We start from the raw sequence: 144179 nt of genomic DNA, 5'->3' as shown, positions 1-144179 counted from the left end.
AACACACTCTCGACTCTGGCCTCATTAAAATTACGATATCCCTCTCTCTCTGAGTCCAAGGATATAGATTGTGTTTTTCTTTGAAGCCCATCCTGGAGTGTTTTAGTACCAGGTCAGCTTCATCCAACACTGCCTCTGGTACGAGTGGCATGTAACACGCAATAACTCGCCTCTTGCACCCAGAGCATCTTGGAATAAATTCATTCTCCAGGTGGCAAAGGAGTTGAGACAGCAATGTCTGCTGCGTTCATCTCAGATTCTGAGGTATCTTCAACAGTTGACAGAGAAGGAAAACCCATGGTTTCCAGAGCAATTAGAAATTAGAGCTGTTGAGGTGCTGGGCACATTTTGCTCCCACACCGTTTGTGAATTTTCAGCTCTCATTAAGTGATTTACTGTTTTCTTTAAAAATCCCCACAATGGTGAATTGTCCCATTGGGCTTCACAGTTGTTATGTCTGGTGCTGCCCATTCTGTAAACTGGACTGACTTGTTGATTCCTTTGATTTCCATCCTTCTAATTTTTACCTCTACTTTTGCATGGAAGGCAAGTGGCACTTGGTTGGTTAACCTTGCAGAATCGTGGAATGGCTTCCTGGTCAACGTGCAAGGTGGCCTTGGCTCCCCCAACCTTCTGGGTATTTAAGTAGTATTTCACTCAGGCAGCAATTTTCAAATTGAAAAGTGTTGAATCAATCTAGGTGAATTTTACTCAACCAATTTCACTCCATCAAGCTTTGGCCCAAATGTTTTACTACAATCAATGGTAACTGAACCGGCTGCTTCTCATAAGAGACTGGAATCAAAGTTGTACCCTTAATTTGTAAAGGTTCCCTGGTATAGGTTCTCAGTCTAGCCAAGGTCTTGCACAAACTTAAGGGTTAGAGTCCAGAGTGATTTTTCTTAAAGATTGGTTCTGCAATCATTAAAACAGTCATGCTGCTATCAACCTCCATTAGAACTTTAATCAGATGTTTATTTTGATTGGTTCTGATTTGGATGTTGGTCAACAATTTAATTATTCCAAACCAGTTGTAGGGTGTGATCTTAGATACCAGCCTATGAATTCTCTTACTCAATTTACTCTTTGCTGTCTCAGGTCTGCATCGCAGCAGCAATTATAATGGCTTGCAGGCCTGAATCCTAATGAAAATCTTAACTATTGGTGAGGCTTGACTTTGTTTTAGGGTTTTGCTGTGGGCTGACCTAGAGTCCCACTGTTCAGGATATGTCCTGAGTGAGGCTCTGCAATTGCTTTCACTTAAGTCGTGTTCCCCAAGCTCGATCGAATTGGTGAAGATGTTCACTTCCGTTGGAATATTCTGCAATTCATGTGCTCTACACGTCATATTTTCCAATGATAAAGCCAGTTGTAGCGCCTGTTTTAAATCCAGTTAAGCTTCCACTATAAGGTGGGTTTGCATAGTTACATCATTAATCCTACATACAAAATGGTCTTTCAGCATCTCATTAAGAGTTAAGACAAAGCTACCATCTGCCAGATGTCTTAACCTAGTCAAGTATCCCGATACATATTCCTCTGGTTCTCAAACTGCTGAGAAAACCGATAGTATCTCAGAATTAAAGGCTATGGTCATAATATTCCTTAATTAAATCTGTCAACTCTTGAAAGGTTTTAGTATCTGTTGCCTCGGGCAAAGTTAGGCTCCTAACAATCAAAAAATCCATGGATCCACAAGCAGTCAGGAGAATACCTCTTGCTTTTCATCTACTCCAATATCATTTGCCCAGAAGAAATACCGCATTCTTCCCACATACTGGCCAGTCTTCGATGACAGAGTCAAACTAGTCAAACGTATCAAATAACAGCATGATGCTAGAAATACCTACCCCAACTTAAACCTGTTGTGAGTGAATTTCTTCAGCAGTGTGCTTTTCTCTCCTTGCCATTGACTTAACTCCACAGCGGTCGGTACCCCATCACCAAGTCACCTTATTTACACATGGACACTTATCCAGCTTCCCCGAGCCAGCTCTCAGAGTGAACATAACCTCTGACACTCCTGTTTATATCTGTCAGCCATGGGTCCCTGATTGAACCACATTAACAACCTCAATCAGGGAACTCATATTCTATGAGGTCCACCTGGTTGACCTTGTCACAATCACTACAGAAGAGGTGCCAATTAAGATAAAAATGTCAACCAGGCCAATAATTTGAGTACTACCACTGAGTGAAATCCCTAAGCTGGAGATTGTGTGGATCATGACCGTGATGCCTTAACTTGCTATTATGACAACTGTAGAGACATTAGATGAGGATCCCTGTGAGCCCCAACGGTCAAATCACCTTCCTACTTTCTATCCCAAGGTCTATAAAAAGGTGCATTTTGATGAAATAGTAAAAGGCTGTAAAATCCATGAAGTTGTAGCCCTGCACATGTTAGAAGGTTAAGATAGAAGAGAAACAAAACTTGAATCTTTCATGTTGAACCTCAGGAAGCAGAAGAGAGGAGCTGTCCACAGCATGGAATGTGCACTTCCAGTAATGCTTACGTAGCAAAAGGGACAGGTCGTCTTCTGCCTGTGCTCTCCACCTCTGTACAAATCTGTAAACCCCTCCGCTGCCAGAACATTACCAACTATAATCCAGGGAATCCGATATCCTCCTGTTGTGCTTCCTGGGCTATCATGTCCTCTGACACATTTCCCCACCCTCAATATCCTCTATGTCATTGAGGGGTCCTCCCTGATCTTCCCTCAACTTCCAATGCCTCCTGCATCCTTCCATGGTGCCCCCCTGATCTTTCTGACATTTTCCATGATAGCTTCCTGACCCTATTCCCCATATCGAAATATAGCAGGAAAACATGCCATTAAGATCTCTCACTTTTGAGATGCTATCACACGGGGAACAATGTATCTTTAAAAGAAGCTTAATTCTGTCACAAAAATGAATTCTTTAATTGTTTGACTATTTATTATGGTTCACTTCACTGAGCGTGCTCTCACTGAACAATGAGTATGTACCACATTCAGAAGAAAATATATGAGAATGATTGATCAATGAGCAACGGTTTCTAACAAAATCAAACTAAAGCCTCAACAATTGAGGAGGTGAGGATGTTGTTGATTGTAAAGGTAAACAGCCATTGTTTCAATTTTCCGGAAAACACATCACTGCCCCTCTGCTCCCCAACTCCACATCAACCCCTCCCTCAGGTGAAAGGCAGTCACTAAAACTGAAGGCCAGATGTTTAACTGTCAAGAAACATACTCCACTGAAACAATTTGCGGTATGTTCGCTTTTTATTTGGACATACAAACTAAATATTTGGTATTCATATTAGATGATGATATTTCCCAAAATATATATCAAATCCACTATTATTATCAAAAGAAAATAATGCCAGCAATGAGAAATGATGTATTTTCATGGTATTGTTATTTTCAACACTACTTGTTAATTGCTGGTCGATCTTGAGCTAATATCTACTGCTAATTTTTTTACAACATTATTTCAAATAATTACAATTGCATGAAATTATCAGCTATTAGCAGAAAAATATAGTTGTGAAAATATTGATTTTTGGTAATGAGTGAAATTTTACTGACACAAATTTCTAGTTTTACAGTAGTTGAATAAATCTCAAATACTTCAGTAATATTCACAACAAAGCTGAGAAGAGAACATGGATGTGTCATTAACTGAAATCTCTACTGTGCAACGGATAATTCAAGATTGGATGGATAGATGGATACCACTTGACTGGTGTGCTGGACAGTAAATGGTAATACGCAGTAGCCTTGAATTTCTAAGATTAAAACCAACAATATAGACCTTTGTTGAAAGCACCTGGAAACTGTAGAAACTCAAAGTTTGTACACAATATAACCTGGAATTTCTGCAGTTACCTCACTACTTTGTTATGTCATCCATAAACATTGGACATACAAATGGTGTATTCCACATTTGCTCCATTATAGTTTGTCTTGTAAAACACAATTATACATTTAGAACTAGCACTTTTAAATATTAAGTAATTATAAGTAAAATAGACAAATTATTACCACTTTTCTCAACCATTCCTTTCATTTTCACTATCCAAAACACTCAGGAATGGAGTAGAATTTTTGTGTGGTACATTTGAAAGGACATATTCATGTTTTCTGATTAACCAAGTTGCCAAAATTTGTAATTTTTTTGTGAAACTAGTAATTATAGATTACAGAATTAGTGTTAAATTCTAGTCTTTTCCATAGTACATAAATACTGTACCAAATTTACTTAATTACACCATCACTGAATGGATCTTCAATCCAAGTAAAATATCTCTGCAAATAGCTCAGAAATTATAGGCTGCAGCAAGTGGTACAACTGGGATGGCAGATAAATACTGCTGATGGTATGCAGTATGACACAAGTAATACTCAGAAGGGTGTAACAGAGCAGTGTGATGGTGTAGGTGCCCTCTGCTTTTATGGAGGTTACAGACTAGACCTGTCATGTATTACTTATATTCACTGCAGAAAGATATAGATGCAGCTGCCCAAAAGGTGCTGTCACATTAGGAATCTAATGGCCTTTTCTGTAAGCAGATCTTGCACTAACATTCAGAGTCCTGGGGGTGATATTTTATCTGCTAAATCCTATTTTCTCACTTACATGGAGCTTTTGCTGATCCCCTTTTGACCTATGAATAAATACAGCCATTTTACAAAATAGAACTTCCCTAACATGACCACAGGGAATTGTATCACTGTGAACATAGGAATTATAGTTAATAGCCTTTATGGTATTTTACCACCCTAAAGTCCTGTTCAGACAACAGTTCTGTTACTCCTATAAACTCAATGATGGTTATTTCAGAGAGAGAGAAAAAAACAACCTGACATCAGGGCAATAATTATCCTGAAATAACAGTTCCTGAATTTCAGGTAGGGCCTGTTTCTATGGTAACATATACATATTAGATTTTTCCAAGTTTCCCATAATGTGTGAATTATTTTATCAATGATTCATAACTAAATTTGATATTTTGTTTGAACTGCTGAAAAATAATTATTCCCCATATTTCAGGCCCCATAAATAATAAAATCTAAATACTAAGAGTGTTTGGCTTTTGAGAGATTATCATTTTCCCAATTTAGAAAATTTATCCAGCTGATAATATCTTACTGATGTCCAATGTGGCCAATTACTGCCACACCAGTCCAGTCTCAAATATCAGTAAAGTTGTGAAATGGCTTGGTAACAGTACTATCAAATGGCACATCACACGAACAATCTACTCAGAAATGCTTAATTTGGGTTTCACGAGGAACATTTGTCTCCACCTCTCATTACATTCTTGGTGCACATGTTGGCAAAACAGCTGAATTCCAGAGGTGAGATATGAGTTTGCTTGATATCAATGGAGCATTTGACCAAGAGGCATCTGTATTCTTAACAAAGTCAAAGTTGATGCGAATCAGGGGAAAATATCCACTGGTCTGAATCATACTTTGACACCATCATCTTTGTCCAAAGTATGGACCTGAGACAATAACCCTGCTGCCTTTCCATGGATGCTGTCAGACCTGCTAAGTTTCTCCAGCAATTTCTGTTTGTGTTCAGCATCCATAGTTCTTTGTTTTATTATGCAAACAATGCAGTTGTTGTTTGTTTGAAAGCACTCATCTCAACAACCACCAGACATTATCCATGACATTGTCCTAGGCTTAGTCATCTTCATCTGATTCCTCAATGACATTTCCTGCAACTTACAATCAGAGATGGGAATGTTAACACTTGATTGCACATTTAGTACCATTGACAACTGCTCAGATACTGAAACAGTCATTCTCACAAATTGTCTTTCTGCAAGAATAAAAACAGAAAGAATTGCAGATGCTATAAATCAGAGACAGAAAACAGATGTTGCTGGCAAAGCTCAGCAGGTCTGGCAGCATCTGTGGAGAGAAATCAAAGTTAACATTGTGGGTTGAGTGACCCTTCTCAAATCCAAAATGTTATCCCTGATTTCTCTCAACAGATGCTGCCAGACCTGCTGAGCCGTTCCAGCAATTTCTGTTTTTATCATTCTACAAGCCCTGAACTGTCAGGTTTAGGCTAAAAACTTGTAAGCTACAATTGCACCAGATAATGACCATCTCCAGCAGTAAGGAATCTATTAATCTGCCCTTGACATTTAATGCATTGCCATCAATTCCCCAGTCTCAATATTGTGGGCTTGGCATTGACCAGAAACACATTTTAACATACAATACCTTCTGTGGCTACAAGAGGAGGCCTATGGCTATTAATTTATCTCCTAAACTAAAAATGCATGGATTTAGTGGATTGGCTGTGCCAAATTGTCTGTAGTGTCTAGTAATGTGCAGGCTAGGTGTATTAGCCATGGGAACTACAGGGTTACAGGGATAGGGCAGGAATGTGGGTATGGGTGAGATACCCTTCAGAGAATTGGGGTGCACTCAATGGACCGAATGGCCTGCATCCACACTGTAGGCATTCAATTATTCTAATTCTTGAAAGTCTATTCTCTATCTACAAGGCATTCATGAGGAGAGTGATGGGATACTGTCCATTCACTTCAATGACTACAGCTTCAGTAACACCCAAGAAGCTCAATACCATTTACAACAGTCATAAAAGAGTCATTCTCTCCATCTCCAGTGCATATCAGTAGCAACTGTGTGCCATCTACAAGATGCAGTGCAGTAACTCACAAAGTATTCTACTACAGCAGCTCATAAACCTGTGACCTCTACCATACAAAATGATATGAGCAGCAGATGCATGGGAACACAACCATCTACAAGTTTTCCTTCAAACCACAAACCACCCTGACTTGGAAATATATCCTTCAATTCCTGGAACTCATTTCCTAATAGTACTGTGGGTATAACTAGAGCAGATGGATGGTAATTATTCAGGGGGATAGCTTTAAGGGTAGTTAGCAATGTGAAACAAATTTTGACCTTGTCAGTGATGATCACATCCCATACATCTCACATCTATCATTTGATGCTAAGTAGTGCACTGAAATACTTCTAGTTAAGAAAATCAGTTGGTATCAGATAATACCGGTCGTTTAAGCTTAGCTTGGTCATGTTATTTTTCTAAGATGGTTTTCTTTTACTGTCACCTCTTCTTTATGGGCATTTGGAGATATTTGCAGATCCTCTTTTTTTAGATTAGATTAGATTCAATTCCCTACAGTGTGGAAACAGGCCCTTTGGCCCAACCAGTCCACACCGACCCTCTGAAGAGTAACCCACCCAGACCCATTTCCCTCTGACTAATGCACCTAGCACTGTGGGCAATTTAGCATGGCCAATTGACTTGACCTGCACATCTTTGGACTGTGGGAGGAAACCAGAGCACCTGGAGGAAACCCACACAGACACAGGGAGAATGTGCAAACTCCACACCGGGGACCCTGGTGCTGTGAGGCAGCAGTGCTAACCACTGAGCCACTGTGCCACCCCATAAGGGTTCCTTTTCATAAAGCAACGCTGAAATCATTACTCTTGTCTGTAGAATTAAATGAAAAAATGTTCGGTTATATCTTAGATACTGAGGTGTGTTGGATTTGCGGGAAATAAAATGAAAATGAAATTCACAGAGTTTTTCAAATTTCATACATCAAATCCGCCATTTTGAAACAAACAATATGCTAAGGATATAGGGAGTAGAAAGAAATTACACCAAAATTGTCAGATTGATTAATTATTCATGAATAAAGAATCCTACTGTACAATATATATATATTTCTTTTAAAGTAATTAATTAGTGTAGTTTCTTTTTTCAGAGATCTTCATATGCATTGGAAAGTGAGGAGTATTATGCAATTAATTTGTTCAAATGTATTTTTAGCAGAGTCAAGGGAATGGTCTTCTAAATCCACCAAACTCTTTCAGCTTCTTTTTCTTTATATCCAATTACAAAGATTTAAATTCTATATATTTTAACAAATGCTTGCAATTAAAGATGAACCAATCAAATGAAACTGAAAGCTTTATTTGTTTTGACAGGAATTGAATATCTTTATCCAGTTTAAAAATCCAACAGTAATCTTTCCACAGATTATCAAAGGATTGTTTCTTGCTTCTTAGATGGTGGCTTGTTTTATATGAATCAGGGAATAGGCAGATTTGATTTCTTCAGGTGTTTTCTTCTTGTGGAGTTTGTTGGGAATAAGGATGACTTGTTTCCATTTCAATCTGATGGGTTCTGAGATGTTTGATAAGCTCAATGCCCGATGTACAAACTCCATCACAAGCAGAACAGCTGGTTCTTGGAGGGTTGGGTAGATGGATTTTACAGAGATATGCTCACTTTGCTGCCTCGACTTGGTCTCTGCAAACTCCTGATAAAGTCTCTCCGCATTTGGTGCCTTGTCCAATGAACCTTCTCCATTTTAGTTAGTCACACACCAGCCTAACCCTGAGTCTATTTAACCTCTTCAGGGATACTTTGAATGCATCCCTACAGTCTTTTCACTGTCTTCCTGGGAGTGTCCTCCATAGAGCTCTATTCCCTGTTGCGCTGAAAATGCATATATTGAAACACCAGGTGAGGTCTGGATTGGACTTTGTTCTGAAGTTCATCTGGTTGAATACCAGACTAATATTCACTGTTGAGAAGCACCCATGAAGGTTGAGGGTTCAGGCAAGATGGTGAAATGTAGCAAATACTCACAGGACCAGACTTTAGAAAAATCAAATTAATGTCAGGGAGGAGAGGTGAAAAAATGTTGGAAAAATTCCCTATAAAATGAGCTCCATTGCTCTGTTGAGGTAAGGTGAAGACAAGGGATGATCATACACTGCAAGCAACAGCTTAGAACTGGCTAAGCTATTTGCATAACAATCATTTCATAGCAAAGCAGTGTCACTCACTTGCCGTGATTCATTAATAGGTAAGATGGTTGCAGAAAGCAATGTCGTTTATGCTTTTTCCAATAAAGTTACTATTTTTTGACAGTTTGGAAAAGTGTGAGCTTTCTGTAAAAAGCTTTTATATGGAGATTGCATATTTGAAATGCTCAATAAACATCCTTAATGTAAAAATCACTGCAGATTCTCATTTTCTCCTGCCATTTTTGATAACATTGAACTACCTGCTTTCTAAGCTGTGATTTTGACAATTTGTGATAGCAGCTTGAAGATTCCTCAACAGTTTTGGTGGGCTTATGATGAGACCAAACCCTTTGAAATGAACTAGTCAATTTAAAATTGTCTACCTGTGATTCATATATATTTCCCAGTCAGAACTCTAACACAGAAAGGCAAATACTGTCACCCTGATCCCCAAGTATAAGTAAGTTACAGGTGATTTTTGATGCGAGAGCTTTGCTCAGTTGGGCACAAACAAAAACACAGTGATGGTAATGATGCTCTTAGCTTATTGACAATAATAGGCAGAGTGTTGTTGTTTTATAATAAATAGTATTTTTGACAGTTTCAGAAATGTGATCTATATGTAAAAGCTTTCATCTGCAGACTACAAATTGACATAAGGAAGCTGTAATGTAGAAATCACTGCTGACTATCATTTTCTGCTGGCATCAAAATCAAAATGGTAATTGTATGAAGTGTAAATGAAGCTTTGATAGGTGTTTGAAATGGTTCAATTAGAAAAAAAAAGTTCCAGTCTCCGAATACAGAATAATTCTTTAACATGACTTTTCTGTACTCGGAGTTTTCACTGTCACTGACAAGACAGCTAGATATGTCTATGCACTGAATTAAAATTTGAAATAAATAGATGATAGATTTCTTCTTTAATAGGATTCAATCTTAGTAAAGATGTAAAGGATATTTGCAACTTATGTTGTTTTCCTGTGCATTATATGTAAACTAGCTAACATGACTATGAAGGAATTGAATTAGATGGTCCTTATGAACTATCAAGCGTCAGATTGATTATTGTTAACTCTGAAGAGTGCCAGTTGTAGGTCAGTTAATAGAATTCTCACAAGTGGAAAAGGATGCAACAAATTTGTCATGGATCATTCCAAGCAGCTCTGCAGCCAAGACTCAGTGCTCTATGGGCAGTTCTAGGGACACATACAGAGGTAAACACTAACTGCTACTCAAGGGCCATCAATTCAATTAAAGATATTCCTGAATCTTCTCTTAAACTATTGGTTTTCCAGTGAAAAGACATGTCAATGACTAATGATAAAGAGATAAATACTCAAGAGTGGGATATTTCAGGCCTAGTTTTGAATAACAGCCTTACCTTGATCTATTACAGAGGAAGTATAATGGGAACTACGCTTTGTAACATCATAAGTTCAAAACTGACATTTTGGACAGAAGGGCTCGTGGTTGATAAAACCTGGTGGTCGGGTGATTCTTTCATTTCTTATCTTCAATATCCATTAACCTTTTCATACCCATAAGGTTTTAGAGTTGTGGGATTTCAGCTTGTGCATACTGGGATTTATAGTAGTACCTCAACTGTTGTTTAAAAAATAGTGTAATTAGTTTTTTTATAGTAAGAATCTAACACTGGAGACCATCTAGACAGCTGGAAATTAATTTAATAGAAATTTATTTTTAATTAAATAGTTACTGGAGGGTGAAAATGGCAGTCATTGGGGTAGTGTGCTCCTCCTGTGGACTGTGGGAAATCAGATACTGGATTAGTGGTGCTGGAAGAGCACAGCAGTTCAGGCAGCATCCAATGAGCAGCGAAATCAACGTTTCGGGCAAAAGCCCTTCATCAGCTTTATTCCTGATGAAGGGCTTTTGCCCGAAACGTTGATTTCGCTGCTCGTTGGATGCTGCCTGAACTGCTGTGCTCTTCCAGCACCACTAATCCAGTATTTGGTTTTCAGCATCTGCAGTCATTGTTTTTACCCTGTGGGAAATCAGAGACAGTTCAAATGTTCCAGTCAACTACACCTGCAGGAAGTGTGTCCGATTGCAGCTCCTGTCAGATTGGTTGGCTCACTCCTCACTCCCCAGCTCACTCCTCAATCTCTGGTTCACTCTCTGTCTCACTCCTCACTCCCTGGCTCACTCTCTGTCTCACTCCTCACTCCTGGTTCACTCCTCATTCCCCGGCTCCTCCTCACTCCTCAATCCCTGGTTCACTCACCACTGCCTGGCTCACTCCACATTCCCTGACTTGGTCCTCACTCAACGACCCACTCCCCACTCCCCACTCCCCCCACTCGCCAGCTTATTCCTCACTCCTCACTCCCGGCTTGCTCCCACTCCCTGGCTCACTCCTCACTCCTGGCTTACTCCTCATTCCCCTGCTCGGTCTTCATTCCCCAGCTCACTCCCCACTCTCTGGCTAACTCCCCACTCTCTGGCTCACTCCCCACTCTCTGGCTCATTCCCCACTCCCTGGCTCACTCCCCACTCTCTAGCTCACTCACCACTCCCTGGCTTACTCCTCAATCCCTGGTTCACTCCACATTCTCTGACTTGGTCCTCACTCCACGGCCCACTCCTCACTCCCTGACTCGGTCCTCACTCCCCACTCCCCAGCTCACTCCTCACTCCCCGGCCCGCTCCTCACTACCCGGCTCCTTCTCACTCCTCAATCCGTTGGTTCACTCACCACTCCATGGCTCAGTCCACATTCCCTGACTTGGTCCTCACTCATCGGCCCACTCCTCACTCCCTGGCTCATTTGTCACTCCCCAGCTCACTCCTCACTCCCCACTCCCCAGCTTATTCCTCACTCTTCACTCCCAGCTTGGTCCCACTCCTCACCTCCTAGCTCACTCCTCATTCCCCGGCTCGCTCTTCATTCCCAGCTCGCTCCCCACTCTCTGGCTCACTCGATCACTCCCCAGCTCACTCCTCAACCCCCCCACCCCCCCACCCCCCCACCCCCCCCCCCCCCCCCCGCTTCACTCCACATCCCTCATTCCCTGGTTTGCTGCCCACTCCCTGGTTCACTTCATTTTCCAGCTCACTCCTCACCCCCGGCTCACTCTCCACTCCACTGTTTGCTCTTCCCTCCACGGCTCATTACTTACTTCTGGTTCACTCTCTGACTCACTGCTCACTCCCCTGCTCACTCCCCGGTCACTGCTCACTCCCCATCTCACTCCCAGTGTCACCACTCAGTCTCTATTTCATTGCTTACTCCTGGATTCATTGTTCACTCTCTAGCTCACCACTCACAGATCCATGCCTTTTTGCACTCTGACCCTCAGCCAGAGATATCAGGCTTATGTTGTCATATTATTGAGGTCAGAGACAAAGTTAAGAATAACTGTCAGGGTTGTCAGCAGTCCTCGGCCTAGTCAGGCGTGAGAGCCTTTAGTCAGGGAGCCCCAGCACCGGTTGCCAAGGGCAGCCTCCAGGGGATTGGTCATGACCCCTCTACGACTCGAGTAGTCAGAGTCAGGACCGTCTCATAAAGGGTGAGAAGCCAAACGTTGTGAAGACCACCACCCATCTTGATTCTTTCTGCCCTACTGTGAGCTGTTATTCTCCTAGAATAAGAGAGAAGCAGGCATTAGTGCAGAGATAAGTTGGTGGCACAGTTGTTATGATGCAGCTGGAGAGGGTGCACTGAGGGCACGTGGATTTATTGGTGTCAGGGTTTGGAGGTGGCTGACAGTGAGTGAGGGAAGATGTTGCAGGTAATAGTGAGAGTGGTAGATTATGAGTCTTGTTGGTTGGTGGATCCATTAGGAGAGTGAAAATGATGTATCGAGAAGAAGACAGCAGGATTTTCATTACGGAATGGAGAAGGTCATTGGCCTTCCTCCTATAGTTTGGGCATTCCTCCAGAGAGCTGAGACTGCATTATCCTGGGAGGCAATCTCAGACCATGTCCTGGTGTTGTGATCTCCACTGCCAGTGCTGGGGAAGAGGTCATCCCACATCAGTTCCACACTGTTCTCGGGTTCTCAAACTCCTCTCTCCAAAGCCGGCTGCCAGGTTTTCCCTGTCTGCCAATTCCAGGGCAAACATCATAAACTGTGCAGAGCGGCTCCAGACTGGCAGGGCCTCTCTGGGTTTATGCCAGCCTTTTCAAGATGGCACCAGTGCCTGGTGCCGGGGTGCTGGTTCAGTTTTCTCCCACAGTTCAAAGATATGCAGGTTGGGTGGATTGGCTGTGCTAAATGAAGGGATAGTGAGGGGGTGGTGGGATTCTCTTCAGAATACAGAAATGAGATAGAGGGCTTGGTAACCTGGTGCAATGAGAACGACCTCTCTCTCAACATTGGCCAAACTAAAGAACTGATCATTGACTTCAGAAGAGAGGAGGAAAACATGCCCCCATCTACATCAACAGAGCAGAGTATGAGATGGTGGAGAGCATCAAGTTCTGAGGAGTGATAATAACTGACTACCTGTCCTGGACTTTCCAAGTAGATGTGACGATCAAGAAGTCACAATAATTCTGTTTCTTCCTCAGGTGGCGCAGGAAATTTGGCATGTTCACAAGGATTCTTGTGGTAAAATCTTGGAATCCATCATTAAGGATGAGATTTCTAAATTCTTGGAAGTGCAGGGTCGGATAGAACAAGTCAGTATGAATTTAGTAAGGGGAGGTCGTGTCTGAAAAACCTGTTAGAATTCTTTGAATAGGTAGCAAGTGGGTTAGACCAGGGAAACCCAGTGGATGTTCTCTATCTAGACTTTCAAAAGGCCTTTGATAAGGTGCCTCATGGGAGGCTGCTAAGTAGGGTGAGAGCCCATGGTGTTCAAGATGAGCGACTGATATGGCTTGAGGATTGGCTGTCTAACAGAAGGCAAAGAGTTGGGATAAAAGGTTCTTTTTGGAATGGTAACTGGTGACAAGAGGTGTTCCGCAGGGTTCAGTGTTGGGGCCGCAACTGTTCACTTTATACATTAAAAGTCTGGATGAAGGGACTAGGGGCATTCTGGCGAAGTTTGCTGATGACATGAATTTAGGCAGACAAGCAGGTAGTACTGAGGAGGTGGGAAGGCTGCAGAAAGATAAACCGACACATTGTCAAAAAGAAAACTCACAACGCACAGCCCTCTATTCCCTCTGCTCCAACCCCAACCTCACCATCAAACCGGCAGACAAGGGAGGCACAGTGGTAGTTTGGCGCACCAATCTTTAAACCACTGAAGCTAGACACCAACTCGCGGACACCTCCTTCTACTGCCCCCTTGACCATGACCCCACCTTCCATCACCAAACCATCATCTCCCAGACCATCCATAACCTCATCACCTCAGGGGATCTCCCATCCACCACCTCCAACCTCATAGTCCCACAACCCCACACCGCCCGTTTCTACCTCCTGCCCAAAATCCACAAACCTGACTGCCCCGGCTGACCTATTTTCTCAGCCTGCTCCTGCCCCACCGAACTCATCTCTGCATTCCTCAACACTGTCCTGTCCTCCTTAGTCCAAGAATTCCCCACCTACATTCAGGACACCACCCACACCCTCCACCTCCTCCATGGTTTTTACTTCCCCGGTCCCCAACGCCTTATCTTCACGATGGATATCCAGTCCCTATACACTTCCATCCGCCATCACGAAGGCCTCCAAGCCCTCCGCTTCTTCCTCTCCCACCGACCCAACCAGTACCCTTCCGCTGACATTCTCTTTCGACTGACTAAACTAGTCCTCTTTCTTAACAACCTCTCCTTCCAATCCTTCCACTTCCTCCAAACCAAAGGAGTAGCCCCAGCTATGCCTGCCTCTTCGTCGGATATGTGGAACAGTCCATCTTCTGCAGCTACACTGGCACCAACCCCCACCTTTTCCTCCGCTACATCGGCAATTGTATTGGCGCTACCTCGTGCTCTCACGAGGAGGTTGAACAGTTCATCCACTTTACTAACACTTTCCACCCCGATCTCAAATTTACCTGGACCATCTCAGACTCCTCCTTCCTCTTCCATTTCTATCTCGGGTGACCGACTCAACACAGACATTTACTACAAACCAACCAACTCCCACAGCTACCTAGATTACACCTCCTCCCACCCTGCCCCTGTAAAAATGCCATTCCATATTCCCAATTCCTTCGCGTCCACCGCATCTGCTCCCAGGAGGACCAATTCCACTACCGAACTGCTCAAATGGGCTCCTTCTTCAAAGACAGCAATTCCCCCTCCGATGTGGTCGACGATGGTCTCCACTGCATCTCCTCCACTTCTTGAACCTCTGCCCTTGAACCCCGCCCCTCCAATCACCACCAGGACAGAACCACACTGGTCCTCACCTTCCACCCCACCAACCTCCAGATACATCGTATCATCCTCCGTCATTTCCGCCACCTCCAAACAGACCCCATCACCAGGAACATATTTCCCTCCCCACCCCTATCAGCATTGCGGAGGGTGTGGTTACTCCAGGACTCCCTCATCAGGTCCACAGCCCCCACCAGCCCAACCTCCACTCCCAGCACCTTCCCCTGCAACCGCAAGAAGTGCAAAACCTGCACCCACACCTCCCCCCTCACCACCCTTCAAGGCCCCAGTGGATCCTTCCATATCCATTGCAAATTCACAGGCCACCTACTTGTGGAACGTTTCAGGGAACACCTCTGGGACACCTGCACCAACCAACCCAACCGCCCCGTGGCTGAACACTTTAACTCCCCCTCCCACTCCGCCAAGGACATGCAGGTTCTTGGCCTCCTCCATCGCCAGACCTTGGCCACACGGCGCATGGAAGAAGAGCGCCTCATCTCCCGCCTAGGAACCCTCCAACCACACGGGATGAAGTAGATTTCCCCAGCTTCCTCATTTCCCCTCCCCCCACCTTATCTCAGTCCCAACCCCCGGATTCAGCACTGCTCTCTTGACCTGCAATCTTCTTCCCGACCTCTCCGCCCCCACCCCCTCTCCGGCCTAGCACCCTCACCCTCACCTCCTTCCACCTATCGTATTCCTAGCGCCCCTCCCCCAAACTCCATCCCCCCCGCCGCCCCAACCTTTTATCTCAGCCTGCTTGGCACACCAGCCTCATTCCTGAAGAAGGGCTTATGCCCGATAAGTCGATTCTCCTGCTCCTCGGATGCTGCCTGGCCTGCTGCGCTTTTCCAGCACCACACATTTCAACTCTGGTATCCAGCATCTGCAGTCCTCACTTTCTCCTGTAGAAAGATTTAGACAGTTTAGGAGAGTGGTCCACGAAATGGCCGATGAAATTCAACGTGAGCAAATGCTCCATTTGGAATACTGTGTCCAATTTTGTGTCCCACATCTCAGGAAGGACATACTGGCACTGGATCGTGGCCAGCAGTGATTCACACAGCTGGTCCCTGGAATGGTGGGCCTAAATACGATGAACGGCTGAGGATCCTGGGATTGTATTCATTAGAGTTTAGAAGGTTGAGGGGAGATCTAATAGAAACTTATAAGATAATGCATTGCTTAGAAAGGGTGGATGCTGGGAAGTTGTTTGGTTGGGCAGGGAGACTAGGACCTGTGGGCACAGCCTTGGAATGAGAGGGGATCAATTTAGAATGGAAATTAGGAGACATTTCTTCAGCCAGAGACTGGTGGACTGTGGAATTCATTGCCACAGAGTGCATTGGAGGCTGGGATGTTAAATGTCTTCAAGGCAGGGATTGGCAAATTCTTGATCTTGCAAGGAATTAAGGGCTATGGGGAGATTGCAGGTAAATGGAGTTGAAATACCCATCAGCCATGATTGAATAGCACAGTGGACTTGATGGGCTGAATGGCCTTACTTATACTCCTATGTCTTATGGACTTATGGTCTTAGGGACCCTCACCAACTTGTACAGATGCATCATTGAAAGCATACTGGCTGGGTGCATAACCATCTGGTATGGCAACTGGTCTGCCCAGGACCATAAGAAACTACAGAAGGTGGTGTGCACAGCCCAAACCATCACAGAAACAACCTTCCATCCATGGACTCCATTTACATTACTCCCTGCTGCAGAAAGGCTGTCAAGATCATCAAAAACCCATCACATCCCATAATGATCTCCTCCAACCTCTTCTGTCAGACAGAAGATACAGAAACTTGAACACATCCACCAACAAGTTCAAGAACAGTTTCTTCCCTACCTTTATTAGACTGATGAACGGTTACTGTAACTTCAATTAATGCTGATCTTGCTAATGTTGATCTGACCTATCCACGCCCTGTGCAATGTAGCTTGTATGCCTCTGCCTAGTTGTTTGTCACCCTATGATCTGTATGCCCTTGCTTACTATGATCTGCCTGTACTGCTTGGTACACGTGACAATTAATCAATTAATCAATAAATCAATCAATCAATCAAACAATGGATCAGTACAAACTCGATAGGCAATGTCAGAAGTGCCATAACGACTGAAGACATTCGCTGATCTCAATGGTATACATTAAAGTCAAATGGTCCACTTCCTAGTTTTGGAATGGTAGTCTACAGTGACAAGATAATCAGTCCCAGCAGCTAAGAAGCGATCTATCTCATGCTTAATCTCTAATCTGTCTGGGATATTGAGTTATCAGTGCCTGTCTAGCTTGCTTAGTTTGGCACTCCCTAACAAACACTGCACTGGCTGAGGGAGTCCTTGATTTTGTTGCTCATGTTTGGCCTGTATAGCACATCTCTTGTCTTCTACAGCTTTGACTCAACTCCTTGGTGGCTTGCATTGATATGCTTCAGCATGCCTCTTCTCGACTGCAAGGGAAATGATTCTATTTTCTTTATTCTATACATCTAAGGCTGTCAATTCATCTCTATGTGCCCAAATTACTCTGAGGGAAACAGGTCAGTCTTGCAACACTTAGAGACTTGCATTTTGTTGGACAGATTGTTTCTCTGAAGCAAGGTGTTATGGTATCTCTGCTAGCTTGATGGCTTGTTGCTTCACGTAGAATCTGGAAGATTTCATCCTCTGTTGCAGCATCCCCCACAATGTTTTAAATTATGAAGACTGGTCTTGATAGCATGCACCTTCTTCCCTCTGTGTAAATCATATCCAGATGACATCTCCGTAACCAGAGTAACATTCTTAGCAGCTAAGGAGAATGCTATGAAGTGAGTTGTGGTCAGATTTGACAGTCACTTTGTCACAAAATTGATGGCATAGTGGACAGTGAAGAAGATTTTCTTAGCGTATGACAAGATCTTGATCAACTGGGCTCATGGGCCGAGGAGTGGCAGATGGAGTTTAATTTAGATAACTATGGGTTGTTGCATTTTGGTCAGACAAACCAGGGCAGGACTTACCTCACTAATGGTAGAGCCCTGGGGCATGTTATCAAACAGAGAGAGATCCAGGGGTACAGGTACATAGTTCCTTGAAAGTGGGATCACAGGTGTTACATGGTGATGAAGAAGGCATTTGGTATGCATGCTTTCATCGGTCAGAGCATTGTGTATAGAAGTTGGGATGTCATGTTATGGCTGCACAAGACATTGGTAAGGCCAGATTTGGAGTACTGCATACAATCCTGGTTGCCTTGCTACTAAAGTGCAAAGGGTGCAAAAAGAAGGATTTACAAGTATATTGAAAATGTGTTGCTGGAAAACGTTGATTCTCCTGTTCCATGGATGCTACCTGACCTGCTGCACTTTTCCAGCAACATATTTTCAGCTCTGATCTCCAGCATCTGCAGTCCTCACTTTCTCCTTTACAAGTATGTTACCAAAACTGGAAGGTTTGAGTTCAAAGAGAGGCTGGGACTTCTTTGCCTCAGCATGGGAGGCTGAGGGCTGATCTTATTGAGGTTTGTAATTTTATGAGGGGTATAGATAGGGTGAATAGCCAAGGTAAAGGAGTCTAAAACTAGAGGGCATAGGTTTAAGGTGAGACAGGAAAGATTTAAAAGGGACCTAAAGGTCATATTTTTCACACAGATGGTGATGCCTACATGTAATGAGCTGCCAGAGGAGGTGATCGAGGTGAGGACAATTACAATATTTAGAAGACTTTTGGACTGGTACATGGATAGAAAATGTTCAGAGGGATATGGCCAAATGCAGGCAAATGGGTTGCGATCAATTTAGGATGAGTTGGGCTGAAGGTTCTGTTTCCGTACCATATGACTCTATGACTGTAAGTAGGCATTGATGAAAATGTTCACAGCCAAAGTCAATGGCTATGCACTCTTTCTCAATCTGGGCCTAAGATCTTTATATTTGTATTAATGTCCTGGATGTGAATGAAATCAGTTGTCCTTGCTGTAATGGGGTTGATCCAAGTTCTGTCCTGATGGCATTAGACTGTCATGTGTCTTCATCATGACTATCTTAGTGAGTTTTGATAAGATTTGTAGCTCAGGTTTGTAGGTTTGCTCGCTGAGCTGGAAGGTTCATTTCTAGACGTTTTGTCGCCCTACTAGGTAACAGCTTCTGTGGGCCTCAGGTGAAGCACTGCTGAAAATTCCTGCTTTCTATTTATATGTTTGAGTTTCTTTGGGTTGATGGTGTCATTTATGGTGATGTTATTTCCTGTGGTGATGACTATCACTAGTTACTTTCTTTCAATGAGTGCTGCTTCTTGCTCTCTGCCCCAGAGCCACTAAACATCCTTGGTCATAGGTTTACAAAATGATTCACATTTTGATAACCAAGTAGGGAAGAATTTTGTCAAGTAATTCATGAATTCAACAAATCTGCTTTTACATCGGTCATTTACTGCATCGCTGCTGCAGCTCTCATCTTTTTGAGATCCGGGTGACAGTCTTTTGCTATTAGTCCTTGGCTTATATATTTGATTGTAGGCATTTTTAATTGTAATTTTGTAACAAGCACAAGGAATGCTGAAGAAACTCAGCAGGTCTGGCAGCACCTGAGGAGAGAGAAACAGAGTTAACATTTTGAGTTTGGTTGACTCTTCTGCAGAACTGAAATGGTTTGTAAAATGCTTTCTCTTGTAACTTTTCATGAAAAGGAATTGAAGGGAACAGATGATGTAGTTGCTCTGCCAAAGACAATGCATATGTAAATGATGCTACAAGAGAAAAAGAGATTGGTGTAAATGAATGTGTGAAAGCAAAGGAGTGTGTCCTCCATGCTGAGAGCAAAGTAAACAAGATACAAATTAGACAAAGCTGAGTGAGGATTGGGGTTGGAAGGGGAAGAGTACAAGAAAATAAAAAAGATTTTTTCAACTTCAGGTTTACCTGGTGAGTTCAGACTTGCAGTTGCACTAGACTTTGATTATAGTCAGCAATTACTTCTTCTATTGTCTCTCGACATCCATAAACTGGCAGATCATCCACTTTACTTTCCAATCCAGCATGTTCACTGACTATTTCACTCTGTCTGCATTTCTGGAGAAATTGAAACAACATGTGTCACCATCTACATCTGCTGAAGCAAGTCCAGAATGTGGTTAGAAAGCCATTGTTTTCATCCAGCCAGTCACCACCCTTTGTATCGAGCCTGGTGAAGATAACTACCTTTGTAAACTGTTGCAAAAAAATCCTTCAGTGTTTTACATGGGCTACTGAGATCTTTTCGGAGTTTTATTTAGATTCTTTGAGTCAACATGTACTCTCAACTTTCTTGGTTGTTTCACTACACCATGCTGTTATTAGAGTCGTAGAGTCATACAGCACAGAAACAGACCCTTCAGTCCAACATATCATCTGACCTATTCATTTTAAATCATTTCTGAGGGAGTTGTCATTTTTTGGATTTTCATCCAGATCTTTTCTGTTGAACCACTTCACAATGGTCCATACATGTCATGATGTTGTATAATGTACCAGTATCTATCTTACACTTTATGCTAAACAAATGGTGTATAGTGACTCAACAGAATCTTCTGCAGCTATCCCTCCACTATCCATCTGTTATTACTATTGTGTATCTTTTTAGATTAGATTATTTACAGTGTGGAAACAGGCCCTTTGGCCCAACAAGTCCACACCGACCCGCCGAAGCACAACCCACCCAGACCCATTCCCCTACATTTACCCCTTCACCTAACATTATGGGCAATTTAGCATGGCCAATTCACCTAACCTGCACATTTTTGGACTGTGGGAGGAAACCAGAGCACCCGGAGGAAAACCCACGCAGACACGGGGAGAATGTGCAAACTCCACACAGAGAGTTGCCTGAGGCGGGAATTGAACCCAGGTCGCTGGCGCCGTGAGGCAGCAGTGCTAACCACTGTGCCACCGTGCCGCCCACTAGAATCCACTTACATGTAAACATATTCAGCTTTTGCAGTTTGAACACTGGTTTCCTCAGGCTGGACATGCCATTTTGCATGATGTCTTCTGCAGGGTGTCTGTCTCTGGCCCTTTGTCCGTGATCATTCCGCACTTTGTGCCTGGAGTACTGGTCAGTATAATGCAAGACCTGGTCTATTCCACCATGAATATGCTCTAGCTGTTGATTCACAACCATAGCACTCCTGTATCTTCTCCACTGAGTGTAAATTTGTTTTCTCTCACAGGGTATGCTTTTGCTCTTGGATCCTTTATTCCTAATACAGTCTTATTTCTAATTAGTCATCCTTTAGCTGTGCAAATTTGCAGGTTTCTGTAAGCTGAGTTAATGATGTTAAATTTCCTCAAATGATTCTTTTTCACTCTCTTTTCTAGTATTGAATGTGTACTCATCATGCGTAATGTTTGCATTGAGCTGAAAGTGTACCTTCAAAACTTTTGATGTTTCTGCCATTTGCGTTTTTTTTCTGCAGTTTAGAGAGATTTAGGATAGAATACATGTTGAAACAGTCTTGATCCACCAGTGATAAAAGTGTAGCAATTTATACCTATTTCGGTTACCCTGTCAGTCTGTAACAATTGCATAATTCTGCTGATATTCATGAAAGAACTCACAATTCTTTCACAGTAATTCGAACAGCTGCTGGAAGGAGAAAAGCTGCAGCCATTTGCTTTTAAGCAAAGATTTTTGTTTTTTTCTTTCAGAGCAGAGCAGCGAACAGCTCTGCAGCTGGGCATTTTATTTTAACTGTGGATTCTCACCTCACTGCCTCTGCTGACACCATGTTTCCAACGTACAATGCATCAGTGTGTTCAACATGAGGATGTTAACAAAGTGAAGCTTAAGATGTCTGTTTACATGGTGTGAGCCTCATGATAGAGGTCACATGGTGATGGTAGACAAGGACTGAACAAAAAACATGATTACGTTTCAATCCAAACAGTGCGGAGAGAGTCAAGACCAAATACTCCTGGAGAAACTCAGCAGGTCTGGCAGCATCTGCAGAGGCAAAACAGTGTTAATGTTTCAGAAGAACAGTCACTGGACTTGAAATGTTAACTTTGCTTTCTCTCCAACGATGCTGCCAAATCTGCTGAGTTTCTCCAGCAAATACTATTTTTGTTTCTGATTTCCAGCGTTCACAGTTCTTTGCTTTTCTATGTTTAGTGCTGAAAGAGTGTGAATCTGTCAAAGGATTGGCCTTTCAAATAAGGCATTAAACTGAGAATCAGGGATGCAAACATTCCCAGGACTTGTTTTGAAAAGGTGGAGTGACATAATTCCAGCATCCAGGCCCAAATTTATCCCTTCATCAACTTCAACTATAACAGATTATCTGACCATTATCACATTGCTGTTTGTGATAGTTTGCTGCACTCAAACTGGCTATTGTGTTTCTTGCGTTGCTACAGTGACTATACTACTCAACTAATTAATTGAAATCATACAGTCCCTATATTGTGCAAACAGGCTATTTGGGCCAACAAGTTCACACTGACCATTCAAAAGAGTAACCCACCCAGACCATTCCCCTACCACTTTACATTACCCTTGAGTGATGCATCTCTGAACACTACGGGCAATTTAGCATGGCCAATTCACCTAACCTGCACACCTTTGGACTGTGGTAGGAAACTATAGCACCCAGAGGAAACCCACATGGACAACGTGCAAACTCCAAACAGCCTGAGGGTGGAATTGAACTGGGAACCCTGGGGCTGTGAGGCAGCAGTGCGAACCACTGAGCCACCATGTGTAAAGTGATTTGGAGGATCTGGTATCTATGAAAAAGGTTATTTAAATGCAAGGTAAAAACAATGATTGCAGATGCTGGAAACCAGTTCCTAGATTAGTGGTGCTGGAAGAGCACAGCAGTTCAGGCAGCATCCGAGGAGCAGTAAAAACCATGTTTCGGGCAAACGCCCTTCATCAGGAATAAAGACAGAGAGCCTGAAGCGTGGCGAGATAAGCTAGAGGAGGGTGGGAGTGGGGAGAAAGTAGCATAGAGTACAGTAGGTGAGTGGGGGAGGGGATGAAGGCGATAGGTCGGGGGCGGGGGAAGGGTGGAGTGGATAGATGGAAAAGAAAATAGACAGGTAGGACAAGTCATGGGGACAGTGCTGAGCTGGAACCTTTCTAACAATATGCTGGCTGTGTCAACACTACAATATTCACTGATTTTGATCAATAGTAGCTCAAACTGAAAACTAGAAATCTACAAGGATTTGTGATTTTGTTATCACTATAATGCCTCTATGGGTGACAACACAGTTGTCCTGGCTATGGAACGGTTAATTCATATTCACCATTTCCCACTTCAGGATTCATTAGCATTCGGATTGATACCAGCTATAAGGTCAGTCAAATCCTTGGTTGGCCTACTGATTGAGATGCCTTTTGGTCAATATTTACAGGTTTAAAAAAAATACGCCAGATATAAACTCCAGCTGTTTTATCCATTACACCCAATATAGGGTTGACAGTGAGAACCTTTTTCCACGTATGGAGTCAGCTATTACAAGGGGGCATAGCTTTAAATTAAGGGGGGGTAGATATAGGACTGATGTTAGGGGTAGGTTCTTCACTCAGCGAGTCGTAAGTTCATGGAATGCCCTGCCAGTAGCAGTAGTGGACTCTCCCTCTTTATGGGTATTTAAGCGGGCATTGGATAGGTATATGGAGGATAGTGGGTTAGTGTAGGTTAGGTGGGCTTTGATCGGCGCAACATCGAGGGCTGAAGGGCCTGTACTGCGCTGTATTCTTCTATGTTCTATGTTCTATGTTCTATATGTATTATTGCTACATTTTGATCTTTTTGAACACGATGAAAAATCATAAAATTGAATGCCAAAAAAAGCCTGATGTCAATGGGGATTCAAATTGGGATATGGGAGCTAAAGTTGCCTGGAACCTGCCTTTTGTTTTGAATCCTGTTCGAAAACCTTAAAAGTTATATTCATTAAGAATTCTGCCATGAAAAACAGGCAAGACTACAAAATTATGTTACATCTGACTGCCTCTGAGGACAGTGTCACTGTCATGATGACAGATCAGAACCCTGAAGTACTTATGGACGTGTTGAACTTTTAATTCTTACATATAAAGGACTACTGCGGATGTAAATTCAATGGCTGTCTGTCAGAGTGCCATGTGTATCCATGGCATGTCACAAATGTACAGAGACAGGAAAATGTCAAATAGAAAGACTAAGAAGGATCACATTTGAGAAACTTGCCTGTCAGGTGTTGTAATATCTGCACATAAGGAATGAGGAAGAATGATAGTAGCTCATGGAGTGAGGGTGGGAGGGGTGTAGTATAGATGGTGATATAACCTGTGATATTCTTATCTGTCCTGGGAGGCTCTCCCGCTTCAACTGGCCCATAAGGATTCCACATGAAAAGATATTTATCAAAACTTACAATAGCTTCTTCTGATCACTCTGTGAATGTCTATTATGCTTGAGATATAAGAGGTTGACCCCTTTGAGTCTTCCAAATGTGTAAGTTATATGTTGTTCTGATGGTGACAATATCATTGACCTGCAACGTTAAGAGATAATGTTGGCACATACCTTGAGTAGGATTCTTATTCAGTTGCCTAATCTGTGAAAATCATATATTACTGGCTGGGAATGCTATGGCCAGCACCAGTTTATGGACTGAGCTCAATTTAATTCCCTCCCATACAACCTTCTTGCTGGGTGAAGATTGGACTGTCATTGACTACATTATATTTATTTGAGGTAAAATATTATTATTTCTTTCTTCCCTGAATATTAACTGACCTGTCCCACATTTTTAGCATTTTCTGTTTTTACTGAATAGAAATAAGGTTGTCTAATCAACTCAGTGCCTTGTTGAGTCCTGAATCAAATATAATCACACAATTGCTCTGTAATATGTCAATCAATCACAGCAGAGTAAGACATCCAAGAGAGGAAAGAAATGATGTACAGACACATTCTAAAATGTGACTGGCTAGAAAATGTCATCCTCTATGTGATAAGGTAGAACTTCCATTAGCATGGCTAAATTCCATTCAAACTAATATTGTTCTGTGGAGTAATTTACAGCAAGTGATTGCTGATTTGTGGGAATGTTTAGACAGCTTTCCCATGACTATATCTAGAATAATGGGCTAGGAGATCTGTGGGTGGTGCAGGTGTGTATATCCCTGCTGGAGAGTATGGCAGGGTGGTCCCTGCCTATTACTCAGTTTTGGATTACAGTTTTGACAGTAAATGAATTTGTCAGAACATGGGTTAATGAAGTAATCCATATATTATATTCCATTAAGTCTTAGAGAGACAAGGCCACTTTTTCTCTGACTTTCATTTGATCTGTTCTTGCCAAAGACGATATAAAGTGAAGTTGTGTTATATTTCAATGGCTGTAATTGCTCCTTTTGACCATTGTTTATTTAAGGCTGCATTGCCCATAGATCAAAATAATAATATAAGCCAAAGTATGTCACAGAAGCTTGAAAAATAGAAACTTTGAAAAATATTATTCAATGCCACTATAAAGTGTCAGTGGGTATAGTACATGTTGTGTAATGTTTCACAATCAATGACCCCTATCAATCATGGCAATGTTAAAAAAAAGTGCTGACATTACAGTAAAGCGTGTTAGTGTAGCATCTGCCTAACTACTATTTGCTTCACTGATGCATTTCACAATGACTCATTGCACCATTGCGCTATCCATTCCATACACTCTATCCTGTCCTCTGAAAGTTAGGCTATTGATTAGTGCTAATTACCACAGAATTATGAGCAGTTATGATATAAATGCATGGTACTCCCTGCATAATCATTTTCTTTCCTTCCCTCAGTGTTTTGGTAAAAGTCACCTGATAACAATTTAAAATTGTGAAAATAAATATCTTGAGTTTTTCAAACTCTTAACTTTTCAACTATTAAGTTTCCAAGCTATTATGTTAGTTCCTATCATTTCTAGATTGAGGACCTAAGAGAGTTAAATATTGCTGAGAATTATTTTGAGAGAAAAGAGCACCTTGTCCTTGTCTGCAAAAGTCCCAAATGACATATCATTACAGAAATAGGAAGGACACCTGGTCTGTGTGAAATGCTCTATTGTATGGTACCTGCTGAACCATACTGCTGGAACAGGGCTGCTCAAAAATCCCAGATCATAGAAAATAAAAATTAGTCAAGATGCAATGAACAACATGCAGTAATTTGATGTGCCTATCAAAAATAGTCTTTATAATTTCGCTTGGCAGAATGTTTGCTCTGACATTTTTCTCCATTGGTTTGGTTGCAGTTAGTTTTTAATTGCAGTTAATTATCTTTCTCCTGACACAACCAGCAGTTACCCTCCTGCCACCAAGAGAGTGGGGGCTACCGTATTCTCATCTGTCCCTTTTGTTGTGATTCTGTCATTTTCTGGATTCACTGAAGGACAAGGGTGGCCATGTTAATGATACAGTCTTCTATTATAATAGCTTCGCTACAGTGAGATAGTTCATCTGGATTCTCTGTGGGAGTTTAACAAACCTTTTCTTTAACAACACAATTGATGGATCAGGCAGGGATCTATATTCTTGAACATGCGCTAATCAAATATGGTAATCAGTTTTCACACTTGTCAGAAACCTAGCTAAATGTCACCATAAAAAAAGTTACATTTCGGAGTAGACGTAACTAATCCAAGATTTCAGTTCACTTGCAGATGAACTTGTTACACTGTGGGTTGGTGAAACAATTCCTTCACACACTGAGTTCCTAATTATAAAAGTTATGTGTAAGCCAATGTAAGGAGATAAGATTACAAAGCAAAGGAAGTTTGTGATATCCTAGAGAGTTGCTTGAAAGACCATAACCATAAAGACTTGCCTGGTCACCTTCTAAATGGTTTGGTGCATCACATGGGGATTTAAAGGGGAAAGAGAACAGTAAGCAATAGAAATGGTACAGAAATTTTAGAGCTATCATTACATTATCATGTCTCAAAGCTAAGACAAATTGCTAGCTTTAATTTTACATATCCAATCTAAATCCAGTTAAGGATATTTGAGGAGTTGTATTTTTAATGATCATGTTGCCTGCAATTTTAAATCATTTTTCATTAGCTCCCCGTTTCCATGTCATTCACTTCAACCTTGAGGGTTTTCATCATCTTGTAGAAACTATTAATGTCAGTATGCATTGACCCAACTGGATATATTTTTAGATAGAAATCATGCTTAAGTTTTCTTCCTGTGAGAGAAAACATTCTTTGGGGGACTTACAGCAAGGGAACCTGACTAAACCTGAACCTAAACAAATCAAGTTCAAAGAATAGTGAAGGCCAATCCTGCACTGGAGTTAATTTTCTATTGCTAAGTATGCAACTGTCATCAATTTGAGGACTAGCTTCAGAGTGAATTATTGCAACTTATTTTGCATGTAGACAATTAATAATTGAATTCAGTATCATAGTAAATATATGTTTAGGGATTAAGCTAGTGTAGTAAGAAGTGAAGGTATATTTTAGGGTGGGAAGGCTAACAACATTTGTAGATTCAGGGTGGTATTGTTTTCAATTTCCCTCGGATTCTGTCTCTCCCTGCAGCTCAGTATGTGTTCCAAAATATAAAAATTATATTGGGCCAGACCAATGAGTTTATATTGCAGTTACCAAAGATAGTTCTGATTTAGACATTGACCAGATCCATTGATACAGTATCTCACCTTGACAGTCCCTCATCAGTCTTATCCCATAGGTTTGTGAAAATAACTGCCAAAGAAGGGAAAACAAAGGGTGATGGGGATCAGGAAAAAATGAAAGTAAGGAAGCAGTGACCTTAGATTCTTTCTGTTTTTGCAAGCCTGTGTACTAGGCCTGTTTCTAACATTTGTGTTCACCAGCCTCTGCAGTTTTCCTTAGCTTAATTGAAGAGCTAAACAAACTAATTAATCATTTCAACCCATAAAAATGACAGGATTCATACGGTAGCATTCTTCACCGGCTCCAATTTGTTTTTAAATCCCCGCAGCAATTTATTTGCTGAATATGCAAGATTTCCCCCATGAAAATTACAAATTGTAGTCAAGGTTAACTGCCTAATATTCTCATTCAATATTTATTTTTTTAAAGGGAGGAAGGGTTGCTGCTGAAAGTATTTTCTTAGGTTATGAAAACTGGTTTGTTAATCAAAATGACAAGGACACTGTCCTTTTGATAATACTGTTCATATACAACTGAATCATCGAGAATAAAAAATGAACTTTATTAATCAACAGCTCCTGATTAATTGTAACAAAGTGATAGTCATAAATTTTCCTTCATTTTAATAATTCTTGCAGAAAGCTAACAATCTCCCTTGTGATTAAGGGGCTTTTGGGGGCTAAACTTGTGTAGTAATGTCACATTGGATACTTTGACAGTGGCGAGACTATTCCATGGACAACTTTCATGCCCCTGACATTAGGAAATACAGTTATCACCGGTATCTGTATAGGAACTCATCACTTCTATAGGTCTGAGACAGAGTGAAGGAATTATTTTTTACAGTAAAATATCAACAGAATGTGACTTATAAGGAAACCTTTTCTCCTTCTTTTATTTTGCATAAACTTGTTATACTCGCACTAATTTTATTTTATTTTTTTCACTCAGGGACTGCTGTATTGCACTGGCTAAATAATTATTGGAATGAAGAATTAAATCAAGGAAGTATGTGATGTATCTAATTTGAGATGTTCTTCATGTCGCAGTAAATGCTGTAATGAGGAAGTCATCACTGTGAAAACATCACAGCTAGCTGGTCCTTTTTCTGAATGCATTTTTTTAAACATAAACTTATTTAATTAGCCAACATTTTTTTCAGTCTTTTGTTAGTTGTTTATTTGCGTCCTCATCAGTCTTGACACACACCAATTAGTAGCATGTAATTGTTTAACCTTCTCATAGGGTGTATAAGAAAAGCAGAATGTTTGCAAGGAAACAAAACAGGGATTTTGGGCTTGTCATATGTTACACATGAACTGCAAAGCAAACTGCTTTGCATACTGTAACTTCCCACATATCTCAAAAATGATTGTGTAATAATGTTAGAATTTTTTTTGTATACGACAGGGAAATTCTTATCCCTCTAAAGTTTATTTTGTTGTGTTGGATGCTAATTTTAAGCAATGATAAACAAACACAAAACACAATAGCAATGATGAGATGATGGAAATCTGGACTGAATCCAGATCATGACAATTTTGTATATTTTTTTGCGTTTCCATTACCTTTCAAATCAGTATTATACTTGCTTGGCAATGTCAGTTTCCTTTTTGGGATGACCAAAAATATTTTCCAAAGCACAACATTAGAATGCAATATCTTGTATACACAAAAAAAACTCCTCAGAAACAAAACTGATACTTGAACCATTCTAGGAGATGAGAGGTTTACGTCTCAAGTGTTTAAATGAAAGACAATAGTAAATGTATCTCTTGTTCCCACATGCTTCGATCCAGTTCCTTACTTGTGTCATTGAAATAAGATGCTAAGAACTTGAGGGCTGGTTGATACATCAGTAATTTACAGCCATTTCCTATTCGGGTAGACTGTTGCCTTTCAATAAGCTTCTATTTACTGTGAATGTACCCTTCATGGAAGAGTTCTTCTTTACACCAATCCCCCGTGTATTCAAATCAAGTCTCAATAACTCTGTTTTAATGGAGATAATGTGATATATAGGGTAACTATGTTTTTAACAGGTATGATGAATGGCTGTACTTTTGCACACAGGAATTACTTGCACAGGAATTTTCTGCCATACCTATATCACTCAATTCCACAAAGAAACCCCTCAAAAAAGCCCTGGCAGAGTCTTACAGTTTATCTTAAAGTTTATTGACTTATGTGCCACAGTGCTGAGATTGAACTTTTATCATTGTTATGGGTCTGTGTCAAGTTATATTTTTCTACAAATAGCCAGGGAGGCTTTCTTGTGAAATCATTCAAATGCTACTTAAGGCAAGTTCAACCATCCAAATCATTTTCAAAAAAGTAAACATTAGACAGCTTTTTAATTACATTAACACATATTTCATTTTATTCTGTCTATGTCTATTAATTTTTGTGAAATTTCTGTGAAACATTATCAAAATGCAGGCTGAGAACTGTATCTGAGCAAAACAGTGCGATTGATCTGAATTGACACACACCAAATTATACTGATACTGCCCTGAATTAATCATTGGTTCCCCTTTTACTGTCATCTGGTTCCATCAGTGGCCAGGTGATGCCATCATGATTCAGTGGCTAAATACAAAATGAAAGACAGTGGTGATGCTTTGGAAATGTTCTGATTTTAACTGTGGCTCCAACTAGGAGATATGTTCTTCCTTGTATCACTGGAGTAATTTTTGCCGTTATTCAAAATGTTGAGGTTAATTTGCAAGTATCGGCATCTATGCAATGCATTGTGGAGAAATTATGCATGTTCATGTAGGAGATACCATCTGACATTGCAGGAATTGGCCAAATTAAGCCAACTACATTGCTGGTTACATATTCAATCATTTTCATGTTACAGTATATTTCATACAAAATTCTCTCTGATACCACTTTAGAAACTACACAGATTGGACACATTCAGATTTTTAGTAAACACATTGGTTACAGTAAACACATCTGAAAGTGAGAACCCTCAGATAAACCTAAGACCAAGTTGTGAATTCCCAAATTATTTTCTTAAAGTAAACTGTCAAAATTCAGGTGGCAACCTACTGGATATATGAAAAAAATCAGCAGATACCTCCACAGCACACCTATGTCGGTAAACAAGTATTGCTATCTCAATCGTTTTGGGTTGAAATCTGCTTGAAAGGACAAGCAAATGCAACATTATATTTTGACAACTCAGACTTTCATATTGCACTCTTGACAGGCAGGCAGAACAATTCAATGTCACTTGGTCTTCAGTGAAACTGCATAATGTTCATTTACATTAATGGTTCAAAAGGAGGTGTTCTGCCCTGTTTAAAATATCATAAAATAACATGTAAAGGCATTTTTTTAGTAAAATAGTTCAATCATGTTCATTTTTGTACTTTATTTTATATAAATCCTAATTAGATTTGGATTCAGTTCCAAATTTTTTACCTTTAAACAATTATTTGCCTACAAGAACAGATCACTTACTTCACTATAAACTTGCACTTACAGCTTTTTGTAACAGGATTGCAATTCTAAATAGTATCGTTTGCTCAAACTTTACAGGAAAAAAATGCAGTACTAAGTTTGAATTGCTTTTTGTTTTACTTCTTCTGATGTTGCTAATGTGTTAATGTTGAACTCTCAGAAGCTTGCTAATTTCAGTTGCTAATGTCTGTATTTGATATAAAACCTGGAGAAGGTGTTGGGGATTCTAATACAGGTTATTCATCTATAGTGCATGTTTTATTAACATGAATTTACTGTAACACAATTGAGGAGTAGGGGACACTGTTTCTTCAGTGTACGCTTTTAAAATGTGTGTTGACTGTAATATGATTACATTGTTAACACTTCAAGAGCTATTTTTAAAGTGTAATTTTTCTATAATGCGGAATTGCACAAGAACACAATCATTGTGTTATAGAAGAACTATCTGTCTGTCAAGAAGTACATTGCACATCTTTTGATGTTTACACATTCCATCAACAGTCCACTTTGTTTGGAAACTTGTTCGGAGTTTGCCCAATGAAAACGTGAACTTATTTTCTTGCTGTTTGGCTCACTTGAATAGTAAATGCTTTCTCCAGCTCATTATCAGTGCTTGGCCTCTATCCATCCTGCTGCCATTTTCTAGAACTCTCCATAAGTCTCTGTGCTGAGGCAATGTTTTGTCTTGTTTTCCAATCTTCAAAAGTACACTTTTTGTAGTTTTTTTTATGAATGCCAACAGTCAGCTTTGCTGGCTACTTGACTTTGTTACTGCTTGAAACATGATACTCTTTGAATGTTAAAAATCACACAACAACAGATTATATTCCAACAGGTTTATTTGGGAGCACTAGCTTTCAGAGGGCTACTCCATCCGGTTATTGTGGAGTATAAGATCGTAAGACATGGAATTTATAGCAAAAATTTACAGTGTGACGTAACTGAAATTATATATTAGATTAAATTCCCTACAGTGTGGAAACAAGCCCTTTGGCCCCACCAGTCCACACCAACCCTCTGAAGAGTAACCCACCTAGACCCATTTCCATTTAACTAATGCACTTAACACTATAGGCAATTTAGCATGGCCAATTCACCTGACCTGCACAAGTTTGGACTGTGGGAGGAAACCCACTCAGACACAGGGAGAATGTGCAAACTCCACAGAGACAGTTGCCCGAAGCTGGAATCAAACCTGGGACCCTGTGAGGCAGCAGTGCTAGCCACTAAGCCACCGTACTGCCTTGAAAAAGGCCTGGATTGTTTGTTAAGTCTCTCATCCTTTCAAATGACCATGTTGGTTTCAGTTCTTTCATATGTGAATTGTAAATCTTTTTTAAAAGTCGCATTCTCAAGTGAACCTTAGCAATAGGTGCCATGTCGGCCCAGATACTGTAATACATTGAAGGTGTGAGGTGCCCTGTGTGAGACTGTCTGCGTCACAATGGTCAGACTGATTCTAATCTATAAAAAGGATTTACAGAATCTGACATGGATTCATACAGTGTTTGAGCAAAGTAAAATGTAGTTCTGCAAGTACAAATTCATCCCACAAACTTATATGTGTATGTGTGCATGTGTGTGTGTGTGTATAGCAAAATGGGGTCACCTGTTGTGTGACATGAACCCAAGGTCCCGGTTGAGGCCATCCCCATGGGTAATGAACTTGGCTATCAGCCTTGGCTTGGTCACTTTTCGTTGTTGCCTGTCCTTGGAGGATGGTCATCCAAAGGTCCGAGACATTCACACACACACACACACACACACACACATACTTCTACAAACCCATACACTCGCGCAGACCCTCTCTTATATGCTCACACGTATACTCCCACACATTGTTGTAAACCAATAGAATGGCAGGATGTGATGCCAGTCAGTGGCTAGCACGGATTTGGCTCTTGACTTACCATGCAGAATTTCACAAGTCCCATTAACACTCTTTTTCAAACATGCACAACTGAACAATGAAGAATTCTGCACTAGTATTGGTTAAATAAATCACACCAGGGTTTTCAAGTGACATTTTTTAGCTTAATTTTGCCATTGCAGAATCAGTGAAATTATCCACACTATCTTGTCAGACTCACAACACAGTGCTCCTTGACCTGAGCTAAGAGTTCAGTGCATGTTGAAGGCTTTGACAGAAAGCCTTTGTTCACCTTTTTTTTAAGTGAAAGGCAGAAAGTTTAGAGGGGATTTGAGGAAAATCTTTTTCACTGACCTAGTGGGTGGGAGTCCCGAATGCACTGCTTGGATGGGCAGTTAAGGTAGGAAACCTCGCAACCTTTTAAAAATATTTGGATGAGCACTTGAAGTGTCTTAACATTCAAGGCTATGAGCCTCATGCAGGAATGTGGGTCCAGTGTTGGTATTGGTACATTTATGGCAGTCCGGATTTGATCAGCTGAAGAGCCTTTTCTGTATTGTATGACTATGAAAGCATGCCCTCAGTGATTGGCACTTTAGCACAGTCCCTTTTTAACAGCAGCAGGGTAGTGAAGTACAGCACAAGCAGCAGAGAGGTGATGCTATTCATGGAGGTATGAAAAGGACAGCTCTCAGCAGAAGATAATAACTACTAATTGCAGTCAGAGATCACATACCACGCCTCCATCTCAGCCAGGAGCAGTGGCTGAAGCTTCTATAATTCAACAAGGAGATGGTCACTGATCTGTGTAACCTCCTTCAACCAGACCTGCACCAGAAGAACAGAGTAAGGATGGCTTAGCTTACTGTCACCCTTAATATCTATGGCTCAAGATCTTTCCAGACTGGAAGCAGCAACACCACCAACATATTTCACTTCATTGTGCACTCAGTGATTATGAACTCAGAAGCAGGAAAAAAAAGATATTGTCTTATTTCTAAGGTTAAAAAAAATGGATTTCAGCATCATTGGCATATTCAGCATTTATTGGCCATCTTTAATTGCTCTGGAGTTAGTGGAGGTGGGCAATATTCCTATTCAGCATTGCAGGTGGATGGCCATGCAGTTTGTAAGTTACTGTACAGGTTTATTAGGTTAAATAACACATGCGCAGATGGGATAAATAATTTAAAGAACTGAGCACTTAGTAAAGGTGGAGCACCTTTATTCCTGATGAAGGGCTTTTGCCCGAAACGTCGATTTCGCTGCTCGTTGGATGCTGCCTGAACTGCTGTGCTCTTCCAGCACCACTAATCCAGTATTTGCTTTCCAGCATCTGCAGTCATTGTTTTTACTTAGTAAAGATGGACCACTTAAAGAGAATTTTGGTGATATAATGTCTTCATGATCAGTTCCTGTTAATGAGGTGTTTGCACACCCACAATGCCATTGTGTAAGGAGTCCTGACTCAATTTGAGTGAAAAAACAGATTCATTCAAAATCAGGATGGTATGCGTCTTGAACGAGAACTTTTAGATGGTGGTGTTACTATGCACCTGCTCTTTTTGTCCTTCTGAATGATGGAGATTACAACTTTGGAAAAGCTTATTAAGCAGAAGTGAGGAATGAAGAGCTGACGTATGGCTAAATTTGCTTGGGGAATGGGTCAGGAAGATATACCTGACTGTGGGTAGTTCTAGGAGTACCACATCTCAATGGGAGATGAATTGCAACAATAAAAATGTTCCTTTAATGCAGGGTTGTCATCCTGCAACACACAGAATAATATAGTAGTGAATGCCCATTATTTTAGCAGCAGGGATTCAATCAGATGTTCCCACCATCAAAACCCACCACAGTAAACCAGAAGTTGAATACTTAGTGACAATAATTGCCCACTCTAGACAAGGATCATCACCCCCTTATGCCATCTGATCACATGTAGTATGTGTTTGTATAACAGAATCCATGCTGTTACTATGACCATCATGAACCACACCACTGGTATTCAAAAGCACGGTTCTGCTGCACAGGACACTTAAGAAGAACTCGTTAGTCCTCACTAGAGTGTCACCAACTTTGTGGTGGTTTCCAACTTTCTATGCAACTGGAAAATCATAAGGACAAAGCCTCTTCCATAAAGTCTTAGGCAAGTAAAGGAGGAAAAGGAAAAGAAGAAGAGGAGAAAGAGCAGAAGAAGGTTGATAATAAGAAAGGGGAGATGATGATGAAGAAGGAAGAGGAGGAGAAGAAAGTGGGGAGCAGGAGGAGAAAGAGGAGGAGGAGGAGGTATCCACAGTATTATTGGTCAAGATGAAAATGACTGGTTTGTAATACAGAGTAATGCAGATGGATTCAATTCCTGAACTGGCTGAGGTAACCATGAAGGATGCTCCCTCTCAACTTCTCCCCTTGCCTGAGATACGGTAACCCTCAGGTTAAATAACCATCAGTTGTCTCTCCTAATGGGAGAGCAACCATATGGTTCACGAGGAATATGTCAACTTTTTGTTTACCTTTATCTGCTACAGGTAGGCATCTCATCACACTGGGTTCTGTTTAATGATCCCCATATCTATGTTCCATTGAAAATAAGAGCAGGAGTAGACCATTGAGTCCATTGTGCCCATTCTGCCCTTCCTCATGATCATGGCTGATCCTCTATCTTAATAACATCAAACTGTACAGCACAGGAATGGGCCCATTGGTCCACAAAGTTGTGCCAAACATGAAGCCAAAAGAAATTCATTCCTTCTGCCTGCTCTTTGTCCATTTTCCTCCATTCCTTGCATATTCAGCTGCTTATCTAAGCTTCCCTTGAGTGCCCTTATTGGATCTGCTCCACCATCACCCCGGCAAAGCGTTCCAGTTTCCTACCATTCTCTGTGTAAAACTTGCCCCTCATGTCTCCTTTGAATCTTCCTCCTCTCACCTTAAATGCACACCCCCTTGCATTAGACATTTCAGCTCTGGGAAAAAGATTCTGACTGTCAACCCTATCTATGCATCTCATAATTTTATAAACTTTTATCAAGTCTGCCCTCAGCCTGTGCTACTCCAGAGAAAACAGCCTGAGTTTTTCTAGTCTCTCCTTATAGCTTATACCCTCTAATCCAGGCAGCATCCTGATAAATCTTCTCTGCACCCTCTCCAAAGCCTCCACATGCTTCCTGTAATGTGGCAACCAGAATTGAAAGCAATACTCTAATGTGGCCTATCAAAGTCTTATAAAGTTGCAATGTGACATCCTGACTCTTGTGCTCAGTTCCATGAACAAGAAAAGCAAGCATGCCATTTGCCTTCTTTACCACCCTATCTACTTGTGTGACCACTTTCAGGGAGCTATGGATTTGAAACCCAAGATCCTTCTGCCCATCAATGCTGTTCAGAGTCCTGCCATAACAACTTTCTCTCTCTTCCACATTTAGTCTCAATAAATCTATTTATTTATTTCTTAAATATATTCAGGGACTTGTCCTTCATGGCTTTCTATGATTGAGAATTCCCCTGGTTTACCATCCTCTAAGTAAAGGAAGTTTCCTCCTTTCAGTCTGAAAACGTGTATGCTTTGCTCTGAGTCTGTGATCCCTTGTTCTAGACATTCCAGACAGGGGAAGAAACATCCTTGTATCTGTGATTTGGAGATACCAGTGTTGGACTGGGGTGGACAAAGTTAAAAATCACATATCACCAGGTTATAGTCCAATAGGTTTATTTGGAAGCACTAGCTTTCAGAGTGCTGTTCCTTTATCAGGTGATTGTGGAGAAAAAGATCATGATCACAGAATTTAGAGCCAAAGGAGTCTAGTGTCATGGAGATGTGATAAATTAAAGATATAAATTATAAATTATAAATATAAATATAAATATAAATTAAACCAGTATATCCCACTCTGTTTCTGTTCTTTTAAATTACATTCTCAAGATAGCTCAAGCTTTTCTAACAATAGATGTGAAGTCTGTCTGTGTCCCAATGTTGAGTCAGACTGACAAGCCCTCTGCATAGTTTTACAGAGTTTTGCATGGGTTCCTGTATCTAGACAGTCAAGCACTATCAGAATTTTACATGTTTCCATGTGATCCCCTCTCATTCTTATAAACTCCATCAAAAACAGGCCCAGTGTAACCAGCCTCTCCTCATACAACAAACCTCCCATCCAAGAAACAGTGTGGTGAACCTTTGCTACACTTCCTCAATGAAAAGTATGTCTTTTCTTAGGTAAGGAAACTGAAGCTGTCCATGGTAGGCCAGATGTGCTCTCACCAAGGCCCTCTACATCTGCAATAAGACTTCCTTGTTCCTGTAGTCAAATCCGCGTGCAACAAAGGCTAGTACACCAACTACTTTCCCAGCTGATGGCTGTACTTGCATGCTAGCTTTCAATGATCACACAATCCCTCAGCCTTCTACCTCTTTCCTATGAGCTATCAATGACTCCTAATGCAAAATGCATCACGAAAACAAAATCTTCCTCAACCACTCACAACACCTCCAATATTACATACAAAAGTCAGCTATTATTCTGAGGTATTCATATTGATATTATGATGAAGATTCAGGATATATCAATATCATTTGAAAGCTTGGGTTCCCAAGTGGATTGGTGATATGCAGCTTTAAATTGGCTTGTATTTCAAATTGTGCATGCCAGAGGGGTGAAGATATTGGCTGAAATTATTCCAGCCCTTCAGCAGGATAGGCAATGGTGAGAAAGTTGTGAAATACGGTGAGAATGAAAAAAAATATTCTTGACATCAAGGAAAATTTCAGTTTTTCAATGGTGAGTTCCAATTTTCACTAATAAACAGTGACTACCTTATTTCCATGTCTATGCATTGCATTGTTAGTTAATCTGATATCAAACAATGGGATCTTGATCAGATGGGCCAATGGGCTGAGATGTGGCAGATAGAGTTTAATTTAGATAAATGTGAGGTGCTGCATTTTGGGAAAGCAAATCTTAGCAGGACTTATACACTTAATGGTAAAGTCCTTGGGAGTGTTGCTGAACAAAGAGACCTTGGAGTGCAGGTTCATAACTTCTTGAAAGTAGAGTCGCAGGTAGATAGGATAGTCAAGAAGGTGTTTGTTATGCTATCCTTTATTGGTCAGAGTCTTGAGGATTGGAGTTGGGAGGTCATGTTGCGTCTGTACAGGATATTGATTATGCCACTTTTGGAATATTGTGTGCAATTCTGGTCTCCTTCCCATCGGAAGGACGTTGGGAAATTTGAATGTATTCAGAAAAGATTTACAAGGCTGTTACAAGGGTTGGAGGATTTGAGCTATAGGAGAGGTTGAATAGGCTGGGGCTGTTTTCCCTGGAATGTCGGAGGCTGAGGGGTGACCTTATAGAGGTTTGTAAAATCATGAAGGGCATTGGTAGGATAAATAGACAAGGTCTTTTCCCTAGGTTGGAGGAGTCCAGAACTAAAAGGCATAGGTGTAGGGTGAGAGGGGGAAGATATAAAAGAGACCTAAGGTGCAACTTTTTCATTCAGGGGGTGGTATGTGCATGGAATGAGCTGCCAGAGGAAGTGGTGGAGGCTGGTATGCAACATTTAAAAGGCATCTGGATGGGTATATGAATAGAAAGATTTGGGAGGGATATCGGCCAGGTGCTGGCAGGTGGGACAAGATTAGTTTGGCATAGCTGGTCAGCATGGACAAGTTGGACCGAAGGGTCTGTTTCCATGCTATATACCTCTATGACTTTATTTATGTGCAGCTTGCAATTCTCCCATGCACGAACTAGATGGTGCAAATTCTTGGCATGAAAGGCTAAATGGTTACCTGGTGGAATTAGCTCATTGACTGCTTTCTTTGAGCCTCCATTTTAAGTTCCATTGACCAACATTTCATTGTATTCCCTTGAACAGCAATCACTTCCATCCTTCATCCACTGCACCCAGCATCAGTCAGAAAACAGCTTCACCACATTATCACGGCTGATTTTAAACTAATGCCTAATACACTTCAGAGCTTCGCCACTGCCCTGTTGAGTTGATAGTGTACATTGTAATATTTGCGCTAAATTGAAGAGTCACATTTCCATCTTATGCATCTGCACAGGATGCATTTTCAGGCTCTTAGCTTGCTTTATTTGTGCTCACTCCCCTTGTGGTTACTTGGAGTTTGTTTACCTAAATTTAGAAAGGGTGGATCTGAAAAATATTTCACCTCATTTGGAAATATCGCTATGAAAGTGAAATAGCAAAAAGATGCTTCAGCCTGTGACATTGTGTTCTGGCAGTTAAGAATGCGCGCACCTGTATATCAGAACAACAGTCTGCAGTCTATGAGGTTGTTAAAAGAACAATGCTCTATGTTTATGAACTTGTCTCTGTAGCTTACCATTAAAATGTTAGGATAATTAGAAAGAAACCTCAACAGACATTTGTAGAAAGTGCGAGAGAAAGAGGAAAGCTATGGGATGAGTGGCTTTGATCTTTGAAGTTGGAAAAGAAATTGAGAATTTGAAGGAAATAATAATTATGGACCAATTCTAAAACAGGATTCTGGTGACCTTAAGACTTACTTGGATGATTGTCAGGTATCGAAGATCTAAGAAGTGGAAGTCTAGTGGATGCCTATGTACAAAGTTACCTATGCAGAAATGGTTAAATGGGAATCAACATGGAAAGTAGGGAATAGCAAATGGGGGGTTGCTAAGAGTTTTCATTTTAGAAAACAAACAAAAATTTCTCAGATAATAAATGAGATAGGCAAGAACTGCAAAATAAGTAAAACAAAATGTGCTTCCACTGTAATAAGACATATCGTACAAAAGCCAGTTTTTAGATAAGATTCCCTATAGTGTGGAAACAGGCCCTTCAGCCCAAACAGTCCACACCGACCCTCTGAAGAGCAACCCACCCAGATCCATTTCCCTCAGAGTAAAGCACCTAACACTACAGGCAATTTAGCATGGCCAATTCACCTAACCTGCATATCTTTGGACCGTGGGAGGAAACTCATGCAAACATGGGGAGAACATGCAAACTCCACACAGACAGTTGCCCAGCTGGGAATTGAACCCAGGTCCCGAGCACTGTGAGACAGCAGTGCTAGCCACTATGCCACCCTGTTGCTGGAAGTTAAGTGGGAGACCTATTGTAGTAATAGGATTTCCTGAGGAATCTTCATAAAGTGGTGTATCAGGTAAAGAACTGCGTACTAAAACCGGAACACAGGCTGCTATGAAGACGGAGATCCCTCAGAAAAGTCTTGATTATTGCTCACGAGAATCTGAACTCTGAAGCCTCTGACTGGTTTATTTTAGAGGGAGAGGCAAAGGGCGAGGTATTTCTGAATTCTTCCTGTCAAGGAGGCAAATCAACAAAGACGCTGAGAGACTCTGGAGCAAGTCAGACACTGATGCTAGTTGCTGATACTATTTGTACTCCAGCACGGCTAATGAAGGAATGAAAGTAATTGCATGAATACATGGAGGTTGCAAACTAATCCTAAAATATAGAGTTGGATTAAAATTTAATTATAAATTAAAATATAAGTAAATATAATTTCTATAAATATTTAAATGTAAGTGACTGACAAATGGAGAAGTTATAACTGGAGTAGTGCAACAAGGAATTGATTTTATCTTGGGTAATTACCCAGTTAGTAGAACAATATTAGGTGCTGTGTTAAAGCACCCATGCTGTGGTGGTGCGGATGTTGGACTGAGATGGACTAAGTCAGAAGTCACATGACACCAGTTTGTAGGCCAACAGGTTTATTCAAAATCACAAGCTTTCGGAGTGCTGACCCTTTGTCAGATGAAAGAGTATAACCGTGTGACATCTGACTTAGAACATCCAGTGGAAGCAAAAGAAATTAAGATGCTACAAGAGGAACATTTCTGGATTATTCGCTGACTATGTTGTGGCTGGATCTCAGCTCTGTAGAATTTAACAAGAAGTGGAGATGAAGTGTAAATTCTGTGAAATATTTTAAGAACCTACGAGGAAGGGACAAAGATAAATAGAATGAGGCTAACATAGTTAGCATATCTTCTTTAATGGAAATGCAATAGATGGATCCTAAGTTGAGAGAGTTTTATCAATCTGCTGACTGAGAAATTAAATCCAAACCAATATTGAGTGTAACTATTTAAAGGAAAATTGTTAATGAGGAAATGAAGACCACATTAAATATCAGTTTATGAGGAATATGTAGTAGGTGGTAGTTCCATATGAATATCATAATGAGATTTATATGAGTTAGTCATGGAATTCCAATGACAGGTCGCTTTGGTAGTTGGGACATCCAGACTATATCGAGAGCACTGTACAAGCATTGATTGTCATTGAAGAGGACTTCTTAAAAGGATACGACTAGTTCCATTCATTGGTCCAGCCAAGGAATAATCAGATTTTATAAATCTGGATGGACATAGTCAATGAGAAGTCATTTCATTCACAATCAAAAATACACTAGCAACTATTCAACAATTAGTCAACAGGTTAATCAAAGGATTGTAAAACTGTGTTATGAATATTGATGATTTGATTGTGTTTAGCTAAACATATGAAACACTTCAACAAATTGTTTGATTGTTTACAAAGAGCCAATTTGATCATAATTCTGAGTAAAACTGGATTTGCCAAAGTAAAATTTACTTATTTGGACACATTGTGTGAGAAAATAGCTAAACAGAACCTGGAGAAGAAAACATTGTGGCTATCTTGGAGTTTCTGGTGTATAAAATAAAATATGAGACTTTGTATGTATTGACATTAGTGGATTAAATCAGAAGTTCATTCTGAATTTCAACCCAGTTGTGATTCCTTTGACAAGTTGTTATCGAAAGTCAGGAAATTTGAATGGACAAAGAAATGTTAGTTTGTTTGACATCTTGAAAGCTGTACTGACTAAAGCACCAGTCTTAGCAGCACCAAATTTATGCTAAGACATTCAAACTGGCTGTTGATGACAGCAATATTATGTAATAATATCACAGGAGGATGAGCTGGGAATTGGACGACCAATCAGTTATTTCTCATGCAAGTTGAATGCATGCCAACAGAAATATTCAAATGTGTTGAAAGAGGCCTTGAGTTTGGTATTGGCTCTACAACATTTTAAAGTCTACATTTCTGACAACTCTGCAGAAACTATGATTTGTATGGGCTATTATCCTTTAACTTTTTCTTGAAAAAATATCTGCATATTTTATGGGAAATAAATGCTACAACCATAAAATGAGAAAATCATTCACATCGCAGAAAGAGACAACATCATAGGTGCTTCATCAAGATCAAATTTAAAGGAAGGGGGGACTTGTGTTAAATATGATCATTATGGGAAGTTCTTATATTAAAGGAAACATATTGTTACTGTTGAATTAAATCTGTCAAAATAAGAAAGAAACTGAGATGAGAACATTTTAACAGAAAATGAAAATCCCTGTTAAAAGTACCATTTCATATTTTTCTGCACTGAGGTGAGATGAAGGTTCATAATATTTAATTGTAATTTGAGGCTTCAGTTCTACAATGTAAGATCAATGTATAGCTTTCATTTTGATTTGTATTGCCATATTGTTTGTGTTAAGAATGGGGTGGCAGAGTTATGCTTTCATTTTTGAGGTTGCAAATTTTGGTGCAGGGAAGTCTCAGGTTTATTTCAAAGCACAAGGTAAAATAGGGTGAATCAGCAGTTCTATCATGGGGAGGTTGCACATAACAAACCTGCTTTGAATTCTTCAAGGAGATGATAGGCAAGTTAACCAAAGGTAAGCCAGTGGATGGGATCTATCTGGATTTCCAAAACACCTTTGGCAAAATGTTGCACAAGAGGCTGCTAAATAAGATAAGAGCCAAAGGTGTTAGGGAAAAGATACAGGCATGGATAGAGGATTGACTGAGTGGCAGTAGGCAGAGGGTGAAAACATAGGGGTCTTTTTGAAAATGGCAGCCAGTGACTAGTGGAGTTCCGCTGGGGCCACAATGTTGATGTTATACATTAATGATTTGGATGAATGAACTGAGGGTATTGATGCAAAGTTTGAAGATGACATAAAGATAGATGAAGGGACAGGTAGTGTTCAGGAAGTAGATAGATTGCAAAAGGACTTGGACATGCTAGATGAATGGGCAAGGAAGGAATTCAATGTGAGGAAGTGTGAGGTAATGTACTTTAGTTGGAAGAGTAGAGATGTAGACTATTTTCAAAATGGGGAAAGGCTTCAGAAATGTGAAGCACAAAGGCATTCAGGACCATCTTAAGGTTAATGTATAGCTTCAGAAGGTGGCTGGGAACTTAGATACAACATTAACATTCCTTTCATTTGGACTAAAATATAAGAATTAAGATATACTGCTGAGGCTGTGGTCAGACCACATTTGGAATATTGAACCACTTTTGGGCCCAGCATCTAAGGAAGGATGTGCTGGCATTGGAGGGGGTCCAGAGGAGGCTTACAAGAATGATCCTGGGGATCAAGAGCTTGTCATATGAGGAGTGGTTGAGGACTCTAGATCTATATTCCATGGAATTTAGAGGGGATGTGGGGGGGGAGAGAGGCATCTGGTTGGAAGTTATGGAATACTGAAAGACCTGGATATAGAGGACATGGAGGAGGTGTTTCCATTAGTGGGAGAGATTAGGACCTGAAAGCACAGCCTTAGAGTGAAGGGACGTCCCTTTAGAGCTGAGATGTGGGGGAATTTCTTCAGACAGAGAGTTATGAATCTGTGGAACTCATTGCCACAGAGGGCTATGGAGATCAAGTCATTAAATGTATTTAAGACAGAGAGAGATAGATTCTTGATTGGTAAGGGGTGTAATGGGTAAGAGAGAATGCCGGGGAATGAAGTTGACAAACATATCAGCTATTATCTAATGTGAGCAGGCTCGATGGGCTGAATAGCCTAATTCTGCTCTAATATCTTATGGTCTTATGGTTAAAACATTTGTTTCAATTAGGGTTTATCACCTTGAAGTAGAGTCAGGAGTTCACAGTTAGATGTATTGTTTAAAAAGTAGAAAAACATTGAACATTTGCCTCACAGCAAGATTTCCAGTTACAGAGGAAACAGAGACAGAAACATTCAGAAAGCGTATGCTGGAGGGAGAAGCTGAAGTGCTAACCTAATGAAAAGACAAACCAGAAAACTGTTAAAGGCTGAGTATATGGTAAACTCACGTATGTGTCCCGAAGGTACTTGGAAGTCAGGAAGCCAAACGTTCCAGTTACAGCCATGGGAGCTGAGCAAGAAGTTTTAGTGTGGAGAGAATGGTAACGGTTCACTGAGTCTTTTTGGTAGTTATTGGAGTAAAATGATCAATATTATTTGATATTTGGAATGAGTCAGTTCTAAGTGCTATATCTAGCCACCACTTGAATAATGTTTTGTCATCAAATATTTCCTATAGTAATGAATTCCACAGGCTCACCACTCTGTGGGTGAAGCATTGTCTCCTCATCTCAGTCCTAAATGGTCCACTTCAAACCCTCAGATTATGACCACTAGTTCAGTACATACCCACTATTGGGATGATCCTCCCTGCATCTACCCTATCCAGAATAAAGATTTCATCCAAACACTTATTAGTTACCTTACATCTCAGATAAATGATGGCCTTTTGTGAGATACCAAGCTCAACTTAAAAGTACACATTATTGTTAGCTACAGTGCCTTTACACCAAGTAACTACTGGAACCATGGTACAACTACTGAGAATCTCCATATACAATGGGTAGCTCCCCCAAGGAATGGTTCTTTATATTCTCATGTACAGAGGCTATCTCATTATGTCAATTAACCTTTGCAAGTACTAACTGTCTTATACAACAAAATGTTGTACTCTGTGGATTTGACAGTTACACTATAAAGAAAGAATGTGAGAGCAGGTTAACAGCTTTTTAAATGTGGTGGTGAGTTGGGCATGCTCAGACTCACCTGTATGGGTAGAAAGACAAAATGAATTGGTTAGGTCATACATAGAAGTTCAGAAATCAAAAGGTTTGTTGAAATACATGGAGGTAGAAGATAGTCAAGCAGGGACATTAGAGCAAAAACCTGACAGACTTGTCCTGGAAGCAATTGGTGGAGAAATTGAGGCTAAATGGAGAAGCAGAAGCAGGAAAATGAGGTGTGTGCACAATATTGACACATGGACAGATGGAACTTTGAAGAAAACTGGCGAAGAAGCAAATCTATACTAAGTGCCTTCCAAAGGGTAAGGGGACAATTAATGAACAATTATAAATGTCTGAAAAATCCATGTGAAGTGGAACATCACTGTCAGTTTTATTTCAAAAATGTTTAAACTCGAACATTGGCTTGCATGAGGCATTAATAGTCACTGATGTTAAGGAAATAATATGTTTGGTTCAAAGATTTGCTGTATTTCTGGCAACACTTAACAAGTTGGCATGACAGTCAAAGTAGGTATCAGTATCTGAATAAGCATCAGGTTATGATTAAGAAAAAATCTGATTTGGTGCTAATTGGTATATGATGCAAAAAGTTCCTGAATAGTTTTTTTTCCGAATTGTTTAATCATCTATTAGCTTTAAGTTGCTTCAGGGGATCAGTTAAACTGACATTGGATCTACTGTTTTCTTTTCTTCCAGAATGTTAGGAATAAAAGAATGACTAGGGAAGGAATAGGTCCAATCAAGGATAGTAATGGGAAGTTGCGTGTGGAGGCTGAAGAGATTGGGGAGGCACTGAATGAATACTTTTCGTCAGTATTCACTCAGGAACAGGACATTGTTGTCGATATGAATACTGAGGCACGAATAAGTAGAATGGATGGCTTTGAGATATGTAGAGAAGAGGTGTTGGAAATTCTGGCAAGGGTGAAAATAGATAAGTCCCCTGGGCCTGATGGCATTTATCCTAGGATTCTCTGGGAAGCAAGGGAGGAGATTGCAGAGCCATTGGCCTTGATTTTTGTGTTCTCTTTGTCTACAGGAGTAGTGCCAGAGGACTGGAGGCTAGCAAACGTGGTTCCCTTGTTCAAGAAGGGGAGTAGGGATAATCCTAGTAACTATAGGTCAGTGAGTCTCACTTCTGTTGTGGGCAAAGTCTTAGAGAGAATTGTAAGGGATAGGATTTATGCACATCTGGATAAGAATAATGTGATCAAGGATAGTCAGCATGGTTTTGTGAAGGGCAGGTCGTGCCTCACAAACCTTATTGAATTCTTTGAGAAGGTGACTAAGGAGGTAGATGAGGGGAAAGCGGTAGATGTGGTATATATGGATTTTAGTAAGGCGTTTGATAAGGTCCCCCATGGTAGGCTACTGCAGAAAATACAGAGATATGGCATTGAGGGTGAGTTGGAGGTTTGGATTAGGAATTGGCTGGCTTGAAGAAGACAGAGGGTAGTAGTTGATGGCAAAGGTTCATCTTGGAGTGCCGTCACTAGCGGTGTTCCGCAAGGATCTGTTTTGGGACCATTGCTGTTTGTCATTTTTATAAATGACCTGGAGGAAGGGTTAGAAGGTTGGGTGAGCAAGTTTGCGGATGATACGAAAGTCGGAGGAGTTGTAGACAGTGAGGAAGGATATGGCAGGTTACAACGGGATATTGAGAAGCTGCAGAGCTGGGCAGAAAGGTGGCAAATGGAGTTCAATGTAGCTAAGTGTGAGGTGATTCACTTTGGTAAGAGTAATAAAAAGATGGGGTACTGGGCTAATGGTCGGATACTTGGTAGTGTGGAAGAGCAGAGGGATCTTGGTGTCCATGTACACAGATCTCTGAAAGTTGCCACCCAGGTAAATAGTGCAGTGAAGAAGGCATATGGTGTACTGGCTTTTATTGGTAGAGGAATTGAGTTCCGGAGTCCTGAGGTCATGCTGCAGTTGTATAAGACTCTGGTGCGGCCGCATCTGGAATATTGTGTGCAGTTTTGGTCGCCATACTATAGGAAGGATGTGGAGGCACTGGAACGGGTGCAGAGGAAGTTTACCAGGATGTTGCCTGGTATGGTAGGAAGATCCTATGAGGAAAGGCTGAGGCACTTGGGGTTGTTTTCATTGGAGAAAAGAAGGTTTAGGGGTGACTTGATAGAGGTGTACAAGATGATTAGGGGGTTAGATAGGGTTGACAGTGAGAACCTTTTTCCACGTATGGAGTCAGCTATTACAAGGGGGCATAGCTTTAAATTAAGGGGGGGTAGATATAGGACTGATGTTAGGGGTAGGTTCTTCACTCAGCGAGTCGTAAGTTCATGGAATGCCCTGCCAGTAGCAGTAGTGGACTCTCCCTCTTTATGGGTATTTAAGCGGGCATTGGATAGGTATATGGAGGATAGTGGGTTAGTGTAGGTTAGGTGGGCTTTGATCGGCGCAACATCGAGGGCCGAAGGGCCTGAACTGCGCTGTATTCTTCTATGTTCTATGTTCTATGTTCTATGTCACAAAATATTTTCATATTCGCTTTGTTTATTTTTAATTTTGCAAAGTTTAGCTTTGTGCTTATTTGCCTTCTCTCAGTCACCCATCAATATTAACTGGAAAATAGCTCCACAGGTTTGGCTGCTGACTTTGGAAGACTGGAGAAACATTCTTTTAACCATAATGCCAAAGGATAGTGGACTAGGTACACTCTTAACAACTATTTCTGCCATATGTTCTTTCTCATAGCTAAAAGGCAACTCCTCCTCAGGGTGTCAGAAAAAATCTTCACCAGGTTTGTTAGTTATCCAGAATGGCGGTGTGCAAAATTTTGAATCCACCTAACCGTAATTGAGAAAATGCAAACTGCCCTCCAGAAGATTTTAAAAATAGGAATGCTTTGTCACCAAATGAATCAAAAGTAATTGTCTTGGGTTTGGATTGTACCATTTTTAATAATAACTCTGAGTCTAAATTCTTCCTTTGCTCCTTTAAATTGGTCACTAACCTCCAAATATGCAACTTTAACCAATTTTCCATGGATTTTAGCTTAAGGTGTTTGTTCTATGTAGGGAAGTAATAAATAAGTTGAGGAGAACACACATCTCCATTTAAGGTCATGGCAGGTCCTTAATCTTAGCTCCATTTACCTGCCTTGTCTCCAAATCCCTTGATTCCCATAGAGTTCTAAAATCTATATGTTTCACCTTGTGTAGGCTGTTTGGTGGAGTGTCCGCTGCTTCTGGGTCAGAGAAGTAGAAAGATTTACAACTCTCCGAGTAGAGAAATTTCTCTTCATGTCAGCCTGAAATAATTTTCCCTAGTTTTGGTATGAGAGCCATTAGTTCTAAACTGTCCAGCCAAGGGAACACCTCTCAATATTTTCCCTGTTAAGCTGTCTTAGAATCTTTTATGCTTCAATGAGATTACCTGTCCTCCTTTTTAACTTAACAGTACAGATGGATTCTATTCAAGCTCACATCACAGGACGAAATCTCTTTCCAGAAATCAGCCTAGTGAGTCATTGTTATACCCTCGCCCAAGCAAATACAAAATTCATTATGTAAGGAGATCCAAACTGCACACAAAACTCCAAATGTGGCCTCACCAAAATGCTGTACAACTGTAGCTAAACTTCCTTCCTCACATATTCAACCCTCTTGCAATAAAAGAAAACACACCGTCCACCTGACTTACTACTTAGAGAAGATGCTTATTAACTTTCTGAGTTTCTTGTACAAACACAACCAAAACTGTCTGAACACCAGCAACAACAATTTCCCATGATTTAAAAAATATCTTGTTGATTTATATTTCCTACCAAAGTGGAAAACCACATTAGACTGTATTTGCTAACTTATTTCCCATTTACTTTTGGACTAGAATTAGAACCCCTACATTGTGGAATCCCTGCTCGGCCCAGCAAGTTCATACCAACCCTCCAAAGAATATCCCACCCAGATCCATTCCCCATTACGCTACATTTACCCTGACTAACCTACACATCCCTAAAGACTACAGGCAATTTAGCATGACCAATTCACCTAACCTGCACATCTTTGGATTGTGGAAGGAAACTGGAGCACTCAGAGGGAACCCACACAGGCACCGGGAGAATATGCAAACTCCACACAGACATCTGGAATCAAACCCAGGTTCCTAGTGCTGTGAGGTAGTAGTGCTAACCACTGAGCCACTATGTCACCCCAAATCTGGATGTAGATCTTTCAGATTTTTAGGTTTAGAAATTTGGTTATGTAGTGCCGACATCAGAACCTATATGCCAGGGGTGTACAGTTCACTTGGTCATTATGAGTAGGGCTTGCAAAGGGGTCCATCATGGGAGTGGTGCTCACTCCAGAATGCCATGTATGGGCCAGGAGCTTCCTAATTGGCTAGGCTTTGACATCAGACAGCCATTCAAGTTGATTTAATGGACATATTCTCAACTTGGATTGTCCACTGAACATATTCATTTGTCATTTAAAGAACATGCATTTGTGTGTGATGCAAGTTCTCCCACAAACATAGTTTAAAAGACTGAAGCGTTAAACTTGCTTAGAAAATGTGTTAGACTAATCTCTGCATTTGAAGTTTGTGGAAAAAAAGTTGTGGAGTATTTTTGGAGGGGTTGTGGTGGTTTTCTGACATCCTCACGAGGATGATGAGATGTTGCTCATGCAGTGTGTAGAGGATGTCTTCACTGACCTTAACCATTTTCATGAGGTCAGGGAAGTTCTATTAGCTTTGTGGCTGGATCCTGAGGGCTTGACTCCAACAACTGAACTCACTGGCCATTTGCTCCAGTTCTCTCCTGAAGGTTTGTTCAAGACCGTCTGGTCAACCGCTGAAAAATCACTTCTCTCCCCTAACTGACCTCCACAAAAGTCTCTCGTGCCACATCTTGTTGAATTGAATTGAATGATTTGTTGTAATTAAGGGAAAGTGCAGTGAAAAACTTCAACTGTCGCCATGTCCCAGCACCATTTCAAACAACTTAAAAATAAATAAAAATATAACTGTAAGAGAGTTCAACTTTGATCCTTAGCCACTGCTCTGTCACAGTTGCTGACTGGAATCTCGCTCTGGGCTGATAAAGCCTCACGCTGCTGCTACTGCTACCTCGTTGCCCTGCTGTCAGGATTTCTGTTTTACCTCTACTGCCACAACCTCATTGCCAGAGTCCCACTCCGTGATCAACATGCAGTCACCACATTGCTACCATCGCCAGACAACTGATATGGACTCACAACGCTGCCGTTGATGAAGTCACCACGTTGCCGCTACAACCAGGATCCTGGGCCCACAACACTGCCACCACTAAAGCGGCCTCTGAAGTTGCTGCCACTAACAGTCTTTCTCCCATCGAAGCCACCTTCTTAGCTCCTCCCACCTTCCTTGTTGATGCCATCACCACTGTTTCCCTATTGGCTTATTTGCACAATAGCTGATTGCATTACAGACAGCCTGAAGAAGCTTACCTCTGTTGACTGCACTTGGAACTGGTAGTGGGAAGGGCAAGGATCCAGTTGACATAGTCTATGTGGGTACCAAGGACACAGGTAGGATTAGGAGAGCGGTCCTGCTGAGGAGCTGTGAGCAACTCGGATCAAAATTAAAACACTGAATCACAAAAGGAATAATTTCCAGATTACTATCTGAGTCATGTGTAAACTGACATAGATTAAATGAGATTAGAGTGGTTTGGGAGGAATAAGTTTTGCTTCATGTGGCACTGCCACTAATAATGGAGAAAGTAAGAACTGTTCCATGGGAGTGGCTTAATTTGAACAGTGTTGGAACTAGTGTTCTGGCCAATTACATAACCAGGGCTGTGGCTAGATCTTTAAACTAATCAGTGGAAAGAAGGATTCAATTGAAGGGAAGTTTAAACATTCAAACAATAACAAAAGAACAGAGGTAGTGAAAAGGACCATGATAATTAAAGTGGTGATAGCAGGGGAAGGAAGTGTAAGCGGAAGAGTGCAACAGAAATTAGAAACTGAATGAGTTATAATTATAAAAAGTCAAATGTTAGGGTTCTCTATCGGAATGCAATTGGCATTTATAATAATGTAAATGGGTTTACAGCAAAAATAGAAATAAATTCATTTGGCTTGATATTACAGAGAAGTGGTAGCAGAGTGACCAGGACTGTCAACTCAGGATTCAAGGGTATCTGATGTTTTGGAAAAATAGTCGAAAAAGAAAACGAGGTGGGCAGTGTTGTTAATGAAGGAATATATCTGTGTGATGTTGAGGAGTGACAGAGGTGTAATAGATGTTGTGGAATCGAAGAATAGAAAGTAAAATAAGTGGGAGTTGTCTATAGGCCCTGGGAGAGTTGCCATTCGGGAAACATTGGAGGCATGAGAAATGTTGACCTCAACTGCCCAGTATTGGAGTTTAAAAACAGGGAAGTATAAGGTGGGGGGTGAGTTTGGGTGTAATGGCCTTTGGAGGGTCAGTATGGACTCAATGGGCTGAATGGCCTGCTTTCAGTGTAGGAATTCCATGATTGTTTTCCAGCTTTACAGGACATTAGTGAGGCTACACCTGGAATACTGTGTACAGTTTTGGCTCCTGTATTAGGAAAAGATATACTGGCATTTGAGGAGAAAGTGAGGACTGCAGATGCTGGAGATCAGAGCTGAAAATGTGTTGCTGGAAAAGCGCAGCAGGTCAGGCAGCATCCAAGGAACAGGAGAATCGACGTTTCGGGCATCAGCCCTGGCATTTGAAGCAGTTCAAGAGATTCACATGGCTGATTCTTAGAATGAAGGGATTAATTTATCAGAGAGTCATAGAGCCATCCAGCTCAGAAACAGACACTTCAGTCCAACTGTTCCATGCCGAACATAATCCCAAACTAAACTCGTCCCACCTGCCTGCTCCTGGCCCATATCCTTTCAAAACTTACCTATTCATGTATCTATCCAAATGTCTTTTACATGTTGTAGCTATACTCACTTCCACCACTTACTCAGGAAGTTCATTCCATATATGAACCACCCTCTGAGTAAAAAAACTGCCTCTTCTGTCTTTTTAAAATCTCTCTCCTCTCACCTTAAGATGTAGCCCCTCACCTTGAAATTCCCCATCTTAGGGAAAAGACAATACCATTAACTCTATCTATACCTCTCGTTATTTTATAAACTTCTATCAGGTTGCCTCTCAACCTCCTACTCTCCATTAAAAAAAACAAGCTATCCAGCCTTTCCTAATAATTCAAACCTTCCATACTTGGCAACATCCTGGTAAGTCTCTCCTGAATCCTCTCCATCTTGATAATATCCTTCCTATGACTGAATGAACAGAACTGGACACAGTATTCCAGAAGAGGCCTCACCAATGTTCTGCACAACCTCAACATAACATCCCAACTCCTATACACAAAGGACTGAGCATGGAGGCGAGTGTGCCAAATGCCTTTCTAACCATCCTGTCTATATGTGACGCAAACTTTAAAGGGTTATGTATGTGCATCCCAGGTACCTCTTGTTCTATAACTGTACCCAAGGCCCTACTATCAATTGTATAAGCCCTACCCTAGTTTGTCGTACTGAAACGCAATACCTCACATTTTTCCAGATTGAAATCCATCTGCCATTTGTCAGCCATTTAAGATCCCTTTGTAATCTTAGAAAACCTTCTTCACTTTCTACTATGCCACCAATTGTGGTGTCACCCACAAACGTACTAACCATGCCTTCTATATTCTTATCGAAATCATTTATATAAATGGCAAACAAAAGAGGACCCAGAACCGATCCCTGTGGAACACCATTGGGGGTCACAGGCCTCTAGTCCAAAAAGCAGCCCTCCACCATTATTCTCTGTCTCCTGCCATTAAGCCCCAATTATGTATCCAATTGGCAAGCTCACCCTGAATCTCAATGACTTAATTTTACTAATTAGTGTACCATGCAGACCTTGTCAATGGCTCTTTGGTAACATCCTCAAAAAATTCAATCAAGTTTGTGAGACATGATTTTCCTTGCACAAAACCATGCTGGCTATCCCTAATCAATGTTTGCCTCTCTAAATGTCCATAAATCCTATCTTTGATAATCACCTCAAACAGGTGAAAGTGAGGACTGCAGATCATAGTCTAAACTAGAGTGGTGCTGGAAAAGCACAACAGGTCAAGCAGCTCCGAGGAGCAGGAGAATCGACGTTTCAGGCAAAAGCCCTTCCTCAGGAATGAGGCTGGGAACCTCCAGAGTGGAGAGACAAATGGGAGGGGGGTGGGGCGGGGGAGAAGGTAGCCAAGAGTACAATAGGTGGATGGAGGTGGGGATGAAGGTGATAGGTCAGAGAGGAGGGTGGAGCGGATAGGTGGGAAGGAAGATTGGCAGGTAGGTCAGGTCATGAGGATGGTGCTGAGCTGGCAGGTTAGAATTGGGTAAGATGGGGGGAGGGGAAATGAGGAAACTGGTGAAGTCCACATTGATGCCTTGGGGTTGAAGAGTTCCAAGGCCAAAGATGAGGCGTTCTTCCTCCAGGCATCAGGTGGTGAGAGAGTGGTGGTGGAGGAGGCCTAGGACCTGTATGTCTTCAGCAGAGTGGCAGGGGGAGTTGAAATGTTGGGCCACAGGGAGGGATGGAGTTGATTGGTGCAGGTGTCCCGGAGATGTTCCCTAAAGCGCTCTGCAAGAAGGCGTCTAGTCTCCCCAATGTATAGCACCTTACCCCAGTTCCAACATGCTAGCTCAGCACCATCCTCATGACCTGTCCTACCTGCAAATCTTCCTTCCCACCTATCTGCTCCCCTCTCCCCTCCGACCTATCACCTTCATCCCCACCTTCATCCACCTATTGTACCCTTGGCTACCTTTTCCCCAGCCCCAACCCCACTTCCTTTTCTCCCCCTACCCCCCCCCCCCACCACCCCCGAGGTTTCCAGCCTCATTCCTGATGAAGGGCTTTTGCCTGAAATGTCAATTTTCCTGCCCCTCGGATGCTGCCTGACCTGCTGTGCTTTTCCAGCACCACTCTAATCTAGACTCAAATCACTTCAACATTTTACCCACAAGCAAAGTCAGACTCATAGGTCTACAGTTCACCGGATTCTGCTCACAACCTTTCTTAAACAAAGGTACAATATTAACCACCATCCAATCATCAGGCACTTCATGCGTAATTATAGATGATGCAAATCTTTTTGCAAGGGGCCTTGTAATTTCCTCTCTTACCTCCAACGTTCTGGGATATATTAAATCAGGTCCTGGAGATTTATCCATCTTGATATTCTCTAAGACCACCCAAACTTCTTTTCTGTAATGTGAACTTAAAACATCAAAGGTTATTTTTTCTGTATTCTGTAGACTCCATTTCTTTCTCCACAATAAAAACTGATGCGAAATATTCATTTAGTATCTCTCCCATCTTCTGGGGTTCAACACAAAGATGACCTCCTTGACCATTAAGAGGCCTTACCTTTACTGTATTTACCCTCTTGCTCTTAATGTAGGATACCTTTGGCTTATCCTTAACCTTATCTGTGAATGCTATTTCATATCCCCTCTTTGCCTTCCTGACTTTTCTCTTAAGAATGCATCTGCACTCTTTATATTGATTAAAAGATTCAGTTGAACCAATTTGTCTGTACCTAAACTAAGATTATCATTTATTCTCGACTAGAACCTCACTATCTTCATTCATCCATTGTTCCTTAATCTTATCAGCCTTACCCTTCACTCTAACAGGAACAAAATGCCTTTGAACTCTTGTCATAACACTATTGAATGCTTCCCAATTGTCAGAGGCATTCTTACCTGTGAACAGTCTACTCAAATCAAATTTTGAAAGTTTTTGTCTCACCATCCAAGCTTATAATATGATGGTAACCCCATCTAAAATCCCCCATCATTACAATCTTATTATGCCTACATATATCTGAGATCTCCCTACACATTTGTTCCTCAATTTCTCTCTTACTACTGGGGGCATATTGTACAATCTCATCAACATGATCTGTCTTTTCTTATTTATAATTTCGACCCATATATATTTTTGCTGGACGATTTTTCAGAAATATTTTCCCGAGTTACATCTGTAATATGTTTTTTAATCAAAAATGCCAGCCCATCTCCTTTCTTTCCTCCTTTTCTGTCCTTCCTGTAACATCTATAACCATGAACATTAAGCTACCAATCTTGTTTATCTCTCAGCCAAGTTTCTGTCATAGCTATGATGCCCCAATCCCATAATCTTAAATATGCCCTGAGTTCATCAGCCCTACCTGTGAGAGACCTTGCATTGAAATAAATGCAATTTGTTCTTCAGAGTTACTACTGACTCTCTCTTGTCTTTCTTTTCTAATTGATGTGCTCTTCTCACATTCAGCATCTTTCCCATCAATCCTTCTGTTTACACTGCTACTCAGAATTCCTCCACTCCCTCTCTCTATCAGTATAAAGATTCCACTAATAGGATGAGCAAATCTCCCTGTTAAGATATTGGTCCCTTTCCAGTTTAGGTTAGATCTATCCTTTTTGAACAGGTTTTTTCTATCCGTAAACACATTCTAATTGTCCAAAAACCTAATCCCTGAACAATACACCAACTCTTCAGCCATCGATTAATCTGCTGTATCATTTTGTTTCTTCCCTTGTTTGAACTGGAAGTAAACCCAAACTTGCTACTTTTAAGGTTCCATTTTTTAATCTTCTACCTAACCTCTTAAATTCACTCTGTATTGCTTTAATCCTTTCCTTAAAAATGTCATTCTGACCAATATGTACAATAATTTCAGGCTTCTCAATCTCACCTTTAACAATATATTTGAAATGTTTAGAGATATCCTTAATCCTACCATTAGAAAAGCAATAAATCATCTGAAAATTATGCTCACTGCCACAGAATCTTCTGTCTATCACCCTGACAGGGTGACAGGAGTCACCTATAACAATAATTCTCTTAAATCTTGTCAACGCTATCTAATATAAGAATCGTTCCAAGTATCCAAAACTGTCTGGCCCTTCCATTTTCTTCAGAGAGACTATCCTCTTCAAAAGTTCCAAATACTGAAATCTATCGGATAGAAGAACAGTCACTGGAGACTTTTGAACTAACTTTATACCTTTCCTAACAGTCACCCATCTATCGGGCTGGTTCTGTGGAGAATAACTTTTCTAAATTTACTAGACATTAATAACATTAAGCCTAAAAAAAAGATGTTTCAATAACACCTTACATAGAAAATAAACTACCTTCAACTACCTACAGAAAATAATGTTAAGGTAGAAAAAAAATCAAACATGGAAAACTTAAATAAAATTAGCCACTTGGCTGATCAACTGAATAAAAAACAATTCCTCTTCAATAAATTCCTGGCAAAAGAAATATCTTCTCCAGATCTGACCATGTGTCGGTCCCTCTGAAATGAAAACACAACTCCCCATTTCGAAAATAAGTTTGGTTTATGAAAAAAAATCCCTTTGCAATGTACAAAGAAAACCCTCTAAAAGACAGATAGACTTTTTGTTAACTTCTGAATTAAGAGTAAAAAAAACTCAGCTGTTCACTGTAGACTCTGAAAAGCTCGTTTAAAAAGGTCCATTTGAATTTTTTTGTTTTTTTAATGTTAATAACACAAAATGGAAAAAAAAAATTTCTGAGTAATATATAATAGCTGTAATAACTGTAAAAACTATAATCCTGACTCTAATCTCCAGCATCTGCAGTCCTCACTTTCACCAAAGAAATGTACAGCACGGAAACAGACCCTTTGGTCCAACCCATCCATGCCAACCAGATATCCCAACCTAATCTAGCTTATCGCTCTGTCCCAAATCAATCCTCTTTGTTACTTCTTTAGATTAGATTAGATTCCCTACAGTATGGAAACAGGCAATTTGGCCCAACAAGTCCACACTGACCCATTCCCCCACCTGATATTTACCCCTGTCTTACTGCACCTAACACTACGGGCAATTTAGCATGGCCGATTCACCTGACCTGCACATCTTTGGACTGTGGGAGGAAACCAAAGCACCCGGAGGAAACCCATGCAGACACAAGGAGAATGTGCAAGTTCCACACAGACAGTCGCCCAAAGCTGGAATTGAACCCAGATCCCTGGCGCTGTGAGGCAGCAGTGCTAAACACTAAGCCACTGTGCTGCCCCTTCTTCAAAAATCTCAATCAAGTTTGTGAGACATGATTTCCCATGCACAAAGCCATGTTGACTATCCCTAGTCAGTCCTTGCCTTTCCAAATACATGTACATCCTGTCCCTCAGGATTCCCTCCAAAAACTTGCCCACCACTGATGTCAGGCTCACCAGTCTATAGTTCCCTGGCTTTTCCTTACCACCTTTCTTAAACAGTGGCGCCACTTTAGCCAACCTCCAGTCTTCTGGCACCTCACCTGTGACAATCGATGATACAATTATCTTGTCAAGTATCTTCCCATAAGCTGTTTTGCTGCCTTGCTGACCTTTGAGGAGCCCTATTCTCTCCCTCATTACCATTTGTCCTTAATGTACCTATAAAATCCTTTTGGATTCTCCTTAACCCTATTTGCCAAAGTTATCTCATATCTCCTTTTTGCCCTCCTGATTTCCTTCTTTAGTATACTCCTACAGCCTTTATACGTTTTGAAGGATTCATTCGACTTCAAAAGTGTATATTTGACATATGATTCCTTCTTTTTCTTAACCAAAACCTCAACTTCACTCGTCATCCAGCTTTCCCTCCACCTACCAGCCCTTTCCTTTTACTCTAACAGGGTAATACTGTCTCTGGACTCTCATCCCATTTCTGAAGGCTTCCCATTTTCCAGCCATCCCTTTACTTGTGAACATCTGCCCCCAATCAGTTTGGAAAGTACTTGCCTAATACCACCAAAATTAGCGATCCTCCAATTTAGAACTTCAACTTTTAGATCCGTTCTATCTGTTTCCATCACAATTTTAAAACTAATAGAATTATGGTCAATGGCCTCAAAGTGCTCCCCCACTGACACCTCAGTTGCCTGCTCTGCCTTATTTCCCATGAGGACAGATTCTTGTTAGGCAAGGGAATAAAGCCTTTCTGAAGGGTTGAATGATCTACTGCTACTCTTAATTTGTATGTTGATATGTTTGGAATTATGGGATTTTCTAAGAACGCTGTTACTTACTATTCCCTTAATAATGATGTCCAACATTTTCATAACCACTGATGTCAGGCAAACTGGCTTGTAATTCCTAGTTTTATCTTTATTTCCTTTGTTGAATAGTGCATATATTTGTTATCTCTGAACCCAGTAGAACTGTTCTAAAATTTAAACAACTCTGATCGTTTACAAACAGTGCATCTCTGCAAACCCTTCTTTTGGACCTCTTGTACGTAAACAATTAGTCTGGGGATTTTGTCAGCTTTCAGTCAATTTACTTTATCCAATATTTTTCATTACCAATGCTTATAACTTCAGGTTCGTCACTCATTTGAGTTTTTGATTTCTCACTATTTTTGGGATTATTTTTGTACCTTCTTCTGTGAAGGCACACATGTATGTATAAAAGTTCGAGCATCTTGCTACTTCCTTATTTCCCCACTCAACCTCTCAGAGATCTATATTTACTTTTGTTATTCTCTACCTGTTTACACACATGTGGCTATTCATATAATCTGCTTTTATATTTTCTGCTAAATTATATTTCTATTCAATTTTCTCCGTCTTTATCAATTTTTTCTCAACCTTTTTTGGTAGTTTAATCTTTGCCAAACTCCAGGCTTACTACTTGCCTTGGAAATATTACAAGTCACTTTTTTTTAACTGATTCATCCTTTTAATGATTCATGCTTTGATTTCTTATCCTGCTAAATTTTCAGTTTTCAATCTCATATAGATTCATTAAGAATTGTGGAATATTTATTTACTGTATGATATTGCTTATCTTGAACCTCATTTCCCATTTTACCTCATGCCTCCATAATTATCTTTATTTTCTTTAAGTTCACATTTAATTTTATTGTTTTTAAGGTCAGTGACCCTCGTTTCAAACTTTACCACTCTCAGTTCAATGTAAAAATCATTCATGTTCTGATCATTCTTACATCATCATTGTAACTATGAGGTTCCATTTACTAAGTCGCGCTACACAGAAACAGATCTAAAATAATCTATTCCTTGAGTGGCTTAACACTGTGTTGGTCTGGGACACTATCTTGAATACATCTCACGAGCTCAACCTCCAAATCTATCTTTGTTCATTTTATTTGTAAGGTCTGTTTGAAAGTTAAACTCCCAGTAAAATTGCCTTTCCATAAAAATTCTATCCAGGGAATATAGAAACAGTTGTATAGAAACACTTTTGAGTTTAATATAACTTGTTCAGCCGAATTTTCAGCAGCATACGAATGTGTAACAATATCCTTAGTTTGGAATTTAATCTAACAATGGTGCTCCACCCATTGGCTGAAGAGCTAGTGAGAGCTCCACTCCAACCTCCTTGAGGGAAAACTTAGCATATTAAATGCCATTTCTGAGATCAAAGTCCATAGCAGTGGAAGTCCTACATTACAAACTAGAGACATGCCAGCCGTTGAGTGGCCAACAATTGACCGTGTGGGCAATGTCAGTGCTGGTAACATATGCATGGCACACACCAGTGGTCCCGGCATGCTGAGGAACCTCGCCTAAAGATGAAGAGTGCGGAAGGGGTGTGCTTAGGTAGGGTCCATGGGATATTGGCAGTAAGAGCAGAGTGTTTGTTTTCATGACCCATCCTCTCTCCTTCCTAATGCAGGGCTTCTGCAAAAGGTACTGAGTGCCTGAAAATGAGGTACCCTGCCTCCCCCCCCCCATCACAACCTTCTCCATGCCAGGGACCCTACTAACAAACACCGAAGTTTGCTTTTCTAGTTTCCCCTGTTGGTGGACTTAAGGTTTCAGTTGGCAGTGAGACAACTCTGTTGGCATCTCTGAAACCTCCTGCTTTAGACTTAACAGGGGCTGCATTGGGAGGGTGACATCCCACCTTATTAAATGCCCCTTGTCTCCAAATTTGCCTTGGAGAAGTGAATGAAACTCCATCTCTTATTCATTGTTTCATTTTATCCTACTTAAAATTAACCTTCAAATTATCTTCATTTTGAAATAGCTCAATAGCATCTGGCACTTTTGAAAATATATGTAGCGATATGCTTTGTTAACCGTATTAAATTCTAAATCAGATTAAGCTTAGTCTGCACAGTATAGTATTGTGCAGAAATTGTAGTAGTCAGAGTGAATCAAGAACTTTGAGGCACCATGCTTTAGATATAGTTGCTTGATTTCAGCATTCACAAACCCAAGTTGGAGATTGATGGTATTAGAATTCAGAGGGTCAGTTTCAAACTCTGAAGGACTGAGTTCAGAATCCAATTCTTAATGCAACTGTTCAACCACTTACAATGCCTGGTTGAAAAAAAATATTAATTTCCAGTTTCGATAAATATTTTTTTAAAGACTGTTTCCTTGCAATAATACTTTCATTGCACTAATATGCTTATGTACAAAGTCAAAACTGTTGCTAGCATAATTTTATGAAAGCATTTTTAAAAAAGAACATGAATAACTAAACAGGTAATGAATAATACAGCAACCCCTCGATATAATGTCCCCTTTGGGAGCTATATAAAAACATGTTATATTGAAGCAGGCATTATAATGAGGATGTTTTGTATACTTTCCTTATTAATCAGGGAGCCATAAACAATGCATGTTATATTAGAGAATGCAACATATCATACAGTGGCTTAATGAAGGGGAACTGTACTGTTATGGAAAAGATGGAGGTAAGTCAATACAGGAAGCACATCTACTTCAATTGTACAGTTCTTTTGGAAGTAATAATAGGAGAAACAAGAACAATAGATTCCATTCTTGAGGCAATTAAAAGATTATAAATATGAAATGTTTTAATAAATTGATTGAAAACAAGAACAAGCACGGTGGCACAGTGGTTAGCACTGCTGCCTCATAGCGCCTGAGACCCGGGTTCAATTCCCACCTCAGGTGACTGACTGTGTGGAGTTTGCACATTCTCCCCGTGTCTGCGTGGGTTTCCTCTGGGTGCTCCGGTTTCCTCCCACAGTCCAAAGATGTGCAGGTCAGGTGAATTGGCCATGCTAAATTGCTCTTAGTGTTAGGTTAGGGGTATGGGTGGGTTGCGCTTCAGCGGGTTGGTGTAGACTTGTTGGGCTGAAGGGCCTGTTTCCACATTGTAATGTAATCTAATCTAATCTAAACAAAAAGTACTAGTAGTGTCACAGTGGGTTCGTGTTTCTAAGATATAGAGCAGCCACCAGTCCTCTTTTTTACATCAAATCTAAGACCCTTACTCAGTAACTACCTCAGTTAAAGGGGGCAGAATATAAATGACAGAGTGAGAAAGCAGCATGGTGAGAGAAACAGATGGAAATTTTAATAGAGAGAGGAAAGAGGTAAGAGAAATAGAAAAAATAGGGAGACAGAGGAAAAATGAGGGAGAGAGATTGAGTGAGGAGAATGAGTGAGGGAAGTGGGGAGAATGAGCGAGAAGGCATATGTTAGTCAGGAGGGATGGAAAGTGAGTGAGAGTAAGTCTGTGAGCATGTGTGAGGCAATGGGTTAGTGCGCATACAGTGCATGAGGAACAATGAATGGAAGAGTGAGACAGTGTGGGAGTGATCAAGATGGAGAGGAAGAGAATGTGTAAATCCTGAAATGGAGATTGAATCAGACGTAGCCTCATCCTCCTCCTTCTCCATCCCCAAAATCCAATCCAAAAGCAAAATGCAAGAAGCAAAAAAACACACGATGAAAGATATCATATGTCTGATCCTGCTATCAATTCTGTTGAGGTTACCTGGAAGTATGCACTGCCATGGGGGAGCTGCAAGTTCATTGTTGATTAAACTCAATTCCTTCTTCTTGCCTTGGTCCTTCCCTAGTTGTCAGCACTGTGGCCTAGTTGGCTCTCTAGCTCTGCTTCTTAAGTGAAAAGGCAAAAAGAAATATTCATTAACTCTGCTCTTGGGCGCTTTTTAATGCACATTTTTATCAATTACATCTTTATTTAAATTTTTGATCTATTGCTTCGCAATTGCTTTTTGTCCCTGAATTCACTTTTACTGTTGTGCCAAGCTTATCTTTCTGAAATTTACCCACCAGCCTCCTTGAGTGAAAGAAGAAAATGAAAGTTGGTGCCTGCAGTGATTGGAATATGGTCAGCCAGGTGAACCTCATAGAATATGAGGTCCCTGATTGGGGCTGTTAGTCTGGTCCAATCAGGGAGCCCTGGCTGACAGCTATAAACAGGAGTGTCAGAGGTTCTGCTAACTCTAGATGCCAGCTCTGAGCTAGCTGGGACATTGTTCTTCCCTGTGCTTCTGTAGATAAAGGGTGACTTGATAACAGGATATCAGCCTTCATGGAGTTATATGTAGACAAGCAAGAGGCTGGGAGAACATGGAAAGACAGGCAGCATCAGGAGGTGGAGAAGTCAATGTTTCAGCCTTTCTTCAGGACTGGGGATGGGTGTAGAGGACGCTACAGATAAAGGGGGGGAGCAGGGTGGTGAGTTGGAGATGAATGGAGACACGTAGAGGGTACGACCTGGTTTGCCGATGGGATAGATGAATCCGCTAGTGGCTTAGAGAAATGGAAAGAAGGGGGAGGGGCCAGGAAGGGAGTCAGGGAATGGGAGGGGAGGAATCTTGAAATTGGCGAACTCAATGTTGAGTCCTCTGGGCTGTAGGCTGCCTAGATGGAAGATGAGATGTTGTTCCTCCAATTTGCAGTTTGATTCATTGTGGCAATGGAGGAGACCAAGGATGGTTATGTCAGAAAGGGAGTGGTTGTAGGAATTGAAATGGATGCTGACTAGGAGATTCAGTCAGCCCCTGCAGACCCAGCTGCAATGGTCAGTGAACTATTCCATAAGTTTACGTTTGGTCTCCCTGATATAGAGAAGATCACATCAGGAGCACCTGATGCAGTAAGCTAGGTTGGAAAAGAGGGAGGTGAACCTCTGTCTCACCTGGAAGAACAGTTTGGGGCCCTGGAACGAGGTGAGACGGTGATGTGCCAGCAGGTTTTGCATCTTTTTCGGTTTGGGGTGGGGGAAGCATCGGTGGGGAGAATGGTACAAACCAAGGATTTTTGAAGGGAACGGTGTTTGCGGAAGACAGGGAGGGGTAGGGAGGGAAAATGTTCTTGGTGGTGGGGTGTAGTTGGAGTTGGCAGAAGTGTTTAAGGATGATGTGTTGGATGCAGAGACTGGTGGGATGGTTGGTAAGGACAAGGGGGATCTCTGTCTTTTTAGTGTTTGGTGGAGAGTTTTAGACCAGTGGAATGGGGAATGGAGACTGTGCAGTGGATGACTGTCTAGATGATGGAGGGGGGCAAAGTACATTGTTCGAAATAGGTGGGCATCTGGGATGCTTGAGAGTGGAATGTCTCATCTGAGCAGATGTGGTGAAGGTGGAGGAACTGGGAGAACAAGATGGAGTTTTTGATGGCTACTGGGAGGGAGGAGGTATAATACGGTAGTTATGAGAGTCTGTGGGTTTGCAGTCTCGATGTCAAAGGTTTAACAACCCTGAGTTAATTTATTAATCTCTTTTTTTAATCCATTCATAGATACAGTATCCGGTACTCTGTCATCTGGAATTGTCATACAACCAACAATTGATGAGAATAGATTTCTTTGGGAACTGATCATTTGGTCAACTTTTTCTCCATTTGATCACACCTGACTAAAATGGCGTATTCACACAACTGGCAATCCCCAATTCCTATGCGTGTCAGTTTCTGAGGAGTTTACTTCTTCTGGACAACTTTCTTGCTTATCTATCTTGATGTCAGCAGCAAATTCAGCTTTCACACATTCAGTTCTTACATCATTGATATAGATTGTAAATGGTTGAGACCCAAACAGTGATTCTTATAGCAATCCAATTGTGAATAAGTGCCGTACTGAGCTCCAAAACATTAAGTGTGTTTTTCTTTTGGAAGATGCTGCCAGACCTGCTGATTTTTCTCCAGCGTTTTCTCTCTTTCAAATTTCTAGCATTCACAGTACTTTGTATTTATTCCTGTAGCACACCATTGATTACAATTTGCCAATGTGAAAAAATATCCATTTATGCCTACTCTGTACTTCTAGTTTACTAACCAATCCTTTAACCAACATAATATGTTACTTCTTATACCATGTGTTCTTATGTTGAGAAATATCCCTTATTATGGCACTTTATCAAAAGTTTATCAGATTTTAGGCTAACTGACTTTTACGTCTAATAGTTTTTAAAGCACTTTTCCTGGGAGCTGGTATTGCTTTGAGTTCCTCTCTCCTTTTTACCTCTTGATATTAATGTATCTTTGGGAAGTTTTCCACATCTTTTATACTGAAGACAGATATAAAGTACCTGTTCAATGCTTTTGTCATTTCCTTATTTTCTGGTATTAATTAATTTCGTTATCAGTTACTCAGATTCACCCATTAGAGGACTTATCACCAGCTTCGGTTATTGACTTCCTATTTCAGTATTTGTAAAATGTCTGACTATCTATTTTTATGAGTTAACTTTCTCTTGTGCTTTACTTTCTCTGTTTTTTGTCATTCTTTTATGGTTCTTAAAGATTAACCAATCTGAGTTACTATCAATTTCAATAGATATGAATCATGCTTTTTTCAGTTTAATGCTATCCCTAATTTCCTATTCAGCCATACCTGATGTATCCTTCTCAAAGATTTCCTTTTACTCTGGAATAAATCTTTGGCTAGAGTTAATAAATATCTGCCACTGCATTTCTACCATCCTAGTTTCCCACTTTAGCTAATTTTACCTTCATACCTTTATAATTGAGAGAATTTATATGCTTCTTATTGACCATGATCACGATGTTTGCATGAGTCAGATTAAGGTATGTCTTTTACTCTCACCAAGAATTATCCCAATTTTGCGGATTTATAAACAAACACAATTAATTATCACACACAGGAGTTTTAAATGTTATGTCTAATACACATTATCATACACACAAAGATTAGATACAGGTGATGAAAAAATATACACTCAGCAAAATATTTCCGTCTCATTCATAGCAAGCTTATAATTTCTTGGAAGAATTGGTGCTTTACTTAGAGAGCAAGAGTAGTAAAAGCAGAACATTCTCAATAAACTTCAAGACTTTTTGAAGTTGGATTACCAGGAAATGAGCTCTCAGATGAACTTGAAGTTGGAACTGATTGGCGGAAAAGTCCTTTTCCAATTTTCAATATGCAGTTTTCAACGGGCAGTTTTTTTTTAACCTTCACCACGTAATTACCTTAAAACTGGATCGATAGTTTTTCAAATGATATCTTCATGGTATTCCTGATCAGAATAGGTTCTGCTTTAACGGTTAGTAATAGTTTACAAAAACTGGTTACCTTATTTTTGTGATAAGTTACAAATTCCAAATCTATTGGGTGGAGGGTTGGGTTGACACAAATCCTGTGTATGGCTTTTCACACTTTGAGCACTTTGAAATAGCTCTAGTCTTGGTAATTGAACAGCTTTTTTGGAATTCCTTTCAGGAAAAAGATGTTGAGTTTCAATATCTCGGTGGCCCATTGTGGACTAAAAATGACGAATTGCCTGATACATTTCAGTTCTGTTTTGTTGACAGTCCTTCCTTATCAAAAAGGCTTGTGAACATCACAATATTTTTTCCATATTTTAATTAGGTACTTGCCTGAGTCTCAGGTCGCTCTTGAGGTGATTTTGCCAAAGTCACATGATCTGCAGCTAGTCATCTAAAATGCTTTTTATCCATTTTAAAGTGCAGCTTTAAAATTTATGTTACCTTTCTTTAATTTCACAAATATACTTTACTTATAAAATATCTTTATGTACATACACAGTCACTGCAGCATGGTTCTGTACAATAGTATATGAAGAATCAAACAATGGAGTTTGACTGTCCAGCAAATAAAACCCACAGCATTTCTTACTTTTAAAAGACTAATCTTACGTATGTTTGAGGCACCGAGATGGTCCATCATCATGCCTATGTGACTTTAAGTTTAAAATGTTGGTTTTCGACCCCTGATTCGCCCCTCCAAGCCGAACATGAAATTCTGTTGTGTTGGGATAATTGTCAGCAGTAAGCTCCTTTATCATGATGTTATTGATTAATCCTGGATGTTCAACCCCCAGCTGAGTAGATCGGAATGGTGGAGGTGCAGAGTGAGATTGAAAGCACACACTATTTTTCGAGATGGGAGAAATATGTGCCCAAATTACTTACTGATTTCTTCGCAATGCTCAGAACCGTTGTGCTATTGAATACATTCTAGCAGGTTTACATTGAGCTTTCAATATGAATGTGTCATTGACATGGGACATGAAGGCCAGTAATGCCTTATGTATCTCTCTTTTGTCCTGGCTGGAAGAACGCAGCAAGCAAGCAGCATCAGGAGACAGAGAAGTCAACATTTCAGGTGTAACCCTTCTTCAGGACTCCCGAAACATTGACTTCTCTGCCTCCTAATGCTGCCTGGTTTGCTGTGTTCTTCCAACCTCCTGCTTGTCTACCTTTGATTCCAGCATCTGCAGTTTTTTCTTGTCTCAGAATATAAAGGAAAGCATAATGCTGGAGAACATCATAATTGCCATGGGAATAGAAGTCATGGAGTTTGCAGTGGTACCCATTCACCAGCAACAAGCTGTGGTCGGGAAATGGGAAATCCTGTTGGAGAGAGTGAAATGGTATTATAATCTGTGGATGAAACAGGTGCAGTCACCCCTGTCTGACAGTTTGCCCAACATTGAGCTGCATTGGGAAGTTTCAGTTTAGGAGAGGTTTCTGTTCTGTAAGGATAGTTCCCATGACCATAGTAGTCTGGTTAGATGTTACTCACCAAGCTAAGTCCAGATGTTCTTTAGATCTTGATCAATGTAAACATAAACTGCTTCAGTGCCTGATAAGTTGAAAATAGTGCTGAAAATGTGTTGCTGGAAAAGCGCAGCAGGTCAGGCAGCATCCAAGGAACAGGAGAATCGACGTTTTGGGCATCAGCCCTTCTTCCTGAAGAAGGGCTGATGCCTGAAACGTCGATTCTCCTGTTCCTTGGATGCTGCCTGACCTGCTGCACTTTTCCAGCAACACATTTTCAGCTCTGATCTCCAGCATCTGCAGTCCTCACTTTCTCCTCGAAGTTGAAAATAGTGCCAAACACTGTCCAATCATCAGTAAACATCTCCATTTCTGACCTTATGATGGAGCAGCTGAAGATGGTTTGGCCTCGGACACTCTTCTGGGGAATTCTTGCAGAGATGTCTCAGAGCTGAGATGACTGAGCTGTAGCATTTATTTTCCTTGGTGCTATGTATGACTACTACCAGCAGAGAGTCTTCTCCTGACTCCCATTGACTCTGGATTTGCTAATGCTCCTTGATGCCATCCTCCATGAAATCCTGCCTTGATTTCCAAGAGTCACTGTCACTTCCTTCAGGAATATTAGCTGGAATTCTTCAGCTGTGATTCCTGTCCAGTGTTATGGTCTGTTATCAATGTTTGACCAAAACTGTAATAAATGTCAATGAGTAGCTTACTCCATTATTTGAGTTTGGGAAGTGGTATGAAGATCTGTGCCAGCTTGGAGTGGGGCATAACAAAGGAGCCATGGCAGCTGCCAGGAAGATAAGAGCACAAATGGAGGGTGTTCCTATTATGGTCACTGACCAGTTAGCTGTTGTGGGAATTGAAGCAATTTCAATGATGAATCTCACCAGACATTGCTCAGTGTCCCTTGTTGACCATATCGATAATGCCCTGCACCTGTGGGTATTCAGACAGGGAGACAAACCCCAATGCCCTTTGTGCCTGTGATGTCCCATTCTTGATGTCTACTGGCAAGCTGTGGTGGAGGTGTGAGATCATTCTGCCACCACTTGATAAGAGAAAAGATGTTTGAGCTCTTACATTTACTACTAATAACATGCACAGCAATTTCAGTCTCAAGTTTAGGAACAATAATAAAAAAATCTCTGAATTATTTAAATAGAGTAAGTTAGTGGCAGACACTGATAACATTTGAGGTTGACTTCTGGGCGAAATAGGAACAGAAATTACATTTACAATCTATTTTAAGCCATGGCTATTTAATATTGAATGGTAATTCTTTGCTGTTTGCTACAAAATACATCATAGAACTTTAGAGTAACATGAAAATTAGAATTATTTTGTCATTATTTAAGTATATATGACATTAATTAAAAATATTGAAGATAAATATTAATTAATATTCCAAATTTAACAATGTCTGAGAAAATGAATGAAATTTTGTGCAACCTTTATGTTTTGGCTGTAGCTTAATTCATAACTGCAAAATTTTACATTTTGTCATCTCTTATCTCACTCCAAAGCAAATTCAACGATGGTGAAGCTTTTTCTAACAAATGAGTATGGAATTGTGATTCTCAGAAATTGTACGTGTCTCAGCTACAAGTTTCTTTAGTGATCTTGTTCATGGTATTAACTAAATCAAGGAACAACTGTCTCATTTTTCATTGAGACATTTTTCAGACCCCAAGTCAATCTAAAGGCAATAGCAGTTGAGGATAATAAAATTACACAAAAGTTGGTCCAACACTGATGCTTTCAGCAGTTAGTAAGAGTGACTTTGCTGAATTCTGCTTGACAGGGACTTTTAGTGTCATGCATGACAAAATGGTCCTTTGAGGAAGGTTATTTGAAATTCACCATGCGACATGATGTCAACACACTCATAACCAGATAAATCCAATTTCGTAAATTTTCACTGTCCTTTTCTATCTTTTTAAATTAATTTTTTGCTCAATTATCTGCAGGTGCTTTTACTTAATCTGTGCAATAAATCACTATTTTCTGTTTGAGGTATGTGAAAATGAGTACTATTCTAGGTTAACTTCACATTAGAAATATAAATCAAAACGTTAAAGATCAAGTATAAATTACAAGGAGGGCTGTTAATGTTATATAATCTGATCTTCTGTGGCATTGCTCATCCATAGGCACTGTAAGTTATAGTGTTTGGCTATGAGCCTCATTTGTTCATTTTCAGTTCTGTGGGGAAATGGTGTAGATAGGCACATGCTGATGTCAAAAACTCACTGTTGGATGTGTTTCCAAATTGGATGCTACCTGATCCCATCAGAGAGAAGAGATCTAGTTTCTCTCAACAACTGACAAAAAGGTGGCTTTACCTTTTCATTATGTACTTTATTCATTAAATGCTTATATAATATGGAAGGTCTGAAGCCTGATGTGCCTCAACATGTTTGTATATACAGATATCTTACAAACTGCTTGGATTAGAAACTTCATTAAATTGAAAATAAATTACCATTGCTTTTTTTACAAGATATGATTTGTAAATCATAATGCACAGAAAATCAAATGTGGAAATACACACTAGCCCTAACTTACAGAACACGAGAAAACATGACCATAAAATACGAATCTGAAGTTAACATTAAGAGTGTTTGGGCACTGTGAATTCCAGAATCCTGGACATTTTTTCCTTGTCAGTTTCACATTATCTTTCATTTCAATGGATGAATTCTGGAAGATTTTATTGAAACTGAAAGTAGATATAAAACAAGCATGTTTTTAAAAGAAAATCATCAGGGCTCAGTTTTCCACTGGCTGAAGAGAGTGTTCCATCGACCTCAGCAAGTGTTTTACCTGAAGGCAATAACAACAATACATCCTATCTCAATATAACCAGCTGAAACCCTCTCTGCATGGGAAATAGCCCAATTAATGAAAAAAATATATTGCCACAACTGGAATAAACAATATTCTCATTAATCTAGTGCCTCTTTCTTGGAAAATTGTGCAATTTTAAGGAGGTATCTGCTGAATAAATAATTGGCAGGAACATACTAGCTGGTGAAGTGCACAAACTAGTTCTGCCAGTATGGGGGCTACATTAACCCAGAAAGAAATAATAATAGTGGGATAACCAGCAAGAAGAATGATGAGAAAATAAAGCAAAACTCAGATCCATCTTGAGAGACTCATACTGTAGAGGTAGTAGTATTGGGAAGTTCCCTTAAAGTCAGTGGAAAAGATGTTACATGAGTTACAGATAAATAGAAATGGAAGATAATTTGTTTTATCTCACAAATTATCTACAATTGTATGTTAAATGTGTGCTGTCAAATATAAACTGCGTATGATTACATGATACAAAATAAGAATCAAATAATAGTGAAGCACTTAGAGATGCGCTGAGATTGGGAAAAATCTTACACAAATACAAATCTTTTTCTTTTTAAAGTTAAACAAATATGTTCCAATTTGATATCAGTGAGGCGTTGGCCTGAATTCCAACCCTATGTTTAAGCAATTATTTGGAGTTGAGTCAAGAAGAAATAGTGGGAGAATAGCAATTAACTATTCGAGACTGATAATAGGTATCGGTCGTCAAAAAATGCTGAATATAGAGCTAAAACAGATTTTGTATCAATGGAAAGTTTTTAACAGTTATTCAGCAGAAAACCTATCCAACTACAAATTTGGTGTTCAAACATGAAGATTATCTGCATGTTTGTATATACTGTCATTGCAACTTGCATATGTACTGCAGTTTCCCACAACAAGTGAATTAAAGTTGTTCAGTCAGTAGAATGTTTTCTTACACTGAAGGGACAAGTAGTTGTTTTATAATATTGGGATCAGAAGGGAAGTGATCTGAACAAAGAATGTTAGAAAGAATTCTGTCTGTTTTGTAAAAAATATTTCAAACCACAACATAACTTGCATTGTCAGTTTTATGTGTTTTGAATGCAAGACCATACTTGTGGGTTTGTTGATACAACTAACGGACTATTCAGTCCTGACCTTTCACTTCTCAAGAGCTGAGTTGACCTCCTTAATATTGAATTAGATTTGTAGCTTACAAACAATCCACATTTCCCCTCATATAAAATTTACAAAATTTATTTTATGTACTTTTTCAAATTGTACATGACATAAAGAAAAATCATCTCCCCTTTAGATTTGCAGCATTAATTCGCATTTTAGGCAACTTTGGAGCAATTAGTGAAGTCGAACATTATAGAATCATCCAGTCAAATGGACTTAGAATACTTTCTCCCACTGTTTGACTTCAGTGTTGTCTGGGACAAGAATAAATACCTGATGCTAATCTCACATTCATTGCAGCTGGAAATCAAAATTTAGTGGATACATAGGGCAGGTAATTTAATGCATCCCAAGTAGAAATTGACTCAAGCAGCCCTCTGTGCCCCAAGGGATCACATTGAGTTCTGGTCATTATGACCCCAACTGAATGTAAGCTACAGTAAAACATAAATTAGCTTTTTAGAAAAGAAAGGAATGGAACCATCACACAATACTGTGGCCACCTGTTTTGTTTGCTTGAGATATTACTCAAAGAACATTGCTGAAAGCCATTTACCATGTATTCCTTGCTGGCAGTGGACGGCCACTACAAAGGAAGAAGGTTTAAACAATTCTGCTGAATTAGTGCAACGATAGTTAATCCAGAGTCAGGATGTGTTCAATGCTTTAATGACTACACAATATAAAATAATGACAATTTTCAAAACATAAACCTATACACATGTTTGAAAGTGGAGATGGCATATTGGAAAATTGAGGAAACATGATGCAGTCTTCCAGGAAATAGCACTAGAATTGTGGAGAAGGTTATGTGGAAAAGTTAGTCTGAATACATGGCAAGTAATTGTTCCCATTATCTCTTGGGCGGGTGTTGGTGACATTTTGGTAAGTTATTAGCTAAGTCAGCAGGAGATGTTATCTTTGTACTTGTATGTAAGCACAGCGAGATGATTTTTTCTGATCCAGCAGCGGGAGGTAGCCAATTAAATTTTACAATATAGTTCAGAATGTAGAGTGAGCTGGTCATATTTCAAGATACATCTGGTAGTTTGTTGTAAAACACAACCAGTTCCAAGGCAATAAGTTTTGCATAAAATCTAGCAGTTGTTGCTTCAGTGGGTAGAATGCTAGAAAAATAAAGGGAGCTTTTGAAAAGGTTGACGAGATAAAAAAAACATGGTGTGGAACCAACCCATAGTGATTAAGAATGATCACAGTCCCCAGTGTCCCGTCCTGTGTTGAGTTATGATTTGGAGATGCCGGTGTTGGACTGGGGTGTACAAAGTTAAAAATCACACAACACCAGGTTATAGTCCAACAGGTTTAATTGGAAGCACACTAGCTTTCGGAGCGACGCTCCTTCATCAGGTGATTGACAATCACGAGATGAAGGAGGGTCGCTCCGAAAGCTAGTGTGTTTCCAATTAAACCTGTTGGACCATAACCTGGTGTTGAGTGATTTTTAACTGTGTTGAATTAGTTGATCTCAAATGACATGCCAATTTGGACAGTACAATAGGGACAAGCATTTTCAAGATTCTGAAGAAGCAAATAGTTTCCTGCTCCCTATTTCTGTTCAGTGGTGCCATGTCAGGAAACATGTATGTACTGTCAAAGAGAATCATACTTAACTGTGTTACTCCCATATGACGCATCCTAGTTACCCAAATGTACACCTAAAGATTGGCTGCTCTGGTTTTAATGTGAAAAATACTGTCCTAAACATAATGGGACTTGAAAAGTTAAAGAAGGTCAGTTAAATCCAATTCCAGGGTCCTGTGCTTGAATAAGGGGGACAATGATAGACTGAGAGAGGACCTGGCTAAAGTAGACTGGAAACAGAGACTTTATGGTGCAACAGTTGATGAGCAATGGAGGACCTTTTTTCAAAGTGTTCAGTGAAAGTTCAGTGAGAAGGAAGGACTGTAAGAGGATGGGTAATCTGCCATGGGTGTCTAAGGAAATAAGGCAGGCTATCAACTTGAAAGAGAAGGTGTACAAAGTGGCCAAAAACAGCACAAATCTAGAAGATTGGGAAAATTTTAAAGGTCAACAGAAAGCCACAAACTGAGATATAAAAAGAAGTAAGACGGAGTATGAGAAGAAAACTAGGACAGAATATAAGGACAGATAGCATAAGTTTCAATAAATATATTAAATGGAGAAGAGTAGCTAAAGTAAATGTTCGTCCTTTAGAGGATGAAAAGGGGTAGTTAGTTATGGGATAGGATGAAATAGCTGAGGCATTGAACAGGTATTTTCTAAATTTTCCAAAATTCACTGGACTCTGTGGCAGTCCCAGCAGATTGGAAAATAGCAAATGTGAAGTAGGCAAAAGATGGGGAATTATAGACCAGTGAGCTTAACCTCTGTAGTGGGGAAGATGTTTGAGTCGATTATCAAGGGAAAGGTAGCAGGCCATCTCAAAAGAATTGTACAGACGCAGCATGGGTTCATGAAGGGCAGGTCATGCTTCACAAATCTTTTGGAATTCTATGAAGACATTTCAAACAAGGTGGACAATGGGGACCCAGTGGATGTAGTATACCTAGATTTCCAAAAGGCCTTTGACAAAGTGCTGCACCTGAAGCTGCTGCATAAATTAAGGATGCATGGTATTAGAGGTAGATTATTAGCGTGGGTAGAGGATTGGTTGACTGACTGGAAGCAAAGAGTGGGGATTACTGAGTGCTATTCTGGCTGGCAGTCAGTGATTAGTGGTGTTCCTCAGGGATCGGTGTTGGGACCACAATTATTTACAATTTATTTAGAAGATTTGGAGTTGGGGGGCCATGTGTATGGTGTCAAAATTTGCTGGTGACAATAAGATCAGTGGCAGAGCAAAGTGGGCAGAGGACTGTGAAACTTTGCAGAGGAACATAGATATATTGAGTGAGTGGGCAAAGGTCTGGCAGATGGAATACAATGTTAGTAAATGTGAAGTCATACGTTTTGGTAGGAGTAAGAGCAAAATTGATTATTACTTGAATGGTAAAAAGTTGCAGCATGCTGCTGTGCAGGGGGACCTGGGTGTCCTTGTGCATGAATCGCAGAAGGTTGGTCTGCAGGTACAACAGGTAATTAGGAAGGCAAATGGAATTTTGTCCTTCATTGCTAAAGGGGTTGAGGTTAAAAGCAGAAAGGTAATATTACAGCTGTACAAGGTGCTGGTGAGGCCACACTTGGAGTACTGCGTGCAGATTTGGTCTCCTTATTTCAGAAAAGATGCACTAGCACTGGAGGGGGTGCAAAGGAGGTTCACTAGGTTGATTCTGGAGTTCAGGGGGTTGCCTTATGAGGAGAGGCTGATTAGATTGGGGTTATATTCATTGGAATTCAGAAGAATGGGGAGGGGGATCTTATCAAAACATATAAAGTTATGAAGGGAATCGATGAAATAGAAATAGATTGGATGTATCCACTAGTAGGTGAGACTAGGACAAGAGGGCATGGCCTCAAGATTAGAGGAAGCAGGTTTAGAACTGAACTGAGAAGGAACTTCTTTACCCAGAAGAAGTTAATCTATGGACTTCCTTGCACAGGGAAATAATTGAAGCTACTTCAGTAATCCCTTTTAACCTTTTGAAAAATAAAGTAATTAAGGGATATGGTGAAACGTGGATAAGTGGAGCTGAGTCCATGAAAAGATTAGCCATGATCCTATTGAGTGGCCGAGCAGGTTCCAAGGGCCAGATGGCCTACTCTTGCTCCTAGTTCTTATGTTCTTAAAGTGAAACAAAAACAGCCACTCAAACTCAATTCAAGAAATGGTTCACTCTTGAAATAAATATCTCAGCCCTATCTTGCTGATCTGGATGATGTAAAGTGATAGAAAATGACTAAATTTGTATCAAAGTAAACTAGGGCAGACATTTTCTGAGTGGCAGAACTAAAACAGCTAATGCCAAGCTAAATCTAGGACAAGAATGTTTCATTTTTGTCACAAGCTGTACTAATGGAGTGGGAAGATCGTAAACCAAATCATTAATTGTCAGAACAGGAATTTCAGTAATGGCCAATGACCTAGATTTCATTGGAGTTAGGGCATCTTGCAGTGTGCCCAGTTAGTTATGATTTTATCATATGTAGACAGATTTTCACAATATCTTCTCAGATTAAAAATACTGGAAATAAAAGATGATAATGGCGTAACAGGGCAGTAAAATAGTTTAGACATTGTTGAGTAAAAGGACAAATACTTCTTAATCGATGAGTTTTAAATGATCAAAAATAAACATGAGTAGAGAGAGAGAGAGAGGTTATGTGCAGTCCAAGTAAATTCAGATGAAGAAGCTGGCTGGAAAGAAAGAGAGGCTGGATTGAGAACGAGAGAGAGAAAGACAAAGAAAAAAAAAGAGCAAAAGAAAATAAATGCTTCTACAATTGTAAAGTTGGACATGTTAAAACTCTCATAGAACAACGCAAAACTTGAAGGAGTCAGATTCATATGATAATTGTTTGCTTTCTGGTGAGAGGTTGATTAACAAACCTTAACCATTATCACATAATTAAAAGGGTGCAGACCCATTTAAACAGTAGACTTAAACTCACCACAAAGATAATTGTCAATTAATGTGTAAATGGAGCAACTTCATGAAACTCACTGAGGGGTTAAAGGCAAAATGCTGTTTTTGCTATGTTAACTACAAATTGCGTCAAATCAGCCAGCAACTCAAGGCAATTCACAATTCACAGCATTTGCTGGCTACAATTTGCTGGTTGATTTGCACATTGCATGAGAATGTACATCATTCAGGCATGCTTAGGTGTTTTTAGTTTAGTAACTTTAGCAAGTTTGGTAATTGTCATTGACATTATTCATTTTCTCATATTCGGAGATTTCTCTTGATGAGCTCTTGACCATTAACTTCCATCATTGCCTCCAGTGCGCTGGTTCAGACTGCAGTGAATTGAGGAAAAGAGTACTTGAAGACCCAAGGTCACAAGCCCAAGACAAAGACCATGGTTTATTGAAGAGCAACAAAGCCCAGTTCTGAGGAAGGGTCACTGGACCCGAGGGTTAACTCTGATTTCCCTCCACAGATGCTGCCAGACCTGCTTAGCAGTTTCTGTTTGTGTTGCTGATTTACCGCATCTGCAGTTCTTTTGGGTTTTAAACCCACCTTGCGATAGTTATTTTTAAATCAACCTAATTGGACATTTTATGACTCACTGCCAGAGCAAGTGGAAGTTGAAACCAGACCTGATCCAGAGCTAGGGACATTATTCACTGCACCACAAAGCCCCAAATAACCAGGCTCTGGATGACTTTGACAAATGATGACTAGAAACCAAGCTAGTGCAAACAACTTATTCACTACTTATACATTTTGAATCAACATATTCAATATTTCCAGCACATGTTAGACTTGAACCTAGACCTCAGGTTGAAGTAGAAACAGATAGAAAATATGGATATTTGGAATGAATCTGCTTAGATATATTTCTGGAGCAGGCAAAACATGAACCCACAATTTTTGATCTAGGGGCTGGGACACTACCACAGCATGACAAGAAAGGCCTGGTGGACAGACCTCATTCTGACTCAAGATTAGAGTGGTGCTGGAAATGCACAGCAAAGTAGGCAGCATCTGAGGAGCAGGAAAATCGACATTTTGGGCAGGAGCCCTTCATCACGAATGCAGTTGGAAACTCTGGTGGTGGAGAGATAAATGGGAGGAAGTGGGGCTGGGGAGAAGTTGGCTGGGAGTGCAATAGGTGGATGGAGGAAGGGGGAAAGGTGATAGGTTGGAGAGGAGGGTGCAGCAGATAGGTGGGAAGGAAGATTGACAGGTGGGACAGGTCATGAGGTTACTGCTGAGCTGCAAGTTTGGAACTGGGGTAAGGTGGGGGAGGGGAAATGAGGAAACTGGTGAGGTTTCTGAGGCGTTCTGACTCATTTCAATGTTATTTTCTTTTCAGTTGCTGATAAGGTGAATGAATGCTAATCTCTGGCAGTCACCTCTTCAGGATGTATTATGACGCACCGCTGCGAAGACAAATATATCTCTGATGGTGGGGGGTCTGACTGTATGTGGCAGAAAGGGTGGTGGATAATGCTCTGTACAGGGAGAGTGCAAGGTGAGGACCAGGGCACATCAGCACAGGGGCTTCCCCACATAGTCTGACCGCCTGTTCCATACCCCTCCGCTCCAAGTGTCCAGTCCACTGCTCACAGACTTGCAGCCGCTCCAAGATAAGTTGTCTCTAGGACTGTTTCCCCTCGTTGGCCCCTGCTCCGGGACCGTTTCCACACTCCTGCCCCCACTCTGGGCCTGCTACCCCCACTCTGGCCCCTGCTCTGGGACTGCTTCCCCCACTCTGGCCCCTGCTCCGGGCTTGCTTCCCCCACTCTGGCCCTTTCTCTGGGACTGCTTCCCCCACTCCGGCCCCTGTTCTGGGACTGCTTCCCCCACTCTGGCCCCTGCTCCAGGCTTGCTTCCCCCACTCTGGCCCTTTCTCCGGGCCTGCTACCCCCACTCCGGCCCCTGCTCTGGGACTGCTACCCCCACTCTGGCCCCTGGTCTGGGACTGCTTCCCCCACTCCAGCCCCTGTTCTGGGACTGCTTCCCCCACTCTGGCCCCTGGTCTGGGACTGCCTCCCCCACTCTGGCCCCTGCTCCTGGACTGCTTCCCCCACTCTGGCCCCTGCTCCTGGACTGCTTCCCCCACTCCGGCCCCTGTTCTGGGACTGCTTCCCCCACTCTGTGGCTGCTTCCCTCACTCCGTCTGCTGCTCTGGGGAGGTTTCCCTGTCGTGGCTGCTGCTCCAAGATTTATTTCTGGGATTCACCAGCTCCTCCACTCGTCAAGAAAAAATAAAAATAAGCACAGGAGAAGAACAGGTGGTGTAGAGGAGCTCCATTTGGAGTGTCTTCCTCTGCTGCCATCTTGCCGAAGCAGGTTGTTGTATAACTGATTGATAAAAGTGAAAAGTAAAACAGGTTGAAAACTTAACTGAAAAAGTAATTTTGGTGAAGAGATTAACTTTTTTGTCACGAGTTCTCCAACAATGAAAAGAAATATTTTGCAGTGCTAAATTTTAGTTTGCTTTTCATATTTTAACACCTTATAATGTCCACTGATGGGTTTGGATCAGTTTGAATAGATTTTGATTTGTTTGGAAGACTGATTCACCAGTGTTCCAAATAGGACCAGGACATGTTTTAAATTACCTGACACCCCAAGCGGAATAGTTACTTTTTAACTCCTAATCCCCAATCCCTGATTTTAAACAGATTCTATGGTTATGAAGGAAATATTTAAATTGTGTTTTGCAATGAGCAGTGTTTAACTGTGTACATTAGGCAGGAGTTCATTTATGATGCATGGCATATAAACTCTTTTACTTTGTATGTAATGAGTAGAATATGTTTGTCACCCAGTGCTCAGAATTAATTTCTCGGGCATTCCAAAACATCATTAATATCAAGAGCAATTTTTATTCAATACCAGTTTGCTGTTGACAAATCCTGCAATAGGATCTTATAATTAAAATGAGTATGATCGGGTAGTAAGTACATGATGTGAGACATGGCAGATGAAGTTTTCTTGTGCTTAAAATATTGATTTCTTAGATTTTTATACATTGTGTGATTTTGATCAGAAACTTCAAAGTTTGAGCTAGCTTTCCAGTTACCTGCCATGTTGCATTAACTGGAACACATTAATGAAAAATTATTTTTCACAATATATTTTCGAAGAGGTATTCAATGGTTCAACATAGCTATTGTTCAAATTACCTCCACACATGCACATAGCAGGACAAGCATTACAAGTTAGTGCTGGTTATGTCAATGCTAAATTGGCATTTGATCTGTTTAAATCAGATTTGTATGATACATAAATCTAACTGCACCTAATTTGGAAGGTCATTTACATGTAACTGACAAAAAAACAATGGCACACACACAATTCACTGAAAGCCACCATGATATTGCGATACTGAGACATTCTCACTTTTCTGCAATTAAATCAAGCAAAGCAGTTTGTGGCCAATATCTATGAAGTATAAAGATGGAACTATCACTTCAGGAGGTTAGTGAGTGGGGGAGACATCCACACATAACCCAGTTAATTTCTGTCCAAAGTGCGTCAGGCACAATGAAGAATCATCCAGCTCCTTTTTAAATGCGGCAGATGCACCATCAATGACAAAACCAGTCATTTTAAACTTCTCAATTTCTTATCTGCCTCACAGCAACAGGGACCCAAGTTCGATTCCAACTTGGGCAACTGTTTGTGTGGAGTTTGCATATTCTTCCTGTGTCTGCGTGGGTTTCCTTCGGGTGCTCCAGTTTCTTCCCACAGTCCAAAGACGTGTGGCTTAAGTGAATTGGCCATGCTAAATTGTCCATAATGTTCAGGGACATGTAGGTTAGGTGCATTACTCAGTGGTAAATGTAGAATAATGGGGTAGGGAATTGGTCTGGGTGGGTTACCCTTTGTAGGCTTGGTGTGGACTTGTTGGGCAAAAGGGTCTGTTTCCACACTGTAGGGTTTCTATGATCTATGATTCTAAACTTAAAATAATATGTTCAACTCCTCCATTTAATATAACTTTCCATTCTAACAAAGATGCTTTTCATCTATGGACTTTCACCCCTTGTAATCAAACATATATTTTTCTGCCCAATAGAATGCCTCAATTCTCTAACGTATAAATGCAAATTTTCTTACAATACATCCATTGATACAAGTTGATGCCAATGAAATGCTAAAATAAGAAATTGCTGGAAGTAAGTATTTTTCATTCACTGTTATTCCTTTTACAACCTGTCCCACATCTTCTAATCTTCTTACTTCCTGAATATATGTTAATGCTGTTTAGCATTTCCATCACCTCCTCTCATCTGATATGCAACATTTTATTTTATTTTAAAAGTTTGGAAACTAATTCTTTATGCTGGCTAGTTGTGTTTTCCTTTCCTGGAGTCAGCTGACCTGAAATGTTTTCTCTCCACAGATGCTGCCAGAACTGCTGAGCATTTCCAGCGATATCTGTTTTTGTTTCTGATTTCCTGCATCTGCAGTTTTTTTCAGTTTTTATTAAAATGAGCCAAATACCAGTGAGTGCTCAGAATATTCACTTGGGAGGTTAGTGAGTTGAATACACAGAGACAGGCAGTAGATACCAAAATTATAAGTTTTGCACAATGCCAATGAAGAAAATGGGTATGTGAATCTGTGTAACTTGGCTGTTTGCAACAGTAAATGATGACTAAGTGAGAACATTTAGTAAAATTAGTGTTGCTCCTAAAATATTTTAAGCTTTACCTCTGAGTAAGTACTTTTACTGAACACTAATGAAAATATTTGTCTCAATTGTTGGTATGAAGTGCTGGTTCTGAAAGAGATTTATGCAACAGCAGCTTAAAGGTATATTAGCTACATGGAAACAAAATTGACTGAGTTCTAGGAGACAGAAAGAATTGCTCCATGGATATTTCTCAGTCTAGAGGAATATTTGTATTGGAGCTCGCCACGACTTGCTATTAGGACCCTTGCTTTTTCCTGATCTGGATCTTGCTGTCCAGGGGACAATTTCAGAGTTTGCAGTTGACTGTAACTTTGAAAGAAAGGAGGACAGTACGGAACTCCAAATGGACATTAACAGGTTAGTGCGGTAGATGGGGAGGTGGCAGATTCAGTACAGTTCAGAGATGTATGAGTAATGCATCAGAAGACAATACGTAATAGGGATTACAATTCTAAAAGGAGTGGAGAACACAGCAACCTGGGTATATATATGCACAGATCATTAAAAGTGGCAAGATAGGTAGAGAGAGCAGTTAATAAAGCATACAGTGTTCTTTTTAATAGGACAATAGAGTACAAGAGCTAGGAGGTGATGTTGAACTTGCTTAAGATGGGCTGAATGGTTTCTGCACTGTACAAATTCTGTGATTCTCGGATTCTGTGAGCTTTGATAGGTAGATTTACAAGGGCTGCGTGCAGAAAACTTCATGTACAAATATTTTTTGGGATCCTGAAAGGAAGGAGCTTGTCAATTTTACATGGGAAGAAGTGAGAAAACTCTATCTTGGCTGCAGAAGATGGAAAACCTTAGGAACGTATGGAATCAACATTCTCATCTTTAAGAAGAGATGGGAGACCTTGAAAAACACACGAAGACCCAGTTGGGAAGTTAGAAATGCAGTTTAAGCAGGAAACAGAATTTTAAAACTATTTCACTGCAAGACTATCAGTTAATAGAATGTAAAGCATTATTAAGGAAGTTAGCACCATATTGTGCAATGCAGATTTTTTAAAAAAGTCTGGTAAATAATGAAAATACTGTTTAGAGCCCAGAAAATCCTACAATAATTGAAATTAAGACCGCATTTTGAAATGCAAGAATACAAGCTCAAGGAATACTTGATAACGGGAAATATCGAACTGATGCAATTTATACAGCTTTATAGTAATTGGACTTCTTTCAAATTAAAAAATGATTTAACATATAATACTTCCAAAAGATTCAAGTGCCCAGAAAGTCAACACAATTTTACATCATGGAGGTTTCTATTCCTGAGATGCAGCATTGCCTCGAAATTAAATACAATGTCTCAAGCTGAGAAGGTTACTACTCTCTTTTATTGAGTGGGTTCAATTGCAGATGATGTTATTAAATGAAATATTGATTATATTATAGATTCTTTTGAAATGGTCCTAAAATCTTTTTGATAATTATTTCAATGTAATACAGATAAAATCCTTGAAAAACACAATTTAACGACAGAAATTTAACAACTTCAAGGAAAATCCATAAATAAATATGTTAATGATCTCAAAAGATAATGGAAAACTGTGAATATGAAATTCTTGATGAAACTTTGTCAGATTCCTACAGTCCAATCAAAATTTAACTTTGGGGAAAACTATTCGAATCTCGCTGGAGGGAAAAACAGACAGATTCTTAAGAGGATAAGATCAAACCAACCTCAGAAAACAAACACAATCCATTCACTTGATAGGTTTTGGCACTCTAAACAGGCCAATATTGAGTGTAAGCCAAATAACAGATACTTAAATCCACTGTCAGTACACTGTGACAAAAAGGCCTCACAGGCCTGGACAATGTCCAGTCACCATAAAGGAATGCTACGTTGTAAAATGGAAGTATTTACAGTAAATCACCATCACTATTATAACTAATACCCACATTAGATGAGATTTCTCTATAAGAGAAAGTGCCAAAACAATTTCAAAGGGAACTATTGATCCAGGTGAGCCAGGAGACATAGAACTTGTCTATGGAAATGGGCATAAAAAAACTATAGAGAAATGCAGTAGGTCCAACAGCATTTGTGGAGAGAGAAAGAGGGTTAATGTTTTGAATCTATATGACTTCTTCAGGCCTGCTGAGTTTCTCCATCACTCCCTGTTTATATTTCAAATCTCCAGCACTCACAGCACTTTGTTTTTGTACAAGTAGACTTCCTATTAATTTGAAGTTGAAATATGAGTGAGCAATACTGCTGTATCAGACCAGTTGTCATGGCTGATGAAAAAGAAGTTATTGACTACAGAGATAAGATGACATAGCATATGGAAAATAACTTAGGAATGTCACAAGTTATACTGAAACACAATGTAAACCAAAAGAATTGAAAACATATATAGTATTTGCAATCCAGACATGTTCACTTTTGAGCCTTCTTGCTTGTCTTAACATTAACTTCATCAGAAGAGTTGCTGAAGATCGACAAGTCTCTCAAGAAAATTGACCTAGAACCAAACTTTGGTCACGAAACAAACTAGGATTGATCAATCTGTCAAAGAACAGCCAATAGATTTCACAAAGTTTCCGAGACCTATGGCAGAACCCAAACAGAGGACAGAATCCACTGAGCTGTTTAGTACTGTCAACAGAGAGAGTCACAGAATTTACAGGACAGACAGAAATGTTTATTTCCCTACATTTAAAATCATACAGTCAATGCAAATGATTGAAATAGTGTTGAATGAGCAGTAATCTTTCAGTAATACAAATGAGAATCTGTAGACATCTAATTCATCAGTCAAACAACCATTTGGATGATTGAAGACTTCCAGCCTGAGTCAACTCAAGAGAGAAAAGACTATGGGAGCCAAGTCAACACCCATACCTCCAGGTCATGGTCAAGAAATAGAAATGTCCAATCCAAAGCATCCAGAATACTACTGAAAATAAACCACTTCTTCCAGTTAGAGAGATATTGCCTGGTCCAGAAATCCAGGGCACCAAAAACAAAAGATGTTTTTGTTTCAACAGAGCAATTGCTTGGATATCCAAGTGATTAAGGGTCCCCAGTATGCTGTCATGGGGCAACCAACTACAGTTACTACAGAAGATTTTCTCTGTAAATGGAACCAAGGAGGTCAAGAGTCATCCAGATAAGATATACAATAATAACAAAATCTTCAAAGAAAGAAACCTTTGCAAAGGAGGTCAATGGGATACAAGATCCTCCTGTGAAAAAATAGATCACAGATTCAAGTTCATCAATCTTAAAGCAAAAGTGTTTGGTGAAGCTGTAGTGTAACATCAGAACCCATGGTGAATGTTCAGGGGACATGGGTTTGCAATATAGCAGCTGGTGAAATGTGAATTCAGTAAAAATCTGGAGTAAAAAGCTAGCATAATACTGACAATCCAACAACTGTCAATTGTCATAAAAATCCATCTGGTTCACTAACATCCTTTAGAGAAGAAAATCTACTATCATTACCTGCTCTGGCCTACGTGTAATTCCAGATCCACAGTGAAGTTGCTGACTCTTACCTTCTCTCTGGGCAATCAGAATGGGCAATAAACTCTGGTCTGGCTAGCAATGCCCACATCCTATAAACAAATATAAAACAGAACTCTTCTAACTGTAAAGGGAGTGCTTTTTGGAAAACTTCAGAGGTGAGAGACATGGGGATGATGAAGTAGTGGTAAATACAATCTAGTTATATGCATGAATATATAACTGTTTGGCTATGAAGCAAAACTACCTTGAGGGGAGATATTGTATGGGGTAATGGATTTGAAGAAATTAATGTGCATGTTGCATTTTCTCCACACTCAGTAATGCATTCTACATTAGTCTTTATTTGAAGCAAATGTATTCCGTGCAGTTCCTGAGAATCCTAATAATTATGGCAGATGTATATATAATTGTTTTTATTAGTATCTTGCAATAAACCATTTGTTAACTAAAAAAACTGCGCAGAGGCCGATATCCTATCACCAAGTCACCCTTTACTTATTTGCGCACAGTACACTGGCAGTGGCCAACTAGCTCGGACTCATTTGCCTGAACTGAGGAGATTCTTACCTCCTGGTTATATTTTTTTCTTCTATTCCTCTCACCCACACTACTGCCAAATAGTGGTACTGCTTATTTCCAACCCCCTCACCTTCCTCACCCCCCACCCCCCACACCACACCACCCCCCACTCCCCCAACCCCCACCACTGTACCCAAGTCAGGTGTGTGTAGGTGTAGGACACAGTGAAGTAACAATGAGTGCAGAAAACTTTATTCAGTTTCCACCACCAGGAAGAAAAGAAACACCCAAGAGGCCAGTGACAAGCAATGCCCTTCACATCAAAAGGCAATGCCAAAGTGATCAAAAAAAGTGAAGGGAAGTTTAGGCATTAAGTCGAAATAGATTGGAGGAGGAAAATCTCCAGGTTATATTTTTTTCTTTCTTCTTTTCTTAAGACTGAAGGAATCTCCTGGTTTTTAAAAAAAATTCTCCTACACTATCGCCAGACAGCGGTAGTGCTTATTTTTTTCCCCAGCACCCATGTTGTGTGTGTGCAGGTGTAGGACACAGTGAAGAATAACAAGTGTGTAAATTTTTATTTATATTTCACCACCACCAGGAAGAAAGAAAACACCAGAGTGGCTGTGACAAGCAGTGCCCTTCTCATCAGAAAGCATTGCCTAAGCGATCAAAAAAGTGAAGGGGGAGGTAGGGATTAAATTAGAATAGAATCAGAGGGGGAATAATCTCCTGTTTTTTTTCCTCTTTTTATTGTAGATTCTAAATCCTTTGTTTATATTTTTACTTTTTTTTCATTCCCTCACAATACCACCTAACTGTGGTAGAGCTTATATTTTCACCAGCACCCATGTTGTGTATGTGCAACTGTGAGACACCGAGAAACACAACAGGTGTACGAATCTTTATTCAATTCCCACCACCAGGAAGAAAGGAAACTCCAGGGTGGCTAATGACAAGCAATGCCCTTCTCAGAGGACATTGCTGCGTGATCAAAAAAGTGAAGGGGAAGGTAGGGATTAAATCAAAATAGAATCGATGGGTGAAAATCTCCTGGTTATATTGGTCAGGCACATCATTTCTAATTGGCCCAGGTTAACAATCCCAATCAATGACCTCATAGTCAATGACTTCAATCTGATTCCAATCACTACAATAACCATGTTGTTTCTTCTGTATGGTGGTGTAATACAAACTCTAGACATTTTATAGACAAAGGAGGATTGGTGGCAGTGATCTACCTCACATAACCTTCACTCTGATACATATACTGGCCAAGGTGGCAGATATTATAATCAGAATAGTTGCAAACAGCATCAAGGATCCAGCTTTCTTGAAATTTACAATAAATTTGTTATCATTGCTAATAATCTTGAACTTGGTAAGAAGCAGTCAACCATATAATGGTTATATTACCATCGCACCCTTCCAGTCATTGGGTTAAAATGTTTTTTTCAGTATACTATAACTTGAAAAGTAATATTGTGATTAGATTTACTTCTTATTCCTCTGTATTTTTCAAAATCCTTAAAGCAATAAATTAGATGCAGAACTCAGTCCCTCTGACCCCAAATAGATATTGCAATTTTAAAAACTGTCCAGAAGGTTATTACAAAGTTTCCATTTCCAATACTTTAAAAGTAAAAGGAGCAATTAGAAATCATTGCAACCTTCTGCAAAACATTCATAAACAAAAATCTGAAGCAGATACTCCTTAGAGCTTCTGTTCTGTGCTTTATGAATGTGTTTGAATTTATGCTCCTGGATTAATTGTTAACAATCCTTTAAAGACACAGTAGCAATGCCAGGAATGTAGTAGAAGAAATGTAGCAGGGTTGGATATGAAAAAAAGGCTTATGTTGGTAAATCAGAAACAAAAACAGAAACAGAAATTGTTGTAAAATCTCAACAGGTCTGGTAGCATCTGTAGAGTGGAATTGAAGTTATTTTTTTTCTGGTCCAGTGACCCTTTCTTCTGGTGAAGTATCATTAACTCTGTTTTCTCTCCACAAATGGTGCCAGACCTGCTGGGTTTTCCCAGCAATTTCTATTTTTGTATTTGTTTCTGATTTACAGTGTCTGCAGTTCTTTCCATTTCATACTGGTAAATGTTTATGTGTGTAGAGATTGCAGAACACACATGAATACTGATGGGGGGCTCCCTCAGGAAAGCAAAGGAACAAATCTTCTAAAAAATGATGCAAGATAATCGCACAAAAATATCATAAGACAATTTCCAATCAAATTTCTTTCCTTATTTAATGGATGTGTTATTGTTTAGCCTCAATGAGTGCCTTTATTCCAAACTCCATTCAGTTTACTGCATGCACGTTGAAGAAATTAAATTTATCCCAGAAACTGTGAGCAATGCAATACGTTTCACTCACTAATGAGCAATATTGATCTGTCTGACAATAATTTAAATATACCCAGCTATTGACAATATTCCTTTAAAACTTTTTTTCAACCCCAAATAATCTGCTTTATTAGAGTTACAACCTAAGACTCCTAGATACTTATCTTAACCCCTGTATTGCATCCAATGCTGTTGATGGCATCAGACAGTTATATCAGGTAGAAGAAACTTTTCTCAACTGAAATTGATAAAACTATTTCAGGTTGTGTATATTACAAGGTCATCTAAAAGCTGGCAGAGACTTGATGGAATGTGAGATTTGTCAACACCTCGAATATTATACAGTATGCCCTTTGCCTGGATCATGAAACTACCTTTTCAGTTTTCATTTGACTTATGCATGAACTAATGTTGGTGTTTCAAGACATTTACCATTGTTCAGTGTCATTTACTCTTTTGTTATCTATTGATGAACCTGGTCAGCTATCAGCTAAAAATTTTTAATATATTTTTCTGTGTGCAGATTACTTGGTAGTATTTGGCATCATTAATTAGATAAAATCCTGTCTTATCTACATCACACAGTAATTACCATTTTTTGGTTAGTCCCAAAAGTGCTATCAGCACAGGGTGGATTGATTCAAAGAAATGAGAAGCACTACTTTTCCAGTGCACCTAGGGTTAGATAACTCTGGTCTTGGAAGTGTTGGCCAGTTTTTGGAAATAACTATAAAGAAGGGAGATTTTCTTTTGCCTTGAAAAGAAAGTTAGAATGGACCATCTATATGTGAATCAAGCATATGGTAAAAGCATAACCAAGGCAAAAGCAGAATAGCTGGATGAAATGCCAAAATAGGGCAGATGTTTGGAAACAAGCGTGCTCAACTTCCAGCTTGTTCCTTTGAGATGGCAGTGGAGACAAGAAGCTAAAATTAATTCAAAAGCCAGTTATGTCACAAGATGGTAAAATATTTACTTTTACTCTGGTTGGATAAGCCATGATGGATTTAACAGTTTCCATTGTATCTATCTTTTGATATATTAATTGACTTTGGAAGCAATTTGAATTTATTGCTGCAGTTTTCATTGTGCCATTTGACTTTTGGTTCGGGTGAGAAAACTTACAAAATTCAAAAGGGATTCATGAAAGTTGTGACAGCCTATCACGAAACATCCAAACACGTCCAAGTTAGATATAGAACTTGCATTTCAAAAGTGTTGGACTTGTGTGTAAGTCAGGTGGACAGTGTGTCTCAGGCAGAAAAATGTAAAGATAGAATTCCAAGAACAAGAAGATATCAATAGGAATACAGTCGGAGAATTTTGAAGTAATGTGATACACCTTAAACTAAAAGCAGTTCATAAATTGGGGCAGCATTTTCTGTGGTCTTTGGAAAACATGATTGTGCAACTTGCAACATCCGAAATGAATATTTGATCCATGTGTGACTTTGCCTGGAATTTTAGTCTTCCAGGAGTTAGTGAGGACTGCAGATTCTGGGGAAGTCAGAGTTGATAAAGTGTGGTGCTGGAAAAGGCACAGCAGGTCAGGCAGCATCTGAGGAACAAGAGAGTTGTCATTTCAGGCTTAATCCTTCACAAGGACTGGGGAAGAAGAAGGGGGCTGAGAAATAAATAGGAGTGGGGGGGTTATGGTAAAGGTCGGTGGGATGGGGATAGGTGGGCAAAGATAGGAGGTGTTAGCGATAGGCTGGTGGAGAGGGTGGAGTGGATAGGTGAGAAGGAAGATGGGCAGATGGGTCAGGTCAAGAGGGTGGTGCCGAGTCAGAGGGTTGTATCTGGGATGGGATGGGGGGAGGGATGATTTGGAAACTGGTGAATTCAATGTTGACGTCATGTGGTTGGAGGCTCCTGAGGTGGAAGATGAGGTGTTCCTCCTCCAGTTTGCGGGCTGCGGTGTTTAGGGGCAGAGGAGGCCCAGAATGGACATGTCATTGAGGGAGTGGGAGAGATATTTGAAATGGATGGCCACCAGAAAGTGGGGTTGTTTGGTGTGTAGGGTTGGAGTTTACTGTGATGGTTTGAGTAGGGATTGTGGATGTAGAGGTGGGTCAGTTAGAGAGGCGCCATATTGTGGCCCAGCTCCTAACATTATTTAAACATCAATCTATACCGTCCTCATCTGCTTATCTGTCATCCACCCCTCTCACTTCCTGCCATGTCACTCCATGCCTGCTCACATCATCCATCACCCATGCCACTCCTATTGGTCCCAGCACCAGTTATGCTCCTCAGGTTGCACATGAATATCTAGACTCCAAACCACCCTTTTGCGACACCTTGCTCCCCTGATTACCAATGCCACTCCATTGCCCTCAGCCAGTAATTAACTCAGCTAGTAATCACTAGATACAATGCGCAGCAGACATGAAATACAATTGTGAATTTTTAACAACAGACCTTCTAGCAGCCGAATAAACCATGAAATCAACTCCAAGAGTAGGTAAAGTTTTGCACTTTCTCTAGTAGGTACATCCACATACAGAATCAGAAAATTGTCTTGGACGCACTTAAGAAATTCCTCTCCATCTAAATCTCTAACACTATGGCAGTCCCAGTCGATGTTTGGAAAGTTAAAATCCCCTGCCATAACGACCCTACTATTTTTACAGATCGCTGAGATCTCCTTACAAGTTTGTTTCTCAATTTCCCTCTGACTATTGGGGGGGTCCATAATACAATCCCAATAAGGTGATCATCCCTTTCTTATTTCTGAGTTCCACCCAAATAACTTCCCTGGATGTATTTCCAGGATTATCCTCCATCAGCACAGCTGTAATGCTATCCCATATAAAAAATGCCACCCCCCCCTCCTCTCTTGCCTCCCTTTCTATCCTTCCTGTAGCATTTGTATCCTGGAATATTAAGCTGCCAGTCCTGCCCATCCCTGAGCCATGTTTCTGTAATTGTTATGATATCCCAGTCCCATGTTCCTAACCATGCCGTGAGTTCATCTGCCTTCCCTGTTAGGCCCCTTGCATTGAAATAAATGCAGTTTAATTTATTAGTCCTACCTTGTCCCTGCCTGTCCTGACTGACTCACTTCTGTTTTCAACTGTACCAGGCTCAGATTGATTTCTTTCCTCACTATCTCCCTGGGTCCCACCTCCCCACCTTACTCGTTTAAATCCTCTCAAGCAGTTCTAGCAAATTTCCCTGCCAGTATATTAGTCCCCTTCCAATTTAGGTTCAATCCGTCCTTCTTGTACAGGTCACTTCTACCCCAAAAGAGATTTCAATGATCCAAAAATGTGAATCCTTCTGCCATACACCAGCTCCTCAGCCATGAATTCATCTGCTCTATCCTCCTATTCCTGCCCTCACTAGCTCGTAGCACTGGGAGTAATCCAGGTATTACTACCCTTGAGGACCTCCTTTTTAAATTTCTGCCTAACTCTCTGTAATCTCCCTTCAGAATCTCAACCTTTTCCCTTCCTATATCATTGGTTCCATTGTGGACAATGACCTCTTGCTGGCCCCTCTCCCCAGTGAGAACATTCTGCACCCTCTCTGAGACATCCTTGATCCTGGCACCAGGGAAATAACACACCATTCTGCTTTTTCTCTGCTGACCACTGAAACGTCTGACGGTACCTCGGACTACAGAATCCCCTAACACCATTGATCTTTTGGAAGCCGACATACCTCTCGTTGCATTAGAGCCAGTCTCAATACTAGCAAGTATTTTTGAATAAGGGAACCCATAGTCAGCCATAACAGTATTATAAGAGTTCCTGAATGCTGTCCCTCATGATGAGAGTCCTATCAGCTGCTGGTTGAACAGCAGAAGCTGTAGGGTGAGGTCTTTTACTGGGCATTATTGTCCTCATATAGCTCTCATTGAAGTCAGGGGAAAGCTATCATGAATCCTCCCTTCCCTGAACTCAATCAGAGAGAGAGAGAGAGAGAGAGAGAGACAGGAAAGCAGTAGAATCTCTATCTTGCACCTTCCAATCCAATGATATGGCTTTCCTCCTTCTTAAACTTGCTCAAGTTGTGGGGTATATTCCTCTCCAAGTTGCATGGGAGTATCTTCAGATGTCTTCTCAAAGGCCAGCTTTCCATGAGTCAAGAGACACCTTCGGTCCTGAGGACTTCAGAACTAGGTTGGAGAATCTGCCAGCTTCTTGTCTCCCTGAACCCAGCTCAGAAGTCAGATTCATCATCGGACAGCAGTAGGTCATTTTCCAGTGCACTTAGTGCATTCAAAGGCAGCCGTGCAAACCTGTTCATCATGTTAAAAAATCTTCATTACTAATTCAATCAACGTATATTTCTTAGATTGCCACTGATTTTTTTTTTGCAGTTACAATACTTGGAACAGCTTGATACTACTTCAGCACTATGTCACTCATGCTGGCCTTTCAGACCTTGGTTATTTCCTTGTTACAGCTCCTTTGACAATAATGTCAAAATGCTGAACCGAGTGTCTGAACTTTTCCATTTCTCCTGCTGCATTGCTAGGAAATGCTGATGTGAGGGTTTGGACCTTAGCATCTGTGCTATCTGATTTTAAAACAGTTCAAAAGGCATTGTTTCTTCTGAATAAGTTTTCTAATTCCAGCCGCGACATAGACATTTACTCTAGTTTTCTTTCAGCAATGTTTTCGTTGACATTGTTTGTGGGTAATGTATTTAATTGCACTTTGTATTTCTATTGCTTGTTGCATTTCATGCCTGTCATTCATTGTGTTTACACATTCGGCAGCTTCAATGAACAACATAATAGTTTCAGACCTACTCATGCATTATGATTTGATCACTTTGACATGGTGGGTGTTATTGGCATTTACAAATTATCACTGGTTAAAAAGCTATAATCCCAGCTGCTCTTTCGCTGCTCTGGAAGCTATTTGTGTGGATTTCTCCAAATGGCCAGCATGTCTGTGTTTCAGCTCATGCATGTGGGATTCCTTTGGTTCCACTGGCATCTCACTTCAGATCTTCTCTCTAAGGCGAAGCTCTGCCGAGTGCAATACATCACAACAGTCCTTGGCATTTACCTTGTTCCATCCCATGAACCTTCCAGTTATTGCAAGTGTACGTTCCTACCCTAACACTGTCTCCAATTAAATTCAGACTCGTCTTAGCAAGACAATGTTTTAAGTATGGTCGAAGACTGTGGTGCTGGAAAAGCACAGCAGATCAGGCAGCATCCAAGGAGCAGGAGAGCCTGCATCAGGGCTTATGCCTAAAACATCAACTCTCCTGCTTCTTGGATGCTGCCTGACCAATTGTGCTTTTCCAGCACCACACCTTTTGACTCTGATTTCCAGCATCTACAGTCCTAACTTTGTCCTATGAAATTATGGCACAATATGAGTATTGGCAAAACACATGTTCATCTTAGTTTCCTGTGACTCTTGCCTTGAGAAGCTGAATGCCAACATGGCATAAGCCTCCAGGAAATTCTCCACCAAAATCATGTTGTCTTTTGCCTTGTGATTAGTATGTCAGTGTACACTTAAGAGCCATATTCATTATCATGTCTCTGATATCAGAGAATATGATCTGAAGGAATAAGAATCTCATAGTCCACCTTATTTGAAGCGTGACATAGGTACACAATCTTTATCCTAAATTCTGAAATCTGACAAGTTCCGAAATCTGAAATTCTTTTTGTGGAGTATGGAGCAACATTTTGGCGTGCTAACAGGTGACCCAACTCCACACCCATTCAACCCATGTCACTCAGATGTATCGTGGAGACATGGCTAAGTACTGGCAGGTGTCAATTGTGTCTCAGCGCTCATACTATTCACATGTGCATCTGCTGTGAGGTAATACTTTTTATTTCACTGTGAGAATGTCATTTATACCGAAATCTGAAAAATTCCAAATTCCAAAAAACAACTGGCTCCAAGAATTTCACATAATAGGTTATGTACCTGCACTACTGGAAACATGCTCCTGTGTTATAACCTGACAGTTTAACACTTGGATTAGACAGTTAAGTGCTTGAAAAATGCATTTTTTCTATAAAATCCTTAGTTGCATTAAATGTCTGTTGGATTATTCATTATTATGATATCCAGCCTAGTTTCATTTGTGACAACAAAAACAGTGTTTTATCAGTTACAGACCCTGTTGGTGGCAAACTAACAGTATGATTGCAACTGTAGCCATAGGTGTAAGACTTCAATTTCTTGGTGGCCACGATTGGAAATTAACTGATGACCAGGTAACAGCTTTGAACAACAGACAATTCGGTCAAAGAGAGAGTTGCATATCTGAAATCAAGTTCTGTGAGTACGGACAAATGTACAGATCTGAATTTCGAGCATTAACAACCAAAAATACAGAATTAATTTATGTTTGATTAGAATCCACATTCTTTCTGAATAAAGCAAATATCAGAAATCGCCTTATTTAAAACTAAAAAGGCTGAAGTGTGCTTTTGGGCTGGAATACAAAGCCAGTACAGAACAATACAGAACAAAGGACCTTCATCTATTCCTGACAGTTGATGCATAAGTAACAGTTTCTCAGAACAGCAGTTGAAAGTGTGTCCTTAAGAAAGGAGCAGTTTTAATCTACACTGACATGAAGTCTGGGACCCATGGCTTAAGGAGGTATGCTTCACAAATTTAAGGCAGTCGTGGATAGCGTTTATTGATATCTGTGAAGCATGAGTCACCAAGAGACATTGGGCATGTGCAAAAAATATGCTTCCAAAGGCCAAGCCAGTCCCAGAATAGAAACAAAAATAGAAATTGCTGGAAAAGCTCAGCAGGTCTGGCAGCATTGGTGGAGACCTGTTATTAGTTTCAGTTCTGAGGAAGGGTCACTCTGATTAACTCTGATTTCTCACCACAGATGATGCCAGACCTACTGAGATTTTCCAGCAATTTCTGATTTACAGCATCTGCAGTTCTTCCAGTTTTACCCAGAATAGAACATAGGTGACCATAACACCGGCAACAGGAATGTGTTAAGAAGGTGCGCAAGTGGAAATACATCAATCAGGTTTAGAGTCAACCAAGTGAAAGGCAAACTTTAGAAGATAACCAGGTTTTCATATTACACACCATGTTAACATTATAATGTGATCAGAAGCTTTTATAATAATTAATATCATATGCCCTGACCATGTCGGACAACACATGCTAAAAAATCAAAATGTGAGTTGGTGCCAACATATTACTGCCACACATCCTGAAAGATGCGTACCTGAGCAAGAAAAATTACAGCTTATGAGAGACAGTCTCACAGCATATACAAGATTTATTTCTTGTCTTGCCAGAGTCACATTGCATTGCCAATATGAAATCTCATCCTGGCTGTCTGAATTCTATCATCTGGTAGATATCAACTGCCAACCATGATAGGACTACCAGTATGCACAGATCTTGTTATAGTCACAATTAATCACAGTCAAACCATTTCCACTGTGAGAGAACAGAATACATGTGATGGAATCAAGTCAGTCAGTGTTCTGGAGAAGGGTCACTGGACCTGAAATGTTAACTCTGTTTTCTCTCCACAGATACTGCCAGATCTGCTGAGCTGTTCCAACAATTTCTGGTTTTGTTTCAGCTAATGCTCTTCAAGGATATGACATGAAAATGAGACATTAAGTCAGGTAATAGATGATTACATCTGATATGATGAACAGATTACTCAGCCCACACCAAGATCAAAATATTCCTCTTGATCCCCCATACGCTAATGCTCTAGATTATGCAACTGAAGATATCCTCAAGGTTGACCTGTTACACTTTGAACAGTTGCGCTCAACAACTACTGATGTTGAGCAACAACAAGTCTTGCAAATGATCATTATCTAGAGTTTGCCTGACCAAAGACCCCCACTACCTGAGAAGATGAAGAGAGAGACAAACATAGCATATCACAATTAATCACTTTCAAGGGTAAGCAAATTCTAACCTTTGTCAAGATATTGTGACCACGCTACATTGAGGCTACATGGATAGATTAGATTCCCTACAGTACGCAAACAGGCCCTTTGGCCCAACAAGTCCACACCGACCCTCTGAAGAGTAACCCACCCAGATCCATTTTCCTACCCTGACTACTGCACCTATCACTATGGGCAATTTAGCATGGCCAATTCACCTAACCTGCACATCTTTGGACTGTGGGAGGAAACCGGAGCACCCGGAGGAAAACTCACCCAGACACGGGGAGAATGTGCAAACTCCACACAGACAGTCGCCTGAGGCGGGAATTGAACCCGGGTCCCTGGCGCTATGAGGCAGCAGTGCTAACCACTGAGCCACCATGCTGCCCCAAGCAAGTGCATAGATCAGCTAGCACATGAATCTGGCACTGGCCAAGGATGAATCAGGATTTTCAGAAACTTGCAAGTGCATGGAAGGCATGCGAAGCTATCAACCATGGCAATGAGTATAAACTCCACATCCTGACGATGTTCCAACACCTCCTTGGTTGAAAGTAATAACAGACTTAGTCACTGTGCATGGGGATGTCCGCATCCTTGTGGTGGATTATTTTCCTGTGTTCAATGATTTAACAGCACACTTGTTGACATGATGTACACTATTTTAAGTTTACTCAGTATCCCGGATCGGATAGTGTCTGACAGCTGGTCGCCACAGTACACTGAAACTATTTCAAGATATATGTATTATGTATGGTATGACCATATTCCAGTATTTACGTGAAACCCTCTAGTAAAATGTATGGTACATGTTATGAAATCAATTATCAACTTGTTAAGCAACAAAGCAACATTTTTGCATTTCTGTATTGCTGCATTTCTAGGCAACACCAGAGGAAAAGAGACTACCATCCCTAGCACAGCCAATTCTTGAAATGCATATGTGAATTACCTTGCCAAACAGTCAATATTCTAATCATTCCAAGACATGAGATTGTCATCTTTAAAAATGGAAGAAATTGAAAGAGATATGGGATGACCAATTTGGTAGAGAATCACTAAAATTGTGCACTCACAGGAAGTTACAAATCTAAACACAAGGAAAGCAAATATTTGGATATTGACAACTGTTTCAAAAATATAAACCAGCTCAACTTATAAAAAGTTATCACTGATAATGATATTATATCATGTAGGAACAGAAGCCAGTTCAGACCAACTTACAGCACATCAATCCATCATCAGGAGAATGAGGAAGAACACTCCAATGTTGATTTTGCAGTATTGTTGGTTGACAGCAATCAGCAATAGGATAACCAATCTGTTAAAAAAAGTGCAACAGAGAACAGACATGTACACTCTTGTTGGATATACACTCACCAGACTATTGGGAACATGGCTACTCTTCAAACACTGTCCCAATCTTTTTATTTTTTCATGCACTTACGTAAGTGAATAAGAACTAGGAAGAGGAGTAGGCATTTCAGCCCATCAAGCTTGTTCCATCATTTAATGCAATCATAGCTGATCTTCCCTTGGCCTCAACTCCACTTTCCTGCCCGCTCCCCATAACCTTCAATCTGGTACTAATTAAAAACCTGTCTGTCCCCTCCATAAATGTATTCAATGTCCTTGCATCCAACACACTCTGGGATAATGAACTTCACAGATTCATAACCCTTTGAGAGAAGTAATTTCTCCTCATCACTATTATGCATCTGCTACCGCTTCTTAGAAATATACTGTCCTAAGCTCTTTCAGCCATTTATCTCCACACGAACTGGAGAGAAAGAAAAATAGAAAAAGACAAGGAAATAGAGAGTGAAAAAAGAAAGGAAAAATTAGAGAAATAAAAGAAGAGAAAAGAGTGTAAAAGAGAGAAGGAAGAACTTGTATATTTAGTAATGAAACACTTGGCAAAACTATGTCAGCCTCTGTAACAAGAAAATGTCTTCATTATCATCTGTCTATATATTAGTTTATTATCTAATACTTGGTCAACTTCATAAGTTATGCAAATAATAAATGCAGCTTACTCACCTTTCACAACTAATGCACTCTGCTAAGCCTACAATGACAAAGAATTACAGCTAAAATAAAGGATAGTGCACAATTATATTGATTTGGTTTGGATCTGAAGTTCTTTCCTGGCCTTCTGCTTGCTTAGTTGGAAGATTGGAATGACAGTCTTTGCAGTGTTTAGACGAAGTCTTCCATATCTGAAGTTGGCTTTGAGAGAACATAGATATTCAATTAACATTTTCTCTATCTTCGAAGAAAAACCAGGTTGGCAAAAATAGCCTAGCTGAGGAGTTCATGGGATATTTTGGGATAACTTCTTTTAACATCAGACTCTGGAGCCAGCTATAGAACAGTCAATATTCGACTTGGTATTTTACAACTAGATAAGATCAACTAAGGACCTCTTGCTGAAAATGCCCTTTCATAGAAGTGATCATAATATGATTGATTTTTAGTTTGAGGAAGAGTAGAATGGGTCAATGATAGCATTTTAACTTTAAATGATGGCAATTCTGAAAGCATAAAGCCAGCAGAAGTGAATCACCACATTAGATCAATGGATAGATAAATAGGGATGTGGTGAATGACACTTAAGGTGATATTTCAGAATGCCCTGATAGTTAAATTTCAAAACAGGGAGGAACTACAATCTGTGATTATCCAGCAGCCAACTCAAAGAAAACACATATAATTTCACAAAGCTGGGTGGTATAGCAAAACATTGGATAGAATGTAAAAACATAACAACTAATGACTAAGAAATGAATAAGGGAAAAATTAGAGCACCCGAGAAACTGAATAACTTTGTTGAGTTGAAAGAGGCGTAATGCACATTGTTATGATCCAAACTAATGTTAATTTTGGACAGATCAGATCCTAGATGGAAATCTGGCTTGATAAATCATTTGATATAGTTTTAGTTTCGGGGAGGTCATCTTTCACTGAAACATAAATGCAGAATGCTGCAGATTTGTGTTTAGCGATAAAACAGAAGTTTTAACAGAAGCAAAACAAAAGATAAAATAGAATAAACCAAACTATTTACATGTAGCACAAGTTTAAACTTAGATACACCCCAGTAACATGAAGTCACATTAATCTAAAAAGGTACACACCACAGAGAATTCCTTTCTGCTTATTTTATTTATAGTGCTTAACTTAATTGTGGCTTCAATTCCCCATCTTGAGAATTTGATAATATCTTCCTGGAGCCTTCAAACAACTGAGCTTTGACTTTCTCAGGTTCAAGTAACTCCTTCAGGGTTTTATCCAAACACCACTGGTCTCAAATCTTATATATAAACTCCTTACACTGCAGTATTATATTTCTTAACAGTTCTGAACCATTCTTCTGTTAGGAACCACTGTATTACACATAGATCTTTTACTGAGACTTCGGCAAAAATGCCAAATTAAAACTCAAAATCATTTTATTAGCCAACTGATAGGTGTTTCCCTTTACCAAAAAAAACTCCAACCCTCTAAACTAAAAGATCAATGTACAACTATTTACATTGTTCACTCATAAAAACTCTCCCAATGTAAACATTCAGACTATGTCTGAGACTGTACTTTAAAATGAATAACTATGGTTTTAGAGATACCTCAAAGTTAATCATTAAAGCCCTTCAGACACTCAGACAGATGTATAAATCACATACCTTACATCTCTGTGTACATGTTCGTTCTGCCTGTTTTCCTATTGCATTGACATTTCTTGGTGGGGAGGGGGGGGTGTTGCAGTAGCAATGACGGAGGCTGGCTCGCAGTAGGCATCTTTTTCCTTATGCCACTTACCTTGAGTCAGGCAATAGATGTCTTTAAATGAGGGGAAACCCTTAAATGTTTGCAAGCAGCACCAACCAGATTTGCTTTTATAGTTTCCTGCATGATGACGTCCTTACCCACTGCTTGTTGAATACTCAACTTTTTAAAAATTATTCATTTATAGGATGAGGGCACCGCTTGCTAAGCCAACATTTATTGCTGCCCCGTATTGCCCAGTGAAAAGTCAACCACATTGCTTTGGATCTGGAGTCACATGTAGGCCAGAGCAGTTGAGGATGGCAATTTCCATTCCGACAGGACATTAGTAAGTCAGATGAGTTTTTCTGACAATTGGCAATGAATTCATCATTGGACTCTTCATTCCAAATTAAAATTCCACCATCTGCTGCGGCAGGATTCAAACCTGGATCTCCAGGACATTAACTGGGATTTGGATTAACAGTCCAGTGATAATACTATTAAGCCATCACCTCACCCCCTCAGAAAAAAAACAGGAGTGTCAGAAGTTTTGTTTACTCTGGGAGCTGGCCCTGAGGTGGCTGGTTCAGTGTCAAGAACTATTCATGTATCAATCAAGGGTAACTTGGTGATGGAATACCAGCCTCTGTGGAGTTATTTCAAAAGACACTCAATTTAGGGGCAGTTAAGGCCGGGCAATGACACCCATGTCCTACCATTAAAAAATAATAAATTTGAGATAGTTGTATAGCATTAAAGTCCCAATGTAGCTGTGGTGTTGAACTGGGGCAATCAAATAAAAGTTTTATAGATAATAGGATGATTGCCAACTTAAGTGCTTGGCAAAAGGGTGAGAAGGCACCCATGAGTCTTCTGACATAAGTTTAGTTAGGGAAGATGTGAGATGACTTTCACCCATCGCTCTCCTGCCTTTCTAAATGCCATCTACCACCAAAATCTCCTCAATGAGGGCATCAGATTCTGCCTAGTTAGTGGCAAGTGCCATTCCTGCTGCAAAATCCAGGCCGAAGCCATCTCCGAATTACTCAGCAAAGCTGCATGCCACAATTTACATCCATAATCTGAGGATATGAAAGGTGGAGTCTTTATCTTACTGAAGGTGTCAGTTTCAAAATGAGATCGAGATGAATTTCTGAGTGTTAAGTATTACTTCAGAGGCCAATGCTTTACTGCTTCCAAATAATGTTCTCGGCAGGAGCAGGAAGCCCAGAAATGGGCAATTAAAAGTATTTAACACAGCGTTGCAAAAACTTCCCAATTTTACACGGATGCCACACTGTCAGCATCTTGTTCAGCTGAGGTAGCTGCTTAGCAGGAGGCCATTGTTCATTGAACCACAGCTGAGATTTTGGAGTTTAAAGAAAATAGACAGTGAGGAAGCATCATTTGCAGCATCAAACGTCCACACTGGATTCATAAGCTTTCTAATAGTTTCTGAGTGAAGAAGGTTTGAGAGTTGAATACTGCTTGAACAAACCACCAACAGCTTAAATTATTCCAGTGTTTCCCACTACATCGCAGTGATTTGTGGACCTGGTAATAAAGTTCATGGAAGGGGAGCTTAGTAAAGACTAGCACAGGCAAACAGATTAGGTGGAACAGGATGCAGAATAGAGCAGTTCCCTCTGTGGAGAAGCTAAAGGAAATTCCTAAGCTTCCTACACCTTGCAGAACAGTACAGTCATAGAAAGCTAAGCAACAAATGAACATCTCCACTCCTCTAGGCATCAGGAGAAAGTAAGGACTGCAGATACTCTAGATCAGAAATGAAAAGTGTGGCACTGGAAAAGCACAGCCAGTCAGGCAGCATCTGAGGAGCAGGAGAGTCGACGTTTCGAGCATAACCACTTCATCAGGAATGACCGGCTGTGCTTTTCCAGCCCGACACTTTTCGACACCTCTGGGTCTCAGCCTGGACATCATGATGTGGACTGTCACTGTGCTGGAGCTGCCATCTTCCACATCCTGCCTCACCTCTGTTGTCTGTGTCTGCCTTTGCTGGTCTTCATTCTGGTTCTCTTCCATTATCTACAAGAGATGGCAATTTAACAACATTCTCAGATCTTGTAATGTACTACACTCCTTCCTCACCAAAATAATACAATTAGATGCAAATTGATATATGCACACAATTTCTTTGGAATATAAAATGTTTAAACTGATAACAACAATGTTTGAAATTTAAAAGCTGGAGTTACAAATGTGATTTTATTGCAATTACAATAGGACATGTGTGACTGATATTTGCAGTGTTATTTCCATGCTATCATTTTCTCAGCACCAATACGTATTTCACAAAATTATCATTACCTTGCAAGAGATTTTGGAAGAAAACAACAGATATATTCTACCTCATACATATTTTCAATTATCTGGCTTCTTTCTCTTTGTGTCTGCATATCTGTTTCCATTTATATTAGCTTTACTTAATTCAACATTTCTGACTGAGTCAAATCTGAATTTGACTTTGACTACTGACTCCACTTTGCTCTTTTGATAAATTCTGTAATACAGGCAAACTTTCAATTTCTTTTTGACTTCAACTTTTTTCCTGAGTTTCACTTAAGGCCGCAGTAGGAATTTGGATTATCAGAGATTTCTCATGCTTTACCTTTCTCAGATTTTCTCTTTCATGTAAATTATCTATGTAAATGACACTGATGAAGTCACTCAGATTTTCACTACATATGGGCAAGTCTCTTGACAAAAACTCAAATCACACATTTCTCCTTATCACCTTGCTGTTTTTCACCTTGACCTTCTGCCTAATACTGAATACTTTAGGTTTTATGGTTGGTGCATCAACTCAACTCAACTTTGACTTGCTTTATCTTCACTACCAACATCATGTTTAAGTAAACTAAGCAATATCTAGAAGAGTATTTAAACACAAGCATACTGTTTTGGATTGCAGAGTCAATCTGTAACTGAACAGAAAATTGTTTAACTGTGTTAAAGAGAAACATGGCAACCACTGCTTCCCAATAATAGATATTCATGCCAAGCCCTTTTCAATATCTATTCACTTCTTTCTGTACAATCATTTGATGAGAATGTGTTTGACTCCATTCTTACTCAGCAATATTTCAAAATCATCTCTTGTAAACTGTGTATCATTATCTGATGTTAACATCTCTGGCAAGCTATAAATTGCAAACCAACTTAGCAAAACCTCAACAGTTTTAACGCTTGTGTTATTAGACATGCACTTAACATTTATCCACATACTATATTTCGTGACCAAAACAAAGCACTCTTTCTGTTCCATTCTATGATATGAAAGGAACGTTGCTTGGATAATTTTTCATTAAGAGAGACAATTCAAAAATGTTCACAAACTCTTTATTATCTCTGTCTATCTGTTCATTTGTTCTTGCTACTGCTTTCATTGGGACTTGCCCTATGTGCTCTTGATAAAGTACCCTGAGCGATGCATCTCTAAACTGTAGTCAAGAGTTTGGTGCTGGAAAAGTACAGCAAGTCAGGCAGCATCAGAGGAGGATGTTGCCTGACCTGCTGTGCTTTTCCAGCACCACACTCTCGATTCTGGTCTCCCCCATCTGCAGCCCTCCCTTTCTCCTATCATGAAACTGTAGTAAAATAATGACTCTTGAATCATGTCTAGATCTAGACATGTCTTGACCGTCTAGATCTATATCCAGTTCATTGACACATGTGAATATATAAATATGTCTGACAATTTCTTTAGGCCAGCCAGTCATGATATTTTGAACACTTTACTGAGCATCAGGTTGTTGTGAGTTCCTTCACTCATTTCTCTGACAGACCCTTGTGTATGTTGTCAATAACACAGTTGTTAGAAATGTATTCGTCCACATGAGAAATCTTGACAAAAAGCTCACAATATATGAACAACTATGCTGTAGCAATGTGTCATTAAAATCAACACTCATCATTGAAACTGTGTTGCTGCAAGGAATGGGACTTCCTTCTTTGTACTAGATTAGATTACTTACAGTGTAGAAACAGGCCCTTCGGCCCAACAAGTCCACACCGCCCCGCCGAAGCGCAACCCACCCATACCCCTACGTCTACCCCTTACCTACACTACGGACAATTTAGGATGGCCAATTCACCTGACCTGCACATCTTTGGACTGTGGGAGGAAACCGGAGCACCCGGAGGAAACCCACGCAGACACGGGGAGAGCGTGCAAACTCCACACAGTCAGTCGCCTGAGGTGGGAATTGAACCCGGGTCTCTGGCGCTGTGAGGCAGCAGTGCTAACCACTGTGCCACTGTGCCGCCCACAACTAGTTATGATCCTAAGTGCGTTATATAGAGATAACCAAATAACCTTCCTTTTGTATGAATTTTTGTGGAAGCTAGTAAAATCAAATGTGGTTGCTAATTTTTTCTTTCCCAACCTGTATGTAATTTTGCTCTGCAGTGTTAGCTATTGGCTGCTCCACATGATCTTCCATTATTTGAGGTAAGACCAACATAACCTCTGTGGTGATGTATCAGTTGTGAAACCCGTTTTATTTCCTTTGGATCATAGTAGGTCAATACAGCATGACTTGTCAGAATTGAATTCACAGATTCCAATGATTTTTGACACTCCACAGATCACTCCAAATCCATTTCATCTTTGAGCAGTTTATATAGTGGTATAAATGTAAAAGCTAAATTGACCTTTAACTAAGAATAATTCACAATAAATATGAATGATTCATGATTTTCTCTGCTCCCTGGCCTCTTTACTTTCAAAATCACCTCAATATTCTCCTACATTGGTAATTACCTTCACCTTCTATTTGCCGCCCTAAGCATATTACACTTCAGAGTGAAGCACCATGAGTTTTACTTTAGCTTTGAAACCATTTTATAAACTCGATCCATGAACTTCCGTCAACTTTAAAATGTACTGTTTCCCTGTTTTATGGTTATTTCGAATATCAGTAACAGGATCCTCAGTTTCCTGACACACAGGCCACAATCAGTGAAGATTGGGGACAATATTTCATCATCATTAATGCTCAACACCAGAGCCCCCCAGGAGTGCGTAATCAGCCCCCTACTGTACTCATGACTGTGTCGCCAAATACAAGACTAATGCCATTTACAAGTTCGCTGATGACACCACCATAGTCGGTCAATCTCAGATGGCGATGAAACAGACTACAGATGGGAGACGGACAACGTGGAAAAATGGTGCGCTGAGAATGATCTAGCTCCCAATGTCAGCAAAACCAAGGAACTCATTATTAACTTTTGGCGGAATGTTACTCATGCACCCCCTACACATTAACAGTATAGAGGTGGAACGAGTGGAGAGTGTCAAGCTCCTGGGAATGGTTATCTACAAGTTTTCTTGGACTCTTCATGTGGATGCACTGGTTACAAAGGCCCAATAATGTCTCTTCTCCGTCAGGCAGCTGAGGGAATTTGGCATCATGGCAAATACCCTTGCCAACTTTTACAGGTGCCCCATCGAGAGCATTCTGTCTGGATGTATCACTACCTGATATGGCAACTGTACCATTCAAGATCGGAGACGGTTACAGAGAGTGGTGAACTCAGACCGGATAATCACAAAGGCTAACTTCCCACCTATAGAAAGCGTCTACCAGACCCACTGTCAAGGAAAGGCCGCCAGCATTCTCAAAGACCCATCCTACCCTGACAATGTTTTTCTACAATCTCCACCATCAGGGAGAAGGTACAGAAGCCTCAACACACGCACCAGCCGGTTTCGCAACAGTTTCTACTTTACTGTTGTTAGAATACTGAATGGACTCACAAACTCTTAACATTCACTTGTACCTGTGTTTTTGTTTTTGCCACTGTTTACCTATTATTTACTTATCTCTGCTACTTAACTCTGTGATCTGCCTGTATTGCTCGCAAGACAAGCTTTTCACTGTGCCTTGGTACACATGACAATAAATTCAATTCAATTCAACTCAATCATTTAAGAAGCAGCACAATACTTTCATCTCACTTACTATCTGAACTGAAATACTGCAGGAGCAGTAGACATCACAAAAGCTATGTTTTTTTTTTATGATTTGGAGATGCCGGTGTTAGACTAGGGTGTACAAAGTTAAAACTCATACAACACCAGGTTATAGTCCAACAGGTTTAATTGGAAGCACTAGCTTTCGGAGCGACGCTCCTTCATCAGTCACCTGATGAAGGAGCATCGCTCCAAAAGCTAGTGTGCTTCCAAATAAACCTGTTGGACTATAACCTGGTGTTGTGTGATTTTTAACTTTTTTTTATGGTTACAACACTTTGTATATAAATAGTGTGGCTGGATGGCCACTCAGAATTACAAATTTAAGATAGATTTACAAAGATTGGACAATAACTGAGGCATGCTGGGAAATGGAGGCATGCTGGGAAACGGAGGCAAGCCTTGACCAAGGTAACTGTGCTAATAAACATGCTGCAGCTACAAACAAACAAACAGTATGCATTCGACCTGGTAGCTGCAGACCACACAATACATATCCAAATTTGCATTTGAATAGAAACAACTGGAATGCTCATTCTGGATTCGTGGTGCTGGAAGAGCACAGCAGTTCAGGCAGCATCCAAGTAACTTCGAAATTGACGTTTCGGGCAAAAGCCCTTCATCAGGAATAGATGAAGGGCTTTTGCCCGAAACATCGATTTTGAAGCTACTTGGATGCTGCCTGAACTGCTGTGCTCTTCCAGCACCACGAATCCAGAATCTGGTTTCCAGCATCTGCAGTCATTGTTTTTACCCAACTGGAATGCTCACCCCAGGGTGATTGGAAACATCAGGATGTGTATCAGACACCCTTATTTGGAGGGAGCTATGTACACCCAACACCTTGAAGAATGGATGCCTCAGGACCAATCTACTGTCGACATGCTGGTGTCTGGTTGGGTCTGATCAATCAGGGTGATCGAGGCCTGATCAATCCATTGGTGGACAGTCCCAAAAAGATACAAAAACATTCAGATGTAAAAATCGCAGCAACACCACGCTGAGGAGCAGTAGCTCGAGACCAACAACCAAGAAATAAGGATACCCCTGGGAACATCGGGAGAAGACCAGACGACCATCACATGTTGATCAAGGCCAAGATCTACTTTGGTGGGAAATGATCATCCAGAGTTCAGTTAAAGGACAAGATAGTTGATCAAATTTATAGTGTAAATTGTTAGTTTACAGTGTATGCTGTTATAGTATTAATTGTGTTATATAAATAAAATTATTGTTTATTATTAATAATATTCGACTCACAGTTTCTTTGCTAGATATAAGAGTTAAGTGCACTGTGTGGCAGGTACAATAGTAAGCATGGTTCCTTGCTTTTGTCCATTAATTATAATTATAAGTATATATTTAACAAATCTATCTTACTGACCATCTTACCATTGGGATAATACAACACAGAAATGTGGATACTGGAAATTGCTGGAGAAACTCAGCAGGTCTGTGGAGAGAAAAGAATAACCATTTCAAGTTTCTGGATAAAAGCAAATTACTGCGGATGCTGGAATGTGAAACCAAAAGAGAAAATGCTGGAAAATCTCAGCAGACCTGGCAGCATCTGCAAGGAGAGAAAAGAGCTGACATTTCGAGTCTAACTGACTCTTTGTCAAAGCTTTGACAAAGGGTCAGTTAGACTCGAAACGTCAGTTCTTTTCTCTCCTTACAGATGCTGCCAGGTCTGCTGAGATTTTCCAGCATTTTCTCGTTTGGTTTACCATTTCAAGTTCAGTGACCCTTCTTCAGAACTGTTAGTTCTTCATACTCTTCTCTATTCCCTGCAAAGAAATGTCAAGACCAGCTATGGGAAATGTGTCTTCCAAACTCTGTCTCTTAAGAATGACAGTGGGACAATACCTGAACTCCATCTCTACCAACAAGGAAGCACAATAGCCAAAAATGTAAACACTCTCAGATAAGCCGTTCCATGACATCTGAGGGTGGGGTTGCTTGACCATGTACCCATGCGCATGGGAGTGCTCTAAAGTAGTGGATAATTGGCCTGGATCCTGAATGGGGATTTCTCTTTGCCCAGGCAATGGAAAGACTGTTCGACGTGCATTCTCTGAAATGAACTTGAGCAGGGCCAGAGGGAGAACAGGGATTGGCTGGCTAATAGGCAATGTGAGAGCTGATGAACACTTCTAAATCTGAGGCCATATCGCTAGTGGTGTCTAGGAGACTGTAGAATATCCCAGTGATTCACTTACTCTTAGAGATTATCATTGAGACCTGCACATGAACGTTCTGTGAATCCCTCAACAAGAATATGATTTGAGCAGAAGATATATACAGTACCCAATTTGTAGATTGAGGTAGAAGTACGGAGGATGTAACAGCATTAATCCTAAACACTTTGACAATGTCTTTAGGTATAGCCTTGAGGTCTGTGAAGATCCAAGAGAATTAGAACCAGGGAACATCAGGCGGCTGAGCAAAGAATTCTAAACACTACCCAAACATGCAGCAACACAGCAGAAATAAACTTCACCAACAGACTGATTCACTGAAGATAAAGAAGGGTTTTAGCTAAATGAAGAACCTGTTTGCTGAAGAATGATTGCTGCAATACTCTGGCTTGCAGACTGTTTGTAGATTTAGGAAATGCATTGACAAAAACATCTGAATGCCAGAGGTCATCTAGTTTGTATAACTCGCTACGGAAAAAAAAGGATCATCACAATTGTTGAGCACATATCTTGCCTTTAGGAAAGTGCACTCTTCAAGACTTCATGTGTTTTATGTTGACAATGTTTTGACTGCCTGGCAGTTAGTCGACCTTGGGTTTGCAAGTTGCACATAGAAATCTGTTTGTTTGTTTTAATGTCTGTTTCATAACTTGTCATATGTTTTATTGTTTTAAATAATATAAAACCCGGAGTTAATCAATCCTGGATGAGTGATAATTAGACCATTATCATTAATATAACATGATGACAGCAGTGGGATATTATCCCATGTCATTAAAATGACTGGAGAAGATCCCAAAAGAGAAATGGACCATATTAAAACACCAATTCCAGATTTATTAGCCTTCCAAACTCATCAACTAACATCTATGTCATTTAGACAGAAGTTCTGAAGTTCTGAAGCACTTCTGAGGAAGGGACCTGAGATATTAACTCTGATTTCTCTCCACAGATGTTACCATATTTGTTGAGATTTTCCAGCAATTTCTGTTTTTGTTCCCCAGAATGTTAACTGGATTATTAGTCTAGCGATAATACCACTTGGCAAAAGGATCCCCATTTGCATGCTTTGTTTCCTAAATTAAAATTCTAACTACTTTACAAGGTTATATGAATTTATTGGGAACAAATCTCACATCGGCAATTCCCTCTTAAAATTTAATTGCAAGCAATTAGCACTCGATAAAATTCTTTCATTTTTGTTTGCAAGTTTCAAGCTTTCACCCTCTCCATACCTCTGTTTAAAGTGATTACTGACAGACATGTCATGATGCTGATTTCCACATCTCTGATCATACAATTGACTGTTGAGAGTCACCTACTGCCCTTGCTTCCAACCCTAATACTCCAGTTCCACAATCTCCACTGCCAGAAACTTTTTCATTGTTCCCAAAAGATGCAGATAACCAAACACCTTGATCCCTGTGTCAAAGTGTGTGGTGCTGGAAAAGCACAGCCGACCAGGCAGCAACTGGGGAGCAGGGGAATCAATGTTTTGAGCATAAACTCTTCATCAGGAATTGATGGGAATACCCATTGCCAGTTGACTTGCTAGACTGAGTGTTTTCACAATATGACTGCATTGGGAGTTGTGCTTGTATAGGAGATCTGTCACCAGTTCTTTTGTGCTTCTGTCTGCCATCTTGGTATTTTTGAAGTCTTCTGATCATTGCAGACACAATGTGCAGACACATTGTTCCTGCAATCAATCTTTGACCTGGTGCGTTGGTATCTCCTCGAGGTTTCACCAATCTTTCAATGAAGTGACCCATGTGTTTATTTAACTGAGTAATGGCAAAGTTCATCTTCATCCTTGTGACCCAGTTAACCTTCCAGCAGCTATAATGACCTTCTCAATGGCACTGCCAAAAGCAAAAATTGCTGGCAGCTCTCACTGGGGTAGACAGCTCCTCTCATGGTCTTGATTTCAATAAAGACTTACCACTGCCCTTTAGCTTGTCTCATTGAAGGAAGATATGAGGAGCTTGCATTGAAAAGTCAGCTCAGGTGAGACACTTGACAAAAGTGGAAGATTAAGAACCTTGAACTGTGTATCAGTGATACATGAGAGTGCCAGAGAAATTCAATCAGCAACGCCCCTGCTGTGTCCTCTGGATACAAAGTCAGGATCATCAAAAAAAATGCTGGTGTCCTTCTTGAAGCCAGCTCTACAAGCATTCGAACAGACCTCCTGCAAAATTAACTTTGATGGACTAGAGTCTGTGTCTGGATAGCCAAAAGGTATCTCCCCCTCACATCATTTTTCTTATAACTTTCATACCACCCTCATATGGCCAGTGTTCCCGGAAGAACTGAAACAAAATGCTTCCAGAACCTTTGAAGCTTTCCTCGATATAGACGGCAGTAACATGAATGACTGGGAGAATTTTACTATTAGTCATTTAAAAAGGTGACAACTTGTCTATTGAGTACATTGTTGTTTGAGGCATGACAACTTATGGATGAGGCAGAGTGGAAACAGAAGGAAAAAGGGAAACAAATTCTGCAGTCTGGATCCTGCTAACTCTGGGCTATCTCATCCAATGTCCCTGACGATCTATGGGACATGAATCAGTTTAGCCTATCTCATGAAGATCATGGCAGAAATCTGCAGCTCTGATCAGACAGAATCCAGGGACAGCTGGTGCAAACAACAACCATGTGTAGTCATTGGAGAAATTACTGTCAACATATTTGACAAATGTTCCTATGGTCGTGCCCAATTCAGATGGGCCCACAGCCTGCTTTGTCAAGGGAGATGCCTTTCCTCTGCATGGTCATGCCGTTGGTTGCCCAGGCTACAGGTTGCTCCAACTGCAGATATGGAGCCTCTTGCTTGGACATATGGAACAAGTCCATGGTGTGTTACTTGCAGGGTGGTCTAAGGCCAGCTTTTGACTGTGGGACACCTTGAGGGGAACTCCCATTGCCAGTTGACTGGCTAGACCAAGTCTCTTCACAGTGTGACTGCACTGGGAGTTGTGCATGTGTAGGAGATCCCTCACCAGTGCTTTTGTGCTTCTGCCTGCCATCTCTGTATTTTTGAAGTCTTCTGATCATTGCAGCCATATTATTAAGGAGATCACATTGTTCCTGCATTCAATCATTGTCCTGGTGCATTGGTATCTCCTCAAGGTTTCACCAACCTTTCGATGAAGTGACTCATGTGTTTATTTAACTGAGTAATAGCACGACTCCATCCTTATGTGAGTGTGCAGAGACTCAGGAAATGTACTAAATATTGACTCCTCTCCCTTTGCTGCTCCAGAACTACCCTCTTAGTAAATAAGCCCAGAGGCTCAGCATTTCCAGTACCCTGAGAATAGATATTGCCAGTCTCTGCCTTCTGATGGGGACTGCCACCAGCCTTCATTACATTTGTCACAACAATGGTCCTCAGCCTGTGACCTATGTCCTATATCTGATACATTTACCTCTGGGATGCCTTTATCTGTGCTGTTGCCTGGTACCATGGAGTGCTGGCACTGAGCTTTTCCTTATTTTCTAACTCATTGACTTATTGACTTGTTGCCATTTGATGTTCCGTGGCAATGCGAAAGTGCATACTAATGATATGAAATGTCTGTGTGCTTTCACCTCACTGTGCCATCATTAACTCAAATGCCAATGAATGCTAATGTGGTCAGGGAGGCTGAATCAGATACATAAGTGTGGCTGTTCCATAGTATAATACTTGCATCACATTTTGTCTTATGGCACGGTGGCTATGAAGAGAGCACCAGGGCCAGCTCATCCTTGGATGTCATGTAACCATTTTAACAGTCTTCTGTGAGTGGCTGTGCTGCCAATTTCTCCTTTGGTCACCGTGTGGTCTAGGGAGTACAAATTTCAGCATTGCAGGACCTGGTGATAATTGGCCATGTGCAGTGTCTAGGCTCTTCTTCCAAATAAGATATGAATGCTATTCTTATATTCCCACAAGTATACTCCCATAACTCCAACAGGCAGTTCAGTTGGCTGGATGGCTAGTTTGTCATGCAGAGGGATATGAATGCTTCGTCCACTGGCTAACGTTACCATGACGGTCTCTCTATCTCAAACACTTCTCTCACCTTCAGGTTAACCCACCACCAGTCATCTCTCCAGTGAGAGAGCAGCGCACTGGTCTGGTAAGACTAAGGTGACTTTAACTTTAATTATAACCTTAAGGTCAAAATCATATAAAGCCTGGTTACAGTCCAACAGGTTTATTTGGAAGCACTAGCTTTTGGAGCACTGCTCCTTCATCAGGTTGTTGTGGCGTATAAGATTGTAAGACAGAATTTATAGCAAAAGTTTATAGTGTGATGTAACTGAAATTATGTAATGAAGAAGACATGGATTGTTTGTTAAAGCTCGCATTTTTTATGTTTTCAGTTATCTGTTCTATGTCTACTTTATCAACATTTTTGACTGTTTTATTTATTTCAGTTAGATCTTCCTAAATTCTAGCAAATACAGGCTTCAAACACTCAAACTTTTCTCGTAAGATAATCCTTTCATCTTTGGAAGGGAGCTAGTTGAACCTTCTCTAAACAGACTCCCATGCGATTATGGTCTTTCTTCAATTGAGGTGAACAAAACTGTACGCAGTGCTCCTGATGCAGTCTCACTTCTGCCTTGTACAACATTTCCCTATTTTCATACTACATTCCTTTCGTAATAAATGCCAAATTTCCATTTGCCTTCCATATTACCTACTGTGTCCGCATCCTAGCTTTCTACAACTCATGCATGAGGACACCTCAATGCCTCTGCTTTAAAGCTTTTTGCACTTTCTCTTCATTTAGATTTTGAGTTGCGTTTTTATTCTTCTTAACAGAATGGATAGTTTCACACTTATCCATGCTAAACACCAACTACCAAATTTTGGCCCATTCACTGAACCTATCTATGTCTATTTGTACATTCTTATGTCTTATTTGCAATGTACTTTCCTACCTGTGTTAGTGTCACCTGCAAATTTGGCTATTACGTTCTGTCCCTGCATCCAAGTCATTGATATAGATTATAAGTAGTTGGAGCTTGGGGACCAAACGTTGTGACACGCCACTAGTTACATCTTGCTAACCAGAAAAGAACCTATTTATACAAAAACTCTGATTTCTATTGGTTAGCCAATCCTCTATCCATGATCATATGTTGCCCGTAAACCTGCGTGGTCTTACCTTTTGTATTAATTGGCATATTATCAAATACGCATGCCTCACTGTCTCTGTTTGAAAAAGAAAACATTTCTGAAGAGAATTTATATTCTGTGATGGAAATGAGTAATTTTGTTTTATCATTTACCTTTCTTTCCACTTCAAATACCTGATTTTCTCTGGTTCTTCATATTCCTAAAATCAGAATCATTAATTCAAGGTTGCTAAGTCACCATGTTATTTGCATTGTTGCCAATTATAGAAGGGAATTATGGCATCCTTAAAGCTGTGGGAGGGACAATGTCAAAAAGTCTTAGCTGAATATAAAAGATAAATTCCATACCACCATAAACTTGCTCAGTGCAAGACCTTACTGAAGAATCACATCATTGTGATGAGTTAAACATGGAAAACAGCAGTCCTCTGTGGCATCTTACCCACAATTCTGAGTAGGAAAGCAATGTCATTAGCAAAAGTTTTTGTCAGACTGCTTTTCTAATTTAAAAAAAAACCTTCAAACATTTAGTATAATTGTGATAAACCTAGAAACCCCACAGTGTTCTCAACAATAAATGGCTGCTGTGAGCTAATAAACACCTTGTCCCGCAGCCTGCACATTTATTCATTGCACGGGAGCCTCATAATGCCTCATAAACACAGGGATTTCTTAGTTTATCACTTAATTGTCTTTCTGTATCAGTAGTCTTGAGACTGCATGTGGGATGAACAGCCAGGACTAGAGATGGCAACTGAAATGATTTAGACAATGCATAAGTAGATCATTTGCACTGACTTGATTTCTTGTTAAAACCTGCAAATGCGATGTCCCTACACCATAAGCATCCTGGGAAGGTCTATTAAACAAAAGTCCATTAGTAAACAAAAAAAAAGGTTTGGGAATTTCAGATAAGGAGTAGGACAGTCAGTTTCTCCTGACATATTTGCCTTTGGAACAAATCAATGGAGTTTGCTGCTGGCACCTGTGCTTGGAATGATGTTTGATGAAGCAAAGACTGTCTTCATTACGTACATTAATATTCATGCTGTGTAGAAATTCTGACACAGGAAAGGACTCGGTAACCTTTTCTCATATTAGATTTTTACTTCTTAACAAAATTACAGTCCGGCAATGACTTAATTAATGCTGGTTTTCGTCAGCTGGCTTTAAGGGCCTGTCAATTTGGTCCTGAAGTTGCTGTCAGTGAGGAAGAAAGACAGTCATGGCTGGATAGAGACAAGAGTGAAATCTAACACACTCGATAAAACTCAGGGCTTTCAAGCACATAGCAAATATATCCCTAGATTAACACACTTTATATTCAACTTCCTCTTAAGCGTGGTTACTGGCATTCCACAGGGATTCCATCATTCTAATGGCAAGAACAAAACAAGAAAAGATATTTAGTACAATAGTTATTTCCTTCCACTATAATTTTTTTTATGTTAATAATTACAATTGCTAACAAAAAGCCAAGATGCAGATTGGCAAACATGAGATAAAAAAGATGTATCACATTACAGAAAGCAAATTAGGTTGTTGCAGCACAAACAGTAATATTATCAGTTTGTACAAATTAGGGCAATAAATCAGCGTAAGGAAAAAATTACGTGTGTAATAAAGATAATGAAATTTGAATTTAGGCCTAAACTGTCGATCCTTGATAATGCCACTTCTTTTTAATGCAGTTATCTGCAATATTCAGAATCAACACATACAGAGGGTGATCACTTAATGTCACCAGTAGCAACATCTCCAGGATTATTTGCCCTTTTGAAATAAATTAAAGATGTGTTAATCACCTTTTGTGGAAGTCATTTTAACACAAATCCAGAACTTGAGCAACCCAACCATTTCAGGCATCAAGTTCAAATCAAACCCAGAATGACATGAAATTCTGTATTGTTTATTGAAGGGAAGGACGTGGGGATTAGTTCAGGCAATACAAACTGAAATGTTTATGTTTGGATTGTGCAGGGCTCGAATTCGTCACTGACAGATCATCAAATGGAGAATTACCTGAATTCACAGTGCTGCCTTTGGGAGTGTTCCACTTGAAATTGAGGAATCAGTCTATTTTCTGTGGCCTACTTTGGATCTATCAGTTCAAGGTCATCTCTATTTCTTTCATGTGCGGATGAATTTTTGCAAGAGAGGTGCATTGAGTTGGCAGATCGGTGACCCTATAAAGAGCTGACTGCTGTGATAATTAGTTGGTGGCAACCTTAACATGGTAACAGTGTGAGTTCCACTCCTCAGGCATAGCAGACCCCACCCTCAAAGGCTGGCAGCCATTCTGATTGACCAGCCGCTGAGTAGTCCCAACAGCACCAGGCCCTGGTGGGTCACTGCTGGGACTATGAGATGACAATATGCTGACTGGGCTTATGACTACAGAGGAATCTGGCAAGGTCACGAGAAAAGTGGGGTGCTTAATGTTCATACATTTCATGACCGGGTTCTGGATGTTTTTGACAAATGAAGACTGGAATCCTTACTACTGCAAGGGAGTGAACATTCATTTGCTATTTGCAGTGTGTTGTTCCAACAAGATGAACATAGAACATAGAACATAGAACATTGAAAAGTACAGCACAGAACAGGCCCTTTGGCCCACGATGTTGTGCCGAGATCTAATCCTAATGTCAAAACATAACGATTCTGTCACAAATGAGCTTTAGATTAGATTAGATTAGATTACTTACAGTGTGGAAACAGGCCCTTTGGCCCAACAAGTCCACACCGACCCGCCGAAGCGCAACCCACCCATTCCCCTACATTTGCCCTTTTACCTAACACTACAGGCAATTTAGCATGGCCAATTCACCTAACCTGCACATCTTTGGACTGTGGGAGGAAACCGGAGCACCCGGAGGAAACCCACGCAGACACGGGGAGAATGTGCAAACTCCACACGGTCAGTCACCTGAGTCGGGAATTGAACCCAGGTCTCTGGCGCTGTGAGGCAGCAGTGCTCTTGTAAGTTTCCTTTGTTGCATTGTTTAGATAATACATGCAGGTCATCAATGAAGCTATTTACACACTCTCTGGAAATTGGTATCCACTTTTGAAGCATGGTATTGCCAGTGTCTTATTTTTCACTTGAAGTGGAATAATGCTCAAATGTTGAGGTTGTCAAATGCAATTTGTTTGCCATTGATCAGTTATATTGACAATGTAACAAATAATTCATGTTCTTCCCATATAGTTCCACATTTAATTGGTGCCCAAAGCTGAAGTTGTTAGAAATATTCGGAATTGCATTTTGTACACTTTCCAATTTTCTAATCTATCAAAGGGATCTGAAAGCTTTAATTTCTCTGGTGAAAAGATGGATGCTCTTGAATGTTATTGCAGTAATGGATTGTTGATGCATACTTGAAGTTGCTGATCACTGTATTGAATTTGTAGATTTGTAGATTTTGTTTAGGATTACTGGGTCAGATTTTCCAAAGAGTGGCAATCTCATACAGACTTTTATACAAAATTATTGTATTTATTTGTTTAATTCTGAATTATCTGATTTAAAGGGGTATTTTCAGACTGTTCCATACATCGAAGAATTGGCTCACAGAATCTTCAGTTTACTTTTGGAGTCTGTCAAGCTTGGGATTTCACAGCATCCCCATGCATTACTCTCATCTAGCCTGGAATAGCCACTGCTGGACCATGGGAAAATCTGGATATTTTTTCTCCTAATACTTGTTTTTCAAAATAAAGTTAAATTTTCCTTTGCCATTACAGTATCTTGAGAGGAATTATTTAAGATATTCCTTGTTGAAGATTCTGAAGTGTTTCTAAAGAATCAGTGGGTAAAAAGTCTCAAAATGGTTTCAATCAATAAGAATAATTGATTTCTCTTTATGAAAGATAGCTGCTGTGGTGTCACTCACACTGAGATTTTCTGCCTCTGAAGTATTTCTTGGCTGAATTTGACACCATGTGATCAGATCTGTGTTCTTTCTCTTTGTCGCTGATTCCATTTGTAACAATTAAATTCAATAAAACTGTAGATTCTGAATAAAACTTGCATTTCTTGCCCAAACTGTTGCAATAACAAAGATTTAGCTACCTTCACTGTTAGCGTGCTGCAACATTAAATTCCAAAATGATTTTTACTTCAATACTGCTAAGATTGAAGTCATCATTCTCACCCCTCCACCACTCAAATGCCCTCTGAACTGAGTGTTAAATGTCACATTATATCTATCAACAGGGTAATATTGTTCCCATCTCTACCTCTTCTACTGAAACACCATATGATACATTTTTGAAGCATTAGATTTAATATTCTAATGCCCTTTTTAGTATCATCCCATCCCATTTTGTCTCTCTTCATAATTCAAACTTACCAAAAAGAATCCAGTGATTATTATCTTGCACTGTTTGTTCTCCTGCTCACCATCACTTTTCCGTTCACTGCCTTGTAACCCAGTTCATCATTTGAGCATATATTTATTTCTGTAACTATCACTCTGCAATCTCATTCTGCCTTCGCTTTGTTAGCTTCGCCAGGTAGTCACCTTAAATGGGTTGGCACTTTCCTGTTTCTTTCTATCCTTCCACTTCTTCAAAATTGCAGTTGAGTTTTCAGCCATCAGTCTTCTCAGGAGCTCCCTTTCTAATCATTTCACCTTTCCATATGTTTAAAAGCCATCTTTTCAACAAAGTTTTTAATTGTACTTCCCAACCTTTCTCTTCATTATTGATTATATACCTCCTCATGCCAACTGGCAAAATACTTTTAAAGCATTTCATCATACCAATGGTATACTTCAAATTCAAGTTACTGTCATTTCTACTGTTTACAAAAGTGCAGACTTATACCATTCAACACATCAAATCCACCATTTAGCTGATGGCCAATGTTAATCCTCTACTATAACATCATACTCTCACTCTCTCCCCATAACCCTTGACACTTTTCACTTTCAAAATCCAATTCTTTATTTTTCAAATATGTTCAGTGACTTCACCTACATCAAACCCTTTTTAACCTGTATGGTTACGTTTATCATTTTTCAATCTGCCAGGACTACTCCAGCACCTGCAGAATTTTGGAAGACGACAACTAACAATTTTAATATTTTGATGGACCCCTCCTTTAGTTCTTTGTGATGTAAATTAACTGGCTGTAGTGATATATCAGCTTTCAGTCCCATTGAGTTTTCCAGCATTATTGTTTTTCCAACTCAAATTTCCATCAATTTTTCCTATTTGAAAGGTCTTTGTTTACCCAAGACCTCTGGAATGCTTTTGCATTTATTTCAGCAAAGCCAGAATAAAGGTAATTGTTCAATTCCTCTGCTAGTTGCTTGCTATCTAATATCAATTCTCCTGTTTCAGACTTCAGGGTGAGATTATTTTCTCACTAATCTTTCTATTTTTGCAAATTTGTAGAAGTTCTTACTGTTCACTTTTAGGCTTTTTGCAAATTTACTCTCAAACTATGTTCCTCCCCTTCTTAATCAACCTCTTATTCTTCCTTTACTGAATTCTAACCAGCATCCCAGTCCTCGGGATGGCTCATTTTTTAGCAACTTTATACAAATCCTCTTTGGATCTAATAGTATCCTTAATTTATTTTGTCAACAATGGTCAGCACACTTCTTATGCTGTGTTCTTCTGTCAAAAGAGAATGTAAAACTGCTGCAATGCACGTATTCATTGCTCTAATATTAATCATTGTTTATCTACTGTCATACCTTATAATGAAATTGGGCTGTATGTTGCAGCCAACACACTTCTCCTAGCTTCATAGTTTCGATACAGGATGCTAATTTTGGATTGGACTACTTCTTTATTTAGATTAGATTACTTACAGTGTGGAAACAGGCCCTTCGGCCCAACAAGTCCACACCGCCCCGCCGAAGTGAAACCCACCCATACCCCTACATTTACCCCTCAACCTAACACTACGGGCAATTTAGCATGGCCAATTCACCTGACCTGCACATCTTTGGACTATGGGAGGAAACCGGAGCACCCGGAAGAAACCCACGCAGACACGGGGAGAATGTACAAACTTCACACAGTCAGTCGCCTGAGGCGGGAATTGAACCCAGGTCTCTGGCGCTGTGAGGCAGCAGTGCTAACCACTGTGCCACCATACTGCCCATTAGATTAGATTACTTACAGTGTGGAAACAGGCCCTTTGGCCCAACAAGTCCACACCGACCCGCCGAAGCGCAACCCACCCATACCCCTATATTTACCCCTTACCTAAGACTACAGGCAATTTAGCATGGCCAATTCACCTGACCTGCACATCTTTGGACTGTGGGAGGAAACCGGAGCACCCGGAGGAAACCCACGCAGACACGGGGAGAATGTGCAAACTTCACACAGTCAGTCGCCTGAGGCAGGAATTGAACCCGGGTCTCTGGAGCTGTGAGGCAGCAGTGCTAACTGCTGTGCCACCGTGCCGCTTTTTCTATTACAATGAAGAATTCTGTCATGTTCTGTTTACCTTTTCCTCAAGAAACTTTCAAAACAAAATTAACTCCTCATCTCAAAACAAAATCTGGATAGCCTGCCATCGCATAAGCTTCTTGATGTAATGGTGTAAAAATCCATCCTGTGTCCCCTCCTGTCCAAATAAAACATGTTGCCAGTCTCTAGACAGAAAAGTATTAATAGTACAATGGATCCAAATAGGAATTAGTTTGGTGATGTTGATATTGCGTTTGAGGTATTGTAAATAAGTTGGAATTCCCCAATAGTACGCATGAAAAATATTTAAGTTGGAATGTTTGCTGTTTAGAAGAATGAGTAGCAATCGTATTGAACCATGTAAGAGACTGAGAGGACTTGACAGGGTATATACTAAGAGGATGTTTCTTCTTGTGAGGAGACTAGAACAAGGGCACACAGATTGAGAATATGAGTTCTCTTTCAAGACAGAGATGGAGATGTTCAGTTCTCAGTAGGTCACCTATCGATGGAATTCCCTTTCCTTGAATACAATGGAGGCAACATCAAGGAACTTACTCAAGATTGCATTTGTTGAGTTTTTAAAAACAAAGAAGTTAAAGTTTGATGTGGAGTATGTGGAAAAGAGGTGCTAAGACCACAGGTAGCTCAACCGTAATCTTACTGAATGGCTGAACAGATTAAAAGCGTTAGACATAGAACATAGAAAAGTACAGCACAGAACGGGCCCTTAGGCCCACGATGTTGTGCTGAGACTTAATCCTAATGTAAAATATAGTAATTAAACCTACTCACTCCTCAACTCACTGCTATCCATGTGCATGTCTAGAAGTCACTAAAATTCCCCCAATGACTTTGCTTCCACCACCTCAACTGGCAACGCATTCCATGCATTCACATTTCTCTGCGTAAAGAACCTACCTCTGATGTCTCCTTCATACATTCCTCCTAATATCTTCAAACTATGACTTCTCGTACCAGTCAATCCTGCCCTGGAGAAAAATCTCTGGCTATTGACTCTATCTATTCCTCTCATTATTTTGTACACCCCGATCAGGTCTCCTGTCTTCCTCCTTCTCTCCAGAGAGATAAGACCGAGCTTATTCAACCTTTCTTCATACAGCAAGCCCTCCAGTCCAGGCAGCATCTTAGTAAACCTTCTTTGCACCCTCTCCAAAGCCTCTGTATCTTTCCTGTAGTCGGGCGACCAGAACTGGACACAATATTCCAAGTGTGGTCTCACCAGGGACTTGTAGAACTGCAACAAAACCTCGCGGCTCTTAAACTCGATACCCCTGTTAATGAAAGCCAAAACACCATATGATTTCTTGACAACCCTATCCACTTGTGTGGCAACTTTGAGAGATCAATGTACATGCACACCCAGATCCCTCTGTTCCTCCACTTTGCCAATCATCCTGTCTTTAATTCTATATTCAGCATTCAAGTTCGACCTTCCAAAATGCATCACTTCACATTTATCCAGGTTGAACTCCATCTACCACTTCACAACCCAGCTCTGCATCCTGTCTATGTTGCGCTGCAGCCTGCAATAGTCCTCTATACTATCGATGACACCTCCAACCTTTGTGTCATCTGCAAATTTACTAACCCACCCCTCAACCTCCTCATCCAAGTCATTTATAAAAACTACACAGAGCAGAGGCCCAAGAACAGAGCCCTGCAAGACCCCACTCAACACTGTCTCCAGGCAGAATATTTTCCATCTACAACCGCTCTCTGCCTTCTGTCAGCCAGCCAATTCTGAATCCAGATAGCCAAATCTCCCTGTATCCCATACATCCTGAATTTATGAATGAGGCTACCATGGGAAACCCTATCTACTGCCTTGCTGAAATCCATATACACCACATCCACTGCTCTACCATCATTGACCTGTCTTGACACCTCCTCAAAGAACTCATTAAGATTTGTGAGGCATGACCTGCCCCTCACAAAGCCATGCTTGAGTGATCCATTCTTGACCTTAAGTCCTCTGTTCCTATGCATTCCTAAAATACCTTAAATTACCATTTAGACACTCATAAAAAAGTGAAAAGACATGAAGTGAGAATTTTTAGCTCTTTTGGATTTTATTGGCCATGTTGTATGTGTAAATGAAACAAATGTATCGCCCTTCCCATGCCATTATGTTATGATCAACTTTCAACCACACAATTGATTTGTTAGAATTTCTGCAAGATTTTCAAGATCTTGATCTATTAAAAGTGAAACACTTGCACAATATTGGTACAAGTAAAACCAGTCTTGTCTTGATGTTCTAATGGGTTATCTCCAAGTAAATTGATGATATGGTAGAGCATTTGAATCAGAACACATGTTAGGAACACTGCTTGGTGTAAAATGCTGTAATACCCAAAGTTTGTTCAGAAACAAGAATGAATTACGAACTGAACCCTTTTGTCATATTGATTTTTGTTCATCTTGGAATTGCAAAAATTATTGATTGTGTGACTAAAAGAAGTCATAATAAGTAGGACCAAAAATATTAATGCCAGAGGAGCTTGATCTGTGACAGAGAAGAAATACCACACAATTAAAGAAAAGTAAATAATTTTGTAATGAGCTCAGAACTGAGAAAACTCACAAACCAGTAGATTTATAATCAATATCTCATTTTCCTTTTCCATCATATCATCTGATGACGTTCTGCAAGATCATGCTGGTTCTACATATTCAGAAATCTTCATTTTTTTACTGATTCACAGGATGTGGCCATTGAGGGCTAGGCCTGAATTTATATCCTACCCAAATTGCCCTGGAGAAATGATGGCAATTGGCTGCAGTCCTTTGGTTGTAGTACATCTACAGTGCAGTTTGGAAATGAGTTCCAGGATTTTGATCCAAAGGCCGTGAAGGAATATGATATATTCCTCAGACAGGATGGTGCATGGCTTGGAAGGGAACCTGCAGGTGCTGTAGCTCCCCTACATCTGCTGAATTTGTCCTTTTAGACAGTAAAAGTCCTCAGTAGAGAAGGTTCTTTGAGGGTCTTCAGTAAGTTACTGCATTTATGTTGTAAAAATACACATTGCTGTCACTGTTCATCAGTCGTGAAAGGAGTGAACATTGAAGGTAGTGAGTGAGGTGTCAATCAAGTGGACTGCTTTATTCTGGATGAAGTCAAGCATCCTGGAGCTGTCCCATTTAGGCAATGGGGTATAAATAATCACATTCTTGACTTGTGTCTTGTAGATGGCTCCTGCCCAAAACATTGATTTTCCTGCACCTCAGATGCTGCCTGACCTGCTGTGCTTTTCCAGCACCACACTAATCTTGACTCTTGTAGATGGTGGGCAGGTACTGGGAAGTTAGAAATGAGACAGTCACTGTAGAGTTTCCAAACCTGTGAGTTGATCTTGGAACCATAGTATTTATATTGACCATCCAGTTCAGTTTCTTGTCAATGGCAACCCCCAGGATGATGATAATACTGGGGGATTCAGTGTGAGATTATGTTCTCCCTATTTTGAGATGGTAATTGCCTGCCACCTTTCAGACCAAGCCTGAATCCTGCCCAGGTATTTCTGTACATGAACAGAGACTGCTTCAATTGGGACCTTATGGGTTGCCTTTGTAATCTCTCAGATTCTGCTGGATCATATAAGAATTATCAGATGATCATCTGAGAATTGTCATTGCGAATACAGGCCATAATCTGGAAGTTTTGATGAATGAAATATCTTTGGTCTACTCAATGCTGTTGAACTCTCAGTGATTCGCTTCCTTGTGGATATTAGTGTGCATCTGTTTCATCTGTATAATTTCAAAGCCTGTTTGCAGTTTGGGTGACATGTTGCTTGTTAAAATAATTTGCCATGACAAGTCTGATCATAAATCCACATTGGATTTCCTTGATGGAGGTCTGGTAACTTACATGCTCTGTGACACCTGCTGTAGCTCCATATTTAACTCGAATGTCTCCCATGGCTTGTTCAAGTCATCTGCTTGTAAATGCAGCATAAGTATACTTGGGAGAGTAGGGAATTGACTTCTCAGACTACTTCCCATGAAAATTTAACATGGAGCAAGAAACATCTTGATTGCTTTTGTCTTTTGTTGATCAACTCTAACATGAGATGCTTTCATAATATGCTGAAGAAACATGACAGTCAGCTGTGGGAACTCACATTTGATGTTGAAGTCCTGCATCCTGTAGATGTTGTGGTACTTCTTGAACTCTAATATCACATTCTGACTGAATGGATTCATGGAACAAGACATCACCTATAGCATCTATTTTCCATCCAATCCTTCTTCGATACTTGACATTGTCTTCAGATATTTCTGACAATGATTTGATACCAAAGGGTATTCTGTTGAAACCAAATCTCTCAGTCTAATATCATGAATATTCCACACTTCAACAAGGGGCAAATTTTGCATCCAGATTTGTGAATTTATTACAAATTTTTCTAAACTCTCACCCACACAAACTTTGTGTGCAATGCGTTTTCTAGTTGTGTAAGATCTATGGTGATTAGAGTCACAGAGTCCAATAGATCCATTAAGTTTAATTCTGGGATCATCCCTGAGTACTAGTTTGTTGATTTTATTATCAGTGTCATAACTCTTTGTTTTAATGTTGAATCAATTCTCAACTTCAATTTGAGGCAGGAATGTGTGAGCTTTTCTGGGTGGAAACAGGCAGATTCAGAACAATTTTCCAGGCCCATCTGAAGCTTAGAAGGCCAGCTGTGGAAACTTGATTTGGCAGGAATTAAAAATGCAGTTTTCCAAACGGGTGGTAAAGTTTTTGTTGTTAGGTTTTCAGAATCTTTCTGTCTGGTTGGCTTTCCTGACCTTTTCACCGGAAACCTGTATTGCATTCATCAGTATGTTGTGAATGCTCATTCACACCCCAGCCTGCTGGAGTCATGTTGTTGGTGTAATCTTGTGAGACAAAAATGAAAAACATGTGTGTTCCTGAATCCAACAATATATGTGTGATAAGTACCTCATGAGATAGACTTCTTTCTCCAAACTTGAATGAGTACAGTCTGCTGTATTATAGCATACATTCTAGGCCAGAAAGGCCTGTGCATTTAAAACAGTCACATGAAATCACATATTGTTTTATTCCAGTATAAAGTTATCTCTCTCTCCAACAATCACCCTTGCTCTATAATGCAGTCAATGTAGTCTGTTAATTATATAGTGTTCAGAAACATTAGTAAGCACATAACTCAGGCTATGTACATAAGTCTGGGATACTGTAGCCTTGTAAATACTTACTGTTGTAGATAAACATCAAGCCATTCTATTCAGAAAGAAACCAAGTCCCTGTGGTTTATGGTATGTGGACTGACATATAGGAAAACACAAATTGCATTAAAGGCTAGACACAACAGCAAGTTGGTAAGAGCAAGTGAACTTAAAATTCTGAACAAATAATCGCAAGGTGCCAATTGGAAAAAGTCTTTTTCTGAGCAGTTATCCATCAAAGTGTCAGAGTTCAGAATTGAAGCATCAACTACATCCAGTGCTAAAGAGACTACACCCAAAACTAAAGGCTACAAACATGCACTGAAGCATAATGAGTACACTACATCTCTCTTTAAAAAAAAAGCTGCTTTACAAAAGATCCAGAACAGTTCAGATTTATAATAAAACGTCTGATTAAATGTGCTGAAATGATAGATCACAGCATTAAAAAGGCACTCATAGAAATAAATAAAAGGAAATATTAAACACCTAAATATGCTATTATATGTAATAAAGGCATATCTGTTCAGAGTTCTCAGTTGATTCTGTCCTTGTGCACCTCAGAAAACTCGTGTAAATAAGAACTAACATCAAATGTGATTTCGGAACTCATTGTTTTTAGGCTCAATCACCACATACAGGCACAATCCTGCTCCTGTAAACCTGCTTTTGTAGGTGCGATAAGTACAGAAAGAGACCAACCAATTGGGTCTGTTCAAGGAGTACCCATGTTTATTGACAGGAAAAGGAGAGAAGCCAAGAAAAACAGGAAATGTGACTACGCATTAATTCAGATTCTTGTAGTAGAATTTGAGGAAGAATAAAGCTATACTTGAAAGGGTGTAAACAAATATCTGAAGATGGATATGTACATCAATGCCATTTTGTCAGAATTTCAGTTGTTTAAAGAAAGAATCAAATTTTACTTTAGGGACCAGCAGGTAACTGACAAAGATGAAAAGGTAGTCAAACTCTTCTCATTTTGGGCACTGACTGCGTCAAAGCAATAAAATACTCCAGTATTTCTGACGATGAGTATGAATATTCAAACATAGGTTTTCAGATTTTAGAACTTTAACCTAAAGTTCAAGTGAATATTGGGATCAGACCATACTGTCAACAGTCAGGTGAAATTGCCAACCAATTCTTACAGATCTCAATGGCAAGCGACAGAATGTGATTTCACCAGAGCTAATTTGGCTGACATGCATACTGAAATTGCCAATTAGTCATAGAGGCATAGAGCCATAGGGATGTACAGCACAAAAACAGACCCTTTGGTCCAATTTGTCCATGCCGACCAGATGTCTTAAATAAATAGTCCATTTCCAACACTTGGCCCATGACCCTCAACACCCTTTCTATTCACGTACCCATCCAGATGCCTTTTAAATGTTATAATTGTAGTAGTCCCCCACCACTTCCTCTGGCAGCTCAGTCCATACACACACCACCCTCTGTGTGAAAACGTTGCCCCTTAGGTCCCTTTTATATCTTTGCCCTCTCACCCTAAACCTATGGCCTCTAGTTCTGGACCTCCTTACCCCAGGGAAAAGGCCTTGTCTTTTTACCCTATCCATGACTCTCATGATTTTATAAACCTTTATAAAGTCACTCCTCAGCCTCTGACACTCCAGGGAAAATAGCCCCAGCCTATTCAGCCTCTCCATAAAGCTCAAAACCCCAAACCTGGCAACATCCTTGTAAATGTTTTCTGAACCCTTTCAAGTTTCATAACATCCTTCCGACAGGGCCAGACTTGAATTGCCCACAAAATTCCAAAAGTGGCCTAACCAATGTCCTGTACAGCCGCAATATGACCTCCCAACTCCTATACTCAATGCTCTGACCAATAAAGGAAAGCATATTAAATGCTTTCTTCATGATCCTATCTACCTGAGACCCCATTTTCAAGGAGCTATGAACCTGCACTCCAAGATCTCTTTGTTCAACAACACTCCCCAGGACCTTACCATTAAGTGTATAAGTCCTGCCCTTATTTGCCTTTCCAAATACAGCATCTTACATTTATCTAAATTAAACTCCATTTGCCACTCCTTGGCTCATTGGCCCATCTGATTTAGATTCCATTGTACTCTGAGTTAACCTTCTTCACTGTCCACTACGCCTCCAATCTTAGCGTCAGTACACACTTACCAACTATACCTCCTATGTTCATATCCAAATCATTTATATAAATGACAAAAAGCAGTGAACCAGCACCGATCCTTGTGGCACTCCATTGGTCGCAGGCCTCCATCTGAAAAGCAACCTCTGCTACCAGCCTCTGAGTTCTGCCTTCCAGCCAGTTCTGTATCCAAGTGGCTATTCTGCCTGTATTCTATGAGATCTAGCCTTGCTAATCAGTTTGCCATGAGGAACCTTGTTGAACATTTTACTGAATTCCATTCTAATCAAATCCTTCTGGACAAACCTATGGATTAAACTACTAATATTTTGCTGGAAGAAAAATGCAAACTCAAAGCATTTGTTGCAGGCCAGCAACATTTACACGTGCTTGACTCTGGGAAAAGTGTTACAGCCATCAACAGGTCAGAGGAACATCTAAATCATGTATAAGATGCAGCTTGTTTCAATGAACTAAAATAATGTTCAGCATTTCATACCACATGCCAAGCTATATTACATGGGAGGACTTTGAGCTAAAATGGCTACAAGCAGGTCAACAAAATCTCAGATGTAACTGCAATATTACAGCTAATAGATCCCAGTCAGAAAGTACATGTGTTGAATTTACTCAGAAAGAACCTGAGTCTCTGTGGAACATGTTATATGGAGTAACACACAGAAAACCACAAATCTTATTATAAACTTCTTCAGTTACTTTGTTCATTCAAAAAATGGGAAACCTGTCTGTTCACAAACCTGAGAACATACATGAGCTGTGTACTTGAAGAGATAGACTTCGCTGGCAAAACCCCTGTAAGTACAAACCTCTTCACCAACTTGAGTCCTAAAAACAAAGCCAAACCAGGTGACCACATTGGTTGATGTCAGCAAAACTGACTGGAGAAGCAAGCAGTACTGATCTCAAAATAGGGTTTAGCTCCAAAGGCCATCTTTTGGGCTTACATCCTGGTTGTGATGAAAGGTTAATGATCTGACACTGATTGAGCTGCTTTATGCTTTATTGTTACCTCTGGCATATATTTGATAGGCAGAGCCACTGTGATGCCAGATATGTTACTTTACAAGAAAGTGAAAGACATTAGCTACACCTGAGGCATCTGATGGAGATGCCTGCCACTCAACTTTGTCTGTGAATAGTTTTCTACAGTGGCAACATATAAGATAACTCATACTCATTGGACCATGAAGCATTGAATAGATATTCACACAAACCCATTTTTACACACTTAAATTTGATGAATTTGGGTGAGTCAATTGTATTTTTGTAAATGAGTCATCCTTTCACTGAACAATTTTACTTTCTAATCTCGGCCTGTGCGCTCAAGTAAATGGTTTCCTTTAAAATCAAATCATTCCTTAGCTGTGAGAGGTGAGACAATTCTTCATCAAGAATCCAACAATAATCTTGTCCCTGAATAATTATTTTTCTAAGCTGCCATATTTATAGTTTTCTGGCAGCCACAAAGTACCATTGATAAATAAATCCACAACAGCAGCATTTGCTTGGTGTGTCAATTAAATTTTGCCAGCTTTCATTAATCCCTTGTCTGACTGAGACATTGGTTACTTAGTTGGCCATTGTGCACAGAAATCTATTGACCTGCTCATTGCTTGGCTTTGCAGTTAGATCCTAATGCAATGCGATACCTTATCAATCTTTAGAACTAGCTCGGCCACACTTCAACTTGGTTGGAGACTGCAGTTTGCTCAAAAATTTAATGGCAATAACTCTTCCACTTTTTTTCTCTTTTAACCTCCTGTCAATCTATCTGCTGTTTATTTACCAGTGGCTACACTAGAATATGGTTGCTTCATGGTACTTAGACTATCTTATTGTGTTGCCAAAGAATACATAAAATTGTTGAGATAGGGTGAGAATTGTTAACTTTTATTTAGGAACATGACTAACTGTAACAACTGATAACTGAGACTTCACCTTGACACAAGCTTGTAGGACAATACGATCATGTCATGTGACACTGCATCACTTCTTGGGATGATATAAACTCTGTCTTATTTGTATATTTAATATTATCTACTTATTCAACAGGAATTAACTATCTTTTGTTTTTCTTTTGAAGTTGCATCCATTTTAAAGAAGTAATTTGTCTGGCATAAATGAGACATCTGTTTCAAAAGACATTCTGTTCCAACATGTAAGTCATCAATGTGTTCCTTCCCTCACATAGATTTTAAAAAGAACACTACATAGGAAAGATGTTGTGAAACTTGAAAGGGTTCAGGAAACATTTACAAGGATGTTGCCAGGTTTGGAGGGTTTGAGCTATAGGGAGAGGCTAAGTAGGCTGGGGCTGTTTAGAAAGGTTTCAAGGGATATGGGCCAAGTGTTGGCAAATGGGACTGGATTAATTTAGGATATCTGGTCGGCATAGACGAGTTGGACCAAAGGGTCTGTTTCTGTGCTGCACATTGCTATGACTCTATGACTACATGCTGTAGTGATTATAACAAGGTCAGCCATGTGGACCTCATAGAATATGAGTTCTCTAATTGGGGCTGTTAATCTGGTCCAATCAGAAAGCCCTGGCTGACAGATAAGAACAGGAGTGTCAGACATTCTGGACACTCTGACAGCTGGCTCGAAGGGAGTTGAATCAGTGTCAAGGACTCTCCACATGGAAAGAAGGGGTGGCTTGGTGATGGGATAGCAGCCTCTGTGGAGTTATTTCAGTTACGACGAGAGTGTGCTGCAGGCATAGCCGTGCTAATGGTGCAGCTCTCAGAGGGCCAATAAGGACAAAAATTACCACTAGCAGCTCCCTCACAATTGTGGGAATGACCAGGTAAATGCGGGACCTGGTTCCACATCTACTATGTTGGTCCTTTCATGGGGCTCAAATGTTCTAAGTCATTGTGGTTGCCCATTCAAAGTGTCTGGATGCGCATAGAGTTCATTCGTCAAACGTGGAGATAACGATAGAAAAATTGCAGATATCTTTTTCAAGACTCCTGAAAGTGTTGGTCACAGATGATGGGTCATCGTTTGCCAGCGGGGAATTTGTGTATTTCCTGAAGTCGAATGGTAATTAGCATATAAGGACAGCTCCATACCATTTGTCATCCAATGGTCTGGCAAAGAGAACTGCCCAAATTTTGAAAGCAGGCTTAAAGAAACAGCTTCACTCACTACCAACTGTCCCGGTTCTTATTTGGTTATGGAACCACCATGCGTGCAGGAATGCCAATACCAGACACAAGATTCTGCTAGGGGTGAGGAACAGTTTATTTCAGGGAATAATGTTTGGTGCAGCAAACATGGGAATGGCCCTGCTTGGTAAGAGGCATAGTCAACACAAGGTCGGCCCCAGTGACATAGAAAGCTCAGGAGGTGTGACGGTCTTGAACAAACACACAGACCAAATGAAAGCTGCAAAGTCATAACCGGTGCGAGAGTAAATTGTGCCCAGCTCCTCGGCTGCCTTTCCAACTGTTCCGGAACCATTGTGTTCTCCCTGTCCGTCAAGCATTGAAGATACCTCAGAATATGAGATGGACTCAGCTAATGTCTCTGTCTTGATGCTTTTGTCAACTGTGGAAGAAATGAAGGCTTTCTAATACGCTCCAGGCACAAGAGGTGAGCTATTGTGTGTTACATGCCACCTGTAACAGAGGCAGAATTGGAGAACTGTTGCCTAACCTTTTGCTAAAACATCCCAGGAGGAGCTACAAAAAAAAACAACATTTGTCCTTGGAGTCAGAGGGGGAGGGATGTAGTCATTGTAATGAGGTCAGCCAATTGAAATTCATAGAATGTGAGTCCCCTGATTGGAGCTGTTAATTTGGTCCAATCCAGGAGCCCAGGCTGATAGATAAAAACAGGAGTGTTCACCCCGAGGGAGCTGGACCAGTGTCAAGGAACCTCCATTTGTAAATAAATGGTGACTTGGTGATGGGATACTGACCTCTGTGGGATTATATCACACACAACTTGGTTAAAGCAGTTTCTACATGAAAGTTTAGTTGTGTGTTTTACAACAGCAATCTTTTCTGTTGTACTTGAGGAACTTTGTGATTTATGTAATACTTCATTTCAGAAACGATTGATGGCAACAGTTGCCTCTATAGCTCCTTCAAAATCATAGTAACTTATGGTCACTTATCGGTTACTGAAAATACTGAGATGAGAAAAACAAGAGAGTTAGTACATATAAGGAAGTAATAAAAATTATTGAGGGAGAAAATATATCTTTAAAAGAGATTATATGGGCAGCAAGGGTAAGCATAAAGCTTGACATGGAAGTGAAGCCAAGTTAGAGGATCATCGAAGTTAGTTTCAGTATCCCAGCCAATATCTATCCCTTAATCAACATCACAAAAACAGTTTATCATCTTATTTCACATTGTTAATTACATCCATAATAACAAAATAATGTTAGTAGAGTACAGATGTTGGTCTATGATGCCAAAACAATCAAAGCAGTCGCAGAAAATGTTGCACCATTTTAAACTGCAGCAAGCACAGAGGTTATTGCCCACAGCGTCTGGTAGTTTTAATAAATTTGAATTAGAGTCCTGGTCAAGAGCTTATTCCATCATTACTAGGCCAAGAAATATGAAATAACATGCTATTATTTGCCGATATAAGAATCTTATCAAATCAAATAAACATTTATGACATCTGTTGGTGAGATTGTGAATAACTCCAAATTAAGGATCTGGTGAAATTTTCATTAGAAAAGAATGTTTCGAAAGGGCAGACAATTCTAGTTTAGTAAACATTTCTGTTACTGTAACAGAAGTTGTAAACTCAAAATGTTCTTTTGGTTCTTCCTATTGCATAATGGCTTGCTGCCAATAGTTTGATTCTTTTATAAAAAATCTCTTATTGAATACAATGAAAATGGTAGGAAATGTTAAAAATACGCAACTCAAAGATTTACTGTTTCGCTGGGATTTTTCACCTCAATAATTAATCTTTATTTTATTTCCAGAATGTAAGCAGGAAGTACTGGGGTTACTCATCAGACCTAGGACCATCTGTGGACAGAGAAGAAGAATTAAGTTTTGAGTCCGCTGACTCTATTTTGGAACTGAAGGTTCACACTCCAAAGAAGAGTCTTTGGACTTGAAATGTTAACTCCGTTTCACTCTCCACAGATAGTGCCAGATGTGCTGATGTTTCTCAATACTTTCTGTTTGGTTCTGGATCTCCTGCATCTATAATATTTTGCTCTTCTTTTCTTTCCCAGATGCTGAGTAACCTCCTGGACATTTACAGATCACCTTTTCCTAAATTTCCATTTTTAGCAAGCTTTCATTTTTTTTCTTCGCACAGAATCACCTTCTGTATAACATGTTGTTTGACTTTTATTATGTGCTCAACTACCAAACTACATCACACGAAAAGCAATAACTGTAAGAAGCAGCTTATATTTCATAAATACTTCCATTACAGTTAAATAAATATGCAAGATACTATGCAACACTAAATTCTAACTTATATTTCACTTCTTGCTAAGTGAATATGTATTTGTTGGAGACATGTTATTCACCAGTAGGAACAGTATGAATCGTAAGATATGAGCCTTGCTGTTGATGTCAGTGGAAATTGACTAGCTCATCCCAGCTAGGTCATACAGTATTTCAGTCTGTCGCCATTAATCACTTTGCTATTTTGTTCCTTTGTAGATGTAGATGCAGAGGGCTTTTTCAGCAGGGAATTGTGCATGTGCAACATCGACAAGGACAAAGAAATAAAAAGAAACCTAGAATCAAAGTTTAAAAGGTTTCTCACCCTAGCCAGAATAGGTATAATTAATCGGTTATAAAATCTTGAAATTACTGCAATGGCTTAACTTGCATCTGCTATTAATAGTCCTGAATCTGATTTCAAATTTATTTAATTACATTATCAAGCCAGCAGACCTTCAATTGGCAAATAGATAAATGTGTCCATTCCCAGTTAGATAGACTGCACCAGAGCTGTTTACATTACAGGCAAATATCATGGGTAGCAGCAAAGCTACAGATTAAATCACTTTTTTTTTAGCAGCAATACTGGAAGAAATATTTTTAAAGCATTGATATTTTACGCTCACTTTTTTCTGAAAATCTGTGCTTCAATTGTGATTCCCTTTCGAGTAATTACTTTTTTTCCAGTGGAGACTTAAGTCCACCAAACGTAATTGTTAATGAGTTCCAATCAAAGAGCTCAGTTCTTAATTTTACGACAGTCAAAAATTAAGATGCAGAACAGTGGTAACAAAAACTGCATATAAAACACATCTTTTTTTCTGGAAATACTGATTATGACAATCAACCTTCGGAAAGGGAGCAGATAGAATAACGGTTTAAGTGTAAATTTTGGTCACAGATTTTGTCAGAATAAACAAATTATCTGATGGTTGTGACTCTGGAAAATTCCAGCAGTGGCAACCACATGATCTTATACCAGAACTGAAAAAATGATTTAAAAAATGAAAGCAAGTTAAATATGAATTTCTGTGACTAGAACTACAAATGTTTCATTTCCAACACTGAACTTAAACAATCCTTCACTATGTCCACATCACATAAAAAGGTACATTTTCCTTGTATATTGTTTATAAGTTCTAACTTTATAGTTCTGACACATTTTTTCCCAATAGCTGTACATGAATGAAAACTTAAAACCAAAAACAACTAACTTGTAATCAACCAAATACTGTATCAGCCTTTCACTGTGTTAAATTCATTCAAAACAAATGAGATGGAAGTATATACAGAGACTGCTGGAGAAACTCAGCAGGTCTGGCACATCTGAGGAGAAAGGAACAGAGTTAATGTTTTGAGTCCAGAATGACTCTTCTTTGGAACTTAAAGACAATGAAAGTATCTTCTTTTTAACATAAAGTCCTATGAGAAATTAATTTGAATAAGATAAATACAACTCCCACTCACTGTATGTAATTGTAAAGGGCAAAATTGACTTTAATTTGGTGATGTGTCTCCACAATTCAAGGATGGCTGACACAGGAAGTTAGCAATATTGCTGCAGCTAGAGATGTTCTTCTGAGGTACGGGTTGAGGAATATTGATCCTATAGTGGGAACTTATATCCAGTCATGCTTTCAATGATCTGAAAGTATTTGACAGTGAGTCTTGTGTGCAAAATAGGGATTGTTCCATTTGTTTATGTCACTCATCTTATTGATCAATTAAAAGATTCAGTTGTGCCTCAATAAACGCTATGCGTGGTAACTAGAGCTTTTGATTTCTGTTTAGTTCAGAGACATATATCATAATTCAGTGTTGAATAAACAATATAGATTGATGTCTTTATTTTCACCATGAAAGAATAGCCATTGCATCAAGAAATAAATAATATTTGGCTTACTGATACAGTAAATTGTTTGAAACATTTCTGACAATTTCTGTAAACATGGATTATTGATAGGCATCTGGTTTTAAAACATGAGATCTTCATGGACTGAAAATGTTTCTTAAAGAGCTACTGTGATCAATTGATTTGGAGGTGCTGGTGTTGGACTGGGGTGTGCAAAGTTAAAAATCACAAACACCAGGTTATAGTCCAATAGGTTTATTTGGAAGCACACTAGCTTTCGGAGCAGCGCTCTGAAAGCTAGTGCTTCCAAATGAGCCTGCTGGACTATAAACTGGTATTCTGTGATTTTTAATTGTGATCAATTGACCACAGGATTGAGGCAAGCCGGGGAAACCCAAATGAAGATAAATAAATAAAGGTAAATCATAAAATAAGTGAACAAAACTTGACTGCACTGAGACTATCATATTATCCAAAGACTGCAATTAGCCAAATGAACCACCATCAAGAAAATTTCCTATTTAATCCATAATAGCATGTAATTGCACATATTGGGCATCAAAGGCTGCTTGTAACTGTCAAAATGAAGGGCAATGAGCAGACTCACAAAAACAGAAAGGGATCAGCAAAGCAGAAAGAGAAAGGTTTAGGAGCTGATTGTCAGTATAAAAAATGCAGTTCCCTTTAACTGTCAACCAAATGATATGTTCTAATCAACCTGACCAGAGATATTATTACACACCTCTGGAACAAATAGGACTTAGAATCATAGTCATACAGCACAAAACAGACCCTTTGGTCCAAATTGTCCACGCTGATCAGGCATCCCAATCTGGCCAAGTCACATTTGCCAGCTTTTGGCCCATATCCTCCTACACCCTTCCTATTTATATTGGTCCTGTCTATTTATATGTCCACTAGATGCCTTTTAAATGTTGTAATTGAAACTGTCTCAACCACTTCCTCCCCGGCAGCTCATTCCATGCACACATCACCTGCTACATGAAAAAAGTACCCCCTTTTGTCCTTTTTAAATCTTTCCTCTCTCATCTTAAACCTCTGACCTCTAGTTTTGGACTTCCCTACCCTAGGCAAAAGACCATGGCTATTCACCCTTCCTGATTTTATAAACCTCTATAAGGTCACCCCTCAGCCTCTGCCATTCCTGGGGAAAAAAGTCCCAGTTTATTCAGGTCTCTCCCAAAATCTTCTGGTCCTGGCAAGATCCTTGTCAATCTTTTCTGGACCTTTTCAAGTCTAACAACATCCTTTCTGTAGAAGAGCAACTCTGATCATGATCCTTCTGGTTCAGAGGTAGAAACATTACCACTGCATCACAAAAGCCTAATCAAAGACAACCAATACAGTTCCAGAGTTAATAGAGACCAAATGATGCTCATTGGACTTTCTATTTAAGAGTTGAATTGCTAGGGCTCTTCTGATGCGGTGGTAGCATTCCTACCTTTGAGCCTGGAGACTTGTGTTCAAGTCTCATTTGCTCCAGAGGTGTGTAATAACATTTCGGAACAGGTGGTAGTCTTCCCTGGCTAGACATTGCATGTAATTTGATTAATTGGAGAAATGAGTGATTTATTGATGGTGGATAATAGATGAAAAGGGTTAGGAGAGGTTTGGTGGTGGAAAAAAACACTTCCAGATAAATAAAAATGAGAAAAAAAAAGCTGTATTCCTCAGAGGGGTGTAGGTAAGTCGGAGATGTTCCTCATGGGTCTAGCATGGGCCTGGCCAAGTTGGCCTTTTACAGACCCAGATAATGTTAGTGCAGGGTTTATAGTTGCTGACTGTCTTCATCCATGGCTATGTTTGTATCCAGGTGTTCTTGGAGAGGGGACATGCAGTGTCCACCAGTACTCTCAATGCTTTCAGAGAAAAGTGGGCACAATAGCGGCTCAAGTGCCTTAACTCCCCTTCCAATTCCATTTTAATTTAGCCCCTTTCCTCTGACCCTAGCTCTCCCACATCTTGGATGGTATTGCCTTGCAATTGTCAGGCTTTTTACGTAAATTGATCAATTGGATAGATGGGTGATACAGTGGTGTTGGATAACAGATGGAAAGTACTATGGTTGATTTGGTAGTGGGGAAAAAAAGTTGTTCAGTTGTGTTTAATAATACTTTTGGATCTGAAAAAAGAAGCTAGATTCTGATTGTTAATGAACTCTGCATATAAATAGGATATTAATTGGAACTGTGGTGGTAGATAACGATGGAAAGTAACACAAGATTTGGTGGTGAGAAAAATATCATTTAGTTGTATAAAAGTACTTCTAGACAGACCAAAATGAAAGATAAAACAATTAGATTCTGATAGGTGAGCACCACAGGACTAGAGTACATTACCTCCTCCACGATCGCCATTTTGATTTAGTCCCTCTGTTTTCCTTCCTTCTTTAGACTTATCGTTATTATTACACTGCCCTTGCTGAGCTATGCTTGTAATTGCTTATTTGACTGATTAGATATGGTGGTGGTGGTTATTACATTTTTAAAAAAGAGCTAGGTCTGATTTTCTTTAAAAGAATCCGCCAGTGGGATGTCCCTGAAAGGGAAAGGATCCAAAAGGAATGAGATGGACACTGGTGTTTATGTGAAACTATATATTGACAATAAAACTATTGGTGCTTAATTCACTTGTGTATATTGGTCTTTCTGATCCAGCAAGGGCACTACAATTGTTTCTTCTAAGTCAGTGCACAGGGAAAAAGCAACTTGGGACAATTACCATTCACTGAGAACTCAAGATCTACAAACTTCAACACTGCTGCAGAATACAAGCCAAAAACAGAACAAGTGACCTCTAATTTCAAATCTAACACCTTAAAGACTCTAAGGACATTTTTAAAAATCAATACTGCACAGCCTGTTCTTGCTGCCCAAACTAGACTCTTTCTTTAAACATATTACCCCTCCATGCATATGTGTATTTTTGAAGTTCAGTTTTTGTTCTTTTTTTGCAAATGGAAGCAATAAAATTCCTTTAATTACACTCAAAAAACCTTGTAATTTGACTCCTTAATTTTAATATAACTCATCGTATTTTAATTGAAGTGTATCGTTTGTTCGCTAAAGAAGAAATGAACATTTTTGTTATGACTAACCAAAAGGGAGTTATAAAGAGGAGAGCTGATCACCTCTCCTCACCTGGTTGTAATATATTCAATTTGACTTCCAGCCACCTAATGTATATTTTTCCATTACTGTTCCACTTCGTTTTTATGGTGCATTCAGATTGCCTCTTCATAGTCAACATCAGTTTTGGTGATAGTAATATTCAGCAATATTATTAAAAAATCCTTATGCTACTTGAGATTGTGCACTTGGGCAAACCTGGTGGCATCAATTTGGACCTGTCTGGAGTCCCATGTGAAATGGAAGAGCCATTGTCAGGCGAAGATCTGAGCTACTCATACTCAATACAGATCGGAGGATTAACCTAAGGAGCTCTACTCCACTAAAAAACCTTCCCAGGTTCGTCAGCAGACAACCAGCTTCCTGAAGACAGCTGCTGTTGACCATTCGTGCATAGCATAGTTTTTTTACATGGCTCCAACTGCTATACAAACTGCTGCATCGGAGAAACAAAGAATGCAGACGGCAGTGAACGCTGCAGCTGCTAGACAGAACTGTTTCACATTGTGCGCAGCATTAGAAACGTTGCCAAACTGATATCATTTAGTGTAGTACAAAAAGTAATAAATGATTTCAGCTTTCCATCTTCTCACCCAGTAGAATTTACTTTTCCTTCGCTGTTCTATGTAAATATGGTTATTCAAGTGCTTTGATGGCTATTGTGACTCATCTATTCTATCTAAAAAGCGCATTGTCTTTATATTTGGCAAACCTTCTATTTGAAGAGAGAAGAGCCAGAAGAATCAAACGTTTTTTTTTGATGATGACGTCAAAGGCAAATGACACAATGATTCATTTTGTTGAGAGTTGTATCCTTAGAGATAGTGTAGCTGTAAGCAAAATATCAGAGGTTTGCCAAATTCTTTCTAAAGGGACATATTGAGCTCCCTTTAATTAACCTCCGTCTTGTCTGCCATTACTTTTAGAGCTTAAAATATAAAGACCTTATCCTGGTGCTATGCATTCAACTCTGTATATTTGCAATAGATAAGCAAGGACAATCATATTAACTAATGTGTTTGTGAGATTAATAACATGAGTTCTATAATTAGCATCTTTAACAGAGATAGTCGCTTTGAGATACCAGTATGAGGCCCAGATCTCTGTGTACCCTTTCATAAAGAATAACACAATACTTAACAGAAGTCGATAAATATCACAACTTATCACTAATCAGAGAAGGACAATTCACAAAGTAACAATCAAAATGGGAGTCTTGTTTTTATACAAAACAAAAGTAAAAGATACTCTCAAATTCTACCTCCAAAATTTACCAGAGATTCATCAATTGAGATCAAATCATCCCAGTTATAAAATGAACACTTTAGACTTGTGCATTATCAATACCAGAAGGAAATTCAACATTGCTCCATATAACATCAGATATTTGAGTTTTTTATAGGAGTGGAAAGACCAATTTAACTAATTTAACTCATGATATCATTGTGATATCAACTGAGATCCATTATAGAGCTTGTAGAATATTGGCCGCTTTTCAGTGGATATTTTCAGAAAATATTTGGGTGGGAAACATTAAAGGCAGGTAGAAATAAAATTAGCCGAGTACTGTCAGAAGTGTTGGTGGTCAAAGGCTTTGCTAAAAATATCTATTGCTTTGGTCTTCTTTCGTGGCAAATATTTCGGCCAGCATCTGCTCTGCTTGCCTTTACTTTTACTGAAATTGGAAAGGCATCCTTTATAATACCAGAAGCTGTTGTGTTAAGAAGCCTGGTGTGTTAACATTAATTATATTTTTATATTGGTCGACAAACAGTGCATTCTCGCTCAGACGTCTAATGAAATACTGCTTTATCCAAATATCAACCCTTTTTTTTGGCGGTACTTGGTTAAATGTATTTATTTGTGATGTGCTAGTTTTATTAGCTGATACCTGCAATTATTTTCAGTAAGATATAATTCAGTTGTCAGAATCTAGCTCAGCCAGAAGATTAAAATTGTGTGAGGTGCTTCACCACTGAGCACAAAACAATGGGGGTTTCAAGAAGTAATCACGTCTCTGTGAAAAAAATGGGATTAATTAGTGCTGTACATGAACAGGCAGCATGCTCATTAAAACCTTGTGCGGTACCTCTTGATAAACTGCCACTTTAAGTGCTGGCATTAATGTGATGAGACAAAGACTTTATTTCACACTCTTTGCTGATTATATCTTACTTAAAGCCACTTAAATTGACTCTCAAAGGTTCTTTGGAATGCAAAGACTCAAATTATCTCAGGAAATCACCAGGACACTGAAGCTCACCATTTCTGATAAAAATGCAGCCAATCAACATTAGATCAAAACATCAATGACAGCCTTGATTAACTCTGAAAGACCCACACAAGATTTTTTTCACATACTGAATCATTGCATTATATGGGGAATGTGTATTTTCTTAAGGCTTGTGTCAAGTGCCAGTGCTTACAAGAACCTGACAAATTATATTACTGATTCCTTAATAAAAAGGATTGCTTGAATGGTGAATTTTTGACAAGTTCCAACTAGGTATGAACCAAATGATAAATATAAACTTCCTGTTGTTAATAATGATACTGAAAAATAGTCATACTTTACCTCATGTTCAGATTGAAGTCTTTATTGCTGCATGTTAAATCATCCCCAGATTTAATATAATTCAGACAGTTTTCATTTTGTTGTTTTTTTTGGATTAAAAGAAACACACCGTACCTTCAGGCATTACAATTGTTAAGAATATGGAAAGGAATAAACTTTGGGGCACAATTCATGTTTGCACATAGTGAGCCCTGTCCAATTTACAATAAATTCTGGGTGTCATCTTGGGTCTGCTTGGTGTAGAAGAAGCTTCTATTAAAAAGCTACCAGTTTATGTTGATCTAGTACTTCTGAAGTATTGAACCAGCTCAGGAGATATTCGCTCTCGTTTCCCTACCCATCTGAATATGCAAGTTCATTTAAGTGTGTTGCTTCTTTAAATATTTTGTGAGTGGAAGTGGATTTAAAGGGGGCAACTTATACCTGGCTTTTGGATTATAGCCCACCTATGTAACTGCATACAACGTAGCCAGAATACTGATCCCAAGATGGTTCATGAAAACAGCATAAAGCAAAATTTTTAAAAAATGATCCACATCAGATGACAATTGAAAAGATGGCTGAAACTTTAATCAAAGTTTCAAGGAGCGTCATAAAGAAAGAAAGGTTGGCAGTTTTATTGAAGGGATTCCAGAAATTAGAACCTAGGGACTAGATTGGGTTAGGATATCTGGTCGGCATGGACAAGTTGGACCGAAGGGTCTGTTTACGTGCTGTACACCTTTATGACTCTATGACTCTGTTACTGCAGAAAATTAGAGAAACAGGGAAGCACAAGGCCATGGTGGAAGTTAAAAACAAGAATACAAATTGGAAAGGGAAGAGATTTCTTGACTGGGAATTACTGTGGGTGTTAGTTGAATGGGCCTTGGTAAGAGAAGTGACCTTGGTTTATCTGAAATTTGCAAGTTTACTAGAATGCGCAAGCTGTCCACAACAGAATTTAAATAGTTGAGTCGAGAGCTGGCAAAGGCATTAATGAGGGATTCAGCAGCAGATGAGCTGAGGCAAGTGGGAAATCAGGAAATGTTATGAACGTTGAAATAAGTGGACTTAATGATCATGCAGATATGTAGTTGACAGTTCATCTTAGGGGTTATGACACCAATGTTACAAATAGTCTGCTTTAATTTCAAAAAAGAACAGAAATTGTTGGCAAAACTCAGCAGGTCTGACACATCTGTGGGGAGAAAGCAGAGTTTTGCATCTGGTCACTCTTCATCAGAACTGATAGTAGTTTGGAAAAAGGAGTATTTATGCAGATGTGGTGTGGAGAGAGTGGAGGTAGAAGAGCAGTAAGATGGAGATGGAGCCCAGTGGGAGAGAGATAGATATGAAAGGAATATGATGTGAAGGAGCACAGCCACCTGATGAAGAAGCAGCGCTGCAAAAGCTTGTGCTTCCAAATATACCTGTCGGACTATAACCTGATGTTGTGTGATTTTTAATTATGAAAGGAATAGGCAGACAAGAGGATTATTGATGTAGGCCAGACAGAATACAAGCTGAATAAGTGATAATGAGAGGAGAGAGTCAGAGGGGGTAGGCTCTGCTGACAGCAGCACATGTCATGACAGGGACAGGATATGAGGGCTGGTTAAAAACATAGAAAGCTGTAATTAGCTCTTAAAGTTATTGAATTTGATGTTGAGTTGCAGATGCTACACAGTCCCCAAGCAGAAAATGAGATGTTGTCCTTTGAGCTGGTACTGAAGCTTGCTAGAGCACTTCAGTAGACCTGTGACAGAAATGTTGGTGTGGGAATACGATGCTGTGTTGAAGTGGCAAGTGACTGGAATCTCAGGATCATTTTTACAGACAGAATGTAGATGATCTGCAAATTGTTCATGCAGTCTGTGTTTTATCCTCTCATTGTGCATGAAACCACACTATGAACAGTGAATACTGTAGACTATGTTGAATGAAATACAGTTAAATCATTGCTTTGCCCAGAAGTTATGTCTGGAACCTTGGACGGTGAGTAAGGAGGAAGTGAACGGGCAGTTGTTACACCTTCTGTGACTCTGCAGGAATGTACCATATTGAGAAGTGTTGGGAGTGGAAGAGGAGAAGACCAAAATGTCCTGTACAGAATAGTGCCTGCAGAATGCTGAAAATGGAGGGGAGAGGAATATAGTTCTGGCCAGGGCATCCTCCTGGGGGTGATAAAGGTGACACCGTACAATTGTTTTGGTATGCAGGCTGGTGGAATGGTAAGTAAGTAGTTAATTGAAGGAATTCTCTTCTATGCATTTGTGGGCCTTGACCATCATTGGTATGGCCAGCATTTTTTCCCCTGTTCTTAGTTGCCCTTGAGAAGATAATGGTGAATTGCCTTCTTGAATCATTGGAGGCCATGTGTGTTGATAGACCCACGATGCTATTTGGGAGGGAATTTTTAACCCTAGTTTTGTCCCATCATGTGAACTGGGTATCAGATTAGCAATATGATTAGTTAAAAATAGCAGCTGAATGCTGACAATCCAGAGGTGAAAAATAAAGTTGTTTTTTTCAGATGATAGTGACAGAGGGCAGAATATAAATGAGAAATAGGAGATGACCAAGAATAGATATTTGGAGGACACCAGAGAATCTTTAATAAAAATATCCAGAGGGGATGCTGAAGCTCTGAAATAAAAATAAAGGATGCCAGGGAACTCAATAGGGTTCATTAATACTCAATTGGTAAAATAAAGCTTGCTGATTGGAGAACTGCTGCTGATCATGGTAGATATTGGCCAGGTTTCCATTTTGGAGTTAACGTATGATGTTGGCTCTCTTCAATGGCACATTTGTTTACTTTTCAGCTCATCTCATGTGCGAACAGGTTCAGGGGCGGTGCAAATGGCAATTATGCACAATGTTCTTGCTCTTGTAGGCACATTCTGTCGTCAAATATTCTCACACCATTATTAAAGACTGGCTCTCCACTCCATAACAGCCAGGAGTCTTGGTAGATTCTGTGCTCTCTGGTTGCCAAACCCATACACGTTCACCAATCTACTTGGAGATATCTGCCAAGAGACAAAACTTGGCTCCATGATTGAATGATGCATCACTGCAAGTGCGAGGTCTTGCACTTTGGCAAAAAGAATAAAAGCATGGACTACTTTCTAAATAGTGAGAAACTTAATAAAGCCAAAGCACAAAGGGATCTGGGAGTGCTAGTCGAGGATTCTCTAAAGGTAAACATGCAGGTTGAGTCTGTGATTAAGAAAGCGAATGCAATGTTGTCTCTTATCTCAAGAGGGTTGGAATATAAAAGCAGAGATGTACTACTAAGACTTTATAAAGCTCTGGTTAGGCCCCATTTGGAGTACTGTGTCCAGTTTTGGTCCCCACACCTCAGGAAGGACATACTGGCACTGGAACGTGTCCAGCGGAGATTCACACGGATGATCCCTGGAATGACAGGTCTAGCATATGAGGAACGGCTGAGGATACTGGGATTGTATTCGTTGGAGTTTAGAAGATTAAGGGGAGATCTAATAGAGACGTACAAAATAATACATGGCTTTGAAAAGGTGGATGCTAGAAAATTGTTTCTGTTAGGCGAGGAGACTAGGACCCGTGGACACAGCCTTAGAATTAGAGGGGGTCATTTCAGAACGGAAATGCGGAGACATTTCTTCAGCAGAGAGTGGTGGGCCTGTGGAATTCATTGCCACGGAGTGCAGTGGAAGCTGGGACGCTAAATGTCTTCAAGGCCGAGATTGATAGATTCTTGTTGTCTAGAGGAATTAAGGGCTACGGGGAGAACGCTGGCAAGTGGAACTGAAATGCGCATCAGCCATGATTGAATGGCGGAGTGGACTCGATGGGCCGAATGGCCTTACTTCCACTCCTATGTCTTATGGTCTTATGGTCTTACTGGAGCATTTGCTCTAAGCTGCCTGGGCCAGGAACCAGGTCCTCTTCCCCTTTGATGGAGGGGGAAAATAGTCTCATCAGACCTGGGTGACCTGCGCACAGGTCTCACATGAGGTCAACACCTTGACTAAGCATAAACAAAGTGGAACCCAGTGCAGGAAGAAAAAGAATGTGCCCTGATTCTCTGCCAGGGTAAATTGCCAACATCTTCCCACTGCATGTTCATATTCATTGGGCCATCACTTAGTCTAACTCTGCCATTGAAAAGCCATGTCATATGGGTGCTCCAAACCTTACCCTCGTGTGCGTGATGTGCAGTGAAGGACGCACACCTACCTTTTGCTGCCAAACATGGAACACTTCTCAGATATTACTCTTCCCACTCAATTACTGTAAAAGGCTCATCAGCCAACAGGTCATTGCGTGTTTGCCAAGTTCCATTGCACACATTCCCATCACAGTCAATCCTTCCATTTGTCTCATCAAAGGACGAGCTGGCACAAAAGCAGCAGGGAGGGGACAAAGAGGCAAATAGCCCCTTGATCTCAGGATCTCACTTTATTTAGAGTCATAGAGATATACAGCATGGAAATAGACCCTTTGGTCCAAATCGTCTATGCCGACCAGATATCCCAACCCAATCTAGTCCCACCTGCCAGCACCCAGGCCATTTACCTCTCAACACTTCCTATTCATATACCCATCTAGGTGTCTTCTAAATGTTGCAATTGTACTAGCCTCCAGCACTTCCCATGGCTGCTTTTTCCATACATGCAGCAGCCTCTGCATGAAAAGGTTGCCCTTTAGGTCTCTTTTATATCTTTCCCCTCTCACTCTAAACCTATTCCCCCTAGTTCTGGACTCCCTCACTTCAGGGAAAAAGACCTTGTCAATTATCCTATCCATGCCCCTCATAATTTTATAAACCTCTGTAAGGTCACCCCTCAGCCTCCGACACTCCAGGGAAAACAGCCCCAGCCTATTCAACCTCTCTCTATATCTCAAATCCTCCAACTCTGGCAACATTCTTGGAAATATTTTCTGAACCCTTTCAAGTTTTACAATATCCTTCCAATAAGAAGGAGACAAGAATTGCACACAACATTCCAAAAGCAGACTAACTAATGTCCTGTACAGCCGCAACATGACGTCCCAACTCCTGTACTCAATACTCTGACCAGTAAAGGAAAGCATACCAAATGCCTTCTTCATTATCCTCTATACCTGCGACTCTACTGAACCTGCATTCCAAGGTCTCTTTTTTCAGCAACACTCCCTTGGACCTTACCATTAAGTGCATACGTCCTGCTCTAATTTGCTTTCCCAAAATGCAACACCTTACATTTATCTAAATTAGACTCCATCTGCCATTCCTCAGCCCATTGGTCCATATGATCGAGATTCCTTGTATTCTGAGGTAAGATTCTTCGCTGTCCACTATATCTCCAATTCTGGTGTCATTTACAAACTTACTAACTATACATCCTATGTTCACATCCAAATCATTTGTATAAATGATGAAAAATAGTTGACCCAGCACCGATCCTTGTGGCACATGACTGGTCACAGGCCTCCAGTCTGAAAAACAACTCTCCACCACCACCTTTTGTCTTCTATCTTTGAGCCAGTTCTGTATCCAAATGGCTAGTTCTCCCTGTATTCCATGAGATCTAATCTTGCTAACCAGTCTTCCATGAGGAACCTTGTTAAACGCCTTACTGAAGTCTATGGAGATCATGTCTAATGCTCTGCCCTCATCAATCCTCTTTGTTACTTCTTCAAAAAACTCAATCAAGTTCATGAGACATGATTTTCCACTCACAAAACCATGCTGACTCTCCCTAATTAGTCCTTGCCTTTCCAAATAAACGTAAATCCTATACCTCAGAATTCCCTCCCACAACCTGCCCACCACTGAATTCAGGCTCACTGATCTATGGTTCCTGGATTGTCCTTACCACCTTTGTTAAATAGTGGCACCTCATTAGCCGCCCTCCAGTCTTCGGGCACCTCACCTGTGACTATCGATGATACTAATATCTCAGCAAAGGGGCCCAGCAATCACTTCCC

The sequence above is a fragment of the Chiloscyllium punctatum genome, chromosome 37 (assembly GCF_047496795.1).
Source record: "Chiloscyllium punctatum isolate Juve2018m chromosome 37, sChiPun1.3, whole genome shotgun sequence".
Taxonomy (NCBI): Eukaryota; Metazoa; Chordata; class Chondrichthyes; order Orectolobiformes; family Hemiscylliidae; genus Chiloscyllium; species Chiloscyllium punctatum.
Note: the sequence above shows the minus strand (reverse complement) of the source record.